The following is a 140237-nucleotide window of genomic DNA, read 5'->3' on the forward strand; positions in this document are numbered from 1 at the left end:
CAACGGGTGTTAAAAGGGCGGTTTATTTCAATTCCGGGGGGCGGGACTGGGGTTGGGCTCTGAAGGAGAGCCGACAGACACCGACGCATTGGCAACGCCCACCATGCAGGAGCAGCGGCCCGCGAGCGCCGCGTCCTCTTGCACCTTCCAGCGACTCCAGAGGCGCTGCACTCCAGGCTGCTAGGACAGGCGGGAGGCCCCAGGATGGGGCAGGGGCAAGTCACTGGGACACAAGAGGCCAAGAGGCGCAGCCCTCTCGTCTCCTGTGACGCAGAAGACCAAGGGGATTCCTCCCCTCCTCCCCGAAAGCCGACCAGCTGTTAGGTCATCATCTGTGCATTTTTGTTCTGCATCTGAACGATCTTGCCAAAGCCACCTCTCCCCGCGTCGTAGTCTGTCCGGTACTCATCTCGCACCTGGAAGAAGGGAAACAGACAAGACAAAGCTCCTGCCTCCACTTCGTGCCAGATCCCTTTCGGGGACCCGGAAACAGCCAGGCCACCCTTACCTGGCCACCCGTCTTTCCGCGGCCAAACTGCCGCCCCTCCGTGAACCCTACGTCCCAGTCCGTCCGAATGACGCGGTCGTCCAGCCGGGTCCCGCTGATGAACCGCATGGCGTGCTCGGCTTCTGCTCTCGTGTAGTATCTGCAGTGGCGCTGTAAGGAAGACTCCCGGGATCATCTGGAGGAGCCCCAGCCGAGGCTGAGGAGCCGGCGATGGACCACCCCAGCCCCACGATCGGCCAGCGACGCGCGTCTCGGCACCACGCACAGCATCGTGTGCGCCAAGGCAGTCGCACCGAGCGGCTCGTCCAGTCCCCACTTGAGGGGCTGCAGCCGGCGGCAGAGCGAAGGCGCTGCACGCGAGACCCACCTCCAGCATCGGGGCGGGGGAGCACTTCTGCCTGAGGCTTGCAGGCAGAAGCTGCTGCCAGCAGGCGGAGCGAGAGCCACTGCCCGAACAGAGCGCCGGGCCGCGCTGGAGAAAGCGCTCCCCGTGCTCCTAGCACCACTCTGTCTCCTCCAAAGCAGCATACGAGCCCGGTGGTCAGCACACGGGCAAGCACGGCTGAAGCAGCAACATGCGCTGCCAGGGCAGAGGCTCCTTCTGTCACCTGCTCGCTGCAGGCACACGGGACCGGGGGAGCCAGGTGCGCCCACATTCCGTCCCGTTTGGCATCACCCAGAACCGCTGCGCTACAGTCCAAAAGGCCGCTGCCCGGGCCATCACTTGCCACCACAAACACCGGCCAAGGATACTCCACAAAGCAAAAGCCACAGGGGGTTTTCTTCACATTGTCCAGCCCCATGACAATGCGTTTGATATCCCCACACTTGGAGAAGAGCTCGTGGATTTGCTCCTCTGTGGTGTAGAAGGACAAGTTGCCCACATAGAGTGTGCAGGAGTTCTTCAAGGCTTTCTCCTGGAGGTGTCGCCCCCCCTGGGAAAAGGAGAGAAAAAAGAGAGCATCCAAATAGAATCACAGGATAGGAGAGCTGGAAGGAGCCAGAAGACCACCAGGCCCAAGCCCCGGCTCAGTGCAGGGCTCCCAGTTAAACCATTCATGCTTCCACTACTGGGCACCAAGAGCTGTTCAGCACTGCTCAGACCAGAAAGGCCAACGTCGGCCATAGTCAAATGGGCAAAAATAAAGCTGGAGAAACAAGTTACCTTGGGACCAAGTTCATGCACTGCCCACCAGCCTCCAGGCCAGTTTGCAAAGCAAAAGGTGAAATGGGCTCCTAAGTGCCGACTTGCTGGGAAGGAGCTGAGGGGCTTTGGAAAGGGAGCCTGCACAGGCCTCCGCGGACCAGCCAGGGTGCACAGGGTCATAACCCACCAGATCGAGACAACTCCGGGGCCATTCTCAGGTTACTGATGCGGCCCTACCTGCCTCGGTTGAAGTAAGTGACGAGAAAGGAGGCAGAGCAGATGCTTCAGGCAGGGGTTGGAAGGGACGCGGGAGTCCATGGAGGGGTCAGCCGGTTCTGGTGCCCAAACCTGATGGGAGCACCTGCTTCTGTATCAATTTCTGGAAGGTCAACTCTGTGTCCAAGTTTGACACCTACCATGTGCCCCAGGCAGTTGCTTGTTTAAAGTTGTTATACACTGTCCAATGCCAGAGAGTCTCTGGATGGCTTACAAGAAAAACAGACGGACCAGCTGGTGGATCCTTTGGGACAGGCGCATTTTCTTTCCGCTTTCAACATCACCGAGGGTTATTGGTCAATCCCATTAACCAAGGAGAGCAAAGGAAAGACCGCTTCTGCCACCCGCGTGGGTCTGGAGGGCATGGGGTGGCTGCCACATTTCAGCAGCTTACAGACAGGGTGCTGGGGCACTTGTCCCACTGGGCAGCTTCCTACGCAGACGATACTGTAGTGTTCACTCGCACTTGGGAGGAGCACCTAGATCACCTCCAGCAAGTATCAGCCGCTTTGAGGCAAGCTGACCCCAGAGAAAGCAAAGCAGCTCGGCAAGAGGTACAACACTTGGGCTTTACCGTAGGGCAACGTCAGATACGGCCGAAAGTGAAGCCAACGGCCACAGCCTCGGACCAAAAAGGAGGTGCGACAATTTCTGGGACTCACTAGCTAGTATGGATGATTCATTCTCTATTTTTCCTCCAAAGCTACACCCTTGACAGATGTGACCAGGAAAAAACAGAGCTATAACCTATAATGGTCCAAAGCAATGAAGCAGCTTCTCGGGATCGAAGAACCCGTCTCCTCCGTTGGTCTCTCTTACAGTAGCCGGGTATTTCCCAACCTTCCATCCTCCAAACAGATGCTTCGACTCTAGCTGTCCGAGTGCAAGGGGAAGGGGCAACTGAGCCCCCTGTGCCCTACCCGAGCGGAAAGCTACAATGTGGAGAGAGCAGCTCTGGCCATCAAATGGGCGGTCCCAGCACTGAGGCGCTATCTGGGGGGCGGCACTCACGGTGGCCACTGACTGTGCCCCCCTGCAGCGGCTTAACAGAAGGGAGGACGACAAGCCCCAGTCTCTGGCATTTGGCGTTACAGCCATAAGCCTTTATGGCCCAACACGGACACAGTACTCAGCTTGCTAACGCTGATTTCTTTTCCTGCCAGGGACCTGGTGAACCCCTCTTGGGGGGATATGTGAAGGAGTAGAGGGGCTCACCTGCTTTCCCTTGGCATCCAGAGGAGGTGAAGCCGCAGGGACGATGCCAGGCCCAGCATTTCCCCAAGCAGGAAGAGGCACGGGCTCCAAATGCCGGAACAAAGATGCATGCGTCCGAGTGGAATTGCCAGCCGGGGCAGGAACAGCTGAGGTGGGAGGGGTAGCAGTGGTGAAGGGAGGATGAGGAGGGGAGAACTGCTTGGAACGGGGGATGCAGAAGAGAAAGGAAAGGACAGAGGTGCCAAGAGGGAAGAGAGGAAGAGGAGTGACGGGAAAGAGGCTCCGAGGGAGGATGCCAGAAGATGCAAGCCGGCTTTTCCTGCTCAAGAGACCCGTGGCCCAAACAGCCTGAGAGAAGCTGCGAGGGGAAGCCTGGGAAGAAAAGCTCTTTGTCATGCCAGCCACAATGCAACTCCCTGCCTTAGGACTGGAAGGGGGAGAACTGGAGCCGGTGCAGGAACTGGGCACTTCAGGAAGCTGGCAGCGGCAAGTGACTGCAATCAGCAACAAAACCCGGTGAGCAACCCTCCTTCCTTTGTGGGTCCTGCATGGAAGTCAGGGAACAGGAAGCCTTCGACGTGCCCCTCCCTCCTGATCCCGTAACACATGCTAAAAGAGAAATACAGTACAAGAAAATAAATGAAAAGGCCAAGGAGAATGAAAACATCTTCGCCTACTGTCAAACGATGACACTGCTGGCCCCAGATGGGCCTGAGGAAGGAATTCTACGTCCTTGGGACCATCACCAGGAAGGCACTCTCTTCCTGATCACCACACCCCTCATCTCTTGTGACCTCTGATGCCTCCGCCGAGACCAACTGCATCCCTAGATGGTGCATTCCCTCCCGCTCTTTGTAGGGCATGCAACTCTATCTGGATGCCATGGGCAGTGCAGTGCTAGCAGAGGAAAAGCAGAACAAATTTTCTATCCTTGGAGGCGAGGTGGTCCAACAAGCAGCTCCAGAGGCCCTGGCCTGCAGCCCTCTTGCTGCTCAGAGCCCCCTCCCCCCCACCGAATTCCAGCAGTGGCAGGTGCGTGATGGCAGCAAACCCTCTGGGGCCAGCTGAGCTGAGCAGGGCAGGGCAGCAGAGTCTTCTCGCTGTTCCCATGCACGCCCAAGGCTCTCTCCATCTTGGATTGGTGGAGGAAGCCATGCTCCAAGGAACAGCCAAGCGGTTCCACGGATTTGGGGGGACCAAAATCCATCCATGTGCTGTTTCACTCAGGGCAGGGGACTGACCAGGTGGGTCTGTTTGGAAGATGAGCCAGTCTGGCTCATCGGCAAAGTCCAGCGATATGGCAGACTTCGGCCCACCAGCCAGCTCTCCGCAGGGTCGCATGCCCCAAAGCAGGCTCCCCTCTTGTGCTACAGGAGCACTGTTGTCACAGATGCACTACAAGGACCTATAATCTGGAGTGCTGAATCAGACCAAAAGCCGGTGTTGTCCAATGGCAACCCAGATGCTCCTGAGAGCACCAGCTGCGCACGAAGGACCTGCTGCCGAGCCTGGCATCTGTTGCCAAAAAGCAGAAGGCCCCTAACCATGAAGCAAGTAGTCGTAACTCTCTGGATCAAAACAGGATGAGAGTTTTGGTCGCAAACATCTGGAGGGCACCACACTGAGGCAAGGTGGAATTAGTGCTGCAGGGAGCGTTAGACTTAGCGGGATTCGACTACTTCTGTTGCAGGTTATGCAGTTCTCATTCACTGGAATTATGTCATCTCCATTAGTTGAAGACCAAAATTAATATTTTAGTTTGGGGAAAGCAGCTCCACTGACAATGACGGTCGGGGATGGGGAGGAGGTTAGACACAAGATTGCTAAACTGTTGCACTTAATTGATCATTCACACAAACTTATGAACAAGTACCTTAAGGAACACTAGTAACGGGTGAGGACAGTTTTGTAGCAAAGCTTATAAACCTGATCTTTCCTGCCATGCCTGCTGCATGGTGCTGGGTATAGTTAGGAGCAAAGGAGAGGGCCTCTTCCCCAGGCCCTGCCGGGGCAGCAAGCAGCACCCCACAGGCAGGGGCATAAGTACAATTATTTAGGCTGTCGGTGAAATGCTGCTTACTTAGTTGCAGGAGACTTAGGGAGCAACCCTGTGCATGTTTAGATAGAAAAATGGCCTACAACTCCAAGCATTCCCCAGCTAGCACAACTGGCTATACCTCTAGCTGATTCACAAATTAATTTCATATGTTCATAGTAGAGTTGGAAGGGCTGGGAAAGTCATGGGGTCCAGCCCCCTGCTGTTGCAGGTCACCACGTCACACCCTCCCACTCAGAGGGCTGCCCAGCTTCTTTTTGAATGTCCCCAGTGTGGGAGAGCCCCCACCTCTCTGGGCAGCTGGTCCCACTATCCTATAGCTCGGACAGTGAGGAAGCTTTTCCTGATGTCCAGCCTGAATCTGGGTTGTTGCAACTTGAATTGATTATTCCGTGTCCTGCGCTCTGGCATCAGCCAGAAGGACCTTGATCTTCCTCTTTGGGACAGCCTTCGAGGGACTTATGGAGGGATACCATGTCCCCCCTCGGCCTTCTCTTCTCCAGGCTAAATATGCCTAGTTCACTCTTGAAAACAATTGCTTTCAAAGAGAAAATAGGCGTTCCTAGTTGCAATAGTTTATCTTAACACATGGAGCCTCGATGCAGGATATATACTGCATATACTGCAAACACCATGTAGAAGAACTTCGCCTGCTATAGAGAGGGCCTAACACAGCCGACGTGCATGAAGGGTAGCCCAGTCCGATCTGGGCACGGCTAGCCGCACGAGCGGACTGCGGGAGAGAGGGGCCCCGGCCCGGCCCGGCCCCGCATGGCCCCCCCCCCCAGGCCTCGGGCGCTCCCCGCCCGCCAGAGCCCCCCTTCGGCCCACGCGGAGGCGCCCCCTCGAGCCGCGCCGCGCCGCGCCCGGCCAGGCCGGCCGCCTGCTTGCGGGCGCTCTGCGGGCCGAAGAGCAGAGCGCCTCTGGTCGTGGGCAGAGCGCGTCCCTCCCGAGCGCCCCAGGGAGCGAGGGGGCCTCTCCGCATGCGCAGAAAGCCCCCCACCTGGAATTTCTGGTCGCGATAGTCGCTAAAGTCGCAGTACGAGTCCCTGTCGAGGCGCCTCAGCACCGTACTCAGGATCCCCGACATCTTCGGCGCGCGGCGATGACGTCAACGCCCTCGCCTTTTACAGCCACTCGAAGCAGCCTGGCAGAGCCTATTGGCTTTCGTACTTGCCACTCAGAGCCCAGGCCCCGCCCCCGAGCACCCCGAGGTTTTCATTGGGTGCTCTGATATACGTCTCCATGACACGACCAATCGCTGGCCCGTCTCCGGAGAGGGGTGGGACGTCTTGCTGCTGGGGTGCCGGGAGTTGTAGTGCTGTGTGGACACCCCGCCGGCTGTTATTTAGGAGGCTTATAGATAATTCGTCTTCCTGGAATTTCACAGCATCGCGGAATGGCAGAGCTGGGAGGGCCCACCCGCGTCGCCCACCCGCGTCGCCCACCCCACGCAGCGGCCCCTTTGCGCGCCATGCCTCGCCGGGAGGAGCGCTCTTCCCACGGCAGCCACATGCGGGGCGGCGCGTTCCCTGGGCTGCCCACCCGCACCCGGCCAGTTCCTTCCGGGCCGGCACAGGTCTGAGACGTGTGAAGGCGGAACCGTGTGCTCGGGCGGGCGGCACTTCGCACGTGCTCACGCCGTGCCGCATTTGCCAGTTTGCAGCCCCTTCTCCCGGCTGGGGGAGCTCCTTTTGGAGCTCCTCACAACCCCCCACCCCGGCACTACTAATGTGCGGATGATCTTGGCCTTGGTCTCCGATGAGACACCCTTTACACTGACGAAAGCCTCGGGAATTTAAGGTCCGTTGCCCCCTTTCCTACACTAAATGTTGCATTAGCCTTTCTCTTCAGCCACGCACATGTTCATGGTTTTTCACAGCTGTTTGCAGGCGTAATAAATATGCTTCCTACAGGGAACAGTCTGATAGGCAAACCTTCAGGTTAGAGCGAACCTGTCAGCAGGCGAGATGACAAAGGGGCTGCTGGTGATTTCAGGCTGTGGGTTTCTTGAGTGTTGGGGATGCATCTGGCAATGCAGGGAGCTTCCATTTCTGCGCTTGGAGAGGGGTGCGGCCCTGGACTGGGGCATTGGATCAGAATGGTTGCTCCCACTTGCCTGATTGCCGTTATTACTGTCCTCATACCAGGGCTAATCGTGGTTATCAGAGAGTGCGCAACACAGGTGCCTTTCCGTAACACCACTGCTATTTGGTCCTCCACTTGGAACCAGAGCAGGGTGTTTTTAGGTTCCACTTAAGCCACATGGTCACACATTAAAACCTTCGAGTTTGTTTGTGTGATCAAACACGGGAGTTTCTGATTTTGAGCGAAAGGTTAGCTTCTTGGGTTTTGGAAAAATGCAGGACCCTGAAGCACACCTGAGCAAGGCCGGTGGGGAGCGTGGCCCACTCAGAGCCAAAATCTCTGCCCTCGCAGGAGGGGTGGGGTTGGCCAGTCAGACTGCTCTCCACTGAGGACACCTCTCGTCTCTGGAAAATCGGCCGGAGGGTTAAGGAGTTGCGTCTGGTATTCGGGCAGGGGCGCTGGCCTGAATGTTTTCTTTCCCGGCTGCCTTTTAGCTTCTGACGCACTCATTGCGATGGAGGAATCCGCCGCACAGTCGAGTCAGTGCGAAGACAGGCGGCTGACGGACAGAGCCGTGGCCACCAGCCTCATGGGCTTAGCCGCACAGTTTGCCCTGGAGGTACACATCGTGTGTGTGTGCGTGCGTGCGTGCGTGCGCGTGAGGATACAAATGTGTGTCGCTTTCTCCCTGTCCCTTCCGTTGGAGATGGGCTCGCAGGTGCAGTGGCGCCATCGGTACTGCAGGGCAGAAGCGTCCTCACCCGGACAGGAGTGGGTGACTCTGTGCTCCTGCTCTGCTCAGACTGGAGGTGCAAACTCCTCCGTCCTCATCAGCCACTTTGCCAAGGATCATCGGACTGGATAATTTGGTCTGTTGCAGCAACAAGTGCACAGAGCCTCTCTCTCTCTCTCTCACACACACACACACACGCGCGCACACACACGCACACTGCAGGGATCCTAAACAGTTGAGGTCAGAGAGAGAGAAGAAATGGAGAGCATGCAGGTAGCAATTCGCATTCTCTCGTAAGCGTGCTTGAACTGGCAGGCATTCTGTCCTGCCAAAATCTTTACCTTGCGTAGCGTCCCACTTGTGTGGGGAAGAGTGATTGTTGCGAGAGATTCCCTGTTGTGAAAGATGGAAAAACAAACATGTCGGAAAGACCCTTGAAATCATCAGGTGTGCTGTCTCCCTGGAGCAAAGACCATTGATGCAACTAACAGACTTCCACTGATGCACAACCTCCTGACACACATCCCTGCCTTCTCATTCATGTGGGAACTAACAACACTGCCAAGAGGAGCTTTGAGGAAATTACATCAGACTTTAAAACCGTAGGGAAGAAAATTAAGAACATGGAGGCCCAGATAGTTTTCTCCACAATCCTTCCCATTTGCAGGCGAGGAAAAGACGGGAGGACAAAATACTCTGCTTGAATTCCTGGCTACGATAGTGGGGCAGCCATGAGAGACCACGGGCTGCGCTTCCTGGAGGACGGACTGATGGCCAGTGGGGACTGCAGCTCACAAAGAAAGGAAAGGGTGCACTTGGCCACAGCATGGAGTTTATTGTATATTCCATACATCGTTTTATATATGATTGGTACTAACGTAGTAAGTAGTGATAAGCTGTTGAAGCCACTGTTTTTGATGGGAAACCCAGGCAGGATAGATTGGTGCTCTTCTGGAGTGTGGTCCTTGGTGAGCAACAATGATGGGGATTGTCCTTTGGAAAGAGCTCGGAATGGAAGGGAACAGAAGACAGCCATGGAGAGGCCAGACGAGTGGGATGTCCAGGTGCAGGAGAGGTGGCATTAGCATTGATTTTGTGCCTGCAAATTCTGCAGTTCAACTGCAATTAGTCTCTAATGATTGTAGAAACACCCAAGCAATGGGCTTGTGGTGGAATTAGATTTCCAGCAGACCACACTTGGGGAGAAGAAAAATGCCAAAGAATTGATCACTGCATGCAGGGAGAGGAGAGGAGAGGAGAGGAGAGGAGAGGAGAGGAGAGGAGAGAGGAGAGGAGCGCCTTTGGAAAGGTTCAGAGATCCAGTTACCAGCTGCAAGCTGGCTTCAGCGGTGCTGGTGGCTGAGGAAGCAGTCTGGCACTCCCCTTGGCTGATCCCCCCCCCCCCCGCAGCCCCTCCTGTAGCAAGCATCAAAGTATCGTGGACGAGGACCTCGAACACTCATCCTCCGAGGACTCTGACCCCTTGTCCTGAGAGGAGGAGGCTCCGGGGGGTCATCAGCAGCCCACATCCTAGTTCTCCAGAACCCCCAGTGGTTTTCTCCTCTGCATCCAGAGAGGCCCTCCTACTGTCTTCAGGCCACGAGGAAAGGCACATGTCCTATGTTGTCACAGCCTGAGGCTGCTAAAATAGGCCAGATATCTTTAAGAAGAAAAGCTCCATCAGCAAGGCGGCTTAGGGGACCAACCGGTCCGAATGTAGCCAAAGTCCCCATTCGAGTATGGCTCCTTGTTGGAACAACAGACACACAACCCTGTTTGGCCAGCAGACCCAGCACCACTTGGAGCTGCCCAAGCTGCCGATCTCTTTCCTCCGAAACCTGTTCCTTGATGCATTGCAAAACCCAGGCTACCGTGCAGGTTACTGGCAAAACCCATGGCCTGAGCTGATGCACCAGCAGCAGCAGGATAGCCGAGGAACTGGGCCAAGAATGCATCAGAGTAAACTACATTTCCTGCTTCCTTGGCTGCTTCCTCTAAGCTGCATGTGGAATCTCTGCCAGGCTAGCATTTGACAACTTTAGCACAAGACTCCGACGGCTTTTCCCCAGCCTGGTTTCTTTATCAGCCCCGTGCTGGCCTTCTCACATAGGAAAGCTGCCTGTTTTTCTCAGTAGGAACTATTTGTTCATCTTGCCTAAATGAACATTAAAATATGGGTACAATGGAGAGCATTGACATAACTAGGCTTCCAAACCGGGTGCTAAGTAAGTGAGCTGTGCTTTTAAATAATGACAGCAGTAAAGGATTGGTTATTTATTGCTCTGTGATAAAGGGTGCTGCAAGTCTGTGGTTTCCCACAACAAGCCTCTGTTGTGAAGGCCACTCCATTCGCATAGCGAGATGGGTCTCCAGCACATGGCAAATGCCAATCAGAAGGGAAATCTACCAGGATGCAATAAATGTCAGATCTTGCTCGGTGGGATGCCCATCAGAAGAAAAATTGACTCGGAAATCAGAGCACTTTACAGGCCTAGCATTTCCAATATAAACATGAAAGTATCTCATGGGCTCATAAGGACTTACAAATTTATTACAGCAGGCACTTTTGGAATTTCAACATTTGCAGATCCCATGCAAATATCACACAGAAAACAGGCTAGGTTTTATACAAGGAAAGCTGGTCCTACTTTTCAGCAGAATGAGGCAAGTGCTTGGTGTAGCTGCTGAGGTGACTGTGAGAAAGCAAAATGTTTCTCTGGCTTGGACTTAAGAGAAAGCCAGCCAGCATGTCCCAGAGGCTGAGGCCGTCCTCATACCTTAGTCCTGCCCCCTGGCTGGCTGGCTGGCTGGCTTCCCACACAAGACCTCCATTTCCTTCTGGCCTCGGTCACTGTTGGACACTTTCCTCTGCCCTGTGGGTTCGCGTGCTTTCGTCCCGGGTGGAATACGGAGCCCAGTCAACGCTTTGCTCATGCACAGCCTCACCCAAACGAACATCTCGCATGTGGACCTCAAAACGGTGATAGCCCATGCCCTTTGGGCCCGAACCATCCTGATGTTCTGAAGAATCCTGCACTTCTGGAGCGTGGTCTGGTCCCATTATGTCGGGTAGGGTTCGGCGGCTGAGGCTGAGAATGTGGACAAGGCCTTGGCCAAGTTCAACCGACCACCTGCATGTTTGACCCTTTCCCCCCATGGCTTCTCACTCAAAGGAAGGAAGGGGCGTGTTCCTGGGGGCTGTACATGTCTCCTCAAGAGATGGAGCATTTATTAAAACCTGGCCTTGTTAAAAGAGGCTATGAATAAGCCACTCCTGAAAAAAATCCCACCTTAAGGAGATCAAGAGGGCAGCAACTTGGGGAAGGGCCTTTTCAGCCGTGGCACCCCAATTGTGGAAGCAGCTCCTCACAGAGGTGCACAGACTCCTCCTCTCTATTCTTTTTGGTGCCAGGCAAAAACCTTTCTATTGACCCAGCTTTTCCATGGCTAAATGATTTTAATTCTCTTACAACCAATTTTAACTCTATGCTGTATTTATGGTTCTGCTGCTTTACCTTTGGACTCTCTTGATTACAGTTGTTGCTTTTGTTTTTATATTATGTATATTCGATTTTAATGTCACTGATACTGTCATTTGGCGTTTTATTTTATGCTCCTGGTTATTTTGACTCTGAACTGCCCAGAGAGCCATTTTGGGCTTCTGGGCAGTGCCAGAGGATATCAGAACAAGAGCAGTGTCAGCTGCTTTCCAGTTTGCAGCTCTTTACCGGATGAGTCGCAGCACAGACACGTGTTCCAAGTTCGTTCACAGAGCAGTGGAGACAACCTAATTGTGGAGCGAGGTGCTAAATAACGTGTGGTGCTGGTTTTCATTTAGCTCTCCCAAAGTTGTGCCAAGAGCCCAAGGGGGGAAAACGTGAATTTTCCATAATTAACTGGTGAGAAGCTGCGGGGGAAGCTTGCAGCGATGCTGGGCTTATGAGCAACGGCGCGGTGCTGTGGCCGGTTCTCCGGATGCAGCCGGCATCTTGGCGCGCTTGCTGGGCTGAGCCCCGCCGGGCTCGTCTTCTCTCCGACCTTGGCGACTGCGCTGTGGGAATAGGGTGGCCTCGCCAGCTTCCGGGGGGATTTCAGCTGGCGCCCCCCTCCCCACGCCGGGTCGGGAAGGCTGGACGGAGCCGGCACAAAGGGCCGAGTGTGCGCTGGGCAGCCTCGGAAGGGGCCCTTGTCGTCATGTGGGGCGGCGCCAGCAGATCCTGACAAAGCCGCAATTGAAAGGTCGCCCTTTTCACGGGTCGGCTGTGCGTCAGGCCCTCTCGCCTTCCCCCCACCCCTCGCCCTCTCTCCTTCTCGTTCCCTCTCCGACAAACGCCGCTGGGGCATCTTACATGGCAGCCCTGCTGGGGAATCGTGCCAAGACTCGCCACCCTGTTCACCCGCGACCCCGAAGGACCGGACGTGGTTTGAACTGCAAGGCGAGGAAAGGCAGGCGAGAAACAAAGCACCACAAGCTCTCCTTTCAGAGCCTGTGTGCCCTTCTTGGCCAGCCTCGGTGGCTCTCGCGTTGCGCTGTTAAGGTCTGATGGCCACAACGATGACCCTGAGGGGTAGGCTGGGCTGAAAGTCGGTGCCTGGCTCCAAGGCTCCCAGTTGGCTTCACGGCTGAGTCCACCCTGAGTCTCAGCCCCACGTACTTAACCACTGCACCACACTGCCTGAGCAGATTGCAATGGGCAGCTGCTGGGTCCCCTGTCTTTAATCTGCATATTCAGAAATACCCTGAGTGCCAGGCTTCTGGGCATCAAAGCCAGCAAAGGGAACAGAGGTGGGATTCTTGCCTCACAGAGGATCGCTGGTTTCCGAAAAGCCTCCTGGGTCAGGGGCAGTTGTGCTGGCTGAGATCCAGGCATCTCCTTCGGCCAGTCAGTGCTAGGAAATGGCGCGGGGTTTGGGTGGGGGCACGAGGCTCCATCAAGTGCATTAAAGGACTGCATTGTCTTGGCAGAACGTGTGTCGCCCACTGTCCCTGGGTGTCGTCATACATGAGCATAAATCACCAGACAAGCGGCTGCACAGCTTGGTTTGGCACCGTCGGGGAGAAGCCACTTTAGCAGAGCGTGTTGCCTTCTAACCCTCCAAGCCATAAATAAAGGATCTGGGCAATAAAGATCATTACTTAAATGGCTCTTCCACATTGATTTTTCCTTGGTAGTCTGAGCTCACACTTTGGCATCTGCCCACAAAAGGAGGAGCTGGTGAGAACGGTCCTCCTGTCTGTCTGAATGAGCCACGAGCGAGATCCGAATTGGGCCGAAGTCCGGGCCTGGTGCTGAGGAAGCCCCTCCAAGTGCCCTCCAGTGGGGGGTGGGGGAGGATGGCTGGCTTAATAAGCTAGGAGATGAGATGCCGGTTGATTGGGAACTGGGGAAGGTGGCATCGTGGGACCGGCTGGCCTGAGCAGGAGGCCTTGGCCCGGCGTCCGTCCAGGGGGAAGGGGATGCCCGGTGGCCAGAGAGCAGGAACGTGGCAGAGAGAAGCAGCACTGCAAGCTTCCTGCGAGGGTAGAAAGCAACGCAACCCAAGGAAGGGCCGGAGTGGTGGGTGTGATCTCCAGCTAACTTCAGGAAAGACCCCCGCCTGGAGCCCCAGCAGCCCCTGCTCAGAGCGCAGACGAAGCGGAGCTGGGTGCTTCCCACCTTGCTGGGAAAATTCTGCTCAAAGGCCGACAGCTCAGTCGGCCGTGTGCAGCCCATCTCACCTCTCCGCAACACCCAGCACACGAAGCTCACCTGGGAGCCACGCCGAACCTTTTCAAGCCCCGCTACCTGGGATGAAAGGCCGCAGCTGTACCCTCCCCAGAGCTTGTCCTCCTGGTGTCTTACTCTGCAAATCCCATCATCCCCAGACAGCACAGACTCTCCTCAGTTGGGACGGCATGAAATAATACCAGATGGAACACTTGAAACTGAGCAGTCCCTGGAGAGCCGAGTCACGTTGTTTTGGGGGCCATCCATGCTGTTGCTGGAATTCGGGGCTTTGCAGGATTAAGCGAATCCTCCTCTCAGCGTTAAAACTATGCCCCGCTCAGCAAGGCAGCCGGACTGAGACCTTTGCAGGCCGCGGCAAAGGGCAAGACGGCAGCCTTCCTGTTCTGCGTCCGGGCACCAGCTGGCCTGGCCATTTAATCTTTCTTCAGCTCCATTGTACCAGAAGGACCATTGGCACCCTCCGTGTTTCCCCTGGCATTTTTGATCGCTCAAGTTCCTTGAAAGAGTGGAGAGAGGAAGGTGTATAATGTTCCTCATGCTGTAATTAGACAAGGGCTTTCGGAACATCAAAGAAGGCACGTATTTTCTTATTATCCTGGGTTTGAGACACCGCTATGAAAACTTCAAAGAAGAGAGTGCGTGCTTAAGAGCTGGCCTTGTTTTACACATAATTAGTTAAGGAAATCATTTCCCCAACTGCAGACCCGGAGCGGCCCCTTCCCCAGTGTTCCCAGGATTTGTTCTGGAGCAAAATAAGACAGTGATGACTCTAAAGTGGGATGGGGAGAGCGTTTGCCGCGGAAGACCGCTGGCTGGGTGCAAGTGGAGCACCGGCCCGTTTCTCCAGATGCCAGACAGTCACAGAAGCTGTGCTCACTGAGCTGGAAGAGAAGAGGGGAAATGGCGGCACCCGTAGGCCTCAAACTGAAAAAGGCACTTACTGAACTTCAGGCCAAGGTGACTGATACCCAGAGGTGAAACCGGCAGGTTTGCAGATAGATCGATGGAAGAGGACCAAAAAACGGATGTGGAGATCATGGCTTTGGCGGACGAAACGCAAATGTATGAAGGTGTAGGAAGAATGTTGCTCCTTCAGTCCAAAGGAGTAATTCACAACCAGCGCTTAGAAAAACAAAAGATAGCAGAAGAGACAATTAAGGAGCCGGAGCAGAGAAAGTCATACCTGGAGCGGAGTGTAAAAGAAGCTGTGGGCGACATCCGGGAAACACTGATGGCTGGAAGGGCCCGATTAGGACTCCTCGCAAGGGACCGATTCGTCGCAAGCACCGCGTCCGGGAGGCCTTGAGCTGCAGGTTGCTGCATGTCGAAGGCGTGGGGATCCTCTATCAGGTAGCCCTGTCGTGTCAAACCTGTATGCTGATGCATCAATAAAGGCTACATGGTTATAGGGAAAAAAATCAAGGGGATGGAAGGGGCTTCCACGGGAGGTGGCTGAGGCCCCATCGGTGCGGGTGTTCAAGGACAGGCTGGACATGCACGTGGTGGGCGTGTCATGAGTGCAGCCAGCTGGAGCTGGGCTCAGACTAGATGGCCCGGGAGACCCCCTCTGACTCGCTCTCTTTCTATGTTCCTATGTTCAAGTTTACAAAAGGACCACAAGTGCAGTTTTGAATTTTCCAATGTGGATTTCCGCATGCCCATTCAGAAGGTGACCAAAACAAATGGCTTCAGCTAGGGAGGGGGCTTCTGGAGCTATAGCCCCAAGCTCCTGGAGGGCACCCAGGTGGGGAAGGCAATGCTAGCCTTTGGGGGATACCTGGTTGAGTCCCGTTGCTGGACACGTAAAGGCCCTCTATGGTTCCGATCTGCCCCTTGCCTTAAGTAACGAGCCAGCTTCTGGGCTATCAACTCTGCAGGCCCTTCAGAGAGGCCGTGTGATGCATGAAAGGTGCCTCAACGCTTCATGGAGGTGGGTACCTGCCCAGCTGTGGGGCAGCTCTGCTCTGAGGCCTAGCAAGCCCCAGTGGTCCACCTGGCCAGGCGTGGGAAAGAGTCTTCCCAGCAGTCACACCTGGATCATGGAACTTCCTGCCTGGAGCAGTGGCTCCCAAACGTTTTGGTCGTGGGACCTTTCCGAAGACATTCTCTTTCCATGGAACCCTAACTCTGTCCCTGGTTTTTCTTAAGCATTGTGAACCCACAATGTTCTTCCTTCTTTCATCTGCTCCTGTTGCCTGAGTGCTTTGCATAACGTGGTGGGTTTGGGAATAAAGAGAAAACATTTAAATATAATGAATGCATACAGTGATTATATGATAATATCCCAGATGAATTCTTTCAATTATTCCCAACACCTTGCAATAAAGTCCTGGGAACCAAATGACAAGATGCATTTCCTGGTTTGCTGCATGGACACCAGTAGTTGGCCTCCCGTGGTTTCATTTTAAATCCATTTTAAATTTGATTTTTTGAGATTTTTTGCAGAACCCCTACGGGGCTTTTGCAGAACCCAGGGGTTCTGTGGCACACAGCTGGGGAACCACTGGCCTAGAGACTTGAACTTCCCTTGATCCTTTTCCCCCACCCAATGGGGACTGTTTCATTTGATGACCTGAGCAGCCCCTTCCCTTCCCTGCCCTCCCCATTGTTCCTGCTTCCCACAGGCCCCACTGGCCGTGCCCTTTGATGGCCTGCTTTCTGGAGCGCACACGAGCTGCCTGACGCCGTCTCTGCCGCACCTCAAAGTTCAGGGGAGCACCGCAGCCAGGGAGCGACACCATCGCAGACGTGGCGGGAGGCCTGCGAAAGGAAGTGAGGAGCAAGCAACGCCATCGCCGCCGGCGTCTCCGGGGCTCACCTGCACCTCCCAGCAGCCGGTGCTGCTGCGTGGCGATTCCCACTGGGCCCCAGTCCTCGTTCCCCTGCTTAGTCCTGGCCAACATTCCTTGCAGCCGCCCCGGGGGAACAATGCTCTTGGGCCATCCCAAGTCCCACTGGCAACCCCCGCCTCCTGGGGGTGCGCTTCTGGAGACGTGTCCGTGAAGTCCAGAAGGACATTCGAGGTCACGCCTGGTTTCCCATGCAAAGCCTTCCATGCCTTCTTTAGACGCAAAGAAATGGTTGAGCCTGACTTTGGATTAAGGCAAGCCTTATCGGATGCCGATTTTTATATCTTTGCTACTGAAAAGACCATCACGTTGAAACATACTCAGCAATCAGTAGCATTAATTGTATAATTTTTCCCAGGGGCAGGACCAATTGAGCACAGCAGGGCTTACGGGCGAGCAGGCATGCCTAGGACCCCGCAGCTTCCTCTTATTCTTTGTCTATACCAAATTGTAGTCAAGGGTGCTGTTTTTTCTTGTTACATACTCCAGAAATTACTATATTAAACATCTTCTGCACTTTCAAACACTTTAGTATTGCTGTTTTAAACCAGTATATATGATAGCAAAGGACTTCACATATTTCCCCTCTCCTTTATATCGCCTCTGCAGCTTAAGACATCATTTAAAAATGCATACATGCCCTTTGCATCTTTAGTGAACCTGCAAGTGTTTCTGAATGGTCCATCTCTGCAAGCTCTTGGGTTTTCTCTCTTCCAGCTGAACGGAAATTGTTCATGCTTTTTAATTGGCTCTTCTGCTTCCAACCCTGTAGAATCATTGCGGCCAAGAAGCTTGGAGCATTGTTGCCTCGCTCCAGATCTTTGGGCAGGAAGGGTGGAATCCACGCATCCAGGAGGTGACCTTTGGGAGCCGGGAAAGCAGATTGCCTGCCTTTCTGTGAGCGCGCACCTCCAAGAGCCCACGCCTTTTACGCAGAAGTCTCAGCTGGTCTAGGGCTCCAAAGAGGCTCCACCATCAACTGCGATTTACGGCCTGGGACTTTCTTGGAAGTGTCGTCATTTTCCGCTGGAGTGAAACCCTGCTCTACAGGGACCAGGCAGGACCATCGCCTTGTGAGCTGCGGCCTCAGAAGCCAGCCAAGAGGAGGCCGTTGTCGGCTGATGAACACCCCGCACTGGGTTACCGTCTTCTGCCAAGGCGGACTCTTTCGCATGGCCAGCCCAACTGCGCCAGCAGCCCAGCATGTCATTGCAGCAGAAGCCGCTGTGGGGGCGATAGCGTGGCAGCCAGGGGCATCTGGGGAGGGCACCGCTGCAGCCCGGCCCACCGGGCCCCTTGGGGTAGCTTACCCCACCACCCTGTCTCCTCGGGGTGCCCGCGACAGGGCGTGTCTCCTCCGAGCTCAGCAAGACTGCAGCCTCGGTCCTGTGTGGGCTGCGCAGACCGACTCTCAGGGGAAAGCGCAGGAGCTTGCAGTGCCACCAAGCTGATCCCGGCGCCAAGAGAAGGATGTTCCGCAAGGCAGCGTGCCGAACGCCTGCCTCCAGAGCCGCTGGCAGAAGCCTGGGCCAGGAATAGAGAAGGTACCTGCATATTTTACCTGGAAATGTTTATGGCCGGCCGTGAAGCCTTCAGAAGGGCGCCTCAAGCATTTAGAAAGGGGCAACAGCATGACAGTGGGAAGCTGCTCAACCATCAGCCGACTGGGGGGAAGTGGGGTGGGGGGGACAAGAGCCGCAGCAGTACCTGAAGGCCCGGAGTGGGACCCCAGGTGGGCAGGTTTGGGCCCCGGACCGGAGGTTCCCCATCCCTGCTGTAAGAGAATGAGCCACACTTGAGAGAAAGGAGTGAAGTCTATTGAGAACTGTCAGCGGTATGGAACTGGGTGCCTGCGACCGGGAGGGCACTGCGCCGGGCGGAGAGGGCTGCCGCAGCCTCCAGCATGGCCTGGGCCAGGAGGACGCCCAGAGCTCACCCAGGTGGCCGCTTGCGTGCTCATTCACTGAGGCTGCAGGAAAAGTCCTCCAGAGAAGCAAGCTGCCCAAAATCCACGGTCACCTCGTCCAAGGCCAATGCTTCTGACTTCCAGGCTTGGCTTATTGTGAAGGGAGACGCCTTGCATACAGTTTCCAGTTTTAGGAGTTGGGGGCTGTGGTGCAAATGTCCCAAGCAACTCCATCCCTAGAAACCTGGGGCACTGTTAGGGGGCGGTGCAGCAGCCCTGGAGCCCCAAACCTTTCCTGCGAGGTCCCACCCCCCGGCCATCACATGGCGGCAGCTGAAATAGGAGCATCTCATTTCCCGGGATGGGCGGCGCTTCATTCCCGTCAGCTCCTGCTCGTGCTGCCACCCGCCCCAACGTCCTCCCGCCGGCCGGTGTGTTTTGGATCCATCGCCCTCCTCTCTCCTGCCCAAAAATCCCACTTTGCAAATAGGAGACGGGCCCTTTAAGGCCGCCGCAGAGAAAGCCTTCACGTGCCTGCATGAAGTCTGCGCCCGCTCTGCTCCTCCGGCCCCTGGATGAGCCCACCTCGCACAGGTCCTGCTTGAAACGGATCCCTGTGGGCAGAACTTGTTTTTAGTGATTAATGCCAGAGCAGGAGGGAAAGGCAACAAGCAGGCGCCTGCTAGGAAAATGTCCACCATAATTACCCACTGATTGCCTCGACCAACGACATTAGCGTCCACGCTAACACTGGTGCCTCGCTCCACCGATCCAGCCCTGGCACTCTGCTCTGATCTAGCTGGCCGTAAGCCGCGTGCCCAGAGACAGGAGAAAAGCCGCCAGAAGGGGCCCGGCTCCCCAACCGGGGGCCGCCGGGGCCCACCTCCCCGCGTGGTGGCTAGCATGAGTACAGCGCTGGCTGCAGAAGGCAATCTCCGGCTGGAGCACTCCAGGTGGCAAGGGACCCAGGGGACAGGGAAAGAGGACGTCTTGCCGAAAGCGATGACGGAGGAGCCAACTTCTTGCGTGACAATCGTCCAGGCGACCCGCACGTAGGTGTGGATGCAAACTCAGAAGCATTCGGACTCAAACCGGAAGGCGGCGTGGCTGACCTTCACGGAGGAGGAGACGGCGGGCGGGGCAGCTGTGCGTTCCGACCGGCTCGAACGCCCCCCACACGCCAGGGCCCCCGACTCCCACTGCTCGGGGCAGCAGCACCCGGTCCGCGTGGCTGGAGCCTTTCCGGGCAAGCTCGTTGCCCCGCATCCCCTATTCACCGCTGCCTGTGGGCCCCTGCAGCTGCCTGTGGGATGAGGGAGATTGCAGTGCTGCTCACCTGGCAGCCTTTTGTCAGTTCTTCCCGATCAGCAGAACAGCAGCGCTGGCAGCCTCTTGGGGCAGCCATCCGGTCCCACTCCCTCAGTAACGGCAAATGCCGAAGAGTAACCTGGCTTGGAATGCTTTTGGGGTGCTTCCTGAGAAAAAGGGGCTCAGGCGTTTTCTAACACAGAGGCACATATGCAGCCCTTTTCTGCCAGGATTTAGCCGCATTTTCCCAACAAAGAAAAGTTTTCTGCTGACCTCCCCTGCAACCGGGGAATGGGAAAGGAAGCCACCGCAAACCTGGGCGGTACTGCGAAGCTGGAGCCCCGAGGCTGGGGAGCAAAAGCTGGGCTGCATCCTCCCCATCTGCTCTGTGCCCCACCCTTGGAGCGACCCCTCATGCGCCCAGCGGAGCATGCCTCTCCCGCGGCAAAGGGGAGGCCCTCTTGGCTTGCCGGGCCAGGCAGCGTCCAGCAAAGGGCTGGAAAGGCTCCGCTGCGGAAGGCCCAGTCCATGCTGGGGGAGATGGCTGAGCTGGGCCTGGCTCAGTGCAGGGCAGCTTCCATATTCTCCCCCAAATGATAAATCAAATAATTTGTCCCGGGTTGCCACTGTCAGAATCCTGGAATCTCAATTTGAGAAGAGGGAATAAAACTCGGGTTCGTGGGAAAGACCAAGCGTCCAGACCATCTGAGGCTTTATTGTTTTAACCCCAAGGTTCCCGCGGTACTCACGAGAACGCATGCTGCATTACCGGGCAGGCAGAGGTGAACTCCGCTGCAAAGCTGCAACACCATTACAGGGCATTTATAGGTACACAGGCACAGGGCAATCGATGACAGAATGCAGGGATTGCAATAAGGTTCTGAGGTCATCACATACAGAACAGATAAAGGAATGTCAGTCAATCACACTGTAACAATGAGATTACAGTATTTCTAATTGCCTGTATTGACACTTTAGTTCAGCAGCTTGAACCCATCTCCAGGCCTGCTTGGACATGTAAATTCAAGCTACTGAAACTATGCATGAACTCAAGACTCTTATCTGCTCTACACATTCTGAATTGACCGGGGCACATGGAGCCTCTGGGCTATCAAAAGATAGTTCCTTGTAAACTGAATTCCAACAATGACTATTTACAATGTATATTTGGACTGAATGGCCTGTCTACTGTAGCCCACAGCTAAAGGTGAGAGAAAGGAGCAGGGGATGAAGGCCATTTTAAACAGTGACAGCTTGGTTTTGAGAAAGAAGGCAGGATTTGATCCCACAAGGCAAAGGCACACAGAAGTAATGCTTTTCAGACAGGATTTATCCAAATTTCCCAACAGCACCCAGCCAGTGGAATGGGGCTTTCATGAGGCCTTTGCTCCGAAGATTAGCAGGCCTGCTGGCCTTTCCCTTTTCACGGCTCAGGAATCTACCTGTCCCGGCTCTGCTACGGAGCAGCAAGAACAAGCAATGGCGTGGATGCTGGCGATCGCATCTCCATTGTCAACCTTGCGCATGCATCACAGGAAAACATGTGTCCTTGTTTGAAAGCCCAGTACAGCCGTGTTCAGGGCTGGCTGCGGTTCAAGACCACATCGCCAAACCGGCCTGACAGCTTAATCGTAGAGAGCCATGACTACGCACAGCCGTCCCCCTGTCCCACCCCGCCCCTAGCACCAAAAGTGTCTTCTTCCTGGTAGAGATCTCGTATTTAAATTCAAAAAGCAAAAATCCCATGGCGCGATGAGCATCGTGTTCAAATCAGGCCTCGGGTCGTGGCGGGAGACAGCCTGCAAACAGTGGGGTTGGTCCACGTGAACTTAATGGTGCTCTCACATGCCGACAGACAGATGCATCATGCATCTCGGGTGCTGCACATCACGGGAGAAGACACGCAATGGTGTGCCAGCCGCGCGTCTGGGCCGTTTGCCCGCAGAATCTTGGAGCATCTGCTCACAGCGGAGCATGGGCCTTTCCTGGCCCATTGCTGGAGCAAAGCTGGGAGAAGGATCGTCCGGTCCCAAACCAGAGGGCATGTACTGTATTTGCCCCAGGAAAGAAGCCAGCCGTTCTTCATCCGAGCCAGCTCTCTGCTCCCCCAAAGCAGGAAATGACAGTGACATTTGAAAGAAATGGATGCTTGTTCCAGATTTCCTCTCATGTCCCATATTCAGTAACCAGATGCCTGGGGAGGTGGGGGGCTCCCCCACACTGGAGACTTCCGGAAAGAATCTGGGCAGCCCTCTGGGTGGGGTGTCCTGCAACAGCAGGGGGTTGGTCCCAGCGGCCTTCCTGGCCGCTTCCGACTCGATTCTTCTAGGATTCTGTGACATGAGGATGTCGTATCGAGTTCGCTAAATGAGTGAGCTGCAGAGCTGCTTTCGGAGGCACCGAATTGAGCCCCGTAAGGTACGGCTGTTGCGCCAGGCTTGCCAGCTGCAAGCAAAGAAGTTCTTCTCTGTGCTGACTTTGGTTAGGAGAAGGTTGTAGTGGAAGGAAAATGTTCAAAGAGGACAATCAGGGCTATTTAGACCCAGAAGTTGGGCTGGTGCTTTTTAATGTCTTAATTCAGATGATTAACTCATGAGAATGAAACCATGTCTGATATTTTCATGGTACCGGAGAGCCGCTTGAATGGGATGGCATAGCTTCCCCCAAACTGGTGTTGGGACTACAATTCCCACAATCCCAGTCACTGGCCATGCTGGAAGGGGCTGATGGGAGTTGTGCTTCAGACACAACCGAGGGGCAGAAGGTTGAGGAAGGCTGATTTGGCATGAATGACACACTTATGCTAAGAGGCACCTTACCATACAAATCGCACTACCGTTTACCAGGATGGCCCTTCAGCATATCCTCACCCGGACCTGAGAGGTAATTCTTTTGTTCAAAGAAAGCCACTCTGATAAAACTGGAGTTGCTGCAGCAAAGAGGAGGAGGAGGAGGCAACATTCAGCCTCAAAACCCGAGACATCAGCCTCATCCACCGTTTCTTTCCCAAAGAAGTGGCCAGCTCTTAATTAGCTTTCTGTCCTTGTTGGCTGCTGCACCAAAACTGACACGCCAGCGCCAGCCCCCGGAAAGCGTGGGGGGAATTCGCTGGGAGCGGAGGGACAGCATCCGTCTTAGTAGGGCTGCGCTTGCTGGTGCAGCTCCCCTTATTAATGATGATAACAGGACAAGGATTTCTACCAGCTTCATTTAATCCAGTGTCCCAAGCGAGGTGAGCCTGCACTTTTCCGAAATGATGATGCGGCCTTTTGCAGATGCGTGTGGAAGATAAGATGCTCTTTGGGACGACAGTGTGAGATTAAGCTTTCTTGGTGAGGATAGCTTTTTCCTGTGAAATGGGCAGGACGGCGAGCCAGGCCGGGCCTCAAGTGCACAAGGACTGTGTGTTTGAGGATCCCCCGTCAAAAGCACGCTTCAAAACCAGCCAAATTTTGCAAGGGCTAGAAAGGAGACAGCAGGATGTGTGTTCATTTCCTTTCTTCTTATTACTACCTGTGCAGTGCCTATGTATTTATTTAAAGTATCTCTATATTGCTTTTCTGACCACCAGGGCCCTCAGCGTAAAGTGCCATAAATCCCATAAAAACAACATTTTTAAAAATCAAGAACTTTTAAAAAAGACACAAACAAAATCAGACCAAACACAATTGTAAACCCAAGGACCAGCCCAAGACAATGTCACTGCCTATGTAAAAGTTGGCAGGGATGGCACCAACCCAACCTCCGCAGCAGAGGGAGTTCCACGATTGAGGTGCTAACACCGAAAAGGCCCCATCTCATGTACCCAGCAACCTGGCTCCTGCCGGTGGTGGAACATGCAAAGGACTCCTGGCAAAGATATTACATCTTAGGTGCAGCTCATCCGTCGACCACATTCCAGATGAGCGCTGAAGAGTGGGGCAGTCAGATCATTTTACACCCTGGACTTGATGGCCACGTGGTGAGAACCTCTGAACCAGCATTTTCTCCCCGCCGCAGTCCAGCTGCCGTTCCATGCACAGAACCAGCTTCCACGTCCCTAACGCTCCAGTAACGACTGCTTGCCAGCCCTGGTTTAAAAAAAAACCCAACCAAACCACGCAGCTCTGGAGTTCGCATGCACCCAGACCTTTGTGGCATCGTGGCAGACCGCGATCGCGTGGCGCTCGCCTCTGCACTTGCCGTTCTCGGTGCGCTCGGTTGGGACTTTGGGTTTATTCTGATGTGCAGCTGGACATTTTGTGCCATGTTGTGCAATTGCCCCCCCCCACCGCTCCTGCTCCCCACAAAATGTGCAGTGGAAACTAAGCTTTTATGCGGTTGGGAGTATGACTTTTCATCTTGGTCTTGTTTCCTATAGAAAAATTCAGGGAGACAGGTTGGCCGTTTCAGATTCATGCGCAGTTGGAAACGCTACTTAGAATAGCCCCTTTGTGGGCCCTGGTGTGCCGTCCCAGCTGCACTGCTGAACTTCGTCAAGGTTCTCCAGGCACCCGCCAGGAGCGGCCCCCTCTGCCTTTCACTCCCGTTTTGACTTGGGCTCCAAGCCCACTTCCATCCCGCAGCACCTCCCTGGATCCTGGGCGTGATTTCTCCTTCCAAGGGAGGTTCTGGGCCTTTTCACATCTGCGAGCCACACCAGTGCTATAACAGGGAACCCTTTCGCACAGCGACCTGTCGAGTGTGTAGTTGCCGAAAGGCTGACAGCAAGCATCCATGTGGCGAGATGGCTTTTCTTGCCGGAGACCCTCTTGGCAGCGTCACTGAATTTGGAGTCCCAGATCTCCAGGGGACCATCTGCCCTTCTGAACAGAGATCCAGCAGCCCTGATTTCTGCTGCATCAGATCCCCCGGCTTAGCTGTCTTTTCGCTCGCGATGCGGCACCTCCAGCTGTGCCAGCCCCGGCTCGGATTTCTCCGCCTGAGGAGTTTTTCTGAAATCAAATGCCTACATCTCTTTCTTACAAGAAGGGGCAGCCACAGGAGAAAGTGTCCTTTAACAAGAGGGAAGGAGACAGGTAGAACATCTGTAAAATAGCATATGCCAATAGATGCTTCTTTGACCTCTGGGCCTGAGTTCCAGATCTGTTCAGCACCTAGCACTGCTCCTGCCTCTGAGCATGCACGAAGTGCTTTCCCCATCCTCCCTGAAAACACAGGGAACAGGGCCAGGATTGGAGGTATAACTCTGAAGTTCCAGGCCATCAATGAGATAAAGCCACTGCCTGTAATTTGCTGTAGTTTTTCCACACAAACATAAGATGGGAAGGGGAAAGGCCCAGAATTAGCGGCAAGTACTAATTAGGAAAGAAGCAGCAGTGGGGTTTGGGTTTCAGAGGCCAAGCAGCTGCAGATGCTTTCTGAGCAGATGCTGCTTCTGACGCGTTATTTTTATAATTGCAGAATCTCTGCTCCAGCATCTTTTTAAAGGTGTTGCAGCTGGCCGTGGGCCTGAGCCAGGCGAGCCGTTGCCAGACTCACTCCAGTCCCCATGCACGCGCGCACACACACACGAAGGAAAAGCGTCGCCCCATCTCGGGGAGGGGGGGGGGGGGGGTCTAGACAGCATTTCCATTTTCCCTGATCGTTGCTCATCCAAAGATACACCAAAGCACTTCACAGGGTTGCAGACTGTAACCCCGGTAGCTTTCTCCGCTGTGATACCCCAAGGCCCAGCGTCCATTCACTGGGAAGCTGGCAAGTCAGGGCAGCTTTCGGGGGGGGGGGGCACCCAAACGGTGGAACCCCCTGCATACTCCCAGGTGCTTCTTTGCAATCTTCTTGGGCAGCACAAGTGGTCAGTCTTGGGACCCCAAAGATGTGACAACTTTTAATACTATCAGACCCCATTTAATGGGCTGTTCTGGGGTTTTTTTATGGCTGCCTCTTTCTCTATTTTTCCATTATTTTTATGGAAGGGTGCACACACTTTATTGGATGCGGAGGGAACTCCTGAGATGCCTCGAGGGCACAAAATACCTTAAATAAAGACATTTAATGCTTCGCCAGCACCAGAACTTGCAAGTGGGGATAAAACTTGCTTCATAACAAAGTCTCTCCTTGGGGCAAGACTAGGAACAACCTCCCACCCCCCATGCACAACCCAGAATGTAGTGGCAGGCAAGGAAACAGCAGCAAATTAACCACACAGCCTCTCTCTATGGTTTTCTCTGCCCCTAAAAAGGGAGGCAGGCATGGGGGCCCTTCCTGCTGCCCCTTCTCGCTGGGAGCAGAGGCGACGAGCCAGCTCTCCATCGCAGCACAGCAGCTGTTGCTGAACCAACCCTTCCTCCCTTGTTCCCTCAACGCTTTTGTAGACCGTCCCCCATTACTGGTGTCTCGGGATGGTTTAAAACAACATTTGGGGTCACTTGGCCTGAAGATGAGGAGGGAGACAGCCATGCAGGACATCAGCATCACCAAGGGCTCCTTGCCTCCCGCTTTGCGGAGGACAGTCCCCAGTTCAAAGACGCTCCTCCACCCACACACAGTCCAGGGCCCCACAAGCGGGGGAGGCACCACGAGTCACCCCTGCCTCGCAGTTAGGTGCCGACAGAGCCACTGCGCCAATCATCCGGTACCAGGCTTCCCTCCCCGGAGAGATGCGCTGCGTTCCTGTTTCAGTCCCAACAGCGGTGCTGATGTTTCCCCCCACCGGCTTCCATGATGCACAGAAGGCAGCGGGCTGCCGACGTGCATCTTGCTCTGCCCCTCTCTTTTGCAGCAGTTTGTGTGGCCTCCCTAGCCAAATGTCCTGGATTTCCTCATTCTGCACGGGGGGCGGGGTGAGGCTACCAGAAAGCCTGACGCTAAGGATCCTGCTCCACAGGCAGCCCCCATCACCCCCCAGTCCAGGCACCATGAGATGCTGCAGCGCTGAAGGGCTGGCGGCAGGCCGGCCGCATCCCATGCCGCCCAGAGGAGCTCCTGCCAGAAATCCACCCTGCCAAACGGACAGAAGCATGAACGGCGCCTGCCAAGCACGGCTGCTGTGCTGCTCTCAGCAGGGTCTGGATCAAGTTACCCAGTTCATCTGCGACAAGCTGGACTCCATCCCTTGCGGTCCAGCCCTCATTATCCAGAGAGCTCTGGCAGGAGGTATTCACACCCCTTGGGGGCTCACGGCCAAGTCGCCTACGCAGCAGCCGCAGGACATGCAAGCAGGTCATTCTGTTGTGTGCAGGTTCCGCACACAACAGAATGAAATGCAGTAGGAGCAAATGCCCAACTTAGGAAGATGAAACCAAATGCATCATTGCAGGATGGGGAACACTTGAGTCAACAATACCACAGGCGAGAAGGATCTTGGACTTGTTGTCGATCACAAGCTGAATATGAGTCAACCATGTGATATGGCTACAGGAGGGCACATGCTATTTTAGGCTGCATTAACAGAAGCATCACTTCCAGATCACGTGAAGTTACTAGTTCCCCTTTCCTCGGCACTGGTGAGGTCTCACCTGGAGTCCTGTGTCCAGTTCTGGCACCACAGTTTAGCGTTCAGGGAAGGACAGAAAGAACGATCCAGGGACTAGAAACCAGATCCTATGAGGAGGGGTTGAAAGAACTGGGCATGTTCAGCCTGCAGAAGAGAAGACAGAGTGGAGGTACAATAGCACTCAAGCACTTGAAAGGCTGTCACCAAGAGGAAGGCCAGGATCTCTTCTCGATCATCCCGGAGTGCAGGACACGGAATAATGAGTTCAAGTTGCAGAAAGCCAGATTCCAGCTAGACATCAGGAAACATTTCCCAACCATTACAGTGGTGCGACAATGGGACCAATGATCCAGGGAGGTTGAGAGCTGTCCCACCTTGGAGGCATTCCAGATGCACCTGGAGAGCCCTTTGAGGGGGATGCTTTAACAGTTTAACTGGAGCCCTGCACTGAGCAGGGGTTGGACACGATGGCCCTGCGGGCCCTTCCGACTCTACTGTTCCAAGATTCTGTGTGCAGCCGGAGCACCTGCTATCCCAGGCGATGGCATCCAGCCCATCAGGACCAGCTGCCCTGGATAGCCTTCTCCTCCAGGGATCTGTCCAGTCCCCCTTTAAAGTGGTCTAACCCCCTAACCCTTTGGGTGCTGACGAGCCTGGAAGGATGCCAGCAAAAGGGTGCAATAGAAATGAGTCCGAGGGAGACAGTCTCCACTTCTGACAGAAGCACCATCCAGCAACTCAGCCCATTAAAAATCACGTGTCTTTTCGACCACTTCTTCAGGATTCTAAAATAGTTTCTACCGAAGTAGTTTAGAGAGCACTGGGGTCTGCCAGCACCCTCTGCACAGCATGGCAGGCTGGAGGAAGTCCCAGAAAAACAGAAAGTTCAGCTGCTTTCCCACCCACAGAGGCTTCCAATCTATTTCAGAGAAGATTCTCATCAGGCATGTGGATTGACGGAGATTGGAGTTGTTATGGCGACAGACACTGTGCCCAGCCGGAAGACTCTGCCAAGCCATTTTGAAGCGATGCTGTAAGTCGGTTCCATTTACTGAAGATCCCTTCCAAGAAGAACAATAAACATGGGAAAACAGTTGGGAGAGAACTATCCTATAGTGACTCTTGAAGAAGTGTGGCACCTGTTGATATGCATGAATTTAGAGGATGATATGTCTCTTCCTCTTGAGGTACCCCCTTCAGTAGTTCAAGAAAAGAGGAGCTAAACTGTTCCTGTACATTCTGGTACGTAGTTCCACAGGGATCACCAGGCTGTTTATATGAAAAAGGAGTTAAAAGCAGGACAGAATTCCTTTCAAGTTTAAAAATGAACCTGCATCCCCCAAGGGAAACCAACTTTTGGTCCAAGGATCAGATCAATTTCATTTCCATGCAGTTATTACTTCTGTATAATTTATTTTCAGACAGAGAAAAACTGTGCTGAAAATGATGAAACACATTATCGGGCTATGCTGTCGTGGGAGAGTGGGGAAAAGGCGGCGCCTTTCACTCTCCATTGCCTCCTCTTTGTGAGATCCAGTGGTGCTCTTCTGAGTGAACCGTGGCCTTTTACAATCGGGACCAGGGACTGATGTTGTTGAACCCTCGGCATCCGACTGTGGTGAGTGTGCTCAGTGCTTTGAGGATAAAATTGCCCAGATTTGCCATGGATTGGACTCCACAGTTAATGCAGGTCCTTTAACAGCAGTATCAGGCAGGCAGAATGCTCAATTTCTAGCCTTGCAGTGGTTCCGCTCCAACCCACCAGGCCGACTGCGGCAGGTGGCGCTGGGGGATTATTGCTCTGAGCCACGGCAGCTACGCCCTGGGGTACGGCAGGGTTCATGCTATGTAACATCTCCATGAACCTGCAGGGGCAGGTTATCCAGAGGAATGGGTTGAGAGGCCACCTATATACTCGGATGGTGCTGAGCTTTCCCTCTCCATGCTGTTGGTGGTGGAGGGGTCACTTGGCAAGTGGAGGGACATTCAACTTGCCCTGGATGGGTTGCGCTCCCCTAAAGGTCAGCATCGTTTGCAGTCTGGGGTGTTCCTGGACCCCGAGCTATTGCTGGAGCCTCGGGGCGACTCAGTGGCGCAGAGCACCTTCTGTCAGTTCGAGCCGATTTACCACCTGGACAGGCAGAGCTCCGCAACAGCGATCCGCCGTCTGGTAACCTCTGGCTCGGACCATTGCAATGCCCTCTACGTGGGGGTGCCTCTGAAGACGCTCCGGAAACTTCAGTTGGTTCAAATAGGGCAGCGAGGCTGCTGACGGGGACGGGCCACCCTCTGCCAGCTGCATTGGCCTCCACTTGACGCGCTAGCACTCATATTTGAATCCTAAATGGCTTGGGGCCAGGGAATCTACAGGAACGCCTCTTCCCATTGTGCCTTCCTGGACGCTCAGGCCATCATCCTGAGGCCCTTCTCAGAGAGCCCCCTCTTAGGGAGATCCAGAGGGCAGCGGCTCAGGGAAGGGCCTTTTCAGCCGTGGCACCTGATTCTGGAATCCGCTCCCCAAAGAGGTGCGCTTGGCACCTACTCCCTCTTCTTTTCAGTGCCAGGCAAAAGCCAAAATTTTAACAGTTAGATTTTTATCCTCATTTTTACCGTATTTTACTGTACCTCTGAATGATTTAGCTTCAGTGGTGCTGGTTGAATTTTGTACTATGCTTTCTTGTATTATGGTAGTTATTAAAGGGATTGTTTTTATTATAGATGCTTTGCATCAATTATGGTGTTTCCAACTTCGTAAACTGCCCAAGGGAGCCTATGCTGAAGGAATGCAGTGAAGAAATAATACAGATTTCGCTCTTGATGCTGAAGGAAGGAAAATACTAAACAACAGATATGCACACAGACCTGCACTGAGGAGGCACACGTGTGCCGGGGAAGAGTGCAGCCAGGGGTGCAGGTGGCATCTGCAGGGCATCCGGCACACTCCCTCTCAGGACAGAGTGACGGTCTCAAAGGGAAATCCAATCAATGGAACGGCACCCAAGGGAGCAACTGAGAGAGAGCTTTAGAAGGGGACCAGAGGGACCCATGGAGGAGGCGACGGTGGTGAAGCAGCTGCATCCCAAGGCGACTGACCATGCAGGTGAACCTGGCCTATAGCACAAGTAGCACAGCTATCTCTGTCTGCATGCCCTTTGTTGGCTTCAAGCACCTGGCTGGGCACAGGTCGCTGGGGAAGACAGGACGGTGGACTCTGTCCACCAGCATCCAGAGTCCAAAGATTAGTTGCTGTCTCTTTCTGCCGCCGATGCCCACTGGCAGAGAGGTGACTAACACATTTACAGCCACCTTGCCCATAGGTAGGGCTAAGACCTCCCATATGCTATGGCTCAGTGGGGACAGCCAGGTTGAGTCCCTGGCAGCATCTCTGAGCAGGGCCAGAGACAACCCTGCCTGAAATTCTGGGGAGCTTTTGCTGCCGGTCAGTGTTGGAACCAGGGTCTGATTGAGGGTAAGATACTCAGTGCAAGATAGTCACAACTGACTACATGTGGAATGGGGGGGGGGGGAGTGTGTAGGCTGAAAACAGTAGCCAGGTTCTGCACAGCAGGATTAGAAAACAAGATCTGCAATGCATTGCTTTTACATTTTGCATTTAAACTGCTTTTTCTTGTTGTGCATTGCAAGCCAAGCAGAGAACTCTGCTATGGGGCAGATGACCAACCAGGTAAGGAAAACAACAAGATCTAAAACAGAAAAACAACACACTGACTGACACAGAGAGAAAAAGCACACACTTTTTCATCCTGCAGCAGCCGCTCCAGAAGGATCAGGTGTCGGCAACATGCAAGCAACTTCCTTTGGCTAGACTCAGCAACACCCACGGAACAGCTGCGAATTTAAAACGTTACAGGTACAGGGCTGGAGAAGTCCTCCTCCTCAGTCGCAGATGCTTCCAGAACAGCTGGGTATGCAAGAAAGCCACCGGGGCAGATGAGGGAGCAGCACTGCATTCTGGCGAGGTTCTGAGGAGCAGAGAGCAGGTTGCAAAGGGCTGGCCTTCCGAGTACAGAGAGAGAGGGCAGGTCATGCCTAATTATGGAACAATCTGCCGATTTTGCTTTTTGTACCTTATTAAATTTACATCTGCATCTCCATCCCCTGCAAGGAGCCCAAGGAAGTATACATGGACCTCTACTTCCTCCTTCATTTATCCTCTCCACCACTCCAGGAGCACAGAATTTTTTAAAGGTTGCATGACTGTTGTACTCAGTTGTACGCCTGTATCTCCTAACACAAACATTTTTGCACGCCCTTTTGCCTAATATATGCAGTCCTGCAGACGGTGCATTTCTAATCTTTTCACCGATAGATGCATTTTTGCACGCACCTCCCCAACTACCCATGTTCTTGTACGCTTTTTTTTTTTTACTGGAGAACATGACAAAATTCAACAAAGAGCAAATTACAAAGGACAACTGAGCATGTTTGCATAGATTCAGAAGTACAAAATTAGCTGTTTGTTCTGAAACACAGTCAACCATTTTATCCTCCATCTCTCATCCAACCGAACAGGAGACTTCCGATGAGAAAACAGCTGAAAGCAGGGCAGGGTAACACATAGGTTGTGCTCCTCTGGAAGACCACGGCAATGTCCAGAAGGCCTCTATGTATTTATATTCATTATTTTTATATCCTGCCTTTTGTCCTTCCAAGGAAGGCAAGGCGGCCTACAAAATTCTTCTCTTCCTCTAAATCATATTCCCACAACAACCCTGTGAGGTAGGTTGGGCTGAGAGTCTGTGGCTGGCCCAAAGTCACCCAGGGGGCTCCATGGCTGAGTGGGGACCAGAATCCCGATCGCCAGAGTCCCGGTCCCACACTCTTGATCATCACACCACACCGGTACAAATCAATCAACACCTAGAATCCTTTAATATTGGCAGATCAGCGAAATCTTGACTAATTGAACTCTTCTGCAATATCAACTGTGGACATTTTCCTTTCAGGGTAGAACTCATGCACCCCAGCATGAAGGATAAACATTATGGAATCAATAGTGCTGCACTGATGCGCTGCGAGGTCCCATGCTGAAATGGAATGTATTCTAATCACTCAGCAAAACCCTGATTAAAACTGCTCTTCTTACCTGAAGTGTATATTGTCACCACTTCATCAGTAGATTTTTCTGTTTCCCCAGACATTTTCAATCCCAACACTCTTTTTAACTGGCTTTTCAGATTTGGCTGTTTTTTATACTCCTGAGTTTCTGGCTACTGGATTTCATCGCTTGTCTTCTGTAATAATTTTGTATTCTCTTTTTATGCAAACCCACAGCCTTGGGAACTTTTACTGAATCGCAGTATAAAAATATCTATAATGAATCAAGTTGGCAGACTCAGCCCCCAATATGCAGGCAATATTGACCTACTTCATAGGATTCTCTTAAGGATCACAGAGATGAATGGAAGGGTTTTGAATGTGTCGCACTACACAGACATATTTGGCCTAATACTTACAAGTCTTAAGCATAAACAAATATACCATCTTTCCAGCCGTTCGCATGCTCAGAACACAAGTCTCTACGGTGTTTTCCAGACTTTTGCTAGTTGTTAGAAAAACAGTATTAGAAGAGCACATAAAAATTTCAACCTAAGTTAGCAGCCCCTGGAGCTGCTCACATCAACGTGCTTTTGCATCTGTTACCCTTCTGGGTTGCCTCCCTACTGAAAAACTCAGAGCAACGATGCAGAGAAAGACTTGGGAGGCTCCTCTGAGAGTGGCCTCTGCAACTCACAGGAGTTTCTTTTCGCAAGGCCTCCTGCAGCACCTCGTGGGCCTTGGGAGCTATTGCTCCAACAAGCCCATTTCTGCCCCGTCCTTCAGAATGGGGCTGCATTGCTCATGTCAGCAGAGCGGACACAGAGAAGAGCAATTGCGTTGTGTGTCCTCGGGCTGCAGGAGAGAGACTCCTGGGGATAAAGGGAGAGGACTCCTTGCTATTTGATTTTTCAGCCTTCACTAGCCCGCTTGGTAAGCTTTCCAAATGGAGCCAAGGGGCCTGTGGTCAGCTATCCTGACAAGAGGGTGGGGAAGGTCTTCCTGTGTCAAAAGTCTCACTAGGGATGGGGAGCAGAAGCTGGTCTCCAATATCCCAGGGGCTGAATCCAAAAAGCAGAGAGGACTGCAGCCTCTCTTCCAAGCAGTGCAGTTTCCAGGATGACGCTGTGCACACGAGAAGTACCAGCACAATGCCAACGCTGTGATGGGCTTCCCTGCAGAACAACTTCCAGTCTGCCTACTAACATTCTGCAGACTTGGTGCTGAATCCTATTATGGTCCAGCATCTGGAAAGCTACCCTTCGGCCTGGAGAGCCCGCATCTCCTAACTCAGCCAAAATCCTGAGCTGCATTCCTGCTGCAGAATCAAGCGGCCTACCAAACTGATGCCACGGTTTTAGGCTGGGCGAAGAGAGAGTGGCCAGCCTGGCTGAAGTGTGGTTTGAGCTTGGGCCTCTCCCACCCAAGTCCATCTCCCTCCCTCCAGCGCAGCCCCACCCACGGGGGGCAAAGCCTTCTTCAGCTCATGCAGATGGTGCCTATCCCCTGCAGGCACGGCATCTGACAGTGGGTTCAGCCCAGAGGGAGCTTTTGAGAAAGGGGCCAAGTTCCCCATTCTGGAAGCTCTTGCAGGAGGCTGTGCTTCCCACACCAGAGATTGACACAGACGTTACCTGGCAACAGGGAGGTGGAAGAAGGAACCTTAATGAGGCCTCTTAAAAACAAAACACAAACAAAACACAAACACCAAACTAATTGCAGTTAAAGATTTTATTGAACAAAAGAAACACGGTAGTCTGAATTCTCTGAGCAAAAGCAGCTTTCTGTCAAAGCTGCATTTTGTGCTAAATAACCGTAGTAACTGAGATTTTATACAGAGGTGTAAGAGACGAGTTCTCCCACCCACAAAAGGATATTTGGAGACAAGGGCTCGGGTAGGGGAAAGGAAGATTAACTATAATCTGAAGGGGACCATTCGATCAAAGTTTTAGTGGTTTAACAAGTAAGAAGTTTCTAGCCCTTGTCTACTTAAAATCCAGTGCAGGCATCCACCAGGTCGCAGCCCAACTGAACTGAATTCTCCTGAACGAAGAGGCTCCCAGAATGACTCGAGCTGAAGGGGGCGGGCAGGAAGGGGGAAAAGAAAGCTGAATCATTAAAAACCTCAGATACTTTTCAATTTTTATGTGGTGGATCAGGGAGAAAAGGTCTTAATAGGTTATTTAAAAAGCACCCTGGTTACAGATTCAGGGTCTGCCTATTGTTTCAAAACTGCCGGGTTTCTTCTGCCTGCCACATCCTCCGGAAAAGACTCCAGAGTCGAGTCAGTAAACAGGTCCCGCTCCCTGGAGCTAGCTGGGGCCAGAGAGCTTCTGATGCGTGCGTGCGCCGGCCGGCCGGCCTCCCTGTCGCCCTCCCGCCCTCCCTCCCACGCGAGGCAAGTGAGGAAACCAAGCCCCGCAGGTCCGAGGCGTCACGCACGAGATGCCCCACGTGCGGTGCTTCTCCCCGCAGCCTGGCTCGCTGCTGCACGGCACCCTCGCACCCAATACACGACACCGATGTACCTAATGTGAAGATTCGTTTGTTAAGACACCTTGTTTTCACCGTTCGTTATACATTTGGCTTCACGAGACCTTTTGCTCAGAACGTCCTCTCGTCCGCTCCATAAACAACCCGGACGACCAAGCAGCACCGAAAGTGCGGCGCTTGCCTTTGCCGCCCGCCCCACTCCCTGCCCTGTTCTTGTGCTGGCTGCTTCAGGGTCAGCCTTAATAGATACTACTGAAGACAAATAAGAGGAGGACCCCCGACGCAGCGCGGCGGCGTTGGACAATGATACGGTGAGTCTAGCAGGACGCGTCTCAAGGTGCGGAGAGGGGCGACTCCCTCGAAGGCGACCCCGCGTTGTCCTCCGGAGGGAATACTGTCAGTGTGCAGGCACGGATGCCCCCGAGGGATTCTGGGAGGTCAAAAACTTTGTGCCACTCATCCTTCTCTGGGTCGTACTTCTGGACTATTTCCACCATACAGCGGTTATTCCACGAATATCCTCCGACAACATAAATTTTATTTTCAAACACAGCCACCCCGACATCGCTCTGCCCGCGAAGCATTGCGGCGATTGGTGTCCACTGGTCGAGGGTTGGCGAGTAATATTCACAGCTCAGAACATCATCGTAATCACTGGTTCCTCTAAAATGATTCCCACCAATGACGTAAAGCTTGTCACCAACGGTGCACATGCAGTGAAGGCCCCGTACAGTGGTCATGGCAGCTTTCTGAGTCCATTTGTCCGTGTCAGGGTCAAAGCACATGAGCTCCTTCTGGAAAGTGTCATGCGTGATGCCTCCTGGTGGGAGAGAAACCGAACACCCAGCATAAAACAAACGCCAGCGAGGCCAAGAAGGGCACGACGAGACGTCGGGGAGAGCCGCCACAGCTGAAGCAACAAGGCGCTGCACGACACACTGCCCTAAGAGGCCTCCAAGCACAAAACTCAGTTCAGGCCGTCCCGCTTCATCAGTGAAGGACACCCAGCAGACGACCATTAATCAGATGATGCAGGTGCGCCATATTTATTTACAGGAAGATACGCCAGCCTGCCTAAACCTCTTTTCCTGTGTCTAATTTATGTACTCTCGCTGAAACTGATGACAGAAGTCATGTCATAAATTTTGCACTGCTTCATGGCACTGGGACTGATGGGGGACCAACAAGTCCATACTCTTGTGGCATGTTTGCTTCCCGAAGGCCCCTCCTTCCCCATAATCACTCATATCCAGGTGTATTTACACTACAAAATTAAGTTCTTTTCTTTTTCAAGGGTTGTGAAAATGTACTTCGGCAGAGCAGTTCAGATGTCTTCTCGCAGCCACAGAACTGCAATTCTCAGGCTCCATGCAGAGAAGCTGTGTGGCAACAGCACTTCTGAAGATGAAACAACTTAGGTGGCTGCATTTACTGCTCATACGCAAATGAAGCTAGCGTGTGAGGAGGGACGCCTCTTTCCCAAATGTTAGTGTCAAGAGGAGCTTGTGGGGGGAGAAAAATTAATGTCCTTCAAGTTTAGGGGAGGGCCCAAGGGAGAATTAATATGGGGAAGGGCTGAAATACATTTCCCATGCTCTGTTTTATGCGTGATCATTTTGCATCTCAGAGCACAGGACTGTGCCCAACCAAGCTGGTAAGCAATGCAGTTTCTCTCACTTCATTAACTTTTGGCAATGCATTGTGACCTGGCACTTGCCAAACACATTTTTTATTCCTAGGTGCATTTATCGTATTTAATTTTAGACCTCCAATTGTTCTGCATTTGGTTGCTGTGTTTGGTTTGCTGACTGTCTGCTTTTATTCTGATGAGTTTTGTTCTATTGTTTTATTGTATATTCTTAAAATTGCAATTAGCTTTGATTTTTGAAAAGGAGGCAATACAGGCATACCTCAGAGATATTGCAGGCTTGGTTCCAGGCTACCCCAATAAAGAGAATTTCGCAACAGAGCAAGTCACAGATTTTTGGTTACTCAATGCATATAAAAGTTATGTTTATACTATACTGTAGTCTATTAAGTGTGCAGTAGCATTATGTATGTCTCAAACAACCAATGCACATACCTTAATTTGAAAATACCTTATTGCTAAAAAATAATAACCACCATCTGAGCCTTCGATGAGTCATAATCTTTCTGCGGGAGGAGGGCCCTGTCTCGGTGTGGATGGCTGCTGACTGGGGTGGCGGATGGGACGGCTGGGGGAGGGGGTAGCCATTTCTCAAAACAACAGTGAAGTTTGCCGCATTGATTGACTCATCCTACCATGAAAGGTGTCTCTGCAGCAAGCAATGCTGCCTGACTTCCTTCAGGATCGAAATAAATCCCCCAAGACCCTGCTGCTGCTTTACCGACCAAGTTGATGGTGCCAACAGACTTGCTCAGCACAAGCCCTCAGGACTGAGGGCAGTGGCTATCCAATGCGCCTCCAGCAGAGGAGGCTGCCCTCCTGTGAGAGTCTGGGCCTGTGGCGCCTTTTGTGCTTCCGCGACATGAAGTTTGCCCCAGGGGAGGTGCTGCGGAATCGGCGGAGGACCTGGATTCCGCCCGAGCTGAATTCGCGGACACAGCCGACTGCTGGAGCCAGCAGCAACAGCCTGTGAACCGACTGTGCTGCCTTGTCCCGGGCCACGCGCGAGGCCGGACTGAGTCACGGCAGCTTTCGGGCCTCTCCCCACACCTGCCATGCAGCAGCTCTCACAGAGAGGCGCCGGGGCCCAGCCAAGGCCTTCCACTCCCAGCGCTTCTGCTCCCCTCCTGCACTAGGTCTTGCCCACCCATCGGACGGCGAGAGGCCGCACGCACGCACGCACGCACGCCTTCCCACAGGAGTCTGGCGCTGCGCTTGCAGAGCTAAGTTCCCACCCAGGGTGGCGCTTTCAGAACAAGGAGGCAGAAAAGCTCGTCTTGCATGCTCCGTCCATCTGCTGCCGCCCTCCCCGGAGAGGACAAGCGCTCGAGGACTTGTTTGCTTACTCTTTCAGGGTACCTATTGCTCTCGGCTACAGGACTGAAACTAGAGCGTTTTGATGAGAATCAGATAGAATGGAAACAAGCTGGCTCTGTAGCCCCGTCTCTCTTTCTGTCTCTTTCACATCCTACCCCTTTGATGGTGCACTATGATTTACATACTCTACTAAGACTTCAAAGTTCTCTGATTCTAGCCTAAGGATGCAGTATTTATCAGAGCATTCATTGAATTTTCTAGGCCTCCCTGAGGTATAACTCATCCCAGACAAAAGGAGCCCATTTTACAATAGGGACATCTATAGGATTGGAGGCAGCAAGGAAGTTACCTTTTTGATTCCCTACAAAATGCATCTCTGGAGGTTTTAAAAATAAAGCTGCCACAAAACAGCTCCTAATAGAGGGCATTTCAAAAGAAGCAGGTAACCAACAAGCTGGGATAAATGAATCTAAAAGGAATGTTGACGATTTCACAGCACATTCTGTTTGAACCTTTCTGGGGGAAATGATGGGAATCCCTGCTTGCAAAATGCGACAGGAGTCCACTTGGGAAGGTAGCAGTTGTGGCTTCCATGCTGTGAAAGTTCAGGGGTGTTGTGGGGGGGGGGATTCTCTCAGAAGGTGGCTCACCTGAAATGTACATAAGCCCCCCATACACGGTCCCAGCGTGGCCATAGTGGGGTTCATTCATTTTTGCCACGTAGCTCCACTCGTTCATCCTTGGGTTGTAGCATTCCACAGTAGCTGTTTGAAAACAAAAGCTGAAAAGGTAAGTAAGCGAGGCTATCGAGAACTTCACCATTTCTCTCCTCTCCTCCAAGCAAGTCACACTTTCTATTCAAGGGCAGGGGAAGCGGTTGCGTTTGCCTAGCATTCTGAACATTTGCATCACTCCAAAAGCACGAGTAGGTTTTCCTCACCCTGCAGTGCAAGGGAAGCCATATTTTTTATCTCTGCACTGAAGATCTGGGAAAAGAACGTTCATAAATCCGAAATGTTCACAATGCCACTGAGCAGTGTAGAAGCCGTAATTCCCAACTGCAGTCCATACTCATCATGAGAAATGATTACAGCAACCATTTTACTAGAAATACAAACTCTGGGTGGCGGGGAGAAGGCCTAATAACAAGCTTTAAATGAGTATGTTAGTCTTCCAGCAATACATGGCCAACCAGATAGCCCGCTTTGCTCTCAGCAATAAAGCCCAGTTTATCAGCAGCGGCGGTGGCGGCGATCAATTTGACCTGATAAGGGAAAGACCTTCCAGCCACCTGCCGAATAAGGCAGGTGCAGTTACTTAAACTACTGAACACAAAACTATTTTGCAACTTCTGGCATTCCTCTCAAAAGCCTTTGCTGCCTTTCAGAACCGCCATTAGCTGTGACGGACCCCCTCAAGCCTGTTCATTTCAGCCCGCTGATGTGCCAGTGGACATGCAGAAACAACCCTTTTGCTTCTGCTCCTAGTTAACAAAAGCACACGCAGACACAGTGCCTGGGTTCCTCTCCCATCTTCCTTGCAATTGCATCTGTTTGACAGGGCCAAAAACTAAAGATGTGAAAACAAAATCACACATCACGACACTGCAGTTTTCATATCCCATTAGCTGGGCTGCAATGTCTGAATGCATGGCGTAAGATCCCACATCAGCTGGACTGCACTGTAGAAAATACATAAAACCTCACATCCGGAAGAAAGGTTCTAGCCTAGCCCTCTTCCTAGGCACGTGTGCACCGACCGCAGGGAGCTGCCCTTCACCTTAAAAGGAGAGGGGTGCTTTTCAAACAGTCCCCAACCTGCATTTTAACATGGTGCTGTCTCAACAGGGCTGTGCCATGCCATTATTCTGAATATGTAGGCAGTTTTATTTTAAGGCCCTGCAGATACACAGACAGGTTCCCAAATCACAATTTTACAGTTCACTTCCACACCAGAACACAGCAGGCTCCCTGTTCTGGTCTGCTAGTCTACCATATTGACGAATTATCTTCTATGCTCGTGTACCATGGCTCTGCCCCTTCCAAGCTTCACTGCAGAGGAAAAAAGCCAACATATACCCCTCCAAGCTTGCAATGGGGCTTCAGACCTGAAATCTAGCTGCCAGTTTCAAGTGAGCCTGGGTCAACTTAAGTTGGCTTCTGGCATCTGCAGGACAAAACTACAGGCGGCACGACGGGAACTGCAGAGACAAAGACACACACATTCTGGGCCCTTCCATCAGCTACCGGGAGGCTGCGCCTGTGCTGCACTGCCCTGTGCATTCTAGGAGGTATGAAAAGGTAAACTGATAATGAAAAAATGAAAATGTACATTGCAGGGGAGATAAACCTGGTCCTCGCCATCACAGCAGACAACCCTGCTGCAATGCTTGCTTTCCTTTTTCCTCCCTGTGCATGCCCATCAGAGAATGAGCAGGGCACGACTTATCTTTTCACATCTGAACAGACCCTTAAAAGGCTGGTGCTTTACAGGTGTCAAACGGCAACTGCTTGCTATCCCAGGGACAATCATCTCATGTGCGCCTAGTTACCACTTGCACATGCCCAGGGCTAGTTGCCATGGTTAAAGCCTCCATGTCGGCTCCCACCTCCTTCTCCATGTTCCCAGGAGGTGACGTGTCAAGCCATTTATGTGCCTCAGGGAAGCGGCCCACAGTCCCGACATGAGGCGGCTTACCTTGAAAGGAAAGGCCTTTGACGGCCTAAGCCAATAGAGGGAAGGACTCCCCAGGAATAAATCCTGGAGGTACTAATGAAAGCCACACAGCAACTCAGTCAGAACTGTGGAAGGCAAGGACACAGCCCAGGAGAACCGGGCTCAAAATGCAGCTGAACCCCTAAAATAAGCCTTCTCAGCTTCTTTTCCCCACAAAGTTTTTACTTCTCTAGTAATAAGGGAGGCTTAACACCCCCCAGAACCATAAATCATCCCCTGAAGTACTGAAGCGTCTTTTAAAATGCTTTAACTTGAATTACTAGGCTTGCAGCTTCAGCATACACAAAATTATACTATGTTCTTATGAGATTCGCCATCCTTAACCAAGAACTACGTGCACCAGAAGATAATCTGTTCTGTTTTATCTTCATCTTAACACAAACAAGCAAACAAAATCAAGATTCCTTTGCACACTCTAAGCTGGACAAAAGAGCCACATCACCTTGTTTTCGACTCTCCCCTGCCTCACATATTTAATAGCCTTAAACAAAAGATCGATTTCACCCTTGAAAATGACAGAGAGCCTTCAGCATGTGCAGAATTTGATTGCCAAGGTTTTAATTGATGTGGGCAAGTTCCCTCACATTGCACCAGTTTTAACAGGTCTGCATAGCTTGCCTATTCACTTCTGTGCCGATGCTTTGAAGTCCTAGAAGGTTTGGGTCCTCACACTTGAAGAGAAATCTCTATCCATACCAGACTGCCCACACCGTAAAGCATTCTGCTCACATCTGGTTCTGAGTACCTTCCTTATTAGACAGACACGCGCTATGTAGGAAAGGACTTTGCACTGGTGCTGCCCTGCATTGGGAACATCCCCTCTCAAAAGGTATTTCTGATAATCAGATGTGAGGTTAAGATATCCTTACTCATCTGGCCATTTTACATCTATGTAACAGCTTCTGCATTATTTGTGGAGTTTCACTTGCTGTGTTTGATTATGTTGCTGTGATAATGATGTTGCTGTTTAATTACACACTGCCCTGAAATCCAGATTTGATAAAGGGTGACTGAATTGATTTTATTCATTAAACATCTTTATGATGCACTACTTATGAAGGATGCCAGAGCTAAAAAAAGGTCTGCAAATTTGAAAGCCTTTCCCTCTAAGGAGTTACACATGGCTCATTTTTACTTCAGTGGATCGACCGAGTCTTTCTTCACTGAAGATGGTTTAGTTAGTAATTTCTCCTCAATCAGATATATACACACATTGACTGGTATGCTAACTCTCTGCAATACAGAGGATATCACCAAAAGTGATTTGGAGGCTGAGGTTTTGGATATGTTGAGTGACCATTTTTTGGAAAAAAAAAACACCAGGAAAGGAAGATAACAAGTTTCCCCCAGCAATCTCATTCTCTTCTGGTATCACATTGAATCCATATGCAGAGGTAAAACTGCTGCTAAAGTCACTCTGGAATGTACATCTGAGGCTGTGTTTAACAGTCCTCCGGCAGCACAAAGATGTGCATCCCACCCTCATTAGCCCACACAAGTGAATGCTGGGTGCATCATACGGCATGATCTAGCTCTGCAGAAGCCCTTTCAATGCTACTTGCGTAAGAAGCCCATGGACCACCCACACCCTGCTACCACCCACAGGTGAGTAATCCACATCCCACTCTGAAAGGCAGAATTCTTTCAGGCAAACTTTGGCAGGGGTTAATCTTCCTAGCCTGAAACACCTGTTCTCCAACCAGCAGGCTGCCCAAAGGAAGCACCAACCCAAAGGCTAAGAAGGCTGCTGAACATCTGTTGTGGCAACAAGCTCCGATGGACCCAAAGCCACCTCACACGAGGCCAGACAGTTGCCCACCTAACCTGTACACTGCCTGATGGGCCAGTGCTCTCCAGGATCTCTGGTTGAGGTTTTCACAGAGCCAGCATCCTAACCCTTCTTTAAACGAGAAAGGCTGCCACACGCTGAACCTGGGACCTCCCAGGTGCAACACAGGTGCTTCGCCATAAAGCTGGCGTCCTTGCCAAAGGCCAGACGATCAAGAGTTTGGTCGCCTGCACCATCTCCAACATGGTATTTGTCACGAATGCCTTTTGTTGGTAACATCAGACAGTCGGGCCCAAGTTCACATTTGGAAAAAGTGAACGGACTTTGTAAAGTAAACTTCAGCTATTGGGCAATTGAGAAAAGCACTTGATCTGGAAACTGGTGTGGCTAGTGAATTACAGCGGCACCTTGGCTCATGAACACCTCAGTTCACAACCAAATCGGGTCGCAAACAAGTTTCACAAAAGCTTCGACTCAGGTCGCGAACTCCTCATCGGGCGGCAACCGCGATTACAGCCATCTCCCCACCCCCGAGTGGGGAGATGGCCGGCCACAATCGTGCTGGAGGCGGGTGGGTGGGGGGGAAGAGATGGCTGAGATCATGCCCATCTTTCCCGCATAAGCGCAACCGTAATCTTGGCCATCTCCAACCCCAGCACGATCATTCCTGTCTCTCCCCGCACTCCCCCAGCGCGCCCGTGTTCATACCCGTCTCTCCCCCACAGTGAGCTGGGATGACGGGCACGTGCAGGGATGGCGATCGTGGCTGTGTGTGTGGCGGGGGGGCGGGGAGATGGCCACACTCTGTGCGGGGGGGGGGGGGGATGGCCACGATCTTTGTTGTCCTTTGTCACTATGCTTCACATTTTTCTGATTTAAAAAATGGTTACAGAACGGATTAACCTTATTTACATTGAACCTTATGGGGAAATTTATCTTGGCTCATGACCAGAGTCCTGGAACAGATTAAATTTGTGAGCCAAGGTACCACTGTACCTGGGAACACCTGATGCTGCTGCCACCACATGACTTGACAAAGAAGCTGAGAGGGATCAGTTCTTTAATGCAGGGACCCCTGGAACCCTGTGTAGAAAGTTGGATTTTATTTTTTACAAAAGCAATGCTTTGTTTTAAAATGCAGCAACCATATAAACAAGTCAGGACATCAACATCCACCTTCCCACATGGTCTCCAGAGCAGTACCATGCACATTTAAAGGGCAGAGGGAAAGTTAAGCTGAGCTTGCCACCAAATGGCGCTCTCCGAGGGCTAAGGTTTGGTAGCCTGTTGGGTGAATATGAACATGATACAGGGGGCTTGCAGCACCTTCAAAATGCAAAGAAAAAAATGGTGGATTAAGGACCTGTTAATCTTTTCATGCACCCCAACATTACTGCTTTTACTGGGCAGCCCTTATCTCTTAATCGGAGTAAAATCGTGTGCCCTTAATTCACAGGGGCCACTAATTGCCACGCATGGAGGAGCTGAAGCACCCCTGCAATGCTGGGGTTAACAACGTCAAGTGAAAGGGAGGCACCTCTTCCCAGACAGACAAACTCTGGCATGTGCCATAGAGCACCAATGCTCGGTGCTCCTTTGCACATCTAGCATAATAAGCATGTGCAGACAGAAGTCGATTCTGTGCCGAGGAGCTCGGACCTGGGTGCCCGGCTCACGTCCGTTCTGAGGCAGCATCCCTTTCCGTGCACAGGAGAAGCTGGTGCTGCCCACCCACCCATGTCTCCCCTCCCTCAACACATGAAAAAGACCCCACACAGAGGGATGTGAGGGCATCTGCCTGCTTCACACCATCATCACTCTGCGGCCTCCTCCCTTTCTCTCTTTTTGAGGGGAAAGAATGGAAAGGGTTGGGCTGCTATGCCACAAAGCACCTGCCTCATGTGTGATGGTGCCTGAACCAGACCTTCTGTGTGGCACCCCTTCACGTTGTGTGGCCTTCTTGGGATTCCTCCAGAAAAGCGCTCCAGACATGCATGTCTGCTCCTCCCCAAACACCACTGCTGTTACTTAGTGGAGACATTCAGGCATAAAAAAGCCCTGACTGCAGCCACTTCCAATCCAATCCAAGGAAGGCAGGGCCAGGAGAGGTACTTCTCAGGGAATAATATTGCTTAGAATTCCTACCTATACTAGAGTTAAGTCACAGCAGAACTCAGGGGAATATTTTTTAGACACTTTTTTAAACCCCAGAAAGAGCAAAACCCCAAGGACACCCTATATTTTCCTAATGCAAGATTACAAAGTGTGCTTCTTCAGAAAGTTCTTGCTGTTGCAAGCCAAGGAGAGTCACAAAGGTCATCTGCTTGCTGTGCTTTCGCATCGAGAAAGCAGAACCAAACCCACTCCTCTCTCTGCTCCTAGCTATTTCTTTTATGGCAGAAAGAGAAGATTATGTTAATTCTTCGCCCCTTTTGCTGCAAATATCTATGAAGGTCACAATTAAAGTGAAAAATGACTTGCAATGCAATTAATGAAAAGGCAGAGGGTACTTCAGCCCCCAAATCATAAGCACAGCCAGTCAGCTACTGATTTTCATAAAAATGGATCAAATTGATTATGGAAATCTATGCAACTATTCAACAGCCCACAGAACGCTCAAGGTAACTGCTTAAAATGGGAACTGGAAAGAGCCAGAGCATATCAAGGAAAAAGAAATTAAGGAAGGTTCATCATCAGTAGAATGCCGCTGGTGAACATCACCTACAGAGTTCCAGTAACAGAACCACAGTTATGAGGCAGCAGATGCTCAAGGACCAGAGGCAGAATTTGGGTTCTGCATGATGCACAACGTACAGAAAACCCACAATTAGCAGGCAGACTATTTCACATCAACACAGCAGTCACCATCTTATTCATACAACAGGGAGGTGAACTTAAGTTAACACCAATATGCTAAGGTTAGGTAATTTGAAAACAAGCTCCAAGGATACTTATTCCAGCATTAAATGTTTTAAAGAAAACAGTATTAGCTGCATCTGCATATAATAGAATGGAATTTGTCCACCGGTCAGGGTCAGGGGACTATTTTGGTCCTTTGTTCGGTCCCAAGTAAGCACTTACCTAACTCACCAGCTGCATTTCGACCACCGACTGCATACAAATGTCCTTTGAGGGCACTTAGATGGAAGAAGGTTCGCTTCTCATTTAAAGATGCCACTTGCATCCACTTATTGTACCGAGGATCAAACCTGAAGACAGTGTCAACTGCCGTCTTTCCCTTCGTGTCGTAATTGCTCTGCCCACCAACGACGTAGAGGAAGTTCCCGATCACAGCTATGCCATGTTGGTAGCGGGGTGCATCCATGGGGGCCAGGGACCTCCACTCGTGGGCCTTTTCATCGTACATCCGCAGCTCCTTGCTCACAACCAGCTGCTGCCGGAGTACGCCGCCCAGAGTGACCAGGTGGGTATTATCTGAACGGATGGCTGTCCTTTCCGACTGCATCACAGGCTGCATGTAGGGCATCATCTGGTAGTTGCTGGCTTCCAAGAGCAAGTTGACACAGGTGTTGTCAGTCCTCATGAAATCCACTGTTTGGACATAGTTGATAAGATCCTGGGGGGTCATCAGAGGAAACCGGATGTTCTTCATGAGCTTGGCTGCACATTCCATCCGCAGTTCCTCGTACCGTAGCCAGCGACAGGCGGCCTTGAAGAGTTCTAGCTCCGTGCAGTGCTTAAGGCTATTACTTGAAAGGACAAAGGCAAGGCGCTCAAAGGGGAGTTTCACAAACTCACCAGTACTTAGTAATGCTGGGAAGTTCTTGAGGATGAAATTGTTCACGTATTTATCCACTTCGGTGAGGTTGTACGTATTGGCAATCCGCCCCACTTCAACACAGTTCTCTAACGAAACCTTATTTAAAAAAAAAGAGAAACAACAAATCACTTTAAGTTCTGGCTTGATGCTCATTGAGGCACATTACAGTAACACAAGACTAATGAGGGAAGAAACCAGCAAAATGAACACATCCTTAGGCTGAGATGTGTAAGAGCAAACTCACACAGGCATTCAAATCTCTCACATGAACAGTATACGAAAAGAGGCCTCCTATTGTGTCAAAGCATTAATCCCTTTAGCTCAGCACCCTTAACGCTGACTGGCAAAGTCTCCCCGGGGTTTCAGGCAGGGACTTTCACAGCCAAATTAACACAGCAGCAAGCCCCATGCAAAGAATGGATTGGGGTCACAGAGTTATAGCCCTTTGCTATAAAGAAGGTGTAATGGAATGAACACTGCAAGATTACTCTCCAAGGACATAGCCTAGATGCATGGCCTGGTACTTCAAATAGCTACCCTACGATCGGACTAAAGGTTTCTCTAAGACAGCATCTTGCTTCCAATGAGGGTCACTTAGGTACCCATGGGGAGTTTATGAGGCAGGGTAGAAGACAGTGGCCTTTTTATTTGCTGAATTCAGGGATCTGTGAATTCGGCTTAGCGGTGCATGCTTGCGCACAGGACTTTTCATGCACTGCTGTCAGTTTCACCTCCTGAAACATCAGCTTTGCCTAATCAGTGCAAGCTGAAGCGGGGGGGGGGGGGGAGGCTCGAGGAGTTAGCTGCAGCATTGCATAGGGGCCAGTATCCTTAATAGATAGTTCAATTGGGGTACCCTTGCCCTCAAACATGGGTGGGGCAGGCATGCAAGCTTCACTTATTGTCTAGAATAAGGATAGGTACTGTTTGGATGGCAAAGGAAAGCAGAGACTGCTCCAATTCAGTCCCCGTTAGCCTTCCTGTGATCAGGTCCACAGTCACCAGGAGGGCAAGGAACTCTTTGACTTAAAAGAAGAACAATAAAAAGTAAGATATTGCACCAATTGCACTGAACTCAGGCGACACGAGGAATTTTCTTCAGCAATTTCCACATTACACCACACGAATAGCTTTCTCACCCCCAGCTGACAGATTCATGCTAAATTACATTATTACGGCTCAGGCATGCAAAACAGAAGGTTGACAAGCACTTCCTTATCTTTTCAGCACTATTTGAATTATTTTATTAACTTGGCCAGCAGTGAGGCTTTGTGTTCTGACCAACTGCACATTCTTTCAAGGAAGTTGCTGAGCTTAACCCCCAGTCTTAGAACACGTTTACTTAGAAGTTTACAGTTTCTGGAAGATGGCCTTCCAAGCAACTGCTTAACTATGAGGCTCCATCATGTGCTCATTCTAGTCCCGGAGCAGGATTTCGCCATAAGCGTTAGGCGATCAGCGGCTCACGCTACATTCTATAACGTGCCTTTTGGCGTAACAGTTCTACAGGGCTGCGGTCCTACGCACGCTCGCCTCGCCAAAGGGGTCCCTTCCACACAGACACGCCTCGGAGGGTGTTGTTAGTACGGCCCTGGAACATGGGGCAAGAATCACAGCCGATACACAGACTCTCACACATTCCAGACCATTCAATGGGAAGCGCTGTAGGGCTGCAGGAGGCACAACAACTGTCATGCAGCCACAGTGGTGAACCCTGGGGGAAATTACACAGTGGAGCGGTGAACTTTCACCTTAAGGTTGCTTTGAGGCCATTTTTGAAGAATGGTAGAAGTGCTTCCACTTTTAACAGAGAAGTGATAGCTGGACGGGCAAGCAATTATTCCGAGAGGGACAGAGGGAGAGCTCCCGCCAAAATGAGTGGCCCTTATGGGAGGGGGAGCATGCTGTTCCAACCCAGGCTGCAGGGGTTGTTGGACAGTTAGGTACCCCTAAATAGCCCTCCAGCAGAGACTGTGGAGCGTTTAAGACAGCTCCTGTGCTCAGGCTTGGGCCACGGGCAAGCTGCAGCACCTGCTATGGGCCACTGAAGTATTCGGACTGGTGCCACCACACCCTGCCTCCCACCATCAGTTAAGCAGGCCACAAGGGCTGCAACGGTCATGTGAAACCAGTCACGTGGCATATTCACCCATTATGCCCACATTTGCCAGGGGCAGATTCTGTTTGTAAGGTAAAAAGCATGGAGGAAGAGAAAAGGGGGACAGAAGATGTGCTTGAAGTGACAGTGAGGCAGAATCTCCCAGCTGCCAAAGCTACCCTCTCAGTTTAATTACCGAATTGAGGGTCAAGTTTCCTTCATCTTTTCAGCACTTCCCTGAGCCTCCAAGCAACTCCAGAAAGGGGGGCTAGTAACTCCCCATAAACTTTCTTTTGGGGGCACCATTTTGGAGCTCAGATGACTACTATTCCTCTGATTCAATGGCAGTTCTTAAAAAACCTCACAGAGGTATTCACAAATGTCAAAACCAGAACATAAATGAAAAGTTCTGCATACGTTTAAGAGCCAGGAAACAAATGAGGGGGAGATTTCTGCAGCTGCAGTAATGGAAAAAATTAATGTAGGTGTGCAAATTGCTCTTCCATTTACTTCTCAGCCCTCAAAATGTATGCAAAATTCACCTCCATTTACTTCCCAGCCACTAAATCTGCATAGTCTTCCCAGACCCCTAAAATGCACTGAAAAGCAGGAAGACACTGAGAACTGTCAGTTCAAAGCTTCAAACTAGGAGTCACACTGGCATAAGGGAGAGCGTCCCCCCCGCCACTGACTGCCCCCTCCTCTTCTGCCACTTTTCCGCCTTTACCCCTGCTTTTCATTCAACTGACAGGGGACTGGCTGAGGGCAACTGCGCACAGATTTGCCTACATGCAGCCTTAGCAGCCACTTTCCATGTATGCCGCCTCCTTCATCTTCCTGCTTCCTCTGACCAAGCACAAGGGAACTGCTCAGGCAAGGCCTTGCAAATCACATCGCTGTAAATGCAGACGCGCAAAGGAGCCCCGGCCCACCTTAAACAAACAGCTGCACTTCTTTGGTCCTAAACCCTGGTAAGCCAGTAGCAGGTGCTCCAAAATGCCTCTCGGGTGTTGGTGAAGAGGACGGTCACCACAGAGGGATGGGCGAGAGCAGCAGGGGCTCAACCAGATGCCACGCCAACTTACTGTGGATCGAATATCCCCTAGAACAAGCCATGGGTTGTCAGGGCGGCTTACTGCTCCAAAATAAGCCGCCCTGTGAGAAGCAGCCCGGAACTGGATGACACAGCAGCCCACTGAGGGTCGTGTGAACAAAGTGAGGTTTTAACCTTTTTGCTAGTGAAGCCCCTGCTCTTCTCTGTGCCCCTTTCCCTCAGCATTCTGTGTGCAACACCGCACCTTCAGCTTGCCTAGTCTTTCTGCATCTCTCTCCGGCATGTGGTCGATTCGTTGCAACCGGCCTCCAGCCACGGGAATCTGCACTCTGTCCACTGCCTCATGCCATACTGGACATGAGCATGGACTGCTGCGTCCACAGATCTGCTCTGCCCCCCCCACCGCTCTCATTCATTGCCCACGTCTCCGGACCCCCTTCTCCGTTGCCTGCTTTATCTTCCTGCTCCCTTTTGTTTTCCTCTGTTTTCCTTCCGCCCCAACCCTTCATAGTGTTCTTCCTGTTAGCAGAGTCCAGGGACAACAGCATAGAAGGCTTTCATGGTTTCTGCACCAAGTCACACTGAGCATATTTGGCTGGCTGGTTAATGCACACTACGAAATTTAGTGCAAACTCCATCCCACAGAGAGGAGCAAAATGGGAGCGGTGGTGGCAAGGAGCGTCAGATAAAGCTACTGCGACTAAACTGAACAGGCAGTGAGAAACAGCAGCCACTGATGGTGGCAGCCCCAGATGGCATAGCTGAAGCCTGAAAATGGTGAGAAATAAATTGAGGCGGCGGTAACAGATGAAAAAGGAGTGGGTTTAGGAAATGCCAATGGTGAATAGGTTTGTAAGAGTAACTGACACAGAGATAATCCCATCACCTCATTGCTAAACGGAAGGATAAAATGTGTGGACCTTCCTTTGCCTTGCGACTGTCCCTTGGACCCTGGCATCCAGACATTCAGAATTCAGACATGACTTTCTTCAGAGGAGATGCCAAACTAACTTCGGAATCGAAATTCTACTTGTTCCATATAGTATTGGCTGAACGGGAAATTCAGAAACTTAAAACATAGGCTCAAGGATTACCTATCTCAAGCAGACAACTGTACAACTGCCTTTCTCTGTTCGGTGCCTTCCAGATGTGTTGGCCTGCAAATCCCGATTCTCAGCTGACAGCCTAACGCTAAGAATAATAGGAGCTGTGGCCAAACGTTTCTGGAGGGTGCCAAGTAGGGGAAGGCTGCTCTATGGCATGCAGCATGTAAATGCTCCACGGTTTTTTTTCCATACACGGCTCTTTGAATCTGTATTTTCTCCCTTGTTAATCTTAGAACGTGTCTTAAAAATCCATGACTGTCAGTCCTGAATACTTGCATGTTAAATCAATGTCGTGTCAGTTTTTCTGAGGGCATGATTTTTTGCAAGCCAGATGAAAAATGGCACAGACTTCCCTGGCTTTTTAAGCATGGCTCTGAGCCCTTCTGCCCCAAGCAAAACACACACATAGATCAGAGAAAATGGACCTTATGCAAGCACAAGATGCTCTCCCGCAAACGACAGAACAAGCAAAACCTGCCTCCTGCCTCCTGCTGCAGAGCCCGGCTGTTATATACTGACATTACCATTCTTAGTACATGAAGACAATTTACAAACTGGACCTTCTGTTTTCTCTCATTCAAGAACCTCCTCAAAAGTTGAAAACTCAGCCATTTGTTCGGAACATGAAGCTTGCTATGGAATACAGATCAGGAAGACCAAATGGCTGAACTCTTGGATGAAAAAGGGGAGAGGCAAGAGCACATTCACACGAAACGGGCATTAGGATGCTTCACACGTGTAGACACAGCCGTCTGTGCTGCAACAAATGACAGCAACATGTCAACGAAGCGTGACATCTGTAGGTCACACTTCTAGAATAGTCCCATTCACGCTATACAAATTTAAGATTATACCCCAGATGGTCATGTGTGAAGCGGTCCCCCACCCAAACCCTGTGCAGAGGAAACAGGTATTATGGGGTGGGGTGGGGGGGTCTTGTTCATGCAGTTCCTTTATATAGCACAGAAAGAAAGAGAGGAAGAGAGGCAGAATGTCCATACGAAGATTCCCTCAGCTTAAACATGCCTGGAAAATTATTTGGGGACCAGGATATGCACTGGAAATTCACTAATGCGCTTCTCAGATTGGACATTTGACCAGTCAAACTGACAGTCAAACACTTGACACAGCAGTGTGAAATACTGGTCCCATCATTTTCAATTAACCGTATATGAACAGGGAAGATGCTGGCTTTCCCTGATATGCTACAGTTTAAAATTTCACTCAAGGTATCACCTTGCTCTTTTTCCTTTTTAAGTTAAAACAGTAACTTTAAGTTTGTTTAACAGCTACTGTTTTCCCAGACCTGGATCCTGCCCTTCACAAGTGCCTCACGATGCAGGCAACCGTATTACATTCATGGGGTTCCTGCCACAAGCAAGGTGGAGCCACGCATGCTTGGAGTGTGTGCTTGCTTGGCGATGCCTCAGGGCCACTAGGAGAGGCTTTGCCTTCCTGCCGAGTTTGTCCCTGGCTGCAGCAGGCCTTGTGGACACAAGCAATCCTTCCTGTGCTCTTGCAAACTGAAGACCCAGCAGTGAGCTGAGGACCTGCCGTTCACATGGCAGCATTCCTGGAGTATCTGACGATAGCCAAATGGCCAGCAGTCGACTGACCACTGCATCCATCCTAAGCACACTCACCAAAAAGATCACACAACACATCAGCAGTCTGAGCTGGTCTCATCCAACTCTATTATCTAGGAAATAATTAGCTTGCAGAACTCCCTTCATGGCAATTCCAATAGTCACACCTGCTTCAGCTTTAAGAGGCGTTTAACAGGCTTGTACAAGGAATCATTCAGGCTGTCAACTCCCTGTGATTTAAGACAACGACAACAACAAAAAGACACAAACTGGACAAAAACCTAAGATGTCTTACCCCAGATATCAGAAACACCTTACAGAAGTCCAGCACAGGCAATATCTGTAAAAAGCTGGCAGCTTCTAGAGTATCCTGAAGGTTGTCCATGTTGAGAGAAAGTTTTGCAGTATAAATAAAATCAATGATCTTCTTCAAACCTATCTTGTTCACGCCATGGAGCTTAATGCACATTAAGTCTTGTTCTTTCATCCCACCTGAGAACAGAATTTAGATAAAATATGGTTAAAGCTGGAAAGAACTTGCCCTACACAATGCCTTGGCCCAGAGGAAGAAAGGATTCATACGCGAGCATGAGCGGAACCAGGCAAATAAGAGTGTCTGTGCATGCGCATGCATCCACGCTCACCTCGAAAGAGCTTTTCATGCTGAACGCGCATGGGGCGGGACGGTGTGCTTCATCCCCGTTAACCGTACCTGTGAACATGGCCTTGAAGTAATCACTAGCCGACGCCATCATCGCCCTATGAACAGGAAACACTTCATCACCATCGCCTGGCACTAGTGTCACATCACAAAGCAAACCTTCTATTCGGAGCTGGTCAAAACCCTACAAGAGAAAAGACTGCATGAACAGCTCCCCTCAGCTGCCAGAGCATGATCTATTTTGCTGCAAAATACTCAATGATCAATCAAGCAGCCACACACCATTTGCTAATTACAGGAATCTGAAGGAAAGGCCTTGGGTTCCTGATCTCCCAGAATCACCTCTTGCTAATTTTAACAATACCCATAATTGCTCAGAAGCTGTTCATTTACAGGAGCAGGTCTGTAAGTTGAACTGAAGGGGCTGGAAGATTCCACTTCCTCCTCTAACCACAGGCAAAGGATTGGAGCTACTATGCAACACAGAAATACTTATCAGAGCGAAAGCTCCACTTCTCCATACAATTAGGAAGATCTGCTTTGCTCTTTCAACTAGCTGGAAGTTATCTTAGGTAAGAAGAGGCTGGGTTTCGCTTTTGCTGCAGGTCCACAACCTACCCCAAATAGTGATAGCTTTCCTACCATTTAAAAATGACCCTGGAAAGATGGGGAAAAAACAATTCTTCCCTATATTCTACTAACAATTAAGAATCTCCCATACAGGAGATTAAGGATATGAAACACTAAGAAACACCGAAAACCTGGGACAAGATTTCCTCAACTGTAGGGAACCTCCCTAAATTCACCATCATCTTCTATACCATTGGTGGCTACCTTGCAGCCTTCCAAATATTTTGCCTACAATTCCCATTATCCCTCACCACCAGCTATGCTGACAAAGGTGATGGAAGCTGTAGACTAAGCCATCTGGAGGACCACAAGACTTTTGTTCTATACAAACCCCAAACCGGAATATATCATTATATGGCCACCCAAGTCATGCAATCTGGATTCACAATTTGAAGTTATTCAGTGCTGCCAACCAATAATCAAAACTCGAGGGTCTGGTTATAATCCATTACTGCACATTGAAACATTCATGATAAAAACTGGAATATGAAAAGTCGATTATTATACTTTTAGGTACATTCTGTTGATGTACATGTGACCCATTTACAGTAGCCCCTTTTAAAATCAAGAGTGACCTAAATAGCAATGAAGACCATAAAAACTCAGGTGGTGAAACAGATGAGCCGGGAAACAGATACAGAATGGAAAAGCAATGGAATCAACTGAATAAGACACGGCCACAAGTTTTCAAAACTGGGCGGGCCTCACAAGTATCAGCTAAATTCATCTACTACCTGTGTTAATCTGAGGATGGACAAGAGACAGTTCCAAGTGTTAAAGAGTCAAGCTACGAAAAGGAAATCCTCAGTTTAAATCTTATCTCTGCCACAAATATACTAGATGGATTTAGGCAAGCCAGTCTCCCTTCGCCTCAGCATGCCCTTCCTCAGCACTGAGCAAGTATAATACTAATGCTCCCAGCAGGCTGCTTTAAATATTACTGGGGCAACTGACTGGCTTCACACAACATGGGAACCCATCCTGGGTGGCGGGCCACGGTGGGCTGCTGCATCAGGCAAACCAGAACCACCTTCCGCAGGATGGCCTGCCTGGAGGCACCAAGTCACCCTGGCAAGCCTGGCTTGTGGGGTGGCTGACGCCACAATGTGTTGCCACGTTGTCCAAACCTTGGACACGGACCCCACTGCAGGCCACAGGCAGCGATGCACGAGCAGCCCAGCAAGAGCAGTGGAGATGCTTTGCCATCCTTGCCTGTGCCACCTCCAGCAGCCTCCCTGCTTCCAAGCGGCACTCCGTAGCAACTGTCACTGGCAACGCTTTTCACGGGAGGGGGCACGGAGAGAAATGAGATACTTGTCCTTGTTTTTAACAAAAACTGATCTTTAGGGGGTGCACACTTACGGCTGCCTGAAAAGTGCTGGTAAGCATCCGCTCTCAAATGTGGCAGGAGAAGAATTCTCTTTACTGTGCACATTTGTGCCGACCAAAAAAATCATCATCATCTCTACTGCCCATAGCCGAAGCTCTCTGGGTGCTTCAGGACATTTTAAGTCACCCATCCAGATTTCAACCAGGCCCAGGGCTGCTTAGCTTCCAAGGTTAGGCAGCATCAGGCACTTCAGGCTATATGGAAGCTAAATTTAGAGGAGGAACGAGCCAATGACAATCACTGCAAAGAGGCACTGGTGGAGTGGCTGTCTCAGGTGGCAGCATCGGGCTCTGCAGGGCGACAAGGAAGGCAAATAAAGACATAGTTGTCGTCAGAGAAGAGAGGGGGAGACACAAGGAGCGCTGGCAAGCAGGACTCTGGAATACTGGCTGGAGGACATGGGGGAAGGAGAGGGAGAACCTGTGGAGAGCTGGACGGTTGGTCGTGTGTGTGAACACCCACGTTGCGTATGAAACTCAGAAGCAGCATGTACCCTAACCCTATTTTCCCTTTCCCATCACAAGCTTTCCTCTGCCACCTCCTTTCATGCTCCAGCCCTCATCAGCAATTCCTCCTCATAGGCCTTGCTGTGAGAAAGTAAAAGAGCCAAGAAAATGGGAATGTCATTCAGCTCTAAGCTAGTGCACACACACACTCAGGCACTAAGGGATTCTCTCCTCTTTCAGGCCGTCTGGGAGTCCACAAAAGCTTCTGACCTTCCACGCAATATTGCAGTTCTAATACAAGAAACCAGTGGAGCACAAACTGCAAGCTGAATAGGAGTGAGTTCCCGGAATACAGAGATCACGGAAATTACAGCATCAACTCTACTCCTTCACACCAGCAGTGGGGAACAAGGCAACATATACAGGGTGTTGGACTCGGCCTCATTTCACAGCAACTTCAAATGCAAGTCACAGACCAGCGCACTACCCAGTAGTGGCAGCAGATGGTTACTATAAGCACGCCCACAGGATGTCTCTGGACTCCAGCACTGTGCACTAGCAGATAATGAAATTGAATTGCCTGCTGAAACACGCTCTAAGCTAAGAGAACAAAGAGGCAGGAAAAGCAAAATATTAACACCGAAAGACAGTTTTGCCTGGCAAATTTCCTTGAAGGCATTCAAATGCGATCCTTTGGCAAATGGCTCTCTGCTTGCACAATGTCCAACTTGTAATGCAGTCCTCTTCAATTACTCAGAAAGGCTGGGTTTCTTGAGACCATTGCCAATATGATCAGAATGTTTAATTGGCAAAAAGAAGGGAGGGGAGATGGGGGAAGGAACTGCAGAAGTTAGCAAATGTTCCTACTTGTTCTCCTCCTTTCAAGTAACTCAGATTCCTGAAATGGAACGGCATTGCTAAAACAATCCATTTGACACGGAGACAATTGCACCGAGAAATGCCCCCTGAAAAGAGTGGGAGTCCCAAAAAGAAGATGCAGCCAGCTCAGTTCAAGGTGTTACCATACCTGTAGTACCACAGAACTGTGAGTGTTGCTGGTGAAGAACCTTGTAGTCCCTGCCTTTGACGACTGCAGATGGGCCGACACACCCATATCGCTGCTCCCAAGGGACACTTTCATGTGAGGGTCCTCCTCTTCAACTAGGGATCTGAAAGGCAGAGCAGAAGAAAGCAACTTTACACCGAATGCTGCCTTCCCCCTGCAGGTGAGCAACAAGCACTGCTGAAGGTTCAATTCTGGGCTCCAACACAGACTAGTGAGTAGATCTACTGTGAGAGGCTAAGCAGGTTTCTTCAAGCTTAAAATGTGACAAGGCAATTTTTAGTTTTCATTTCAGACTTTGTTGCAAAAAGCTAACAACAACAGTTGTACTCACTCTTGCTGTAATTAGCCTAATCTGTAAAAATATCTCACTATTATTATTTTTTATTATTATTATCTGGCTGTTGGGACAAAAACCCACGGAGGTTTTGACAATAAGTACCAGCACCATTTCTGTGGAAGGGTTTTGTGCACGGCAGTCTAAATGTGTATCATTCCATTCATGCTCAGGTACCTGTACCAGTGTTGCTCAGAATAATTTTAGGCCAGTCACTGACTCACAACCTAACATACCTCTAGGGATTGTTTGTGAGGATAAAACTGAGACAGGGAAGATTACACAAGTTACCTTGGATTATGCGTGGAAAAAGGCGGGACATGAATGCAACAAATACATACTCTTCATAACATGTCAGAAACTTAACTACTAGTCTCACTGAGAAATATCGAGGTTGTTAACATGCAGGGGAAACATTGGCCTCAAAATCAGTTTCAGAAATTACTTCAACAGCATTACTGTCCTCCAAAATGAATTTGACTTAAAAACCCCAAATAGTTTTTGTACCTGCTTTGAGAAACCCTAATTTTTCAAGAGTTTTTGTGCACATGGGTTTGAAGTGGACATTTCCGTGCTTTGAATCAGGTTCTCCACATCTATTAAAAGCAATTTCTGAAACCTTAGAATTTTTTGGAAATTATTAAAAACATGGACAGTTTAGAGAGGGATCAACCATAAGAAATTCTGAACAAGTAACTCAGACCACACAGTGAACACAGGTTTGAAGCATGGGGTGAAATACAAGGCACACAAAGCACAGAAATGTCTAATGCGCTTAGCAAGTCTCCATTGAAAATGTGACCACCCAATTTTGTGTACGTGGAAACACGCACAAAGTGGTGCTATCTGAGCACAGTGTGCACCCATGCATCGCAATTCGTCCGTCAGAAGTAACCTGAAAAACATGCACTGAACCCTAATCCTTGGATCTGCTTCCCTCACTTTAATCACGTTAGGAAATAACTGTTAGAAAAGGTTTATCTTTAAGAAGACCGAGAAAGCACGAGTTTTGCATTAGAAAGATCTGTATGAGAAGTTTTTCTCCAAGTCTGAAGCACCAAAGGTGCATAAGGTGTTCATCAAGCTTGGAGGCCACCCCACAGTGGACTTCCATATTGGCAAGCAATACAGGTACTCCAACAGAAGATGCCTGTGGGAAAAGAGGGCAAAATAGCCACATCACTCGGCAAAACACGTTTAAGCAAGGGCAACAGGCAAGCAGCAGTCTCCCATTCAAAACATAATTTCTTGCCACAGGGTTTCCTGTTCCACTGGAGGAACTTGAAGGAGCCTGTGGAAACTCAGGTCTTTTAGGCAATGCTCTAGAGAAATCTCAGCTAGTGAGAAGAATTTTGCAATGTTAGCAGCTGCACTAAAAGATCATACACCTGACTGAAATGAAACTTCAACAACTCTTTCCTGTCTGGTTGCAATAGTTTCCACTACACAATTGCCGACAGCAGAAAAATAGGGGCAGCGATAGCATGGAAAAGAATAGCTAGGAAGACACACGATGCTCCGGACAGAAACTCACTTGCCAAGTGTGGCAGCCTTTAGATGTTCCTCCAAGCATGGAAGTTCCATACATGTGGAAGCTTAGATCAATGAAGGTAAATGACTTCACTCAGCTAAGCCAGGCTTGAAGTACCAGAATCTCCTCCAAATGCGCAAGCTGTGACCGAAGCGCAATATGTGTGAGGCACAGAACAGGACCCGAGTGTGATGGGGAGCCCCCTTCTTCTCTCCTTTTATTATATTATTTAGAAACGACAACTCTCAAACAAAATCTTGCCTTTCAGGATGTACATTAACCATAAGCTTGCAGCCAAGTTATCACCAAAATGTTCTGCCAAGTGCAAGATGTACTTGGAGGTTTTAAAGAAATATTTAAAAAATTACATTGCACAATGCATTTAATACCAGCACCGGGACTCAGACGGTCATCAAGTACTTCAAATCACATCTGAACAACTGCAGATCCCAAACATTTTATTTCAGCCGTCCGCAACAGCTCTCAGATTAGGCCAAGTTTACATCCAAAAAGAATTCTAATGAATCCACAGAAAGGATGGGCAATTTAGACAGTCACCAAAGGGATTTTATTTGTACTCATTCATGCTGGCATGCCAAGCAGTACAATTAATTAGATAATAATGAATGTAAATATATTGATTAGTGTTTCCTAGTGAGCAGGTTATATCACTACCAGGAATTCTAGAGAAGAGCAGTTAATTCACTTTCTAATTAATTCCATTGCTCTGATCAATAAATGTCATTACATTATTTTTAAAGGCAGCCAGTCAGATTTTTAATCAGCATAAAAGTATGTATAAGGTAAGGTTTCTACAATAATAAATAAGACCCTAGTTGTTTATAACAGTTCAAAACAGGTAAAGTTTTTAGCAAAACAATTTAGTAAACTGAGCAAAATACACTGAGCAATTTAGTAAACTGAGCAAAATACACTGAGCAAAATACACTGAACCTAAAATTTGGCTAGGGTAAGTGGTGGAGGGGAAAGGACGGACCACACACATGAAGAAACCCGGTTTTTTAAACTACAGAAAAAGCACAGTTTTAAAAAATAGGTTTAACCTTCCCCACCCTGCACAAACTACTTTTGGAAATCCACTTATTTCAGAACCCATTTATCGCATATGTGAAAGACAAATAACAAGAGAATTAAGTCCAAACCCCCTTTGGCCATATGGAAGTTTGGACTTGATTTTCTTTCTAAGTCATTGGGCAATCACATCATTTCAGCAACTTGGGTTCTAATTCACCCTGTCAGATTTTTTTTCAAGTAAAGCTTTGGCTGTTGACCCTTCTCTGTTCTATCCTTATACAACCCTGAAGAGCTGGAATCATTGTTAGGTACTCCTTGAACATTGACAATAACCAAGGCAGACTCAAGCCCTGTTTACAGCATCATGGAGAAACAAAAAAGAAGAGTCCTTTTTATTCAAACTATATATTATTTCAAAATCTGCTTTCTTGACTTGGGGATATGACAACAAGTCCTGAAAGCTGTGCAAGCCTGCATTTTTTTGGTGATCTGTGCCTTAGAGGCAAATTAGGCAAGCTGTCTTGCAGGACACCAAAATTAAACAGTCACATAAACATTTTGGGGAAAGAAAAGGAAACTTTGGAGCAGGCAGTGGAGTCAACTGATCAGCTGGGCTGTTACGAAAAATCAATGAAGCCATTAGGTCTGTAGTTGTTCAGCTGAACCAAGCTGGTCAGTTTAGTAGTTCATTACACCAACCGTGCTATTATTCTGCCAGGAAAACTTCACCAGTATTTAAGGAAACAAATTTCTTAGGTCCCCAAGAAGTCCAAACTCTGCAACTTAGACAAATTAAACACAAGGACATACTATTTGCTTAATTGTACGTAAGTTGTATATAACGTATTATGTTTCAGGTGCTTTCACAGTTTACAAGTTTTACACCTGGGTAGGGTTCTTCAACAGCCTACCCAGGAAGCAAGGAAAGGGGGCATAAGCACGCTACATATTTCTATAGCTTAGAAAATAAACCAGGAAACAGCCTGTTAATTCGTGCCCACGTATTACTAAAACAACTTCTTCAAAATCATCTGACTGTAAGCCACTGTAATAAGCAAAGTCATCAGTCAGCATTAATTGCTGGAACACCCCACTTGACATCATGAAAATTAATGGAAGCGGTGCTGCTTGGATTCAGTAGTTTTAATCTCATTACGTTACAGGTGCTCACACTCGGTAAGCAGCACTTTATGTGCAGAAGTGAAACTTTTGCTCTTTAACACCCACTAAACATGTGCAGCAAATATCCTTTCCACTATACTATGTGGAGACTGGAAAACTTCAAGTGCTGATTTTCTAATGAACCACAACACTTATTCTAGTAAAAGCACACAAAGGGGAGCCTAGCTTCAAAAAATTTTTCAATTTTTGAATCAAAATCAACCTGAAAGCCAAAGATCACACGCAGTAGTTCCTACAGGAGTTGAGTTTGCCTTCCCTAGTGCAGCTAATACAGAACGTGGCAGCCAGATTAACAGGACCAGTCTGGATGCCAATATGCTTGCAAGACCAATTCAAGGTGGGGGTTTGAACCTATAAAGTCCCACACAGCTTGGGACCACACTACCCAATGGACTGCCTCTCCTGGCAGCTATCTACCCAGGCAAAACCATCAGGATCTGGGGTCCGCCTGCAACTGCCACCTCCAAGGGAGGCCTGATCCGTGGCAATAAGGAAAAGGGTCTTTTCCGTGATGATGGCCCACTCAGGGAGCTCCCTGCTGAGGCCGGCCTCAAGCCAACCTTGCTACCTTTTCAGTGCAAAGGTAAGACTAATACCACAGGGCATTTAATAAGCTTACTGGGGCTTTGTTACTTGCTTAAAACAGGACAAGTTTTACCTTTTCACACTACCGTAAATTTTATGTGTGTTTTAAATCTAGTTTAAATGTTTGTATGTTAATCTTTTGATGCTGTTTAATGTGCTTTGTGTTTTTATGTGTTGCTGTAAACCACTCACAAAGCTTTAACATTTGGATGGCATAGAAATTAAACAAGCGATGCTAATAAGAAGTGCAGGCTGACTTATTCGTTCAACATGTCTGATGCTCACTGGTCAGTCACCATGTTAAACGTCCCTCTGTTGGCAGGCTGTAGCCTGGACAGGGTTGATTTTTTGTGTGGGGGTCAGAACGTATTACAGACATTAGGTATATCCCTCAGCACTGAGTTCAAGGTTGCCAGATACAGTTCTTCCTTCTTGCAAACTGCCTGACTGGTTGCCTACAGCCTGGAAGAATAACCTCTAGGTGACCAAATCTTTACAACAGTTGGATCCTTCCATTTCCACCAGAAGTGAGTAGACGTATGAGTAGCCTGGAAAATGATTTTGCTGGGTTCTTTTGCAAGGCTGCTTCTCTAACCCATCAACTCTGCCTACAGATAAAGCTGGCATGCCAACTTCCTGAAGCACACAAGAACATCTTCCTGCAACTCAAGTACAGCATCAAAATTTGCAACACACTGGCTGGTACACTGTAAATATTTGTTTGACCCTCCAACTTGCGGCATCAGCAAACTGAAAGTTGCTTAATTAAGACTAAAAGGCTGATTTTATTTCTAGCTTCACTCTGCCAAGGCAGGCTGAGGCACTCCAGGGGAAAGACACACGTACATGTGTGCATAATTATCCCTTCCAAAAGAAAGTAAGTTTTTAACAAGAAAAAACTCTGAACAGGAGAGAAATTGTGATATGACTGTACTGGTGATTATAAGAAATAATACAGCGGCATCGTTTAAATGACTGACAAAAGTCAAGGCTTCTTGTGAGTGCTTTGATAAGACACGCAGGAGACTGAAAAGATTACATGGGAGAAAAATTCGTATCGGCATTTCCTAAACTACTTTCTTAATTGGGCATTTGCTGTGCTTCTCTCCCTGCAAAATGAGGATGACTCACAGTCAGTCCCTGCTAGGAAATACAGCTCCTGCTAAACCTAAGAGCAAACTCTGTTCCTTTAACCTTGCCACAGGTTAAGGACAGCTGTTTGGCTAGCCAACATACCCTCTTCTCATTCCTTCCTGGGGTCACAACCCCTCCACCACCAGAAGGCCCATGTTCCGTGAATCAAAACTGGAAAGCTTCAACTATCCCAGCAGCAATGCTCCTATGGCCAAGGGAAAACAATCCAACCCAAAGAGAGGGAAGAAAACACTCGAGGGTATCACAAAGCTGCAAATCCAGTTAGCAGGCATGAAGACAGAAGTACTTCGGCACAGCAATCATATGGTGCTGTACACTAGAACACCCTTTCCCAATGTGATATTCTCCAGATGTAATGACCATGGCAGCTGAGCTGATGGGTGCTGTAATCCAACACATCTGGAGGAAAGGCTCCGGGTTGGGAAAGGCTGCACCAATTATGTCGTATGGTCAATCACCTTATGCACAAGCAGACATACCTTATTAGTTCCCAGAGTCTTGAAGAGAGCAGCTAGAGAACTGATTTGATTAAGGCATGTAAATGGTAGTCTTTGTCCTCAAACAAAGTCGGACTCACACGACGCAATATAGATCAAGTGGCTAGCTGTGCACTAGACCACCAGGAAGCAGGCAGAAAATGTGTGCATGAGCACTCCAGATGCAAGAATATGGAGGACAAAAAGAGGAGCAGAACTGACGAGAATGACCTTTAATGTGGCCTCTCTGCTATGGTACAGTCCTCTTCTGCGATTACAGCCCAGCACCCACAGTCATGTGCCAGAGTGGACTCTTAGATGGTGATATTTTAAGGAATTTTATTATATCCAGCAGTATATACAAGTATCACAAAGACAGAATCCAATCAACCCTTTTGCACGTTTCACGCAACTCCAGGACATGCCCATCTGCTATTACATCTCAGTCATAAACACACAATAACAGATGTGCGAACAACACCCTTGCGTGCCTTCCCATGCCTCTGATGCCTGCATCTCGCTCTAGAAAGCTGTTTCGTGAAGCAAATCCACTTGTTGTGTGTACATCCGCCATCACTGCTTCTGTGAAACCCCCAAAGGAACTATGGCTTGCTTTCAGTGAAGAGCTACCAGCATATTTATGCATTCAACCTTTCCACACGAAGAATGATCAAACATCTTTTAAAAGGCAGCAAGAATTAATCTAAAAACAATCTCAAAGATAGAGATGAAACTCGGTTCACAGATAGAAAAAGATGGAGTCAAGAGATGCATGAAGAGCATTTCAGCTGAGCAGAAAACCTTGCTAAAAAAGGGAATGCCTTCACAAGATCGGGCAGGCCACCAGAAAGGAGACAAGTCAAATCTTCCTAAGAAGCCCCATAGATTAAGGTGCAGTCAATGAAACGGCGTCCCACCTTGCATTCCTACCAAACATATCTCAACCATGGATGTGGAATAAAGAGCACAGTCCATTCCATTCATTTTGTTATTTTACCCTACTTTTCAGTTTATAAACAAAGCCGCTTAGGCCAGAACCCTGCAGACTCAGAAGGTCACAATGATCTGATGCAGCGGAGCCACTTTTGCTAGACTGCCATTTTTGTCTCCTCCCCTCCCACTTCTGAGCAAGGCTGGTTTCTCCGTTGTGGAGCGATAGTGCTATTCTCCCCATGCTGGCTGCAAAGGGACAGAGGAAGGGATCACAGCTCTGAGCCTTATGTTCAAGTTGAAGTGCAGCTTCTGACCTCAAACCCAGGAATCCAAAAATTCTAAGGCCCCTAAGACAGTGTCTTGGGGTCACAAGATCACTCACTCACAAGAGAGAAAAACAACACAACAAAACATAAGCAATCATCACAAAGACCATAGACAAACCTAAGGACAGGAGTGGATGAAGGCCAAATATTCTCCATTTAACCTGCCCTACAGAACTTACCAATTGAATAAGATCATGACAGAGAAAATGGTTCAAAATAAAGACCCCTAAACCGAACTGCAAGAAAAATGCTGGGCCAGGGGGAGGGTGCCTCCTATTTGCATCTTACACAAAACTGTGTTGTGGTCATAGACATGCTGACTAGCAAGCATCAAAGAACAGAAATGAAAATTAAGAATACACTGCGCAACTCCACGCCAAAATTTGCATTTACTGGAAAGAAAATGCTACTCTTAGCTTGAAGAAATCATTATCTTGCCTATGTGACAACTGTCTCTGACATAGCGCAGCACGGCAGAAGGTTGCAGGAAAGCACTGCTAAAGCAAAAGCAGCATTTGCCTGCAGGAGCCTGTCCAAAATGCAAGGCAGAGCGATGTTCTGAGAGGAAAGGCCCCTTGACAGTCTCTTTGGCTGAGCCCACGAGCAGCAGGAATGTCTTAAAATGCTCTCAGCTCCACCTTCTGGCCAACTGCCTCAGTGGTACTGGGAGCACAGCACCTGGATCTGGATGCTGGGATCTTCAGGCACGTGACTTTCAGACCTCTGTCATCGCCCCGAGGTAATAAAGCTACAGTGGCAGAGAACAGTCCATTGTTAATGGTTTGAGGCCCATATACCTGCTTAGAGCCTCCAACATGCAGAAAAAGAAACCGAGAAAGCTCCAAGACCATACCTGGGAGAGGCTGCCTGCTCCTGAAAGGAGTGTTGTCCTTTTCCAGAAGCCCAAACAGGACATGTTAACATTTCTTCGTACCTTCACAGATATTTGGCACTTGCTTGAATTCTAGAAAAACTGGCACATATCCTAACTCCTTGGCTGACTCCTGGACAACCCCCCCACCCCCTGGTCTGTTTGATACAGAACCTTGCTCCGTATTCGGTGCTTGCCATCGTAAGACGGCTACATCACCTGTCCACCCAATTGCTTCTTCCATTTCCCTGGCTGCCAATCTAACCGCTTTCATCTGTGGCAGGAACTAGAGGTCTGTGAGAGAAGTCCAAGGGAGTTCTGGTAACTGTCTCTGAAAGGACGTTTTTACCAGCCCTCCACTCTGGTTGTCGTAGAGGAGGGCAAAGGATTTTCACCTGCTAGTGCTCCTGCAGTACCCCTGCTAGTGTTCCTTCAATGGATTTGCAGGAAAGCCATCTCTTCTGCTTGAGGGAGAGATCAGGCTTGTTCCAGAGGGTCCTTTTTAAATGCTTCTACAAGACCTGTGTCCCTGCACTTCAAATGAATCCACCACGGAAGCAGCTACAACAAGAGAGAAGCTTGCTTAGCAATCATAGGAATTCCTACTGATCTTTGTAAGCTACCCTGGGAGCTTTTTAGCTAACTAGTGAAAGCAAGCAAGCATTCTTTCAATAATTCAAATTTATTTCTCCTTGAGAATCTAGTTTTGGCTCACTGAGCTTGAACAACAAAAACAGGCTGTAGTATATTAACACTACAGCAGACACCTTGACGCCCTGGTGCAGAAGGGGTCAAGGAGCTGCATCACTCCCACGGGGACAGTCCGGTTCCAGCCACTGCAGCACAGTGTACTCCCGGAGGAGAGAGAAGTGCTGCATGGACAAGGATGGGCAGAGCAACGGCAGCACCTGCCCTGGAAGGACATCTAGCTGGCCGATTCCGCTTTGCCCATGCCATTTAAACTTCAGGAGACAAAGCACGCGGCCCGGGCTTGCCACCCCTTCATCTGTCTGCCCCAAATCTGAACTGAGTTCTTCTCAAGAAAACACTTACTTGAGGTCCCACAAGTCCCACTGTAACCATTATTTGTGGCAGTCAGACCACCCGCACAGGTGCACTCGGAGTGCCTGGAAAAGATGCATGGCCTTCCTTCACTTGCAGAGAGCATGCATATAATACAACCCGAGGCGCTTCCCAAAAAGGGCTCCAGAGAACGGGGAGACTGGGCACTCGCCCAGGCCACTGAACATTCCTATCGCCAGGGGAAACAAAGGGAAGAAACGGCTTGCCGCTTCCTCCGGCACATGAGCCCATCTCAACAGGGCTTCTGAGTAGGAAAGAAGAGCCAGCCTAGATACATGCGAATTCACACAGGATGATCTCTGCTGAAGCCGTCTTCTCTCTGGACATATCCTTCAATTCACCTGATCAGCACAAGTTCTGAACAGCAACAAACTCTTTCTCTTCCCATGAGAGTTAGAACTCGGGTAGCAGGGGGACTGAAGCCTCTTGACCGCTGCAGCACACCAACACATTTCATGTGAACAAATGTGTCCTTCTGGGATACTAATCACATGCAGATGGTTAGGGAGAATTCTCAGTCTTGGTAATTTCAGCATAGCTGAAATTAAGTCTTTCCACAAAGGAATTGACTAGGATGCAAACCTAGAGATGTCTTCTTGGCCTTAATGATCAACAGCAGTCCTTTGCCCCTTCACCACAAGGCACACTGGGAAGGTAAACTAGGGGCACACTTATCTTGATTAGGCAAATTGCATGTCTTACCCAGAATACTGTTGTTAGGAAAGCTGCATCAAAACAGGGGCTCTCACTCCTTGTTTTCTTACTTCTAAAATAACATTAAAAACCAGCAGGTATGTAACAAGGAATAGAATTAATCAGAGCACAGGTGCTTTAAGTACACATCTGAAAGCATCTGCACTGAATCACACAGCATAGCTATTTCATACCCATAATGGGGAAAGTGCTTCTACATACTCCTAACACACCACGCCAGATCACAGTCTTTACTCTGGGATACCAAAAGAGTAATAAATGTGAGGTGTTCAGAACATATTCAACAACAGCAGCAAATAAATGACTGGGTTTCAGCCCTGCTATTGCATCAATCCTTGGGGAAAAAAAACAATTTTTACCATTCTTGAATGGTTCTTTCAATTCATTACTCAACCCTGAATTATACCCCACTATAATCCAAGGGCTCAGTGTGGGTAGCACCTGTTTCACATAACAGGGAATGCCAATATAAAAATGATGTATGTAAAAAGGGAAGACAAAGCCATTTATATCTGATATCTAAGCACACGCGTACAGAACAAGTGACACGTGTATCTAATTCTCATGCAGTTTTCAAACTTTGCTCAAGTGGCCTGCTTTTACAATCTAAGCTCAATGCACCAATGTACACAAGCCAATTCTGGCAGGAGAATGTATGGTTCCTCCACCTACTCCAGAGCTCCAGCTGCTCCATGGAACTCGTCATGCGCTGCTGTACATGAGCATGATAATGCACCAGCCACACGGCACTCTGTGGTTAACATGTACGTTTTTTAACATGCTGGTGGCCAACAGAAAGCAACAGCAGCGCTTACTCATTTTGAAGCAGCAAGTACACCAGATTAGCCCAGGGAAGAGTTTCACCTCATCCAGAGAGTTTAAAAATCTGATCTGTAGATAACAGTATTTTGGCTTTCTCTGACATATACAATGCCTGAGATGCTTCAGTACAGAGCTTTTTTTTTCTTTCTTTCCATGCTTCATCAGACTAGACTGCAATTTCCTTTTAAGCTTCAGATTTATGAAAGATATTGTAGTTCTTGCACTGAAAGTTTATGGAAAGCATCACTGAGGCATTTTTTTTTAGCAGATCAACATGTGTGGTTTTTTTTAATACAAAATATACATGTGAAACTTCTGCCAATTGCTGGTGTCAGAAGGATTTCTCTATTTAATGAAGACCATAAACATACAAGCCAAATGCAACATACCACAGTTCATTAACACCTAAAGAAAGCTTCATGACTAAAGACTTGAGGGGATATTTCATCTTCTACTGAAATAAGAGACATGGATGTGGCTTATATCAGAGCTCATTGACTAATGAGCTTTACTAGAGCCAAGTTAACTTCTTTTTTCTGCATTCATGTTCGGCATGCCATGTGCTGTGCTCAATGTCAGCCAGAAACATAGCTACAGTGCCCTTTCGAAACTGGAATTACTAAAGCAAATTAAGGTAGCTCTGGTGATGGCAGTGTTTTATTTTTGATTTTTGCTTTAAGATTTCTCCAGAACAACTGAGGGACAATTATAGTTGAGTGAAAAACTGAAACTGAAGAAAGACCAAATCCCATTACATTACAATGGGAAAAGCACACAATATGGAAAGAACATCATGGTAGGCATCACATATGTATCTGTTTGTGAAACATAAGCTGTAAAAAGGAAAGGCTGTATACCAGTAACTCTTACTTGTTCATCTAAGATTTGCATTAAAGACCAACGATCGCACAAAACTTGAACATTGAGCTTTGAAAAAGAATGGTGAATGCGGCCAAACCTGACCATTTCTCTGCTTTTTCTAACAAAGGAACGACTTAACACAACATCCATCATGGGGTGGGGGGGGGGTAGAGAAGAAATGGGAAACTGACAACAAAAGGAGGGTTTAAATTTGGATGCTCTATAAAGGAGAAAAATGCAAGGTTAAAAATAAAAATCCTGAGACCAATGTCACATCAGAAAATATATCACCATTAAGGGGGGGTTAAATTTCACAAAACAAAAGCCCACAGAGGGGTTGCAATCTTGCAAAAGAAAGCCCACCTTAAGATATCCTCAGTTCTCTCACTTACATGTATGCTGGAGAAAGTGGCGACGACCTGGATGTTTTAAGCACAGGAACAGGGAATTTCCAGATCGCAGGAGAACTCGTTTTCCATTTCAATGGCATGTTGGTCACCACGATACTACAATAACAGCAAACAGCGTTTCCATAACAGACTACCAACTTGGACTTCCATTCCAGACACTCGCTACTGGCACAACGGAGGGTGCTGCTGCTGCTGCTGCTGCTGGGAACAAGCCAAGCAAGCTTGCCAATGACCTTAAACGAGGCTTCCAATCCAGAAAAGGAGGCTGCGAGGCATCTCTTTCCAGCCCTGCCATCCCCTAAAGCAATAAGGCGATTCTATTGCTCCAACTCGCAAATCGTGCCACCTCATTAGAGAAGTGTTGACTGCAGTATATGTTCAAAAAAGCAAAGGAGAGGGAAGGGGGAGGGAGAGACTGCACTGTACAAGCCACCACAATGCAGCTTTATTCTATAAAAAGATCGCCTCCTCCCCCCCCCACCCCAGGAACAAGCTTGTACTGCTATTGTTCTGCCTTCACAGTCACACTGCAGCACTGTTCTATATTCTGTACCTATTAACCTGATTTCCGACCAATACTAGCAGGAAAAGGGGAAAAAGAGGAAGTGGGGGGGGGAGATGGGTTCCATAATGAAAATGAAGTCACATACCGACTCAGAATACACTTGTCATCCTCTGAACAGTCTTCGTTTGAGCTGCAACAATACAAGTGGGAGAGAAATTTCAGCATAGCCTTGGGCCACACCACTAAGAGATCAGTGACCAAACACAGCAGCTTGTTTTCCTTCCGTGCATGCCAAACAATGCAAGAATGCCATTCTGCAAAAAGTCTACTGCAAAAAAACAATTTTTTTTTTAAAGGGGGGGAAGAGAGAAAAGGACAGTCTTGTCTAATCCGCAGTCAGAGAAACCAAATGAAAGCGCAAGGATACATTTCTGCAGATTCCTGCCTGTCCTTCCAGACAGCTTTGCCTTCAAGGTGCTCTCATTTTTCCTACCCTCGACTTCCAGACGAGATAAGGAAAAACTTCATGCATTTTACAATACGCTCTGGGAGCACGGATATTGCTCTCCGTCTTCTGTCTGCAGCAGGGAAATGGAGAGCAACGTGCAGCTAATAACCGTCCTTGCAGGGACGCGATCAACAGTCAAACAGAGCACCCCCCCCCCTCCACCAAGAGCGCACAAATTGCCTTAAGTCCTGACGACGCAGCCAGACACGCAGGTGCCCATCACAGTCAGCCCCCCTTCTGTGGTCCATTTGCTGGCGACTTCCAGGGGCAGAGAGCTACCAGGGCTATGTGTGTGTGCACAAAAGGAAACACACACGGGAAGGAATACACAATTTATCCTCTTTGTGAAGGCGAGGGTTTTGCAGGCAGCAGGGTATGGTGGACACAGGAGGAGAGGAACAGTTTTGCTCCCGATCAAGAGACAGCGCAACCAATGTGAAGATGCATCTAGAACAGCTCCTGTTATCAATGTTAACCTCCTGGAAAGGTACGTTTGCGACTGGACTTCACATTGAATTTTATGGACGTGAGAGTAAGCGTTTCTCATGGCAGAATGTCACCACGGCAGACTTCTGCTCAGCAGCATGGCTGAATGTCTCCTCAGAGAGTAATTCATATATAAGGAAAAGGCAACAGTGGCTAGAGTACTTTTTGTTTAATTATTGCTATTTCTGTTCAGTTTCATTTACAGTTTGGGGGAGCGGAGGCATGCTAGCAGAAGTGGTACCTCCTAAGTGTTTGGTTTTCAAGTCATCAGCTGCACCGTAAAATACAGCTGTAGGCCTATTTCCAAAGTATATGGACTCATATGGAGCTGAAGGATGCTTGGCTGCTCATCCAGTGATCCTACTTCAAGGACAGGTACTTAATACCTATCTTTTAAGCAACAGAGAAGCCTCTTCTCATGGCAAGGGGAGGTGGGGAGAGCTGATTTATTAATACTGCAAGCAAAGTGCTTAAAATTAATGATATATGCCAAGACTATTGTCCCCAAGGCAAAGGAAGAGTGGGGAGGAAAGAAAAATCAGATACGCACATGCTGTATGTGACACAAGTTCATTCTTCTCTGGTCTTTTATTTTCAGTTTTAAAATAAGCTTGAAATCTTGCAAAACTTGAGTGATCTGGTTCTGCTGATAATTTTGGTTCAGATTTATTGCCTATAAAAGCAGATTTACTGAAGCATGTAGCCAACACCAAAGGCTGTTTCCACAAAATTGGATTGCAGTCACGCATTTACATGCTGAGCGATGCCTACTTTTAAAGCGTGTTCTACCAGGAGTGCATGAACTACTCTAATCTGCAAGATGGCTCAACGGGCTGGACCTCGCTGCCTTCTGTGAACCTTTTGCATATGCACTCGAGAGACAGAGGCTAAACTTACGGTGCATATGTTGTGTAATTTTTAGTGCTTCTCTGCCATCTCAGTGTGCTTTGTGCATAAAAAAATACAGATTAATGAACAATCTTAAGATAACAGAAGGATGCTTCCTATTCCTGCCCCCATCCCAACACACCAAAGATGCTGAAGGGCAACGAGGTCATCCACAGTGCAAGCCAAAGCACCACCAATTGTCACAAGCATGACACAAGATGCTCTGCTCATGAAATAAAAGTGGCTAGTTTTACTAAGTGTTGGTACAGAGTTCAATACAACTGCTGGTGCTAGGGAGGTAAAACAGAAATTTTTAAGCTTTCATCAGTAATACTGGCGTTAGCAGGGTTTTGTTATATTGTTGCAGATGACCAGGAACATTCTCTTCATTAGACTAAGCCTGTGGGGTTTGTTTTAATTAATAAGTATCTTGGGAACTGGGAGGTTGAAGGGTATTGCCCAAATGAGATGTGACTCTCTTCACTCTGGCATGAGATTTGGCTCACTTGCCCGAAAGAACCAAGCTGTTTTACTAGACCGTTAGTGGCACATCACAACCTCGGCAGGACTGTAGATAGTTTGTTTAGCAAATCAAAATATATTCTGCATAATTCCACTAACATATCTAAATGGATCATATTGTGGGAAGTTAATGCACAAAGCGAGACCGCCGACAGCACGGCACCCGGGTTCAGCTCCTGACTCAGCTATGAAGCTCACTGGATGAAGGCACACTTCCTTTGCCAACCTTCTGTTGTTGTGGAGGTGTGAAAAATGTCAGAGCACTCTACAGGGTTTCACACACGAATAATGACCAGCTTCCTGGGACTCTAAGTACTGTCAGCTCTGGCAGGCAGCAGCTCTCCAGGGTTCCAGCCAGAAGACATTCCCAGCCCAGCCTAGGACTGAAGCAGGGACTTTCTGCATGCAAACCACATGCTCTATCATGGAGCTGCAGCCTTCACAGAGTAGTCAAGGGTTATTTCACTGTATGGCCCTGCCGGTAGCACAAGCCCAGCTTGCACGATCTTCCATCTCCCTTTCAACTCCACGCTCCGAAAGAGAGGCAAAAGCCTCCGGTACATCAACTTGAACAGCTGCTGGGCTCATCTTTCTCCTGGAAGGCAGCCTGAACAGGTGGTGGGCTGCCTTTTCTACACGATGACTCATCTAACATACATGCACGTACTGAACTGGGGGCACAGAGAGGAGGCCTGTACTTTGAGCAACCGGTTTGCAACAGATCTGCAAGTGGCACTACTCTTTGATGCCAAACTGATCCGGCACTGATACATTTGTGCTGGATCTGGCAGAAAAGCCTTGAGATGCAGATCCATAAGCTACCCAGGAAGAAGGAAATTCAAAAGACTCATGATGGAAGAGGGGATCCAACGCAAGAGGATGAGGTCTAACATGGAATACAGTCACATCGGAGGCTGGCCAAGCACAGAATTCCTCATGCTTCCTCCTGAACATGCTGAACAGCGCAGGTGGAGAGGGGGTGATGGATCCGTTCGGAATCCCTAGCCATTCTATGCCTTCTTTGCAGAGCTAATCAGCGAAAACTGTTGGCGTGCGAGGTCACCAAGGAAGCGTCACGGGATGCTCCCAGGCCAATCCATGCATCTCTGTTGTTGCTGCTCTCACTGTTGCCACATTCATATCCCGCCTTGTTTCCTCTTATGAGGAACCCAAGGCAGCTTCTTTTTATCCTCAGGATAGCAGCCAGTCTGTACCTAAAAACAAGGTATTGCCGCTTTAAAACACATGCTTGGGGATTAAAATTCATAGCCTCACAGTAAGAAGTTTGGTAATGTAGTATCAGGATCTTTGCATATTGAAATGACATGAGGCAATTATATTTGCACCCTGCCTATATAATAACAACCAGACTTTAACTTTTTCATTCTACCCAGTGATTCATCCGAATGTATATTCCCCACCTGAGCCTGCTCAAAGCACTAAGTCTGTAAAACATAAATATAACCCTAAAACTGGCTGCAAAGTTCAGAAGCCATTTTAATTGTGAGGCTCATTTTTTTGGTCTCTTGTCTCCTGTATTATTCCCCAAACTTCTCATGTGACAATGCAGGGGGGCTTGTGCCATTTGAAGCTAAACTCGCTATGCTAAGGACCATCATCATCATCATCATCATCATCGCTCTCTCTCAATTCATTGTCAAAAACTGCCACTACAGACGCCCCCCCCAGCTCGCTCTTCCAGACAGCCTTCTTCAGACACAATCAGACAGACATGTCATATCTGAGAAACCCCCAATCATCATTTAAGTCTAACACAAGCAACAACGTAATACAGAATCCGCTCGATAAGGCACTCATTAATTAGCAAAGGTATTCTGCTCATATGTCCACATATACCGGAGATTATGCTTGTCTTCTTTTCCAATTATGACACTACTATTCAGGGACATCAGAACAAGGAATATATATTACGTTAGTGTCGCATTTCTAAGTCATTCATGAACAAAAAAGCAGCACTCTTTCAGTCCTGCAGGGCACGCTTGCCTTCTCTAATGCCATTAAATAACTGGGTGACGGTGTACAGTTCTTATGAAACTACTTTAGGTATTCCCCTGTTAAAAGTAGGGATGTACAGACATGTTAAATCCTTTCTATCTATATTTTAGGGATTATCAGGCATCTTTCGTTCCATCATCTGCTTAATGAATGTATCAGATTTTGAACACACACATTCATACACAGCTGTGCACTCTTCAAAACATGAGGTTTCACCCAAATACAGAAATCTCCGCAAGAGCCTATCAAGAAAAATACATATATTGGTTTATTTGTTGATTTATTTAGAGTATTTGTATGCCATCCCATCGCAAAGCCTCGGGACGGCTTACATAAAATAAAATAAAACATAATACAAATAAAATCCAGATCCACACTGGCTGCAGATTAAAACCTATAAGCTGATGTTAAAAGTTATTAAATATTGTTGAAATAAAAAGGTCTTAGCCTGGCACCGAAAAACAAATAACGACGGCACCAGGCAGACCTCTCTGGGGAGCGCATTCCATAGGTGGGGCGTCACCGCAGAGAAGGCCATCCTCCGGGTACTTTGCCTCCTGATGTCTTTCATGGAGGGTTCCCGGAGGAGGGCCTCTGCCGCCCATCTCAGGGGGCAGTAGGGCAAATACGGAAGAAGGTGTTCCTTTAGGTATCCAGGTCCCAAGCCATTAAGGGCTTCATAGGTAATGACCAGCATTGAGCCCAGACTTCGATGGGAAGCCAGTGAAGCTGCTAGAGGACTGGGTTTATACGAGAGTAACACCCAGTCCCCGCCAGCAACCTGGCTGCTCTATTTTGCACCATTTGAAGTATTCGGACTGTCTTCAAGGGCAGCCCCACGTAGAGTGCGTCACAGAAACCCAACTGGGAAGTAACCAATGCATGTGTCACTGTCGCTAGGCAATCATCCTCCAGGACGCAGCTGATGGATTAACTGAAGGAAAGCGCTCCTTGCCACCATAGTCACCTGAGCTTCCAGGGACAGCTCTGGGTCAAGGAGCACTCCCAAGCTGCGAACCCTGTCCTTTAGAGGGAGTGCAACCCCGTCCAGGGCAAGGTTCAAGTCACCTACCCAAGAGCTCGAACCACCCACCAGCAGGACCTCCGTCTTGTCTGGATTGAGCTTCAGTTTATTGGCCCTCATCCAGCCCATTACCTCGGCCAGGCACTGGTTCAGTACAGCCACTGCCTCACCTGGATCAGTTGAAAAAGAGAGGTAGAGCTGGGTGTCATCAGCATACTGATGATTCCGCAGCCCAAACCTCCTGATGACCTCTCCCAGCGGTTTCATGTAGATGTTGAATAGCAAGGGGGACAAAATGGACCCCTGCGGTACTCCATGGCATAGCTGCCATGGCGCAGAGCCATAGTCCCCCAGCACCACCTTCTGGAATCGGCCGTTGAGATAGGAGCGGAACCACTGCAAAGCAGTGCCTCCAACCCCCAGTCCCGCTAGCCTATCCAGAAGGATACCATGGTCGATGGTATCGAAAGCCGCTGAGAGGTCCAGGAGGACCAACAGGGACGCACTCCCCCTGTCTCTCTCCCTGCACAGGTCATCATACAGGGCAACCAAGGCAGATTCAGTACTGTACCCGGGTCTGAAGCCGGATTGAAATGGGTCCAGATAGTCAGTCTCATCCAAGAGTGCTTGAAGTTGTCCCGCCACCACCCGTTCCAACACCTTGCCCAAAAATGGGATGTTGGCCACCAGTCTATAATTTGTGGCCATCTCTGGATCCAGGGACGCCTTCTTTTGGACCGGCCTGACTACTGCCTCCTTTAGAGGAGCAGGCACCCAGCTGTCCCTCAGAGAGGTGTTAATGACCTCCAGGATCCTGGCACTAATCCCGTGCTTGGCTTTGGTCAACAGCCAGGAAGGGCAAGGGACAAGCAAGCAGGTGGTGGGATGTACTTGTCCAAGCACCTTGTCCACATCATCAGGCTGCAATAACTGAAATTCATCCCTTAATATCTGACCAGACAGAGTCATTGGCATCTCCCCTAAAGGATCTGAATCACTTGTGGAGTCCAGCTCGTGACGAATCTGAGCGATTTTCTCCTTAAAGAGCTGGACAAAGTCGTCACAGCAGGCCATCGAAGGTGGTACGGGATCTTTCTTAGGGCCAGGGTGTATCAGCCCATGTACCACTCGAAAGAGCTCCGCTGGACGGCACTGTGAGGAGGCAATGGAAGTGGAGAAGAATTTCTTCTTCGCCGCCCTCACCGTCACAGCATAGGCTCGATAGTGAGCTCGTAGGCATGTCCGGTCAGATTCATCCCGTGATTTCCTCCACCTACGCTCTAGTCGTCTCCCAACCCACTTCATTGCCCGTAATTCAGGTGTGTACCATGGGGATAGACAGGGTCTGTCTGGCAGGAGAGGACGCTTGGGAGCAATCGTGTCAATTGCTCTGGCCATTTCCCCATTCCACAGTTCAACCAGAGCATCGACAGGAGTGCCAGCTTTATCAACAGGAAACTCCCTCAGAGCTTTCAGGAATCCATCCGGATTCATCCAGCTCCGAGGGCAGACCAACACAATAGGGTCCACACCCTTACAGAGGGAAAGGCTGGCATTGAGCTTAAACCTCACGAGGAAGTGATCTGACCATGACAAGGGAGTCAGACATAAATTGTCTTTTAATTTTCATACTTTATGACTAAATTTACATAAAATAATGTGATTTTTAAAAGGCTTCTCAAGTCCACAGTCTGGTTCACTGCAGAATCTACAGTCTGGATTCTTAGACATTTAAACCCATTTGAGTCCGCTGCAGATTTCTGACATTCGAATTTTAAAATTGTATACTACTGATAGCCCTGGCGGGGGGAGGCTGCATGATTCTATTGCATTTTATTAGTTATACCCTTCTTTGGTACTACTTTGTACTAAAACATGTCAATTCCTAAAAACGTCCTACAAATAAACTGAACATAAGGAATCCTTAGCTTTAGTTCTTCCTCAGTAGAACTTACTCTCATGTAAACACATTTGTGATCAAGGCTGCAAGGAGATGCAATATTCCAAAGAAAGAAGTATTGTAGTCCAGTCCTTTCTTAACCCAGTGATGAAAAGTTCACATTTTGAAAAACATTAACTTTTGTCTTGTCATCTTATTCCAGTAATCGGGACAATTTCGATCAAGAACAACTCAATACAACAGCTCCCTCTACACTGCATTATTTCTGCAGCGGAAATTGCTGCCACATACTGTAGTACCCATGGGCAACATTTATTACCCACAGAAGTCTCCAAACTCCCAGTAAGTGAGGCAATGTTCACTCTGGCCAGCAGCATGTGTTTTAGGTGCTGTTTACGATTCTGTTTTTAATAGGCAATCTACAATATGTAGTGGCTGATCGCACTGCAAGCTGATCTCGATAAAACTGACCACGAGCAAAAAGGGAACGGCAGAAGTGGCGTCTGAATTAGTCTCCGCCAGACATTTGACCAGGTATGCCTGAGTACATGCAATGCTTTCCTGTGTTCAGTTAAGTGAGCAAATGCCCAGATGAAGAGCGAACTGTTCTGCCAACCCCAAGTAATGCAACCGGTAGTGGTTTCAAAACTGTACAAAGGTAACTTTATTTTTAAAATAATCATTATTTCGAACAAAAATAAACCACCAAAAATAAACCAATGCAATAGCACAGGAGTCAGCTAGGCTGTCTCAACTAGTACCAAATCCGTCACCACCAGTAAGCTCATACATATTTAGACACATCAGCTTCAAAAGGCCCAGCACAGAACAGAGACCAACCAGCTGCACACACCTTATACCACAAAGGCTTCCTCAACAGTAAGGTTTCTTGCCATGCAGCAAAGCTCCTTTAAAGAAAAGCGGCACGTACTTCCTGCAGAGACAGTCCCTCGCCTCGCCTCGCCCCACCCACCCCACAAAAAGGCCCTCTCTCTGGTCCAACTGGTGGATGTTGGCAGGACAAGGGCCTCTGCCATAGAGGGACAGGCAGTCTGTTGGGCATGCTGGTCCCAAACCATATTGGGTTTTATCATCACCAACACTTTGAAGTGGACACAGAAACACACACGGGTAACTAGTTTCAATGAATCTTTAGGCAAGAAACAATTTCAGCAACCAAACATTTCCTAGCAGTGGTTACAGAAGCCTTTGAAGCAAGAATGGGCAAGTTGCAGACCCCGGTGTGATTTCAAAAACTCTTCTGGATGGCATCCACTGAGACTCTTGGTGAAAGCAATTTGTCCCTTTCCTCACATCCTGGTACTCAGGAGGAGGAAGAAAGCGTGTTGGGGGGGGGGGGGAGGAATCCTACCCCTTTAGCCCTAGCTCTGCCAGCCACAGAACTGTGCCTCCCCACAGGTAAACTTCAAAGGAATTCAGGGGTGGGGGGAGCTCTCCATTCTTGCTTTTATGGCAAACGTAGCATGGCTCTGGCAAGGTACTGGGGCCCATCCCATTCATACTGCTCCAAGTCCAGTAAGACAACTGAAAAAAATGTCCTTCTACTCTGGATTATGTTTTTTCTGGATTCTGAAACAGGTTTTCTCACACAACGGCATATCCCACTCTTCCTGCCACAAGCCTAACCACTCCAGACAAATTTAACTGAAGAGGGAAAAATATACCCTCCAGAGATATGTAACTTTGACAAGCTGAAAGCCAAAATTAAAGATATTAAAAGCTAGGATGACATCTGACAACCAATCAGTTTTCTGGGCCCTTTTCCCCAGAAACAATTCATTTTGCTGCTAATGAAGAGCTATTCCCCCAGAAAATGCTTAAGGTTATATGATGTTATTCAACTATCAGGAAAGTCAGATCCCCTGAGATCTAAACAACAAACTGACAAGTAAATTAAGGAGTAGGTGGCTAATTAAAAAAATCTATAACTATTCAAGCCTTTGCAGAATATTAAGTTAGGTTTGCCAAAGTGGAGTTTTGGGGCCTATTTTTGATGTATTTTATTTCCTTAAGCCACATGACTGAAGTGGCGGGAAAGCATGCCAAACAGATCTAGAAATGGAAGACTCTGATTCACAAATTACTTCAAAGTAAGTCAGCACAAACTGTCTTCACTGGAACAGATAGCAGCAAGGAACTCTCCTAGAATTATACCTTCTGGGTGTGTCTTCCAGATGTGCACCATTCTGCGTCACGAATTCATACTTTTATCTGGGAGAAGTGCATATATTCATCTTTCATCCTTAAGTCACATCTCTCAAGATCTTTTAGAAGGACCTTCAGGTGGGCAGTAACTTGACTTACAAGTAATTACTCCCTCACTGAAAAGCCAGGCAGATGAACCAAATGGCAGTCTAGGAAGAAGCATGCCAGCATCTAATAAACCCTGGCATTCTTCCAGAATTAGAACTAAGCTGAACCACCCATTCTTTTGAGAGAGAATGGTATAGGCTAGATGAGAGAGATTCTCTCACGACCAGACCAATCAGCACTAGGCAGAGAGGAAAGCCTCAACAGCTTTGAATGTAGTGCAGGAACAAAGAACAATACTTCTGAAGCCTAGTTTTTAATTTTTATTTTTTCTTGAGAAGTGGTTGGGAGGAAACAGGACAGTGCATTTTCCCCTATGGTGTCCAGGAGGCCCATATGGCTAATTTGTTGTTCACCTTTTAGCAAGCAGCTCAAAGTTGACATAAGACAACTGTTCACTTGAATTGGTTTTACGGCTGCCTCTCAGATTTTATTTTGGCCATGATTAGAATGTCCTTGGAGACATCCTATTTTAAAAACTGTTTTAAAAGTTGTGCTGTGGTCTGCCATGTTGGTATCAATAAAAAGATGAGATGGAAACACTTTATTAAATAAGGCAAGAGAAGACTTCCTCATAACATATATCGTCAAAAACTATGTTAATGTAGCAAAGAGGTCTCAAGGGTAGTGAGCTTAAGTTATTATTTTATCAACTGTGGTGTTAACAGAGTGGAAATCAAAAATGTGGCTGGTGAAACATCCAGAACACATCTATTTTGTACTTGATGCTTTTCCGGGAATTCAGATCTGAACCTGATATTTGCATTCCTACCCACGCAGGGGGATCAACTCCCCCTTACTGCCAACTCACAATATTTGGCCTGTTCCTGGTCCTGCATTTAAAGTACTGCCTTATACAATCTCAAATTTGAAAAAGCTCTTTGCCTTCAGGCCTGCAAGAGGAAGCTTTAAATATTATTCCCATGCACCAAGGGGCTCAGAAACAAGCTACTTTTAAAATGCTGAATATTAACTTCAAATGTTTTAGAAACCCACTCAATTCTGAACTCTTAGGTTCAGCTCAACGTGCTGCCTAACCAGGTTAAGTAAGTTCAACCAAGAGTGCCATGCTATCAACCATGTCTTCATTGCTCATCATAAGTCCCCAAACACAGAAGCCGGGGAGCATCTGGTGCGGAGGAGCAGCAGCACTGGAAGCAACCTCTGCCTCGCATCTCCCACTCTACATTTTTGCTACAGGAATTGCAGAGGGCAGGCGCAGGAGGCTGAAGTTCAGTCCGGATACCTTGCATCCTAGCAGCCCCCACCTTTTTCCTCTCCCCTCAAATTGCCCCCACCTCCCTTGATTAACCCAGAAACCATGCCTTCATCCTTCAAATTATGTGGGAGGCGCAGTGCTGAGGAACCTTGACTCCCACAGCCAGTGTTCAGAAAGGCTGTGAGTTGTAGTCAAAACATCTGGAGGACACAAGGGCAGGAAAGGCTGATCTGTACAGTAATCAAGAGTCAGCTAGTTTCCTGGTTCAGAAATGAGAGGGGAGGAAATGTGTGGACCTAGCACTCCTATTAAGTGAAAATCAGTGTGTCTGAATTAGCCTGATAGTTTGGCAGGATGGCTGAACAATCACAATCACAGCAGTTGGTCTGCCTCCAGGGGGAATTGCAGAATACCAAGTAGATGGAGAACAGAAGCAGGCAGATCTGAGACAACCCTAGCACAAACCACGCTTTGATACAGCATACAAACTGAGGCTCAACATAAGCCAAAGAAGAGGGTAGGGAGGCATCACTGCATTATGACCCCTTCATTGCTGAGCACCCTAATTAGCTGACATTAAAGGTGCAATCCTATGCTTCTTTAGACAGAAAGAAGTCCTACAGCCGCAAGTGTATGGCATGCAGGGGGTTGTGAGGCTTTTGCCTGCCTGAACATGCCCAGGTTGCACCCCAAATTGACCAATTATGCATTAGCAATACTGAATTTTCAGAAGACGAAATACTTTGAAATGGTGGTCTGTAGATACTGTCATTAAGGTATTTGAATAAAAATTAAAAGCTTCTCATGCAGCAATTTATTTTAGAGTCAGAGTCACGTCTGTTGGACATGAACAGCATGTATTTCAGTATGAAAGTGCCTGAGAAAAAGGGGGGGGGGCATGCACCTTTCTCTGACAGGCTTCTATTCTGTAGGAGACCCTTGCAATCAGGATCACCTGCGTTTTGCACGGTTTAGATACAGCCCCAGCCTTGGGTAGCTGCATCCCAGTTTGCTACCCAGCCTTCCACCGTCCTTCCAAGTTTCTCACTGTCACACATACACAAATCTGGATCAAAATCTGCAGTAAAACACAAGGTGGAATTTGAAGGATGTTTATCTGCATTACAACTAGGAAAAATGTTCTATGCACCCTTTTATCAAGTGGCTTTTTCATGTCACATGCCACACGGATGGAATCAACCATTTTACAGCACTAATCAAGGCTGTCAAACCTACAAGGCAACACACACATTTGCAATTAATTTCATGACATGAGCCTGAAAGGAGTTCTTATTTAAGGTATAGACAATGCTGACAAAAGAGTGAAGGAATCTTTCTTGGATAACATTCTATGAAATAAACATCTCAGTATGTTGGACTCAAAAGAATATTTGAAGATGTCTCTATCCAGCCTATTAAAAATACTCAAGACTGGCTTAATAACCACCCTCACAAAAAACTAAATCTAACTGAAGGTCCCTGTGAAAAACGTTATGGACAAACTAAACTAACCCTATGCGTGTGACCATGAAACTGCGATTTTGGATCTACCATGCCTATGAAAATTACACTTTTCCAAATCAAAAACCTATTTGATTGGGCATTTCTCAGCTAGTTAGCCCAGATTTTAGCTCAGGATCAGTTTTCCCCCAATTAAGGAAAAAATAGTGGCTGTACACATCTAGAGCCTTTGAACTGTGAATGCACTTTAAAAAAATTCTTGCAGAGATAGATGCTGCTTCATGGGAATTGGTTGAGAAACTGAGAGTTGATGCCATAAGAATGAATGGTCACAAAGCAGAAGTGTAAGAAGAGAGGGGAACTGATGCATGCTTGCAATGGATATGATTAACCTAAGTGAGGTTTTAGTGGAGGGCTTTAACCATTTTATATTTCAGTGAAATACTAACTTGAAATAATTAGCAAATAAGAGCCACGTCTTCAACAAAGGCAGACAAAATGCAATTGAGGGGAAAGGTTGAATCTTTTCCAAGGATGTTCCCCAAAATACTGGTATTAAATAGTATAACACATCTTGGATGGGAACAGAAAATGCTAAATATGACAGAAGCATAACCTTCCATCCTTCCTGACCTATAAAATCCAAGCATGTGTCTGTTCTTCCACAAACCCATGACTCTCTCATCAGCATATCAAGTTCCACATCCCGTTTTAAGGTCAAAAGTGCATTAACAAACATTGTACATAGTATAATTGATTTGGCAGAAGTATCACAATAAATGACATGCTAAAAATGCTAACAGTCAAGGCACATGTCTCTACAACACAGATCCAGATTAAGCTGGTAAGCTGCTCTCCTACCTATCTCCATCCACCAGAAGTCAGCAACCAAACAGTAGACAATCCAAAACTGCACATGTAAGGGAAATAAATTTCTTTATCCCAAACTAACGATCCATTTTTCATTTACAGCAGCTTCATCAATACTTCTTCACAAACATGAGATCCCAAACTGCATCAGTGAAGACAAATACACTGACAAATGGTTGACACGATCTCAAGCCAGTGCCTGGGCACTTAAGGTCATAGTTCTTAAGACTTCTTTTCCTCCAGAAAGAAAACTCCATAGATTTGTCCTGGACGAAGGATCATTTAGCACATTAAGTTGTTAAACCCACTCATTTTGTAGCAAACACATACCTGTCATGAAGCACGGATGACACCTCCCTTCTGAGCACAGAATGATCCATACCGTCAATGTTAGTAACTCCCCTGTTAACCAAAGGAGATAAGACTTTAATGTTCTGTTTTTTAGACAGAAAGCATGGTACCCTAATGTACCAAGACAACTTAAAAAATCATGTGAGCACAGCTCACTGGGGTGGGGGGGTGTAATTACTGATGAAGTCAGTCACACTGCCAAGACAACTGATTGCTTCATAATGAAAAGAGGCTTTTGTCACTTAACAAGGAAATACTGGACAAAAGATCTGCTATTCTAGAAGTCCAGAGATGAATCCCCAGACCGTTTCTTTTCTTCTTCAGTTTTTAAGAACACACGGGTGCATTAGCCCTCTTTCAAGGGGTCTGGAAGCGAAGAAGTGCTGAAACAGGAAGTGTTCAAAGGGCCTAGCACATTAAGATTATTCCAAGAACAAAAATCCCCTTGGAAAAAAGGCATTTAGCAGAATAACTATGTCAGGCAAAGAGTCAACACCCGCGATCTAAGAATGTCATCCTTCAAGAAAGAAAGCTCCTGGGCTGTGCTGAATATCCACACGATGAAGCAGCTGAAGGAGCTTTGATCAGCTTTCCTTTCTACTGTCAAAGCAGACCTGTGGCGACCCTCATGATTTAGCACCAACTTTGTTATTACAGCAGCTTTGTGTACAGGTCTTTTCTGGGCTCATTGTATGCATGATATTTGTTTCTTACAATCCCTTCCTTCCCATAAGCAGTACATCCTTTCCCTGGCAAATGGAGTTTTACACACAGCATAGAAGGGCCAAAGACAAATTATGTTCCATGAGTTTGTGATTATTTCAGACCTATGTTCATGTCTGCCACTAATGCATTCCATAAGCAAACATATATCTTCTGATGGAATCCGAAGTTCGAAGCAAAGATAAAATGAGTCACTGTTGTCTCTTCCTTCTCCCCTCTCTGCTTATAAGGAAGAGAAGTACTTACAAAAAGGACCCTGTCATAGAAAGCTAGTGGCAGTCTATGAATTGCAGAAAATACTGTAGGAAATTCATCTTCTAGTTAGCAGAGATCAGATTTCAGCAAGAGAAGTATCAAAGAACACAGATCTTAGCAAGCGAAAGGCTTTTGTTGCTCCATCCTCAGTAGCTTGGAACTCATCCTGGATTTAATGCACTCACTGGAGACAAAACCTTTACAGTGATCTAGACAAGGATAAAAGCCTGCCTCAGCAATCGTATGCCTCTCACTGGCACAGCACACAAGATCAATCGGTCGATTCCTTACATGAACGTAAGAAGACTGCAATCTCCACATACAGAATAATCAAGCAAATTGATGCAGAGAAGATTTGGTTCTATGATGCATAAGAATGTGAACTGGGAAGCTGAGTGGGGGACACAGGGAATCGAGAGAATGCTGCCGGACATGGCAAAGACACCTGCTCACCAATACACCTAAAATCATATCTAATACTAAAGGAAGATGCTCCATCAGAGTTCTGCCTGCTAGAGAAGTAGGTTAGATGTCTGCTTTTATACACATATACACTTCTCCCCCCACCCCCGCTTTCTCCAAATTGCTTATGTCTATGTACCTAGGATTCCCCGTTTTTATCCTCATAAACAGGTAAGTTAGGTTGAGAGGGTGTAACTGACCCAATGAGTTTCAGAACTGAAAAAGGGTTGCAACCTGGGCATTTCTAGCCCTAATGCAATAACCTGTCCACTATATCATCTTTACAGCATCTTTCTGTTCTTCGGTCACATAAACTCTCAAGAGATTTCCCTGGTAGAATATCACTAGTTGGGCACTGAAAACCAAGCTTCAATATAAAGTCAATTCACAGCACTCCTACCACTGCAATCATTCTAAAAGCAGCTGCCCACCACATTTATTTATTTATAGCAGATAAAGGAAATCTGTGATCCTCTAAATGATGCTGGACTCCAACTCCCATCAATGCCGTATCAATGATCAGGGATGATGGGACTTTTTCTCCAGCATCTAGAGTGCAAGAGACCCCCCAAGTCTGTAAAAATGCTCTCTGGGCAGCTGACAAGTAAAAATACTAAATAAATGAACAAGCCAGTTGAAACACTCACATGCATAGACAAAAAGTATGCTAAAATGCAGCATTAAAACAGTTAAGATTTCCACATCTACAGCAAACACATTGCAAACTTACGCAATCCATTTTACCATGCAACATATGATTCAGACATCTCTCCCAAAATAAAGATGTCTTTGACAAATAGCTGCACTTTAAAAAAAATCTTTAGAATAGGAAGCTTTGCCACTGCTGTGCAGAAATTTTATTAATGTGTTTATTTTACTGTAGATGCTTTCTGAAACAAAAATTCCACCCCAGTTTGGATGTACAGTGAATACACGTATATGCCCAACCGCCCTTTGAGATCTGCGGGAGAGTCCCTTCTCCGGGAACCCTCCATGAAAGAAATTAGGAGAGTAAGTACTCGGAGGAGGGCTTTCTCTGCGGTGGCGCCCAACCTATGGAATTCACTCCCCAAAGAGGTCCGCCTGGCACCGTCGTTACTGGTTTTCGGCGCCAGGTAAAGACCTTTTTATTTAAACATCATTTTAATTGTTAAAATATATGATCTGGCCAGGGCAACTTCTTCTTCCTTCTCTTTTCTCCTCCTATATTATTTATTTACTTATTTTATACTGATAATTTTAATTTTATATTATTATGTTTGTAACTCAATGTATTTTTTGTATTTTTTGTATTTAATGGTAATTTATTATGTTCTATTGTATTTCAATGTATTTTATTGTGTTGTAAGCCGCCCCGAGGCTTCGGCAAGGGGCAGCATAGAAATGTCATAAAAATAATAATAATAATTATTATTATTATTATTATTATTATTTATTGTAAGCCATCCTGAGACATTTTATAGGGGACAGGATAGAAAAGCTTCTAAGAAACAAACAAACAATAAATAAATACCCCTGCCCTTACATTCTGTTTTACAACACTGTATTATTGTGCTGTTTTTAATATGTGCAGACTGAGTCACAGGTGCAGGACATACGCTGTACACAAGTCAATATTTTTGTAATGAGCCTAAGTTTAAAGAAAATGGACCCAATGCATGAATTATTCGATAAAAATCAAGATGTTTAATTTATTAAATTTATATCCCACCATTCCCCCCTCCATGGAACTCAGGGCAGCCTGCAAAGTCCTCCTCTCAATGTTATCCTTGCAACAACCCTATAAAGTGGGTAGGCTGCTCAATCCTATGCATATGTCAGTTGTGGGGTGTCTAATTTATTGTTATTTGGGATATGTATACTGTATTTATAGATTTTATTGTAAGCTATCCAGAGACAAAAGTGATGGATGGCCTAGAAATATCCTAAATAAATAATCTTTTTAAAAAAATGTGATATGCAAAGTAAGACCCATCAATTTCAGTGAGTCTTTTGCACAGGTAAATAAGTACAGGATTGCAGTCTTACCATCATAGCCAGGACAGAAATATTTTATCAGTAATTTATCAGATAAATATTTAAAATTTAAAATAAAATATAAAATATAAAATATTTTATCAGAGCTCTTCTGCCTTCAACTTACAATGTAACCAAATTTTGTTGCAGACCCTTAACTATAAAACATCGAATACTTTATTTCACATTTCATGGTAACTCCAGCAGCCCTAAGCAAGGTATGCTTCAAGCAGCAGGGTTCCGACTCTTCCCTCCCCCCCCCCCCCACCCCACACACACACAAGAAGGTATTTTCCCCCTGCACTTAGGACAGCCTAAGCTCAAAATTGCTCTTGACAAACCCAGCTGCCGTACAGCAATTTGCATTTGCTCTGGCACAACGCTCTCCTTCAGTACAGAGCTAAAATTGGATTATTTCATTGTCCAAGGACACAAGCATTTGCACCCTAAAGGATCTGGACTTTTAAGAACGTCTTGCTCACAGATCTTCTGACATTAACTTCTGTGACAGAAAACCTAAGCTATGCTTTTGACTTGCTTCTATAAGAAGACTCTAAAATGGCATTTTGAGAGGAGAGAAACTTCCCACTTGATACTGAGAAGCAAAGTGCTTAGAGACATTACAGACGACTGCACCATGAACCTGGGCAGCAGAGACTCCCCTGAATTGCAAAAGAGTATTTTCCAAACACACATGATGAGCTCTGTGCCTACCGTGTGGGTCACAAGCTGAGATACAGCTACAGAAATGTGCCTTGGCAAGAATACAGTCCTTGTACTGTTTTATGTTGCTGCTGCTGTCACCTTTTTACTTCTTTAGGATCATTGTTTTATTTAAATCTGCAGGTTTAATCATTGTGTACTGTTTTATTTTGATGGTAAACTGCCTTAAGAATGTTTCAGAAAGATGGGGAGATCAATGCTGGGGACAAGGAACAAAAATACAGCCAAACATTGCTCCTTCATGACAATTCCTTCATCGTGAGCAAGACACACAAAAATCATTCATGAGTCGCACGTTTATTTTTAAAGCTTCTCTCTTTGCAAGCCAAGAGGCCATCTTAGCACTTAATGAATGTGATGCCAAGTAAATGGCTTGGAGCTTCTGTGGACTTCCTACACCAGAGCTCATGCCAGTACTCATACACTGAGTGGCTTTCATAGGGAAGTCTGATGCACTGCAGTCTTAAAGCTGAACTAATCTGCAACTGAAATAATTTGTTCGACTGAGTTGTGGGGTTGGTGTCTGCATATTATGAAATAACTGAAGTAGCTTGCTGCACCGCAGCATATGTAACTGATGTAATCTTAAAATGTTACCCAAGTGCATCAAACCAGTCTGTGATGTGCCCCATCAGCCACACCTACAATGCACTATTTTCCGTAGCTCAGACAAGGCTTGCTGTTCATTTTCTCTCATATGATTCATCAAGGAAGTAGGAAAAAGGGCAAGATTTTGAGATTCACTGCTGTTCCGACTAGGTTACTGTTTTATATACCATATTTTTCGCTCTATAAGATGCGCTTTTTCCCCCCTCAAAAGTAAGGGGAAAAGTCTATGCGTCTTATAGAGCGAATGTGTGTGTGCCCGGTGCCCGGGACGCTGCCGGCCCGCCTGCACCACGTGGCACCACCTGGCCGGCCCGCGCTCAGTGCACCCTGCTCCTCCCCCTCCCCTCCGGTGCAGGTGAGAGCTGTGCCGCTCAGGGGGAGGCATGTGGAGGAGGAGGAGCCGCAGGCTTTAACCCGCCCACCGCACGGAGAGACGGACTGCTCACCCCCACTGCCCGGGAAGACCCGGCGCCGCCGCCACCCGGAAGACCACCGCCGGCACCCCTGCCGGCCCGGCTGCACCACACCTGGCCGGCACGCACTTGGCGTGCCCTGCTCCGCCTCCCTCCCCCCGGCGCAGGTGAGAGCTGTTAACCACAGGTCGGTGTGTGTTTTCAAATGGCAACCCGTCTTTTAATGAAGCCCATGGGGAAGTGATGGGAAATATGCCTATGATTATCAGGAAGCTTTCCATGGATCCCTCCTCTAAAAACTAGGTGCATCTTATGGTCAGGTGCGTCTTATAGAGTGAAAAATACGGTAACACACAAATCTTTAGTTACTCACAATGTGTCTCTCCACATCATCTCTGACACACTGATATGCCTCCTGGGCTGTTTGCACACCTGCAAGTGGAACAAAAACAAAAACAGGGCACTCTCAGAAGGCGGAAGAAGGCACCTCATGTGGGGGTTCAAAGAACACAGGGCATTCTGTACTGATCATCTCATACTGAACCCACCTTTATTTCCTCAGTGGTTGTTCACCCCCCTTTCTAGATGGTAATTTCTTGAATTGGAGGGTGGGGGGAGATTGCAGCAGTACCCACAGTATTTTACACAAAACCTTATTATGCTTCAAACAGTTTTCTATGTTTCCATTCAGTCTTTGCATAAAATTAGCTCATCAGCAACCAGCCTACTGATTCCCAAAATCTCTCTCTCTCACACCTATTTGCAGCCTGCCTTTCTACCAAAAGAAAGAAGAACAGTAAAGGCACTTCACAAATCTATGTAAATTAAAACTATATATTGAAATGCAACATAGCATAGCAATTACAAAAATTATATATTCCTAACAAGAGGCTCCAGGTCAACTCTTCCTACAAGCAGAAAGAAGGTAGGCCGATTAGAGACTTCATCCTGAAGAACGGCTAGACTTTTGCAGCTTAGAAGAGGTGAATGACTTGACATCAAGGCTTGGTGAGCAGCTGAAAAACACGCACACTCAGGCAACATTTAGCAGTGAAGGGGAACATGGTAAGGGGCAAACACCACTGGGGCATTCTTCTGTAGTTATTAGCCGATATGGACCCCTACTCTAATTCTTAACTGAGCCAGACATTTCTGCTCACACTTCCTGAGGGACATACATGACCACAACTGAAGGACTGACTTGAGCTCGGAGAGTTTGTTGTTCTGCCCTTCCCAAATCTCTTGCCACTGTTTTTGACTTGAAAACCATGGTGCAGAAGTCACTGGAGTCATTACCCGAGAGGGGAGGACAACAGCCAGGGAGTTCCCATTTGCAGAAATTCCTCCGCTGTTCCCCAGCTAGACCAGCAACTCCGACTTTCCTTTCAGGGCACCAAAGCAGCATTAACAATGGCAGCCTTCCCCAACATGGTGCCCTCCAGATGTGCCATGAGTTGTAGTCCAACACGTTTGCAGGGTACCAGGGTTTGGGAAGGCTGAACTGTGGGCTGGTACCTTCCTCAGAGTTTCTTGCCACCCAGTTTGCAGATATAAGCAGCTGCAGGAGTAACCTTTCTGGACTTCCTTGCAAGGATGCGTTAAATGGCACAACACAGTCTTGCTTGCAAGGGTGCCAGTCACGCCCATCTCAAACTTAATGAGGCTGAAGCAAACAGTTCCACTTCCAACAAGTTGCTACAGCAAAGCACAGGGGCAAGAGAAAACGGGTTTGGACAGTTTTATTTTGCTAACTCAGACTTCAGCCAACCATTTTAATGATTACACAAATGCTTGTTCCAGGAACAAGGCAACTGCAGGCACCTTGATAACTGGAGCAAACGCACGAGCAAGAGCTGTGCTGGGCTTGCCAAGGTACCTCACTGCTGGACAAAGGAAGGCTGCAAGCAGCTTTCATCTACCCAAAATGACTTCCTGGCCTTTGCGCATATTTAGCCATCATACCCAGTTAGGAAAAATTATACAACAGGGACTCCAGGACCGCACCAATGAACTTCGTCTCACCGAGTCTGGCTGTGCTTCTGCATCAGAGCCACCTGGTTCTGGACACTTACACTTCAAAATGCTATTTCATTTATAGCACATAAAACACTGCCTTGAAATTTGGATCAATTATCCAGTCGATATTTTTCAGCTTTTCTGGCTTCTAGGAAAGCTTTCCAGAGACTCATTTACTGGGGATGCGCTGCACATCTGCCACTGTTCACCAGGCCACTACACTAGGCTCTTCAGCCATGTTCTGAGATGCACTCACTCTACGTGGGATCCACCTCAGCCAAACGTGTTGTCTCTAGGATATGCCCAACACCCACCTGAAGCTGTGCATTACAGGTGGGCTAAATATATCACAGGGAAGCCAGCTACACCTTGACAAAGCAGGTTTCTCTAGTTCCTCCAGCAACTGAAAACTACTGTCCTTTAAAAGTATAACCAAGCAGCAATTTCACTGCATTCCCACCTCTGGTCAGTCTTTAAGCTTCACACACCCCATGAAGCCCACTCTAGTGAGTGGGTTCTCTATGCCCCTATTGTGACTACCCAGTTTTTACATACACACAGATGTGTGATACATCATTCACGAAACAGGTTTCAGACTGGTCTCTATCACATTCATAACATCCAACATTACACTATAAAAGAAAATAGGAACATTACTAATTCACAAGGAAAGAAGCAAGTAATTCACATTTGCATGTAACATTTTAAGAGCATTTATACCCACAGCCAGTCAGCAATCTTCATGCCAATACAGGGGATTATTACAGGCTAGCTGTACCAGACAATACTTTATCATTCCCAGAAGCCCAGCTTAATGCCAATACACTGAACAAAACTCAGAGAATACACCCACCCACACATCACCAAAGAGTCCTGTAAGCTGCTATTTAAAGGACTCCGGGGGACAACATTTCCAGTGGAGTTGATTATCGACTCTTGGCATTTTAAGGCTGGATCTCCAGTTGGGGGAGAGGGCAGGAGACGGGGGAGGGGGAGAGAGGAAAGATTTGAAGCAAAAGTCTTGCTGCAGTGTCACTCTAGCATCCATAGTACATTTAGTCATTATTGCACCCCCTCTAACTATTTTACCTAACCCCCCCCCCCGCCACCAACAAAGCAGGTTGACTGAATTGTGTGGCACAGCAGCAGACTTCCCCAACCTGAGATGCTCCAGATGTTCCAGACAGCATGGAGCTGCAGTCCAAAACATCTGGAGGGCCTCAGGTTGGGGAGACTGTACTTAACAGCTGCACAGAACTGCCTTTATGGCCTAGTCGCTACTGAAGTGATGACGCCTGTCTGGGCAAATCCTACTTAATATGGTAGAGGGCCTCACAAAACTGAATATTGCACAAAAGGGTTCCACTCTAGCCGTTTCCCCTGCGTGCTGGATGTCTCAGCTTCTCTATACAGAGAAGCATTCATACATGTGAGCTCTCCTTCCCCATTTTAAGTAGTATGGTGCACACCCAGGTTTATCAGCATGGTAAGAACCAAGGCCATGCCTCCATTCGGTTGACACTAGAACTACCAGCAACCTGGTCCGAGAAGATCACAGAGTCAAAAGCCAGAACATTCTGTATACCGTAAAGAAAGCAGAGTTTACCCAGGGCAAGAAAAGCTGAAACTACATGACAAGGTTTGCATAAAGCATTGTCAAGCAATTAAAAATGTGCACAGCTGAGCAGCAGTGAAGGGGAACGCCACAAGGCACGTGCTCTCACTCATCGTGCTGGGGTGAATATGGAGCCAGCGCTGGCCGAATAGAACAGCGTACATCTTATGGGGTAACACATTTGCCCATGACCAAAGTATTGCTCAGTGGTCAAGGACTTCATGGTTTTCAGGCTTTGCCGCAGCACTAAGGATAGGTGAAACCCCCCACCCCACCCCACTTGACCCCATATATCCAGGAAGCAACATTAACTTAAGCCATTCTTTCTTTTCAGCAAACAAGCAGTGTACCTGGACTTTTCAGTTAAACTGAAAATCTGTTCTGCTCCTCACCTGTGTATAAAAGCTGGCCAATACTGAGAAGTGTGCAGGCCTGGTTGCTTATTTAAATCAAAGACTGTGAACTGCCCAGAGAGCTTTGACTGTTCGAGTGCATACAAATGAAATAAATAAATAAGATGGCATATTCTTTAGACATACCACATATTTTGCTTGTGAGGCCCTGCCTACAATGCACAGCCAAGCCTTTCCCTTATCCTTGTCATCCGGTTACTATGTCTCCGGAAGGAAGGGGGGGGGGGTAGGCTGGGGATTGGAACAGCTGATGTCTCGCTTGGGCGCCAGCCCTCCTGGGCTTGCCTTAGCAAGCAGGCAAGTGCAAACTCCCTCGCATTTGAATCCATCCTGCCTGCAGTCCCTAACAAGCAGAGCCGCAGGCGTGCCAGTGACACTGCGGAGTACGCCATGACACAATGAGCGAGTGGGAAAAGAGGGAAGTCCAAGTGGCAGTGCTGCAAATGCCACAGCCAAAGGAGCGCCAGGGCGTTTGGCATTTGCCAGCTGGCTTGGGACAAAACGCCTGCGTGCGGGTATCATGTTTCGACAGCCAGGGACAGATGCAGGAGCCCATCGGCAACAGCACCTTGGCATGCTCTAGACGGAGATTAAGACCTCGAGTGTGACACATGCTTAAGGCAAGTCGTGTCTCTTTCCAAAGGTGCCACTCTGCATTAGAGACGCAGGCATTAGAGACAGCCCGTTGCAGATGGGTCTGTTATCAGAAGAATGCCTCAAGGCAGGGAACAAAGGCAAGCATCCTGCAGCAATGCCAACAGGGCACAACTTTGCCAAGCCACTTCCCCTGGCAAGGGACAGCCCAGAAGAACAGAGCAGGAGGGGGGACCCCCCGTCACTCCACTCCGGATTGCAGGTGGAAGATTTAATGACATTGCTTCCCTCTGCCAGGCTGACTTCACGGTTAAGCCTTCACAAAGGCAGTCTCCATGCAGAACAGCTAAAGCAATGCTTGGCCTTGTCACACATTGTGCAAACGAATGAAATGTCATACAGAGACGTAGAATCTCTTCGTAATATCCTTTTTCTCCATCCCAGCATTATCTGCCTTCTTTATCCTTCAGACATAGCTGTCCTCCACTTCTGCCAAGCTACACAGAATCACAGAACTAGAACAGGCCACAATGTCATCGGGTCCAACCAAGTTAAACCCTCCCTCTCAGACGGCGGTCCAGGTGCATCTCCAGTATGGGAGAGCACATAACTTCCCTAGACTGCCAGTTCCATTTCTGTTCCAACAGTCAGGATTTTTTCCTGATATCCACCTGGAATCAGGCTTCCTACAACATGAGCCTATTATTCCATGTTCTGCACTCTGGGATGATCGGGAAGAGACCCTGGCCTTCCTCTTGGTGACAGCCTTTCAAGTGCTTGAAGAGTGCTATTGTACCTCCACTCTGTCTTCTCTTCTGCAGGCTGAACATGCCCAGTTCTTTCAAACCCTCCTCATAGGATCTGGTTTCTAGTTTCTGGATCATCCTTACTGTCCTTTCCTGAACTCTTTCCAGTTTGCCTGCATCTTTCTTAAACAGTGGTGGCCAGAATTAGGCACAATACTCCAGATGAGACCTAACCAGTGCTGAGTAAAGGGGAACTAGTACTTTGTAAGATTTGGAAGTGATACTTCTGTTAATGCAGTCTAAAACAGCATTTGCCCTTTTGGTAGCCATGTCACATTGTTGACTCATATTCAGCTTGTGATCTACGACAATTCCTTCTCAATTGCAGTATTGTTGACGCAAGTATTCCCCATCTTGCAATGATGCATTTGGTTTCTTCTTCCTAGGTGCAGAACTTGGCATTTGTCTCTTCTGAATTTCATTTTGTTGTTTGTGCCCCAGAACGCCAACCTATCAAGATTGCCTTGAATCTTCTAGGGTATTAGCTATCCCATCCAGTTTTGTGTCATCTGCAAATCTGATAAGCATTCCCTGCACTTCCTCATCCAAGTCATTAGTGAAAATGTTGAAGAGCCCCGAGCCCAGAACAGAACCCTGCAACACCCCCCTTTTTGCCTCTCCTGTTTGAGAAGGTGCCACTGATGAGCACTCGACGAGTCCAATTCTGCAGCCAGCTCTGAATCCAACAGACAGTCGTTCCATCTAGCTCACTCTCTGCTCGTTTGCTAAGGAGGATATCATGGGGCACTCGGTTAAAAGCTTTTCTATGTCCACAGCATTCCCACAGTCCATCAGGGAGGTTACCCGATCGCAAAATGAAGACATATTAGTCCAGCAGGATTTGTCCCTGAGAGATCCATGCTGGCTTCCAGTCGTCCCTGCACTGTTTCCCGGTGTTTGCAGACTGACTGCTTCACAGTCCGCTCCAGAATTTTCCCAGGGATCGACGTCAGACTGACTGGGCTGCAGTGCCCAGGTGGTTCTTCTCCTTTTCCTTTCTTGAGGATAAGGACGACATTTGCCCTTCCCCTGTCCTCGGGCACTTCCCCGTCCTCAGAGGTAATGGGCAGCGGTTCTTCTGCCGGCTCCTTGGAAGACTCCAGGGTGGCATTCAAGTGGTCACCTGACATCACTGCACATGCTGCACTTTGTTGATGGAAATGGGTAGCCAACAGAAAAGCTGCAAACTCAAAGCCTTTTGCAGGCAAGTCCTGTGCACTGTGTGATGGGTTCAGCACTGGGCCAGGTGGCCACAGGTGCCATTTCTGTATGGCACCTGGCTTGCTGTGCCATGGAGATGCAGGCAGCAGGGATAGTTTGAAGGTCAGACAACCCTCAAATAACCCATGCCACCTGGGTTAACCTCAAGGCACCATATGAAAATGGCACACACAGGCACCAAACACAATGCACCAACCATATGTCTCCTTCCATAGACACCTGCCCATCCCCTAAGATCCTTGCCTGAGGTCCTTCTTCGGGAGCCCCCTTTGAAGGAGATAAGAAGAGTGGATACTGGGTCTTTCCTGTGGTAGCACCCGGACCCTGAAACCTGCTCCTCAGACAGGTGCACCTGACACCTATGCTTTACTCATTTTGGTGCCAGGCCAAACCCTTTTTATTTTCCTTGTATTTTAAGGATTAATTATGAGTTTTAATGTTGGTTTTATTAGATATTTATATTATGTTTTTGTGTGCTGCTATCGTACTGTATTGTATCACCATCCTGAGACTTTTGTATAAGATGGGATAGAAATGCCCCAAATAAATAAATAAAATAAACTACCAGGTTGCTGTGCCGGAAAACCTGAGATGAAACCTGTAATTTTTTTCAGCTGGCACAAAGATCATTGCTACCACTTGTGCCCACTGAATGGCTACTCATTAGCTTATCAGAAAAGGCTGATACTTCACTACAGCAGCAGTGAAAGAATACTGTCCATACTTATCTGGACTCCATTACCTGAAGGAGCGCTTACATCCATATATGCCCGACCGCCCCTTGAGATCTGCGGGAGAGGCCCTTCTCCAGGAACCCTCCGTGAAAGAAATTAGGAGGGTAGGTACTTGGAGGAGGGCTTTCTCTGCGGTGGCGCCCAATCTATGGAATGTGCTCTCCAGAGAGGTCCGCCTGGCGCCGTCGTTATTTGTTTTTCGGCGCCAGGCAAAGACCTTTTTATTTAAACGTCATTTTAATTGTTAACAATATTTACTTATTTATCTGGCCAGGGCGACTTCTTTTCTTTTCTATCTTTTCTTTTATAACTTCTTTTATATCGTTTATATATATATATATATATATATATATATATATTATTAATTTTAATTTTATATTGTTATTTTTGTATTGTATTGTGTTGTAAGCCGCCCCGAGGCTTTGGCAAGGGGCGGCATAGAAATGTTCTAATTATTATTATTATTTCCCAAACTCCTGCACCCTTACAAAGGTTGCCAATCAGAATCTGATGAGAATATGGAAACTTTGTCTTTATGAACACTATTACAAGGAAGAACAGCCACCTCCCCTTACTGCTGCACATACATACTTTGTGTTTAACTGTGTTTACATATTTTGTGTTTAATTTCATATGGCAAGCTGCTATGGGAGAGGATTCCCCCTGAAGGCAACAAAGAAATACTACTAATAAAGTAAAAGGAGAACAGAAAATACCTAGTTATCCTTCATTACCAGTGAGGAACCCTTTTCCCTATGTTATATTGATCTACTGGTGAACAATTTAAGTTTAAACTGCAAACTCTCTTTCGCCTGTATTAACTCTGTAAAGAACCATGTCAGTTAATGGCACGATATTATGATCAGTCTCCTCGGAAGTCCGTTAGCCTTACAGCAACTCTGCAAATGCATCTCGCCGGAGCACATGCACTTGCAGTGCTCCCCTGCCGGGCATCACCAAACTTGGCAACGCCTCCCCCCACCCTGGCAATCCGGCCGAGGAGGAGGAGGAGGAGCCGGATTGCAAGCAGGCAGACCCTCCCCGCCCCATTAACGCAGCCCTAACAAAGCTGGGACGGGTCCAAGGCGACAGGCAGCAAGCCCCCCCCCCGCATCATTCCGCGCCTCTAAGCCAAGGGCGCCCCCCCCCAACATTCCAGACCTGCGGGCGGGGACTGGTCGCGCTCCCCCCTCCATAAGGCCAGCCGCTAAGCAGGGACACGAGGGGTCGCACGCAAAACGAGCCAACTTCTCCCCCGCCCCCCCGCAACTCGGCCAGGGGGCGGGGCCAGAGTCCCTCCTCCTCCCCCCTCAACCGAAGAGACGACAGGGCCAGCCAATCCAGTGTCTCGCTCCCCTCCCCGGAGTGCGCGCGGCCAACCGGTGCGCGCGGACCGGCGGGCCCCGCCCCAAGCGCCTTCCCGCACCGGGCCAATCGCGGAACGGGACACAAACCCTCCTCCCTTTCCCCTTTTCCCCTCACGACGGGCGCCCTCGCTGCCCCCGCCCTCTCCTCTGCCGCCTCACCCGCGGCTGCTCCGCCGCTCAGGAGTCCGCCCGCGCGCTCTCGCGGAGCCGGCCCGAGGCTTCGGGGTGCGGCAGCCGCCGAGCCAGGCCACCCCACTGCTCTCCCCCTCAGCGGCGGCTGCGGGAGCTTTTCAAAAGTCCTCCCGAGTCCGGAACCGGAGCCCCGCCCCTTCCCGCGCCCCGCCCCTCGCGTCACCAAGATGGCGGCGCGGCGGGGTGCTACTACGCCTGCGCGGCAAAGGAGGCGGGCGGAGCCGAAGAGGAGTTTCGCGGCAGGACCGCGAGGGTGGCGAGTTCGAGTCCCGCCGGTGTCGATAGCCGGTCGTTTGTCAATCTGCTTCTCCCTAGACTGCCTGGTAGCAGAAGCTCTCTGGCTGGTTCACCGCATTCCAAACTCTCAAATGCAACCTGATGAGGTGAAATGTAAACGTGTCAAACTGCCATATAAAATGTGAATTGAAGCATGGGAGCAATGCAAAGATTTAACATGCGGTAACGGTGCAATCTCGTGTATGTTCAATCGGGGGAGGGGAAAACCTCGTGCAGCCAGATTTGCAACAACAGAAGCTGAAAGACTAAAATGCTTGGGAGAACAAGGTTTTCCTATGGCCCTGAAAGAAACAAGGTCAGTGTTGCGTAAGCCCTTTTCTCTCTTTAAAAAGGAGATGATAACCATGAAAATGCTTTGGATAACTGGAATTGTTGCTGCAGGAGTAGAAATTTCAGACTTGGGAGTAGTTGCCGCCAACTTCTGAAATTAACTGAAAGTTGCAGGCAATTATCCATTTGCAAAAATAAAATCCGAGATACCTGAAAGCTTCGTATCTTCATCCCCATGCTGCAGATGATTTGCACTAGAATCCCATCATCCCTAGAAAAATCGATTAGTGGTCAGGGATTATGGGAGTTCTTATCTAACACATCCGAGGCTATTAGATGGGGAAAGAGTGATTTATTCATTCTTGCAAACCAAAAGCAGTATTATTTCCCTGTATGATGTCTGTGAACCATCCTAACCATAAAGCAAACTGCTGCCCTCTGGGAAAAGGTCGAATACTGCCATGCACAAAGCTCTGCTTATTTTCCACCTTTGGACAGAAGGATAAGTCTGGGAAATGCTTTCTTACCATTTATAAACTAGAAGACTTCAGTTCCAGATTTTGAAAGCCACATTGCAACTATTTGATTAGGGCATTTCACTGTCACTGAAAAGTACGGACTTGCAAGCTGAGTTTTAAAAACTCAGTGCTATACATATCTACCAGGACAGAAGGAAATCCCAGCGATTTCAGCAGGACTTACAGAAATCCCAGTGATTTCAGCAGGAGTCCTGTGTCCAGTTCTGGGCACCACAGTTTAAGAACGATGAAGACAAACGGACGGGTTCAGAGGAGAGCAACAAGGGTGATCCTGGACTGGAAACAAAACCCTGTGAGGACGGAATGAAAGAGCTGGGCATGTTTAGCCTGCAGAAGAGAAGACTGAGGGGAGATAGGAGAGCACTCTATGAGTACCTGAAAGGCTGTCAGAAGAGGAAGGCCGGGATTTCCCATTCATCCCAAGTGCAGGACACAGAATAATGGGCTCAAGTTACAGGAAGCCAGATTCTGGCTGGAGATCATGAAACATTTCCAGACTGTTAGAGCAGCATGACAATGGAACCAACCACCTTGGGAGGCTGTGGGCTTTCCCACCCTGGAGGCATTCATGATGCAGCTGGACAGCCTCACAGAGCAACACACTTGTTCACTTGGTTCGTTTTACTTCGTTCTGTTTGTTTTAGTTTGCTTTGTTCCACATTCTCTTTTATGTATTTGTTTATGTTAAGAAAATAAAGATATATGAGTGATACACTGAGCAGGGGGTCGGAACTTCCAGCCCCTTCCAGCTCTGCTACTGTATGATTACCCCAGAAGTAGGTGGAGGTTTGCAGCCATTTTGTAGTACTACAAAGACTGGGTGTGTGTTGTTAATTATAACTCATCGGTCGAACTAGAGGCATCCTGCTATTATGCATGTTCAGTGGGATTCCTAAGCGATAGTGCTTTTGGAAGCAAAATTCTTCTTCTTGAGTTTTTACAGGTAGGAATGAAAATGACTAACTGGGAACTGCTTGCCGTGTGGTCTTGTCAATTTCAGTGGCTGATGGCTGTTGCTAACATAACTAAAAATGCACCAGACACTGCTCAGCAAATACAACCTCTGTTGTGGGATCACACTGCAAAGGGTCACAAAGGATGAAGGGCAGAAGCCAGCTGAGAGCCAACAGGACCAGGCAGGAGAGCAGGAAAGCCCTGCTCTCATGCCGCATTGACCGGAAGAAGTCCTGACCGGGTCAGGCAAGTTGTGGAGGGGAGACAATTTGCTTGCTCCCTGTCTTGCAAAACCAGGACCCCAAAGGTCATCCAGTGGCGCTGACTTGTGCAGGATCTGGGTCATTGGAAAGGGAGGACTTTTTACTCCAGCTTAAACAACAGAATTCACTACCACAAAAGCCAGTGATGACCACCGCTCCGGACGGCATTAAAAGAGGTTTAGAAGTATTCATGGAAGACATGGCTATCCATGTTGACCATTCCTGACGCTTCTGTACGGCCTCCAGCGTAAGTAGCAGAACGCCTAGGTGCGCATTGGTGGACTCGAGGGCATTCACACTCAGGCCCTGCCTGCGGGTTTCCTTCGGTTTGGCCCAGAATGCCGCTTCACCCAGACCCAAATGTGCCTTTTCCCAGGCCGCCGCCGTGCCTCTGCCCCCACAAGTGCCTGCAGGGTCGCTTTGCAGAAGCAGCTCGTCCTGAGCCGTTCCCCGAGCAGCAGCAGCACAGCGCTTTCCCTGCGGGCCATTTGCAGTGACGCGTCTCTCCCGGGCCTTGCGTGGCAGCACCGCACCATCCTTCCGTGCCCCTGCTGAGTCTGCGTGAGGAACGCCCCCGAGGCGTTTGCAACAGCTGCCTGTGTGTTGACAGGAACGCTTGCGCCCCTGTGTGCTGCAGTGGCGTCGTTGGCCAGGGGTCTGCAGCGCTTAGACCTCCAGGCGCTGTTGGAAGGCAGCTTCCAACATCCTTCACTACGTGTGCGTCCACCTGCCCTCCACACCACCACCACCACCGCGGCAGCCAGCTCCGTGTTTCGCTGGAGCAAGCTATGCCTCGTTGGCCTTCCAAGATGCAATGACCTCGGACAACTGGCCCCGTCGAAGCCGAGCAGGAAGATCAGCCAGGGTGGGCCAGAAAAGCCAGCAAGGGCAGATCAGCTCGGCCCAACCGTAGATAAATACTCGTTTTCAACCTACCATGCTTCCGTTCTGATCTCCCTCCTTTCCCTTTTCCCATACTGTTGTACAGTCTTGTCTATGGATTGGTGATGGATAAGGGTCCAGCAGAGGGCAACAAAAATGATCCAGGGTTTGGAAACACTGAGGAGAGTCTCCTCTCCCACGAGGAGAGACAGAGAACTCGGCATGTTCAGCCTTGAGAAGAGAAGGCCAAGGGGGGACATGGTATCCCTCCATAAGCATCTCAAAGGCTGTCACCAAGAGGAAGGCCAAGACCTCTTCTTGCTGATGCCAGAGAGCAGGACACAGAAGAATCAACTCAAGTTGCAACAACTCAGATTCAGGCTGGACATCAGGAAAAGCTTCCTCGCTGTCAGAGCAATACGGTAAAACCTTGGATTGTGAGCATAATTCATTCCGGAAACACGCTTGTACTCCAAAGCACTTGTATATCAAAGCGAATTTCCCCATAAGGTTCAATGTAAATAAGGTTAATCCATTCTGTAACTTTTTTTCTTTAATCACAAAAATTTGAAGTGGGTGCACTCGAGGGAGATGGGTGCTCTCGGGGGGGAGCCGGGTGCGATCGTGGGCGCGCTTTATGGGGGAGGATGCTGTACTCACACCCACAGCAAGAGAAGAACCGATGCTCAGTTGTGACATGAAGCTCAGCAGACAAAGCGCACATAATACTCGTACTGCAAGATATCGCTCGTTTATCAAGTTAAAATTTAGAAAAACTTTGCTCGTCTTGCAAAGCACTTGCAGACCAAGTTACTCACAATCCAAGGCTTTACTGTTCAACGATGGAACCAGCTGCCTGGAGAGGTGGGGGCTCTCCCACACCGGAAACGTTCAAAAAGAAACCGGGCAGCCCTCTGCGTGGGAGGGTGTGACTTGGCGTCCTGCAACAGCAGGGGGTGGACCTGCTGGCCCCCTTGGCCCCTTCCAACTCTGTTCTATGATTCTATGAAGACTGATGGGACTTGTAGTCCAATACTTCTACCATGTCACCAGGTTGGGGAAGGCAGTTTATAGTGTGTGGAGGCATGGTCCTAATTTTTATTTGTACTTTTATTTCCTTTAAAAGTACATATTGGAAAGACGATTTGAAAAGCGAGTTAAAAATAACAATGTCAAAACTTGCCCTGGGATAAGGAAGCTGTGGGGGGATACACTACTCGGAAGTGATTTAGGTCCTGGATCCCTGCCTCCACTCAATGAGCACCCAAGGAACTCCTCCTCCTCCTCCTCCTCCTCCTCCTCCTCCTCCTCCTCGTGGGTTCTCAGGGACCGTCTGGCTCGTTCCTGCTGGAGGCAGAAAATGGCCAGATGGCTCTCTGGATGATCCTGCAAGGCAAGGCCTTGTCTCGACTCGCCCTGCATGGAGCAAGGCGTGGCTTGGGAGCAGATCTCCATGCAGGCAAGAAACGTCCTGTTGCCTTTCCCCGTCTCTCACTTATCCTGGGAACTTCATCTGCAAAACATGCCTTCCATGGGCAATCGATAGTTCCCGTGCTTGAGCAGCTGCTGCCTGGGCTGTGTTGGCAATTAAGAATTGCACAGAAAATAAAATAATTATTGATCGCTGCCAGCAAATACATTAGCCAAACCTGGGTCCAAAGAAGGACAGATCAATGGTGCTGATCACACCGGGCTGAGGAAGTGTCATGGTGTCGAGAGATTCCATTAATCAGCTCTGTCGTTCCAACGGGGAGAAGGTTTAATATGCACGTGCTTCCATCATCCATGTCTCGAGGTGAAGAGGATGCTAAGAAGTGGCTCTGCAGGAGCAGGGGCTGGGGCACTGACAAAGAAAGCGCTCCAAGCTTGGGGGAGGTGGGGGCAGGCTCCTTCTGTCCCGGTAGGGCTGAAGTGGTGTATCACCTGCAGCTGAAGGAAGGAGGCCCTGGACACTGAGTCTCCCTGAGGCTCGAGATATTGTCCTGGGTCCAGGAGCACCCCAAGCTGGGGACCCATCCAGGGCAGGTCGGGGCCTCCTAACCGGCCGGCCGATCTGCCTGCCGACAGCACCTCCGCCTTTGCTGGAGTCCAACCCACAGCAGATCCAAGTGACTTTATCTGCAAAATGGTGAGCAAATTCAGCACAGCGAGTCCCTGAGGGTTCTGTGGAGCCCTTCACTGGTCCAGATCCTGAACCTCTAGCGAAAGCTCGGCTGGATGACACTGAGAAAATCTATTTTATTTATTAAAAGCTTTTCTATCCCATCCCCTACAAATGTCTCAGGACAGCTAAAGTGTGGTGAGGGGGCCAAATGCCAATGTCTCGCCAGCTTCACTGCCACGGAAGAGGCTCGGTAAGGAGCTCCGAGCCGTGTTCAGTCCGGCTCCTGGCGGGATCGCTTCCACGGGCGCCCCGGCCATCTCCCCTCTTGCTTCATTGCACGCACGTGGTTCAAAACCCAAAAAGCACCGACCCCAACACAGCGCCTGATTCTTTATTGGTTTATTACATTTTTATCCTGCCTTTTTTCTTTTCAAAAGACTCAACACGGCTCCCATCACTCTCCTCCTGCCCTCAGCCTGGTCTTCTCCCCACAACAACCCTGTGAGGTAGGCTGGGCCGAGGCTGTGACAGGCCCAAAGCCACCCAGCTGGTTCCAAGGCCGAGTGGGGACCAGGACCCAGATGCCTGAGCCCAGGCCTGTGCTCTTAACCGCCACACTAAAGACGATGATCTCATCTTCAGGGGAAGCTTTGGTCTGAATGGCAACTCACATGAAGACATTGCGCTAGGATAGCTTCTCCTCTGGGAAGTCAGTTCTGAAAATGTTAGCATGTTTTTCTTTTGTCCACACCTGACAAACTGGACTACTGTTTATTTGGGGCCTGTTCTCAAAGCAGAACTGCTGTATGCAAAAAACCCCACGTCTTCTTTTAGGTGCACCTTGAAGGCAGCAAACTGTTCTGTGTGACGTGCAGGACATAAATGAGCGTACCAAAGGGCCCTGAGGGCCGTTGGAGCTTTTGCAGCTGTGCCCAAAGCCAGTTCCGCTCACCCACCTCTGAGCCGAGACCACATCCAATCGCAGCGAGGAAACCAGTAAGCGATTCATCAAATGTCCACTCAGCCGCAACAAATACAGCTCAATGGCCATTCTTGCTGTGTGGTTGGGCACCTCCTGTCTTCTGGGTGGCCGCAGTTGCTGATGTTGCTGGTGCAGGGGCAGTGTCTCCCCCCATGTACTAAAAGCACTCTTCTTTTCTAGAACCAGTTGCACAATCCAGTTCGAAGTGCCAATTTCACCTCCTGAAATACCACCCTTCCCTCGTAAACAGCCCAGGATTACATTCGCAAGGGCGTCTTCCAACACTGCTGTCCCCACACGCCACTGATTACGGACAGCCTGTCAAGGATGGAACATGCAGGGAGGTAAAGTTTCCTGGGAAAGGGGAAGGTATTCAGCCACCTGTGGGTGGGATTCTTCTTTCCTTTTTTTGCTACAGTCAAAGGGATAAAACCCCAAATTCTTTCTATGCCATTTCAAAGGAATCTGCAAGTTCGGGTGAATTCTCGTCAAAAACTCTGAAAATCTCAGTCACCTGCATCACCCACAAGGAATAAGTACTGCTCTCCTCAGTGTCTGCCTGAGGAGAGCAGTACTTCTCCTAAAGGTGAGGATCTGGCCCTGAATCCCTGTGAACATGCAAATGCAGACACAGGGATCAAATCGGAGACTTTCGGGAGCTGAAGCACTCAAAGCCTGGCTAGACACGTTTGCCACTTCTGCTTTATCCAGAACTGTGTGGGCAGGTTAAATCACCTGTTCTTTCTCTCCTGTTTATGAAGAAAAGTGTGAGTTTTTGTTTTCTTACTAAAAACAAAACGATCCATTTTCCCCCTCTTCCTCCGGAAAAGGCTTCAGTGCAATCCGATGGAGGTGGAGCGCCACACAAGGAGCCTAGAGGTGGGCAGGCTGCAGCGTCCCCAAGCTCTCTGGCCCAGTGGGCACTCTTGCAATTTTGCAAGGATGTCCCGGGCATTTTGACACCCAAACTGCATTTCCCAAAGGGAAGCCGGTGAGGCTAGAGAAAAATCACTCGCCGACGCACCAAGTGAAACACAAAGGTGTGCTTTTCGAACCCAAATATAGAAGGCACTGGAGAGCCAAACGTTGCTTTCAACACAGCAACCTCTTGTGTATTTAAAAATCTTATTAAATAAAATAAAAACCAGGATGGGAAGGGATGGCCGGTATGGGGAGAGGCGTCTGTAGGCATACTGCAGCTCAGAGAACCATGTTGGCCCCAAATCGTACAGGGCCTGAAATTTCTCTCCAGACTCCAGTAACACAGCTTAAAGCCCAGAACTGGGAATCTGAGCATGTGATTCCTGCTGAGGTTGCTGAGTGCGGAAGATAAATTACTGTCTGCAGCCGTGCGTGGTGGACCATAAGCAATGAGGGCTACTGGAAGTCTTTCAGAAACAAAACGGGGGCTGTTTGTCACAACTGGGCTGGCTTCAGAGCATCTGTTGGTGTGCCGCTGCCAGGCAGCAGCTGTGCACGTCTGCCGGCCCTCAGAGAGTGGAGCCTCCAACAACAGGGACACCAAGAAGCCATTCCTGGTCCCCCGAGGGCCCCCAACGAACAGGCTGGCCCCGCGAAGCCACCTGCAACGGACTCGGGAAAAGCCGGGTGCAGCTTGGAGGGGCTGAGCTTCCAGGACTGCCCTGCAGAGCCACGCCCGTTGTCCCCAGTCAGAGCCACACGCACAAGATGGCTGCCTGTGGGCCTGGAACTGGGCCAGGCCGCCTCGTCCCCGTATCTTCTCCAGGCGGGGCGGGGCATAATCCCCGTGAGCCCTGGCCCGGGCACAGGAGCCCGGCTGGGCCAGTGGCGGCTGCCTGGGCAGCTCTGTGGGCGCCCCAGGGCCGCCAGCAGCCAAACCGGGGACGCCTCCGCCAGCGCAGCCCGTGGCGCCCTCTGCCGCCGCCGCCACGCCTGAGTCCAGCGTCCGGCCCACATGCTTTCCCGAGATGCGCTTGTTGCGATGCAAGCGTTTTGGGAGGCCTGGTGCTGAGCGAGCCGCTAAGATGATCCATGGACTGCTCCACAGACCTGCTTCTGGGGGGATGGGAACGGCCGCGGCGGGTGTCCTGAGCCACGTCGGCACAGCCACCTCCCTCCTTCGGGCTCTGCACTCCTGGGGAGCTCGGCCACTGGGGCCAGCCCTCCCCGTTTTACCCCTGCCCCTGCAATGAACCAGCTGGGAAGGTGCCTGCGGGGCGGGGGGCAGGCTCCAGAGAAGGGCACAGGCACCCCACCGAGCCTTCCTTATGTCGGGAAGCACACCGACGACTGCCTTCCCCTGCCTGCTCCTTGGGCAGCTTTAGCAAGAAACGTTCACTGCAGAGGAAGACTGGATCCCGGGCCCAAAGGAACAACCTGCCAGACCCCTTTCTTGGCACCCATTTCATGGCGCTGTCATGGCGCTGTCACCAGGCACCGATGCAGCCCAGCTCAGGGGTATTTTACCCCAGGGTTTGTTTGATGTCCTAAGGACACAAGAAACGCCACGCTGGATCAGACCCAAGGTCTGGTTGGTCCAGCTCTCTGCACACACGGTGGCAAACCGGCTGCCCACGGGACCCCTCCGGCAGGATGGGGGCAAGGCCTCCTCCTGCCCAGCTCCTCGGCGGCCGTCGCGTGCAGGCATGCCCCTCTGGCAACGGAGGTAGCCCCTAGCCAGCAAGGCTACTAGCCACTGATAGTACCACCCCCACCCCAAAACTGGCCAGTCCCCTTTGAAAGCCATCCAGATCAGCAGCCATCGCTGCTTCCTGGCCAGACTACGTCCCCAGGGTCACTCACAGGTCAAGCAGCTTGCAAGAGGAGGATGTGAGAGTCCCGCACGTGGTGAATTAGCAGTCCAAACAAGAAGGGGATGAGTTGGCAGTAGGGATTACATTTCGGAAGTCTGAGAGTACCAGCTGCATCCCCCAGAACCTGTCACCACTCACACTTCCTTCCAAACACCTGCTGAAATAGCGAGCTGGGAGGGCAGCCAGCTTCAGCTCATGGGATGAAGGAACGAGTTCCCCTGTACTCAGCACTAGTCCGACCTCACCTGCAGTCCCTGGTCCAGTTCTGGGCACCTGAGTTTTAAAAAGATGCAGAAAAGCTGGAAGGGTGCAGAGGAAGATGCAGGCACTGGAGGCCAAGCCCTGTGGGGAAAGACTGGGAGAACCGGGCATGTTCATCTCAGGAAGAGAAGACCTGAGGCTGAACCTGAAGAGATGGGACAGCCCTCTGCAGGTAGCTCAAGGGCTGCCACAGAGGGGAAGGAGCAGATCTCTTCCCGACTATTCCAGAGTGCAGGACACGGAACAATGGACTTAGAAGAAACCAGATTTAGACTAGACACTGGCAGTACGACACTGGAACCTATTTCTGGGGAAGCTGTGGGCTCTGCCATACTAGAAACATCTGGACAGTCATCTGAGTGAGATGGTGTAACCTGGGTCACCCCCCTGCTGTTGCAGGTCACCAACGGCCGTCTGGCCCCTGCCGACTCTATAATTCTCTGAACTCTGCCCTCCAGGAAGTTTCTTGCCTCACAGACCTGCCTTGTGATCTGTCACAGCGGAATAAGTCCCTCTGGATTTTGACTGGCGGTGTGGAGGATGCTAAACCACGGAGGAATCTTCTGTTATGCTGCTGCAATTGCAAGGGACTACGAGTAGTGCTACCCCCGGCTCAGCCCGGCAGGCGAGTCTCCTACAGGCCATCTCGAAAGACTCTTCCTTTCCTTCACCCGAAGCTGAGAGGCTGTTTCTGTTTTAGCAGAGACATGCCAAATACACCAGGCTCCATCGCCAGTGGCCTTGTTCAAATGCAACCAGAACTCCCCAGACTTTCCTTCCAACCATTTCTGCATAAAACGGTTATGCAAAGGGAGGGCGCCCCCTCGAGGAGCCGTGAGCAAACGGCAGGATGAGGCGAGCGGCCCTTTTGCGCTCGCCTCCATCCCGAGGAATTGTTCTGAACCGCCCGGAGAGCTTTGACAAGAGGGTCACACAGAAGCAAAATTAACCATCACCCCTGATCTCCAAAGAACGTACATTAGCTGGGGCACCTTTGGAGATCCTGGTGAAGGAATGAGGATTCCAGTAGCAAAGAAAAATGTGCCACAAAAAATAATTTAGACCATGATATAGATAGATACCCAGGGTATCAGTTGCAATGCAATCAGCTCAGCTATGGCTCATCAGATTTAAATAAATACAATTTTGTGAGAAGCGCCAACACTTTTTCCTTTTTTAAAAACTTGTGTTTACAACCTACTGATTTTAAAAGCCTCTGGCTTGAAGCATCAAGTGAGGAAGTCCAAGGAGGAAGCTGTCCCCCCCCTTCCCCTGCAGCCCTTCCCACCTTCATGAGGAAGGACGGATGGCTGGACACGTGCCCACTGGGTGCCTCTGAGCACTGGAGGTATTTTGCATAGGCCAGGAAGTCATTTCATTTGCAGAGAAACCTGCAGCACTAGCAACTTTAAATGTGCAAAGCATTATTCTGGTTTCACAGGTCTCCATCCGTGTAAGGGGGAATGGTGAACAGTGGGCTCAGAAGGGAAACATGTGACACAAAAGCAAGACAACTGGAGAACTCACAGATGTGGGAAATGCTCACAGGGTCTTCTGCCTCTCCCATGTTATCTCTGCTGCAACACTGGGCATTTTTACTTGGGAGTAAATCTCAGTCACTGGAGTGGGGTTTATTTCAGAGGAAACACTTGTAGGATTGGAGTCAGCCAGCTACAAGGCTCTGCCAATCGCCCAGCCAGTGCAAGAGTCTGCAGGGACTCCAGGCACCCTACATATGCTCAGAGGAAATGCACCAACCTCAACAACGTGCTTGAAAACAGAATGTTTATCCTTATGGCAGTGACCTTATCTCTGCCAGTACTGGGGTGAAAGTCTTGTTTAACTGAGTCTACCTGGGAGGTTTTTCACCAGATTTGCCTGCTAATAATGCATACTTCTGTTCGCTACCATTCTTTTCAACACGCCTGACCTTTTATAGCATGCAACTCTCTTCTCCGTTAAAAAACTCTGGCTGCCTTGCTTTGAACACACTGTGAGAAGGCAGGGCTCTCGCGAGGGGACAATCGTGCCAGTGAAATTGAAGACAGGCGAAGAAAAGGGAGACCAAGCAAGAGATGAGCTGACTCCATGCAGCAAGCCCCGCGCTCAGATCTAGAACAGCTAAAACGAGATGGCGAGGACGGGGCTCTCGGGGGCTTTCACTCGTCCGGTTGCCAGAGGCCAGAGACTTGACGGCACATAACATTTGTTGCCACTTTCATTGCTCTTATGTGCATCCTTGCAGGGTTTTTCCGCTTTGCATCGTTGGGCACTGCCTTGACAACTCGATGCCAGGGTAGATCAAGGCGGGCAGCGAAGAACTCAATGTGTGCTGTGAACATTTGTGCACAGAAGTTTGCAATCTCATCCTGTCCTCAGAAGTTACTCCCACCTGGGGTTTATTCGTGTGTGCAGGGGAAGTAACACTGTTGTGTATTTGGAATATGGAGTTGCATCTTTTTACTGTTTCCCATTGGAAATATTGTGGGAGGGGACCGGGCTGGGCGGGGGCTGCACCAGATTCCTGTTCATAGGAAAACAGCAGGGAGAATAAGACCAAGCGGATGGCTCCTGCTTTGCGGCACAAATCACAAGCAAGGTCAGGCAGGTGCTCTTGTGCAGGGAGGCGTGCATGAATGGCTCAAGCCCGGCTGGGGACTCGCCCGCTTCTCACGCTCCACCTGCAAGATCAGGTCTGAATCCCGATCCAACTTGCGTGTCACCCGGAGAAAGTTCTTCACAGCGATCCTGAGTGCTGCTTTGCTTGCTCCGCGCGCCAACTTCAGCGGGATTTCATGCCCGCTCGCAGTCTCGCAACGCTTGCAGGATCGCAGCCCAACGCATCCGGAGGATATGCGGCCTCCTGGCTTTTTCCGACCCTCCCCCAAATTCAAAAAACCTGAAAACTGTGTACAAGTTTGCTTCTACAAGGCCTGCAAACGGGATGCGCCCCGCCCTGCTCTTCCGGCGCCCCCCAGAACTCTCAGGCTGGCCACGGCCCGGCCCGTCCCGCCCGACGGCAACGCTGCCGCAGAGCGCCATAAGAGTGCCTGGCATGCCTGGCCCGAGCGAGTTCACACCTGCAGCCAGGCATCAGGCACGTGTACTCGGAAGCAAGGCCCGCGGCCTTCGGCGAGCCCCGCTTCGCGCCGAGTATGCACAGAAGCGCAGCTCGTGTTTTCCCGACTGCTGGGGGCTCGTGCGTACCAAGCCATCCCTGGCGCCAAGGCCGTTGCAGGCACGGAGCGCTCTGCCGCCTCTGCACCGTGCCTGGACCCAGCTCCGGAGGAGAGCACCGGCCATCCTGATCCCCACTTCGCACGGCGCCCACGGTCTGCAACGAAGAAGCCAGTACCTTAGTTTTCTTTTTTCCTCTTCCCTCCCCATCGCCTTTCCTTTTGTATCGTCGCCTTTTGCTTTTATTTGCAAGCTTGCGGGCGAGGACTGCTTTAAGGAGTATCCGTGTAAACCACCCGTGGGGCCCTTTCGGCGGGAGGACGGGATTTAAAAAAGCCCAGTATAAGTCATGACCATAAATGATGCAATACTCACAGGCGAGATTCCAAATATTTAATATTTACGAGAGCGTGCAAGCAAAGAGCGCAGAACGGATCACGGTGCGCACGCGCGGCGGGCGAGCGGTGCATGCCGCTCTTTCCCCGCCTGCCTCCGCTCTATGGCTCCACTCTCCGCCACGCCCCCCCACTCTCGCGAGACTTGCTGCGCGGCCCTGCCCGGCCTGCTTCGCCCCTTCGCGGAGGCGCTCGCCGGGATGGCGTCCGACTCAGACGCCGAGGACCTCTTCTACGACGCTGCTGAGGATGTCGCCCAGCACGGAGGGACCCCATCGCCGTGAGTCTGTGGGGAAGGAAAGTGGCGGGCGCGGGCGCGGGGGGAGGAGCAGCAGCAGCGCGCACGCAATCCGCATTGACTCTGGATTAAGCCTCACCCCGGATTGCCTACACTAAGAGGTTTGGCAGCCAGCTCTCGCTGCCCAACCCCACTCCAAACTGAAAGTAGCGTTGGGAGAGGAAGAGGAGTAGTGGAGAAACAGCAGCGTGGCTACTAGGGCTAACCTAATCTGTATTGAAGCCGTAATTCGGATTATACCCGGCCGTCTCCGACTTCTCTAGCAGTCTTTCCCCCTTTCCCCCTATGCCTCTTGCCTTCCTCGTTCCTTTCCCCATCCTCTGCTGCCTCCTTTCTCACTCGGATGGTTCCTCTCCTGCCTTTCCTCCGGGTTCGTCCGTCTTCCGCAGCCCCGGACCCTCCTGCGATCTGGGCAAGGGCGGTTCAAGCCCAGCCAGAGCCGGCTGGAGCAACGGCGTCGCGCCCAAAGTCCAGCAGCTGACCTTGCAGAAAGACCACCCTAAAGAGGGACATCTGGGACACCTTCCCGAGCATGCCCAGCCAGCTTCCCCTTCCTCCTGGATTTCCTTCCTGAAAATCCGCCAGATCCCCTTCCCCACATTTAGGCCTTCTTTCTAAGCATGTACCTTGAAAAAGGAAACTCTGCATATGTTTCAAAGTCTCTCGTTTCAGTGCCATGCCTTTGCCCCTTCTTTCTTTTTCTTTTTGTCCAGCTTCCCACCCCACCCTTCAAACTCTGCAGGCTTCCCTGCCCACCTGCTTTCTACTTTCCCAAATATACAGTCGCTATGTCATTGCTGGGCACAGGCCTGTTCCCCTCTCTTGATCTGGGCCTCTCCCCAAAAGATCTGGGATGAGTTGCAGGATTTCTGCTCGTGCACAAGCTGTCATCCCTAAAGTCTGGTCCACAAGCCTTTCTCCCTACATGGGGCAAGTGGAAGTCCCTGCTGTATCCCCATCTCTTTACACATATATAGGCTTTCTTTTATTGCATTGCTTCACCCTTTTCACCAGACTCTGGGGTCAGTATTGCTCTCTGTCTCCCCCCAGTTGCTTCCAGATCCCTGTACCATTCCTTCTGCTGTTGCTGTTGAACCTCTCTGCTCCTGCTCTTCATGTATGATTTTTGCCTCTTATCCAGGCTTGTTTATTCTAATGCTGCCATTTCCCTTCTTGTTCTCAACCTTGCCCCAGTTTGGTGGCTGTCGTTTTGTATATTGTTTTGCTGCCCTCCAACTGGCTGGATCTCAGATACACCAAATTCCAGTTTTCTGTTCACCTGCTCGGGCAAACACCCCCGTTCTTCTGCTTGCCTGCCCTTGTTGAATGCTGTCTCCCAGTGCTAAGCGAGTGCCTTAGGAAAAGCGGGCCAATTCTCTCTCGCCTCCCTCCCCTCTGTTTTGTACCAGTCTACTTCCAAGGAAAGGGGTTAGGCCTGATAACCTCCGTTTGTGTTGGCTTGTGGTCAGAAGGGTGTGTGACGCTCCAGTGAGAAACACATGACAGCAGGTGGCACCATGGAGGGAGAACTTCTGTGCACGAGAGGAGCTGTCGCTTGCCTGAGCTGCTTTGCCTGCAGCTGGTGTGCTCAGTGGAGTGGAGGAATACTTTGTCCACAGCTGGAGAGCTGGCAAAGTTGTGAGCCTTCCAGACAGTATAAACACTCCTCTTTAGAGGCTTCAAGACTCTCCCCTCAGAAATTCCACGGCACCTGATGGAGTGATTCATGTTCGCTGCATTGTGGGGGAAACCCTGCCCTCAGCATGTTTCTTTGCCAGCTAAGGAGTTCTTCTTAAAAAGATTTTCAGAAAACCAACAGCTGGTGGCATTTATAAACACAAAACACACCCTTTGCGGTAACCTTTCCCAGCCTGTTATCACTGCCTTGCGTTACCCACAGTCTGCACGTTCTTTCTGGAGGGATTTTCCCTTCCTCAGGCTTGGAACCAAGCAGTGGTGCCCAGCCTCGTGGCTTGCACGGTACCCTGCTGCAGGTGGTCCATGGCCTGCAGAGCTCCAGCCGCATGGCTCATTTCCGGCCATTTCACAGTTCGTAAGAAAGTGAGCAGAGCGAGGGAGGCAGTCCTAGCAGATCCTTTGCTGCACTTGACCATTGAGAGTGAAAGCGTGGGCACAGAAAGAAGCCAAGGTGCTTAGCATTTCTGTTGATCTGTAAAACTGGTTGAGGACTAAGACTTGGTAGCATTTGTGACTGTCAACCAAGCGGTAACCAAGTTCCCCCCACGTACACATCTGAATTCTAACACCGACCTGTGTTCCTGCCCCTAGGGCTAAAAGGAATGCAACACTAAGCCTAACAAGCCACCCACAAGGGGCTTTGCTTACTTCCCATAGAGCTGTTGGCTTTCGCAGTGGGGATCCCAGTTTTGGGATGAGGCATTCCGTACAGCCATAGGACATTTTTCCTCATCCAAACAGGCATGGGATTGCACCCTAATTCATTTGTAATTGCTGTTTTATATTGCATTTTACTCTGTATTTTATTCTGTTCTGTGTTTTATTTTGTTGTTGTATCCCACCCAGGGAGCCATACAGCTAATGGGTTAGGTTAGAAATCCAATAAACAAATAATTATACTCTGTTTTTAGCCAAGACGGGTTCCCAAAGGAACTTGCAATTGAAATCCATGCAAAGGTGCGGTGTATTAGGATGCGGTGCTCTTGATGGCAGCCCCTTCCAGTCCTGGGCGTGCAGTGACACAGAGGCTCTTCGTTGTCCTGTTGGGGGACCTGTGCTGGCTGAAGCCACCCACCCACAGGAGTGATTCTTCCATCTGTCTTCACAGCCCTCTGTGCCCCAGTACAGGAACACCTGAAACTGTTTGCGAGGCTTGGTGTTGTCTACATCCTCACCGGCAGTTGCTCTCCAGACTCTCAGGCAGCACGCCTTCCTGGAGGTGCAGGGAACTGAGTCTGGGGGCCCCCTGTGTGCCAAGCAGGGGCTGTTTGCAGAGAGCTCTGCTTGTTCTCTGCAGAGGCAAAAGGAGCTGTAGACGCACTTCAGCAGCTGCCTGGTGGGCAGCATAGGTGCCGGCCGCCAGAAGCGGCGTCTGTAAAAGCTTCCGTTCCCTGGCAGCGGGGAGGTAGCCCAGGTTCCAGGGTCTTCACTCCAGTGGGAGTGGGCAGAAGGAACTGCACACAGACGTGAGTCCTGGTACAGTAGGAATTCCATCCCACAGAAGCAGCTTCCTCTCCGCACTTTCTGCAGAATCGCTCAGGACTTGACCAGCCATCGGCCTGGTGGTTTATGACGAGGGATGGCTGTACTCGGATGACTGGGCAAAGGGGCTCGGGATTTCTTTGGTGCATATTTTTTAAAACACTAGAGAAGAGTCATGTTCACAGGGACAGATGGACCAGTTCAATATTATTCTGGGCTCAAAAGAAAACTGTGGCCTTGTTTATTGTGCTAATGTACTGTGTGTTGAAGTAGCCCCTCTAGTGATGATGGCAGAAGTGACCTTAAGAATAGCAACTTTAATTATCCTCACTCATCGATTAACACTTCTGAAGTGCCTCTTGCGCTGCGGGTGCCTTGAGAGATTGTTGAAGGGCTGTTCCTGCTCTTAAACTTCACAGTTTGTATGTTTAACAAAACGTGGCTTGTTTGTACGGTTGATTAAAATCTGCTGCGGTGCAGCTTCTTCTGAAGGCTCACGGAAAAAGCCTCAAAGCTCAGGCAGAGCTGCTAAGGAGGTCTGAGAAACAGAATGGGGCTTCTCCAGATGCCCTCACCTCCTTTTTCACCCTGCTGGCAAAGAATCCCCCCCCCGCCCTGTCAGTGCATCAAACAGATGTGGTGTCAGTGCATCAAACAGATGTGGCGGCATGGTCATTACACTGCAGCAGAACAGGTTATAAGCAGGGGTTGCGGGGTTTTTGGACTACTAGCCCCATAATCCCCGACCTTGCTTATTTGTGCTGATGGAAGTTGTCGCCCATAGCACCTGGAGGGTCACCTGATTGGGCAAGGTTGAGACAGACATTTCTGCACTACAACTCCATCGCCCCTTACCATTGGCCATTCAGGCCAGGGCTGATGGGTTTTGTGGTCCAAAGCATTTGGAGAGCACCAAGGTGGGGAAGGCTGAGCTAGAAATTCACAGCTCTCTGTGAGTGTGGTTGGGATTCTGCTTGGGTCGTGGTCCTGTGGGTTGCTCTTTCCTTAAAATACATATCAGTCACCTCTTTATTAAAAGCAATATCCAAAACAGCTTACAAACACAGAGTAGCAAAAATAGCCATCTATTAAAAGAGCAGCTACATGGAAAATAAACACAGTGTTTAAACTTAACTTTAAAAGCAGAGATCAATAATACTTCTTTAAAATCAAAACAGGGAAACTGTTAAAGCAAAGGTAAAAGTTATAACAACCCCCAGAAAGCTACAAGCTCTCTTCTTGTCTTATTATAAAAAATCCATTCCTGCCTCCTTTCCATGGAAAGAAGGTTCCCCCCACCCCCCACAAAAGCCCTCAGCAGTTAAACATGCAGGATGGCGATTCAGCCCACCCGGGTTCTAGTCCACACTCAGCCATGGCGCCAACTGGGTGGTTTTGGGCCAGTCACAGACCCAGCCCAGTCTACCTCACAGGGTTGTTGTTGGGATAAGATTGAGAGCAAACTGCTTTGAGTTCTATGCTATAAATTTAATACGCATCACCTGGTTCTAAAAACTGGGGCACATTTGGATGGGAGAAGCGTGGAACCAGACTGTTTTTGCTTAAGGGCAGCAGCATTGTCTGTGGACTAGGCAGAAGCACCGAGGTTCTCCATCCCCACTGGTGTTTTCATCAGCCACCCTGCCCCTTTTAAGGAGGGGCCATAACTTACCAGTGCCTCCCCAGCTTCACATGCAGAAGGTTCTGGTCCTGGAACCCTGGGCAGCTTCCCAGGGGAGGCCTGGCCTTCTACCTGGAATCCTGGAGCAGCCCCATGGTTACCTTGGGAACCATCAATGCGTTTGATACCCATACGCACCATCCCCCCCCCCCCGGGGTATCCCAGGGCTGGGAACATGTCATTTCCCCACCCCACTATCACAAGTAATTCGGGGTTGGCTTTACCCCTCTTTTATTATTTATTTATTTGTTTATTTACAACATTTCTATGCCGCCCCATTCGCAAAGAGCCTCGGGACGGCTTACAAGACAAATATCATTTACACAATTAACCTTAAAAATTAACCTTAAAATTTTTGGAGACAATTCGGCACAGTATAAAAGCCAATATAAAACCCCATAAATAATCAATTAACAATTAAAATAACTTTTAAATAAAAAGGTCTTTGCCTGGTGCTGAAAAACAAATGACGGCGCCAGGCGGACCTCTCTGGGGAGCGCATTCCATAGATTGGGCACCACCGCAGAGAAGGCCCTCCTCCGGGTACTTTGCCTCCTGATGTCTTTCACGGAGGGTTCCCGGAGGAGGGCCTCTGCCGCCGATCTCAGGGGGCGGGAGGGCAAATACGGAAGAAGGCGTTCCTTTAGGTATCCAGGTCCCAAGCCATTAAGGGCTTCATAGGTAATGACCAGCACCTTGAATTGGGCCTGGACTTCAATGGGAAGCCAGTGAAGCTGACGGAGGACTGGGGTTATATGAGAACAACGTCCAGTCCCCGTCTTTTGGATTGCAGAAGGCAAGTTGGGTTTTCATGTTGTGCGAAGCCAGATAATGGCTCTTGGAACTCAGCGATGACGTGCCCCTTTCTGGCAATGCCCCCACCCCCAGGACTTTCCAAGGATTAAATCTTTTCTCCTGTCTTCTTTTTACCTCTTCAAAACTGTTGCTCAAGAAGTATGTTTCTCCCGAACTGGCTTTCTGTGAGCTACAAAGATCAGATGCGGTTTTAATTGGGCAATTATTCTTGGTTTTCAGACTTTCACAGAGGCTCTTGATGAAAAGTTCACTGCCTAGATTTAGGCCTGGAGAGTGCCTGTGCTGTATGCATATGCACCCTGTAGTTATGGAAAGGTATGCTACCGCCATCAAGGTTCTGCAGGTGCCAGGTGGGGTTGCGGGGGCCTTTCTGATAGGAAATAGATGGCTATTCTGCATTAACCTGACAGTACTCTAAATAATGCACCTGTGGCGTGGATGCCATGCCATAAAACGGCCGCCAACCTTTAACTGCCCACTTACCTGGAAGTAAGGCTGGGGGCAGATTTGGAGACTCTGCTGCGATCATTTGTGTGCCATTCCTTTCCATACACTTTTTAGAAATGTACTCAATTTAAACTGTCTCAAATGGTGCTCCGGATGAAGTGAGGTTTAATTCTGAAAGTGAAAATGTTCAGCAAGCCAAGGAGCTGGGCCTGACAACCCTTTCCGATTCACATGTGTAACTCAAAAGAGTGCAGTTCTTTGGATGAGCCAGATATTTCCATATGAACATTTTGCAGCGTTGCGTAATCTTTCTGGCAGCTGAGAACCGCTGCTGGAATATGCGAAGAACGTGTTTTAGCTCTGGGGCAGTTGTTTGCGCAAGCTACTCAGGGCGAGATAGAAGGCAGAGGGCAAAATTTGCTGCCCCACGAGTGGAGTGCCCACCCACCTCCTCTGCCACTGCTAGAGATCTCTCTGTGGCCAACCGTCCGGGACCAGCTGCCGCTTGGCTGGTCTGGGGAGGGTCTCTGCCCCCAGACCACACCCCTCAGCACATCATGCTTCCTGCAAGAAGAGGAAGTCGGCACATAATTTGAATCTCTCTGGGCAGTTCACAAAGAGGAAACCTTAAGTATACGTTGTAACCATATGCGCACAAACATATAGGCATATGACCCAGAGGGACATATTTAAAAACCATTTGAAACAATCAACAGAAAAATCAAGACCTGATTAAAACCTCTTTCTGTGTTGATAAATGTCCAAAAAAAAGGTCTTAACTTAGTGCTGAAAGGATAGCAGTACTGGCAGCAGGTGGGCCTCTTTGGAGAGATCATGCTATAACTGGGGAGCTACCACTAAGAAGCTCCTCCCGCTTGTGGCCACCTTCCAAGCCTCCCTTGGAGAAGGCGCCCAGAAAATGAGTGTGCGTCTAGCTCCTGGCCAGCTCCATCAAGCACCGCAGCCCTGAGCCCCAGAAGACTCTATTGGTCAAAGCCAGCACCCTGAACCGGGCTCATAAAGATACAGAAGGCCAGGGCAAATGGGCTGGAAATGGCGGTCAGACCTTCTGTCCCTGTTAGCAGTATGGCCACTACATTTTGTATAGGCTGAGGCCGTCAAAGGCCGCTCCATGTGGAAGGCATAGCAGTAGACATCTTGCAGAGCACAGACAACCGAAGCCAAGTTATCCTTAAGGGCATGGCTGGACCACCAGCTGGAGTTGGTGGCAGGCACCCGGTGTCGCCAAGGCCACCCAAGCCTCGAGCGACAAAATGGCTGCAGTACTTGCTGCAAGCTTGCTTTACCGGGCGCGCCAGCATCCAGTCACAGGGACAGGCCACTAACTGCAGCTCGGTCTTGTCTGGCCTGGGTTTGCTAGGCCTTGCCTGGCCAGGCGTTGGTCTCGCACATCCAGCCATTTCACGTTGATGCTACATAGCACGGGGAACAATGCCAGCCCCTGCAGAACTGCTGGCCTTCTGCATCGCTGCCGCAAGTCCTTCCTCCCAGTCACCTTTATTTATGTATTTTATGGATTTAACATTTTGATATGCCGCCCCAATACCAAAAGTCTCTGGACAGCTTACAAAAAACCGAAAAACAAAAAACAGAGCAACCATATACAACAAACAAGAGCCTTGTTCTCCTTGTCTTCCTGCGTTGCCACCGGGACTTTCTTTTCTGTGCCTTCTGGATTGCGGGGATAAGCTCCCGCTTGCCTGTCAGCCAGATCAGGGCGTGCTTTCGGGACTCCCGGCACGCTTTCCTCTCGATCCACACTCGTAGCAAAGCACAGCATGGCCGAACGTTGCTTCTCGAAGCTGCTGCCACAGTTTGAACTCAGAACAACTGCGGGGCTTAGTAACATCGCCGGAGTGCATGTGCCATGCGTGAGCGGCACCTTTCAAGGTGGAGGGCAGAGCATCTGTAGGTGAGACGGGCTGAATGCAGGGCTCTGCCCTGGAGGATGCAGGTGAAGGTTGCTGTTTTTGGATATTGCCTGTCCCGCAAGGGAATATGGGGTAAATAAAGCCACGAGAGTGGTTTTGGCTCGGCCGTTGCCCGCTCTGCTGGTTTTCCACTTGCAGAAGTGGGGTTTTGTTTGGTTTTTAATTTAGCTACTGGGGAGCCTTAAAAGCTAATTCTGCTCACCTGCCCCCCTTAGAGCCCTGCTTGTTTCTGTGTGTTGAAAGGCAGCCAGCGTGGCTCTCCTTGAGGGACCCTTCTCCTCCTGAGCTCTCATCTGCAGCCACTAAACCTGTTTCTGCAGTGCTTGTTTTTAATGCCACCATTTTCCATGCCACCTTGTGACCCAGAACGAGGAGCCCTGCTGAATTTAGCTATAGTCTTAGAGCATGGTGAATGACATTGCCACCTTGCACCCTGCCTTTCTCTGTCCCTTCCTCATCCGGCCTCCCCGTGGCTGGCTTTCATGGAGGGTGGGCGTCTTCTCCGGCCAAAGGGCGTATCCGCTGGCCAGAAAGTCACCACAGCTGTGATGCTGAGTAGTCGTTTTCCCACTGCAGGTCCTGTCGCGGGTGTGGCAAATGGCTTTTCTTCCTTACAGCATTAATTTCTGGAGATTGTGCACAGCACACGCATCAGGAGAAGGCGCCTTCTGCAAGAGGCCGTGCTTCGCCCTGCCCCACGTCGTGTCCTGATTGTCTTGAAACCGTTTGTTCCCCTCCAAACATGTGGTGCCCCGCCCTGGACATGCATGTCCTGTACAATTGGGTTTTTCATAACCCGGCCCCACACCTTCTGTAGAACTATCCTTCGAACTTGAAATACGCTCCAGCTTCAGCTCTTTTGCAGATGAGCTCTCAGCTGCTGCACCTCTGTGTCCTTTGAAATGGATCCCTTCAGACACGTGGCTGGAAGCACTGAAGCCGAGGGCTGGCACTCCGCTTGCCGTGTGTGTCAAGCCGATACTTTCCCTTTCAAGCGCGGCACTTTGGCCACCCGCGTGGTTGGTACAGCCCTTTTCCCTGCCTTCGCAGGGGCAAGTGGCCTCTTCTGACTGGGCAGCTTCATGCCCCGCAGTTGTTTCTGGCTGCAGTGCCCAGCATCCCCAGCTAGCATAGCACATGTTGCGGATTATGGGGTTTGTAATTTGAAGCACCTGGAGGACCCTACCCTTGGCTACTTAAAGTGGGAGGCAGCTTTAAGGAACTTTCCCATCGGTGGCAAGAAAACCAAGCCTCCCCGTGACCCATTCCGAGGAACACTTGATCTGCAGCGCCCAGACCGTCTCCAACTGTTTCTGCTCACAAAAATAGCAGTGCGACACATCTGGAGGGTACCAGTTTGAGCAAGACCGTGCTAGAAGAACCCCTGTCCACTGGGATCTTCCCCCGTTCATGTGTTTCTGTTGAAAAGGATGAGGCTTTGGTTGAATATTTACTTATTTATTATTTCCATTTATATGTTGCTGCATTCGTCCATGCTTGGTCTCTCTGAACAGCTTACAAAGAATTAAAATAACAGAACATTTTAAAATCTATAATAATGGAGCATTAACAATAACATTCAAAAATATAAAGGAACAGAATCCCACAAATTAAAATCATTGCATAAAAACTTTTTAAATAAACACCCGTCTTCTGTTCTGCAGTGCGGCTCAGCCACCACCTGCTCAGACACCTTGCCTAGAAAGGGGAAGTTTGCCATGGTCTATAATTGATCTGCAATAACTGAAATTTGTCCAGCAAAACAGGACCAAAGAACAGCACACTGAAGACATGCCTCAAAGGCTCGAACTCAACTGCAGAGTCCAATTCATAAAAGATCTGAGCAATTTTATCTTTGAAGTGCTGGGAAAATTTGTCACAAATTGCTCCCGAGGGCCGGGAACGGTTTTACCTGCCTGCAAACCACCCTGTAGAGCTCAGACAGTGGCGTTCTTCTGGCCTGTTCGCTTCCGGCATTTCCCAGGCAGTTCTAGGGGCTGCCTTGGGTAGCTGGGACCCCTCATCCTTGCCCTGCTGCAGAGAGACTGGTGCACCGACTTGCCTTCCTGCTTCCCTGGCAGTCCCTGGAGAAGAGAGAGGCATGGTTGCTGCAAAGGATGTGCAGGACCCCATTGCTGTCTGGCATGGACAGTGGTCCAGCGGTCCGTCGCATCTCCTGCATGTCACGGCTGGAGCCGGGGGGCCGACTAGATGGCCCAGGAGGCCCCTTCTGACTTGCTCTGTTTCTGCGTTTAACTGTGCCCTTGCCTGAGTGATCCAGGGAGGACCGCAGCCCTGCGGTGGAGTTCTGGCTTGGCTCTCAGTTGGTCTCCTGGCTGGATCACCGGCAGCCAAAATAGAACAAATGGTGGAGTGGAACCCCAGAGCAGATGGTGTGAAAAATGCTCTGCTTGAGGCCCTGGGGATGCCCTTGCAGGGAAGAACAGCCCTGGGCCAGAGCCCACTCCTCGCTTCCCACGGGCCGGCTCTGAGCAGGTATTCTGGAAAGTGACCTGCCTGTGGCCACGTGGAATATGGTGCCTCGTGTGGGACTTGGACAGTTGAGCAGGTGGCTGAAAAGCACAGTTTCAGCTCACCAAAATAGAATTCTGTCTTCGTGCAGCCACCAAAGAGAGCCTAAACTAGCCATGGCGATGTAGTGAATGCAGTCAAGCCGGCTGGCAGCGGACAGGCATCACTGCTGCCTACTCCCAGCGGGGTGAAGGGTTTCCTCTCTCTGCCTCTCCTTTTTTCTTCCCCGTCCTCAGCTGCGGTAGGGCCTGATACCCCAAGTACTCCAGGCGTGAAGATTGGCTGGGCATTTGGGGGGCTCCTCTGTAAGAAGATCTGTGATGGTGGACCAGGCTACCCTGCAAGGGGGCACAGCATGTCCCAGGGCAAGGGTGGGCGAACCTCAGGCTTGTGGGATCAGTCTTATTCACGAGAACTACCAGATCCATCCAGCCAAGCCTGTGCAAAAGTCATAACCTCAAACTTAGAGAATTCTGCTCCCAAGAATTTGCTTTTCAGTTCTGGAACTTAATGGCATTAGCACAACAATGTGCTCTGGGTTTACCTCCCCAGCTGTCTTCATTTGGGAATAAAATGAGAGGAGGGAGCCGCTGCAGTTAATAAACAATCAGGAACCTTTGCTGATCTCCAAATCACCCAGAGACTGAACTGTAGATCCTGAACTGCCTGCTGCCCGCGCCACCCCATGTCCTGAGGCCCAGGCTGGATGACATGAGAGGGTGCTGAGGACTAGGAGGCTGCTGTCTCCCCCAACGCTGCACCCAGGATATGCCTTTAGGTTGTTGCAATGCCCAGGAAGGGCCTGGGTGGAGCGGGGAGGAGAGCACGAGCCAATCCGTGCGTATTCCTAAGGGGAGACATTTGATCTGGGTGGCTTCAGAGGGCAGTGGGAGGAAATCCTTGCCGGTGCATTTTTAAACCACTAAGAGAGGCGAAGCTTCTTGTGGGCTTTTTGCTTCTCATTTCCTCTAAGCTCTGCATGTCTCTGTGTTTTTTTTCTTTTCTCCAACAGGTCACCCACCAAAGTTGGGCTGCCAATACCGAAGGTGCGTCTCTTTGTATAAATGTTTGTCCGATGCAAGCAGCGTGCCTCACCTTAACAGAGAGCAGCCAGGTCACCTCATTCTAAAGACGTCAGACCTGCAACACCTAGGTAGCCGGTGGCAAATGGAGAGGGGTTTTGGTTTTTCCTCTCCCCTCCAGTTGTTTCTCTCTTACATGGTTGAGCTCTTACAGTTTTGCTTGGGATGCGCCATTCGATCAGAACAAAAGGCTGCCGTCAGGGACCCCAGGAAGGTGTGGCGACACCTGCCGCCCAGCCCCTGTCCAGAGCATGTGGCCTCGGGACATTTCTCCGTCTCCCTGTTCAACTCAGTGGAATTGGGGCAGGTGGGCTGACATTTGTGCTGGAGAACAGCAGCTTGTTCCAAATGCTTCCCCAGTCAGGGCCATGTCCAGAAGTCGAGCTCAGTAACTGGCTGGTACTTTCCACCACGCACAGCGTGTAACCTCCATTTCCGGAGACGGTTGCCATCAGTGCTCCGGTTGCCGGGCTGTGGGAACGGAGGGCAGGCGGGGGAATGTACACCCAGCCTCACCTAGACTGGGGATGTTCAGGCTTTCAGGCATGCACGCACACAGCCTCCCTCCCGAGGGTGCACCCCCATGAGACTGCCTCCCACCAGATCTCAGGAGCTTCCAGGAATCCTGTGCCCTCTCTTGGTGGGGTGAGATGAGCAAAGGAGGTGACGTTTGCCCAGGAATCCAAGGCAGCTTCCAAAGGACTTGCCCTCTGTCTTTATCCTCACAACAACCCCATGAGGTGGGTTAGGCTGAAAGACTGTGACTGGCTAGTGAGCTTCATGGCAGAGCAATGCCTAGAACCCAGAGCTCCTGAGCTCTGGTCCAACACTAACCACAATGCCGCCATTTTTTCAATCCAGGCCACCTGAAGTCACGTTGCAAAGGTGCAGTGGCTAGTTTCTGTTAAGCGTGGCTCAAGCGAGACATGTCCTGTGCGTGATTCTGGAGCCATCTGGAATTCCGCAACTCCACCAGGCCACAGGGGTCTTGGTAGTCAGCTTCGTCTTTCTCTTCTGCCTTTCTGCTCCCCGAGGGTCTCCATGTTGTGACAGAAGGGAGCTGAGTGCTTCCATTTGGAAAGCTTGAGATTACGTGAGAGCGGCGCTCTAAACTTAGCTCGTGAAGGCTGCCACGCCGTCGCTTCCCACACAGATAATTAGCGTGCTGCCACCACAAACAGCGATGGCCCAGCTGAGTCTCTGGCATGTATTAAGCAGGCCAGGAGGTGGTGCGCATTTGGGGAGGGAGCGCTCCATGTCTCTCCTTCACAGGGGCCGAGATGAGGCCACGCAGTTTCCCAGGGGATAGAGAAGCTGTTGGCCGTGAATGCGGAGGTGACGCAGTGCTGTGCCGGCAACCGGAAATGCTCCGCGATGCTGAGTGGAACATGGGCTCCCTGGCCCTGGGAATGCCCAGGGCAGCTTAAAGAGCACCAAGTTCCCCGAAAATAACTCGGAAGAGCTCAATTATTGCGGTGTGTCTTCCTGGACGTGGAACCAGAGAATCAAGCCAGAAGCACCGATTGCATGAATCTGCTGAGAGCAAAGCCAGGCACAACCAAAGATGCTGGGTGTGCAGAGGGAAGGATGGTCCTTTCTCCCCGAAAACAGCCCCAGGCACCTTAGAAATGTGAGATCAGGTCCAGGGCTGCGGAAGGACTGCAGGGCTCCATCCGTGTGGCCGTAGCGCTGGGCAGTTCGCTCTCACCTGCTGGACAGGTACAGTCTTGGCCAGGAGCTGGGTCACTTCATGGGCCCACATTTCAGCCATGGGCCCAGGGAGGACTTGCCTGAACCCTGGTTGTGTCCCCGCCAAGCGCTTGGTCCCACTGGAGCACCCCCTGGAGAAATGGCCCTGCCCGCCCCCTCGCTTGTTCTCACAGCGCTGTGCTTGCAGAGTGGCAGTTCCCGGTGTGCGGTTCCAATTTTCCTGCAGCCCTCGGGAGCCAGGCTCGCTTGGATTCTCTCAGGCATTGTGGGAAAGTTAAGATGGCGCCCAGCAGCCACGGGCCTGGGGGCGTTGGTGGGCCATGCAGCAACGGTTCCCCTGTGCACCAAGCAGTTAATGATTTAGCGGGGGCCCTTCAGCTCCGCTGTCACCGCTGGTATCCACGCCGTGAGAAAAAGGGCTTGAGCTGGTCCCTGCCAGATGTGCTGGGCTGCGACTCCCGTGATTCCAGGCTTGCTTGGAAGTATGGGAGTTGTAGTCCAGCACATCCAGAGGACACTAGGCTGGGGGAGACTGGACTTGCTCATGGCGCGCGAGGTCCTTGGCAGCTGCTGGCCCTGCCTGCTAAAGAGCACCTCCAATTTTGGGAGCAGTCCACGCCTGAAGGCCGGATGCTGGAAACGAACAGGAGGAGACCTGCCGCTGGCAGCTTTGCCTGAGAATTGCCTGGCACAGGGCCTGGTGTGGCCACTCTTGGACGCAGAGCACAAGGTTGGGTGGCCAGCTGCCCTGCTCCAGCAGTTCTGCTCCCCAGTTCCTGAGAAGCTTTGCCTCCCGCTCCCCGGAAAGTCTGCCAAGCTGCCGCGGTGCATCCGTTTCCCAGTGTGCGGAGGCGCACACCGCGTATCAGCAGCACCTGTGTCGCGCTTTGCTCTCCCGCGACCGGTCGGGCACGCGAGTGCTCGCCAAGGGGCTTCCTGACGCTCGGTTCCTTTTCAGGAACTGGCCACCGGGCCGCGGGCCGCGGAACACGAGGCACAAGCGCCGGACGTGAAGCAGGACGACTCGAAAGAGGTTTGTGGCGGGCTTCCCGTGGGCGCCCTCAGGTGGGTCGCGCGGGCCACCGGGTCAGCGATGCGCTGCACAGGGGTTTCCCTTTCGGAGCCTGTGCATCGTGCGCGCTGCAGAGATCTTGGCAGCATTGCCGAAAAGTTCCCAGATGTGGACGTCGCAGGAGAAGCGGCAGCTGAATGCCAGCGCTGTTCCGGGATTTACGAAAACCAGACAAGCAGCCATTCAGCCCTGGGGCTTTTTAGCTCACCTTTAAAGGAAAATCCCAGGTGCTTTGCACACCGCTGCCCTCAGCGCTGGTGGGGGGGGGGTGCAGCCCACTGGCTCTCCCAGGCCCCTGTGACAATGGCCTGTTCCTCGCACAGGCAGGTCGGGATGGTGGGGCATGGACTGAACCGGGGAATAGTCCCGCTGGCCCACTTCTGGGGTGATGCTCACTATTTATTTGGTGCAGCCATACCCCTCCTCTGTCCTCACGACGACCCTGTGAGGTGGGTTGGGCTGAGAGTCACTCTGAGCCTCATGGCCAGGTGAGGACAAGGAGCTGGCTCTCCTGAGTCCCAGTCCAGCTCTAACCACCACACCCTGTGCTGCTCGGGGGGCTGCCAGCAGGAGAGCGATGGGGCCTGGCGTCTGCCCCCTCTGGGCACGAAGGCCCTCCGATCTGGTGGCCCAGGCGTCCCCCGGTCCCTCCTGGCAGGCAGGGCCTCCCTTCCCTCAGCCAGCCACCTCGCCTGGGGTTTGGCTGCCCGCCTGCCGTGACAAGTCGCGTGTCTGTTTGCTGTTTAGATAATTGACAACATCATAGAAGAGAGCCAGAAGGCGCACCCGCTCGAAGACGACCCTTTGGGCGCCCCCTCTTCACGCGCAGACGCTTGGCATTCTGGCGCAGACAGTCTGCCCGCGCTGCTGGTCGTGGAAGCGGCATCCCAAGGGCAGGATGAGGCCCCCTCGGCCCAAGCCCTGGTCGTGGCCAACGGGACGGAGTCTGGGCAGGCTGCGCCGCCTCACGCCAGTACCCGTGCTGCAGCCCAGGAGGGCCGGGCGGGGGAGGCCGCCGTGTCGGCAGCCCCGGCTGCACGAGAGACCCAAGAGCCGAGCGCGGCTGACGGCCAGCGGGCGGAGGACAGGCTGCAGAGCGGGGAGGCCGCGAGGAGGCCTGCGGACACCTCTGGCCAGACCGCCTGCACGGGCATCCTGCCCTCTGAAGATTTCTCTGCCACCAGCGAGCCGCCTCCGGCCAAACCCCCACGGCAGCTCACAGTGGAGCCGGACATTGTTGCCAGCACGAAGAAGTCCGGCCCGACCCGTCCCCCGCCCCCCGCAAGCGGTCCCCCTCCCAGGCCCCCACCCCCTGCCCGGCCGGCCCCCCCGCCAAGGAAGAAAAAGAGCGACTTGGAAATCGAGACCCCGAAAATATCTGGCTTGGAAGGTAAGTTCTGGTTCTGCACATCCTAGTGGCCCGTGTACAGCATGTTTCGGTTTTATCTGCTCAGCTCTCCCCGGCCCCCGTAACTTCTCCGATCTTGCTTTAGTTCCCTTCTCAGCGGGTGGCCTGCTGTCTCCAAACGCCTCGGTGGAATCCATGGGCAAAGACTCTCAGCCTTCCTTGGATCTGGCCAGCGCGACGAGTGGAGACAAAATCGTCACTGCGCAGGTGAGCGGGTGGCCACGGGAATCGCTGCTCACGCTTGGAGGAAAGGGAGGGGTTCTGGGAGAAATGGCTCTCCATGGGGGGAGTGGGGAGCACACTGGAGAATTGGCCTAGGCTTTGTAACCACTTCCCTAGGCCAGGGTTGGGGCTTATACAGTCAAAATTTGTTTCGTGCCAAAGAGCACACCGCATCTGGAAAACAGGCATGTGGAGGAAGAAGCATTCTGGCCTAGGCTCCCCTGGATGGCAGCTTTCTAAGTGTGTGTGTGTGGCGGGGGGCGGGGCAGGTTCTGTTTCAGACGAAGGACAATCCAGTTGGGTGCTGCCCTCCCCCCGCCCTGGGTTTGCCCCGTCTGGCCCTGCGGTGCTAACGCCGTTGTTTGGTGGAGTCTCCTCTGCCACAGGTTACGGTGTTGCCCTCCGGAAATCCCACCGGTTCTGTGCGAGATGCCTTGATCCACTCTCCAGTGCTGGAGTGCGAGCAAAATCATGTGTTTTCTCCCATTGTTTGCGTTTGAGCCAAGGTGCACCTGTAATTGCAGGAGAACGGGAAGCCGGCTGACGGGCAGACGTTCACGAGCGAAGTGATTGGGCCTCAGAGGCCCAGGTCCAACTCCGGCAGAGAGCTCACGGATGAGGTATCCTTCGGGCCAGAGGGAGTGGAGCTGCGCGTGACTCCCCACTGCGTGCCGTGTTGTGTGGGAGTGCCGAGGCCGGGAGGATCCGTGCTTCTGGCTACACATTCAGACTTGCCTCTCCGCCCATCAGGCATATCTTTATGAATGTCTGTGATGCCCTTTTATTTTTTTTAAATTGTGAACCAAAAAGACTTCCAGATTGTCTGAACGGCTGAAGGGTTGTCTGAACAAAAGGAAGCGGCCCCATGGATTGTTGTAGGGTTGTGAAGTCTGGGTTGTTTAAACCATGAGTTGCTGGTATGTGTGGACAGAACTGTGGGTTGTTTGTGGGTTGTTTCACCGAGGTGCAAGAGTGGTACCCCCCCCCCCGCGGCTCTACATGCTGCCACTGCCGCATGAAAGAGGAGGAAAACCGGAAGCGAAGGGCTGTTTGGGCAGTCATCTGCCCAACTAACCCTGAGTAGGACAGTCGTCCATGGAGTTAAGCAGATTCCGTCCCGGCGTCCTGTGCAGTCCGGGCGCGCAGGTGGCTCCCCTTTGGATGCGTTGCTCCCCTGGGATTTGGGTGCCGAGTCTTTGGATTTGGAGTGCTGCCTGAGGACCTAAGAGCCAGCCAGCTGCATGCCAGGGCAGGGGGCTTTAGCTCCTTCCCTCAAATTCATGCAGCTCACACGCCAACAGGATGGGTGTGGGGGCCACGCCTCCCAACCCTCCAGCGGCCAGGCGTCTGTCTCACGGCATTTGCCTCCCCGGCCCGTGACCCCGGCCCTCCTGCCTTCCTCTACAGGAAATCCTGGCCAGTGTCATGATCAAGAACCTCGACACCGGAGAGGAGATCCCTCTGAGCTTGGCTGAGGAGAAGCTGCCCACCGGCATCAACCCCCTGACGCTGCACATCATGAGGCGGACGAAGGAATACGTCAGGTGGGGAGCCGTGGCCGGCCCCGGGGAGCAGTCACCGCGGTGCCGGCATTTCCCGGCGGGTGGTGTTCTGGGCTGGGACGTTCTTGCGCGTTTTCCTGGGACATGTGATGCAGAGCTGCCTTTGCAGAGACTGAGCACTGGCCGGAATCACCTGGCACACCGAGAGAGAAGCATTCCTGGCTGGTTCTTAAGGAGCTTGGCTAACCCCAACCAGCTGCCCAGAGAGGTGGGGGGCTCTCCCACACTGGAGGCATTCAAGAAGAAGCTGCACAGCCCTCTGAGTGGGAGGGTGTGACCTGGTGTCCTGCAACGGCAGGGGGGTGGACTAGATGGCCTTCAAGGCCCCTTCCGACTCTTCTAGGATTTCAAGGCAGGATGTAAAAGTTTGAGGACCCTTCAAGGTCATCTAGTTTCTTCCCGAACTCTTCATGAACTCCACTCCACTGCTTTGGTGGAAGAGAAAACCCACTGGGTCTGTGGTCCGTCAGGCTCCACTAACAGCACCCAGCAAAGGAGGGCCTCTCCCCTCCTTTGGGGCCTCCCTTCTGGAACAGGGGTGGCTGTCATGAGCAGCAGTGAGCCCTACCTCCCCACACACTGTTTTTTCAGGTTTAACAATTTGGTGTACATCGTTGCAGAAAAATGTGGGGTTTAACGAGCTTGTTTCCGTTTGGCTCAGACCCTGCCCTTGTCTTGGACCCAGTCTTTGATCAGTCCTGCCTCCGACGGCAGCCATGCTGTGGTGGTGCTCGTGAGGGCTCCTCGAATGGCCTAATGCGCCCCTGCTCGGCACTGGCAGCAGGCAGGAGTGCTCCGCCGTCGGTGCAGCAGGCCCCGAGGGCGACCATCCCGTTCCCCCCAAATGGATCCTCCTCCTGGCGGAGCCTTTTCCAGCTCTTCCCGTCTTCCCATGCAAATACTGCCCCGAACATTTGAGCCCCCAGTGGGTCCAGGATGCGAGAAGGACCATGGGCCCTGCTGCCCTAGCCTGGGCCGAGACAAGCACTGCTCACAGCCCCGGCTGAGGGGCCAGCTGCTCGGTGCATCACGGTGACGGCAGGCCTTCCTTTTCCACAGTAACGACGGAGCACAGTCAGATGACGAGGACAAAACGCAGCCGCAGCAGAGCGACACAGACGGTGGACGCCTGAAGCAGAAAACGTAAGGCGGCCGCTGCTGTCTTTATCCCGTATTCTCTCCAGGGGGCTCAGGGTGGCGCACGCCCCCCCCCCACGTTTTCTCCCCCAACAGCTGCTCGGGTTCTGAGGCGGTTGGGTTCTGAGCCAGCGAGTGGCTGCTGTCTCCAGGTAACCTGGTGGGGTTCGAAGAAGAGGTTCAGGGGCCCTCCGCTTGGGGAGCAGACAACCTTGGTGTGGTGCTTTCTTCTGGCGCTCTCTTACCTGTCCACCTGCCTTGGCAGGTACCTCCCCCGGCCCTGGCGATGGATGCAATATTTATCTGCTGTTTTAGGTGGCGGAATGGAATGGTTGGCAAATGCAGTTCTGTGATTCTCACTTTCTCTGTCTTGTAAATCATCCTGGCCAAGTCCATTTTTGGAAGAGTGTGGTATGAATACTCTGAATCAAAGAACTGCAAAATGCATTTTTATTGTAAAAACCTCCATACATCCTTATGCCAGGAGATAGTGAATCTCGCCGTCTGACCCTGGCCGTGGGCAGGCAACGCATCAGCACGGCATCCCTCCTCTCGGAGCTAGAAAGCAGAGGGCCCGCTGGCCGTCCTGGTGGGGCTCTGCGTTTGGACCCAGCTGGGCGAGGTGTTCAGCACGGCCCCCCCGCGAATGACTGGGCCGGCTGGGAGGATGGGAATTTCGCCCCAGCGCGTCTGGAAGGCCGCTCTGGCACCAGAAGCTGCTTGGCTGGGCCAGAAGGCGGAGGCGTGTTACCCGGCCCCCTTCGCCACCATCCCATCATGGTGTGGCAGCGCAGAAGGGAAGAAGCAGAAGCTTTGCATGCCCTTTGCTGGAGGTCTCAGTCGTGCACTGCTTGTGTGCTCATATTTTAATTCCTCTCCCATTTCGTAGTTGGTTTGCTTTTGCTGTTTCCACCAGGTCCCTGTTGCATTTTCCCTTTTTATTGTTAAGCTGCTTTGGGTTCCTATAAATACAAACACACGCTGAGCAGGGGAGGAGAGAGACAGCAGCAAAATATCAACATCTGAACCCAGCTAGAAGCGGGAAGGGAGCTGGCGTGGTGTGTTCAGCTTGCAGCCGCTCCGTGCAGCTGGTTCCTCACGTTCCCCCCTCTCTCGGAGGAGCGTCGCTGTCGGATGACTTTGCTCATGGTTTTAGTTTCCACGTGAATGCTCTTCTGTTTTAAAGGACTCAGCTGAAAAAATTCTTGGGCAAGTCGGTCAAGAGGGCAAGGCACCTGGCCGAGGAGTATGGCGAGCGCGCCGTCAACAAAGTGAAGAGCGTTCGAGACGAAGGTGGGCATCTTTTGGTGGTGGGGAAGCCCTCCTTATTCACATTAAGGCCAAAGGACGTTTAATTGTTTCTCTTTGTGACTGCAGTGTGGGATTTGAGCCTTGTCTCGGCCTTAAGCCAGCATTTCCTCCTCCGTCTGAGCCCTGCCAGTCGCAAAGTGAAAACCATATGAACCGGCTTCCTTGCTCAGGAATTGAAGTATTTTTACACAGCTGTGCAGCTGAAAAGGCTCCTGGGGGAGCTCACAGCTGGTTAAATAAGGCAGCCTCTCCCCACGGGCTTGCAGTTTAGGAAGACACAGCATGCAAGGAAAGGGGACAGGGAGGGCAGAAGGGAAGAAATGCGTCTCGTAGCAGGTCGCTGCAGTGCCACTGGAAGGGCTACTGGTCGTGTGTGGCAGACCAGTTTGCCAGGTGGTTGTCGGAATCATCGCAGTGGGCTGCAACATGGGCCAGTGAAACAGCGCTTGGCATGCAAAGGACTCCAGGGTCACCCCCCGCCCCCCGTTCAGACAGGATCAAGCAGCCATCCCCTGTTGGAAGCCCGTGAGCGCAGCTGCCGGTCCGAGCAGAGCAGTGAGAGACAACTTGGGTCTCTCCATAATCGGGCCACAATTTCTGTAATGGCTGAGCCAGCCCAGCAAGGGTGGAAGCATGCTCAGTCCAAGTCACGGAAGGGCACTCAGCGGCTTCCCTGGGAGAAAGGAGGACCAGCTGTCTGGCTGGGTGTTGGATGGCTTCATGTGTCCACCCACAACCCCTTCACGAAGTGCCGGAAAGTGCCGCACGAGTGCCGAGCGGAATTTGCTCCCGCCTTCACTGCATGTTGCTCTCTGGGTTCGCTGGAGCACCACTCCCACCTGGGAGGCAGCCTGGCACATCCTGGGGACACCAGGCTGGCGGGGGGGGGGGGGGTCAGTGTCCTGTTCGAGCGCTTCTGTGCTTCCACAGTGCCGACACCATAGCGTGGCTTCTGCAGGCAGTGCATCATCGGTGCCTTGACCGTTAGTTAGTTCGTTAGTTAGTTAGTTCGTTAGTTAGTTAGTTAATAATTTTTTTATATGCCTTCCCAATACTAAAAGTCTCTGGAGGACTTACAAAAAAATAAGGCAGCCATATACAATAACAATACGCAACACACTGCATCTGATAAATTATGATAAAAACAAGGATAAAACCAATGAACTATTAAAATATTGGGAAAATAAAATGGTCTTTGCCTGATGCCAAAAAAAATAAAGCAACGGCGCAGGCAAACCTCTCTGGGGAGCGTGTTCCACAGTTGGGGTATCACCACAGAGAAGGCCCTTCTCCGGGTAGCTGCCCTCCCGATTCCCTCAAGGAGGGCTCCCGGAGAAGGGCCTCTGCCCCAGGTCTCAAGGGGCGGGCAGGCAGGCAGGCACATCCGGGAGGAGGCGCTCCTTTGGGTACCCAGGGCCCGAGCCGCTCAGGGCCTTGTAGGCCATCAGCAGCACCCCTGGACTTTTCTGGGCAGCTCAGGAGAGGTCCTGAACCTGGCCCTCCTCTGGTGTCCTCCTCAGTCTTCCATAACGACCAGGACGACCCGTCGTCGAGCGACGACGAAGGAATGCCCTACACCAGGCCGGTGAAGTTCAAAGCGGCGCACGGCTTCAAGGGGCCCTATGATTTTGAGCAAGTCAAGGTGGTCCAGGACCTCAGTGGAGAGCACATGGTAGGTGGCTGGCTGCCCCGAGGACGGTGAGGGGTGCAGGAGGCACCTCTCCCGTGCACAGGGCCTGGCGGGCGTTCCGGCCCCGGGGTGGCGCTCTGGCGGCAGGAGCACCCTTCGGGAAGCTCTGCAGCAGACCTCGGGCCGGACCGCGTTCCCCGTTCGCCCGCCTCCCTCTCCGAGGAAGGGCCCGTGCCGCCCTTTGCCTCGGCGTGGTTGGGGCAGTGTGGGCAGGGGCGGGGGGCTGGCGCAAAGCTCGGCGGTCGGCCCTGGCGCCCCTTCCAGCGGGGAACGGCAGCTCCTGCCTGGGCCTGCTCGCGAGTCGCAGCGTTGCAGGTGCTGCGTGCGGGGCCCCCGTGCCGGTCGCGGGCGGCCTGGGCACAAAGGCCGCGCAGGAGGGGATCGGCTCCGCGCGGGGGGCGGGGGTTCCCCCGGGGGGGGGGGGGGGGGGGCGCAGCACACCTGGGGGCCCGGCGGCACTGAGGCGGGGTCCCTGGAGCCCAAGGGGCCGGGACTCGTTTCCGGGCGGCAGGCCCGGGTGGCCGGGGGGCCCTGCCGGAGGGCGGCCCCCACCGATGGCTCTCTCCCCCCAGGGGGCGGTTTGGACGATGAAGTTCTCCCACTGCGGCAGGCTGCTGGCCTCCGCGGGGCAGGACAACATGGTGAGGATCTGGGTGCTGAAGAACGCCTTCGACTACTTCAACAACATGCGGCTGAAGTACAACACGGACGGTGGGGCTCCCTTGCCCTTCTGCAGCGGGGGGGAGGGAGGGGGGGGCACCGCCTGAGGGAGCCGGCCCGCTCGCCTCGCGGCTGGGCTTAAGGCCGCGTCTGTCCTTCTGTTCAGGCCGCGTGTCCCCCTCCCCGTCTCAGGAGAGCTTGAACTCTTCCAAGTCGGACAACGACGCGGGGGTAAGTCTGACCCCTTTGTGCTCCGGATGTGAGGCCAGGAGCAGGGAGTCCCGCAGCAAAGTCTCCAGGCTGCCACTGCGTGGCCCCGCGATGCCTCGCTTCTGCTTTGGATTGGGCAGGGCGGCCCTCCCCAAGCGTGCGCCCTCCGGGCCTTTGGGGCTCCCAGGATCCCTGAGCCAGCTGAAGGTCCTGGGTGGGCGCAGGCGACGTGCGGTGAGACCGACACATTTCCGGGTGGCCTTTGTTGGGCCGCCCGAATGAGGCTCAGACCAGGTCTTTGGAGCGTCTGCCCAGGAGGGGCAGGGTGACACACCAGAACCGCCGCGGGGACCCGTCAGACCCCTTCCGCCCTTCCCTGGCAGTTGGGTGATGGACACTGCTCTCTGGCCGTGACTGGAGTGGACGGCGCAAAAGGCCGCGCTCGCTGGCCGGGTTTCCCAGCCAAACCATTCCCTCCCACCACCTTATTTAACGATGAAGCCAGTACTGCAGACTTCTGGGGGAAAGGCTGCAAGGAAGAAAAGTAGGCACGTACCCCCAGATGCATTCCTGGCTGAGGGATGACGGGGGGGGGGGGTAGCCCAAGACATCTGGAGGGCCCCAGGTTGGGGAAGACGGGTGTGGAGGACGCCGTTCTGCCCACACAGAGGGTGCTGTTTCCTGCCTGCCCTGCTGGGGTTGTCTTTGCACCTGTGGCTTGTGGGACCTTCTCTGCTACCTCCCCCCATGGAAGGTTGGGTCCCTGGGAAGCACCTGAAAGCAGACTCAAATCTTAACCCGGGCTTCTTTTCTGTGAAGGAGGTCCTTAGCCCTTTTTACTTAGCCCAGCTTGGGGCGGTGGGGGTGGGGGTGAAATTAAAACCACAGCAGTGGTGCTTGTCCCAGTGCTGATGCAGAAAGGCCCCGTGCCCACCCGGCGCTCCGCCGGTCCGGATGGCTTTCCCTTGGCGCAAAGGCGCCCAGCGATACTGCCGGGATACCTGTCCGGACTCGGGCAGCTCGTTGCATCTTGGCGCTCCCTGCCTTCCTGCCGTACTTCACCGTGCTCACTGATCTGCTGCCCAGGTTTGCAGCGGGGCGGACGAGGACCCTGACGATAGGAGCACCCCGTTCCGCCAGCGGCCGTTCTGCAAGTACAAAGGGCACACGGCTGACCTCCTGGACTTGTCCTGGTCTAAGGTGAGAGATCCCCGTCTGCTCTTGCATGATTTTTTTACAGCAGCAGCTGCTCTGGGGGTTGCGATTTGGACATAGGCCACAAAATGCAGACCGGAACAACTGCATCTCCTCCAAACCAGCCAGTGACCGACTGTGCAAATCACGGGGAGCTTCTTGCACCCCAGTGGTTCTTCTGTCATTGCCACCCTGGGCCACAGCACCCAGGCACAGATCCCAGGGGAAGCTCAGGTAGGGCAGACACACGGCCTCTCTGCTGTTCCCAGACTCCTCGGGCTGTTCTGGGTGTGTCCGCCATTGCTGCAAAGACGCGCAAGTTCCCTGGGCAGCCGCGAAGGGCTCTTTCCATCCCTCGTTCCTGCTGTGGAGCTGCGAGCGCTGAGCACGGTCTCCTCCGCTCTGAGGAGATGAGGCTTAGTGGCAGACGGCATCTCTGGCGGAGGCGCTCTCAGTGTTGCACAGCTCAGGAAATAATTCGTGCTGTTTTGATCCCCCTAGAATTACTTTCTGCTTTCTTCATCCATGGATAAGACGGTCAGGCTGTGGCACATTTCCAGGCGAGAATGCCTTTGCTGCTTCCAGCACATCGATTTTGTCACCGCCATCGCCTTCCATCCAAGGGTGAGTGCCTCCTTCCGTCCGTCCTTCCCTCCCTCCCCCCCCTTTTTTTGGTGGGCTGACCTGGTTTTTAACCTAGTTTTGTGTTTTAAATATGCATGGAGTGAGAGAACGTGTGCAGCGAGGGAGTGAAGGGAACCTTTCAGGGTAGTAGTTGGACTTGTTTGAGCAACGTAAACTTGGTGCGGGCTGCACACGTCCAGAGCACGTCCGTCGGGCGAGAAGCCCCTGGGTTTGCAGCCTTGCTCGCCCCGAGCGTTATATGAATATGGGAAGCAGTGATAGTTCAGCGTTTGTGGAATCAGGCACGGAAGAGCGCTTCCTGTGCGTGGGGGTCCCGCGTGGTTTGTTGCGTTGCTGAGGGGGAGGCGAGGCTTGGGCCCAAAGCACGGCTGATTCCCTGGGGCACCTCCTCTCCTCTCTTAGGATGACAGGTATTTTTTAAGCGGCTCCCTGGATGGAAAACTGCGACTCTGGAACATTCCTGACAAAAAAGTGGCGCTGTGGAATGAAGTGGACGGACAGACCAAGTTGATCACTGCGGCAAACTTCTGCCAGAATGGCAAATACGCCGTGATCGGCACCTACGACGGCCGGTGCATCTTCTACGACACAGAGGTGAGCCCACACTTGCTGGCTCCCTGCACGGCAGAGAGCCACGCAGGACGCTCTTGGCCGTGGTGCCACTCCCGCACTCACAGGCGAGCTCCACTGCCCCCCGGGGCCGCCCGCCTCGCCTTGGCCAGCCGCTGGGTCCCAGCAGTGTTTTAGCCACGCTCCAGAGCAGGGCAGAGGGAGCGTCCCCCGTGCCGCTCAGCGTCCTCATGGGCCTCTTGATCTCGGATTTCTCTTCAGCACTTGAAATACCACACACAGATCCACGTGCGGTCGACGAGAGGGCGGAACCGCGTTGGAAGGAAGATCACTGGGATCGAGCCCTTGCCCGGGGAAAACAAGGTAGCCCCCGCCGCCTCGGCCCCTCCGCCCTTGGGGGTGTGGGTACAGCGCCCCAGGGGGGCTGCTCCCCCACGGCCAGAGGCACGGCTTCGTCCTGCGAGCTGCACAGCCCGATAAAGCCGAGGGTCCCCTCTCTTCATGGGAACCTGCTCCTTCCCTCTGCACCAGGTTGCTTGGTTGGCAGGGCTTAATCCAAGTTTCAGTTCCACCTTTGAACATGTGAAATAGTCTGTTCTCCCTTGTCTTTCCACCATGATTACCTCACCTTTAGAGGAGTAAATGCTGGAGAGCAGAATATGAGCCCTTTGCTGTAAATGGTTGAAGACAAGATTCCACAATCCAAATGGTTTCATTGTGTGGGAGAAGCACTTTCCTGGTTTTCTTTTTCCTGAGGCTATTTTCCTTCACCAGGTCTTTCCATATTGTTTGGAATGAGGTGGGTGGGGTGGGGTGGGGTGGGGGGCCAAGGGAGGGCCCTTTCAGACCTCCGGGAGAAGCTGGTTCCCTCCAAGTGCTCCCCTTGTGCAGTTGAAAGATGCAGGCAGGGACTCCAATTGACGGGCGGGCAGCATGCAGAAGCAGCCTTTCCCTTGCCACCTTTATAAGCCGTGCGTGAAATGGGACTGTGCACTGAAGAGGAACTCCCCATGCCAGCCTCCATCCTGTCTAGCAGACAGGACTTTCGCAGAGAGGTTCTGCAAGCACGTAGAGTGTCTCTCTCTCGGCGGCAGCAGATTCCGAATGATGAGCATGCTAGGGGAACATCTCCGTGGAACAGGGTGGCCTATTTTAGGCTTAAGCTTAAGTATTTAAGCCATCTGCATACCAAACTGTCTTCCATAGGCCTGTCCCAAGGCAGCTTGTGAGATTCCAGTAAAGCGGGATTAAAGGGGAAGGGGTACCCTCAAAGCAGAAATGCCCCCCAAGTTCAGCCTGTGCTCAAAGCCAGTGTGGACGACGGAATGGACAACGCGGTTAAGCAATGCGTGGGTCTGAATGCTGCTGGCATTCGCTCCAGAAACGCATGGTTGCGGCGGTGCGTCTCTCACCTGCCGCTTTTCTTCTCATGGGAAATCCTGCCAGATCCTCGTGACATCAAACGACTCCCGGATCCGGCTGTACGATCTGCGGGATTTGTCTTTGTCAATGAAGTACAAGGGCTACGTCAACAGCAGCAGTCAGATCAAAGCCAGTTTCAGGTAAAGAAATGGCTTGCGGCTTCTCCCACCTCCACCTGTCCGGGGAAGGGCAGATGCTGTGGACCCGGTCTGCAGATTCAGGTTGTCTGCACACGGACGGCATGTTTCCTACTTCTAAAGTTAAATATTTCAAGGGCTTCCAAGTTGCTTCTCTGTGTTTGTGTACTCTTGGGCGCTCCTCCGTGGCCCAGCGGTTTGCCATTGGGCCAGGCCCGGGGAGAGCCGAGTAGCCCCGACTCGGTGCCACTCGAGCCTCATCACACAACGGCTGCTGAGCTCAGAATCAGGTTGGGGTAGAGGAGAGGAACTTGGCTTTCTGCGGAGAAGGGGGAAATGTGATCAATAGCACAAATATGTGGATGCGCGAGTTCACACAGACCAGCCTTCCTTAACCGGCTGCCCTCCAGATGCTTTGGACTCCATGGCAGCCAGTTGTCGGGAATGCTGGGAGCTGCCGGCCCAAGCATCTGGAAGTGACTCAAGTGGCGAAAGCTTGGGATGGCAGACCCTGGGAAAAGCGGAGCTCTGCGCCAGAAGGTCTGCAGAGGAATCCCTGGGCACAGAGAAAGGTACCGTGCAAACGGCTGGCTCTTTTCCTCCCCTCCTCTCTCCCTGCAGCCATGACTTCACGTACATCGTGAGTGGTTCCGAAGATAAATACGTTTACATTTGGAGCACCTACCACGACCTGAGCAAATTCACTTCCGTGCGGAGGGACCGCAACGACTTCTGGGAGGGCGTCAAAGGTGAAGCCTTCCCACTCCACAACACGCGGCCTGGGGCTATTTTCAACTGTCGCCGAAGCAACAAAAGCCACCTGGGTCGAGTCCCTGAGGGTGGTGGGGGAGTCATGCACTGCAGGAAAGAGGCCCCCGCCTTTGGGGGATGCACCCCCCGCACCAGCCCTTTGCAGAAGGGATCTGACCTGGGCCTGGCAGCGTGCAGCCCCTCACGCCCTGCCAGTCCCACAGCCGCAAGCCACCCGTTGCTGGCAATTCGTCTGATGGGCTACAAGCAGGGCTGGGGCTTGCAGGGGGGGCGTTGCTCCCCAGCGGCGGAGAACCGCTCAGTGGCCCCGCCTGCTCTCCAGCTGAGCAGATCCTGAATGTTTCGCTCTCTCCCTAGCACACAACGCGGTCGTCACGTCGGCCATTTTCGCCCCAAATCCCAACTTGATGGTCTCTGAAATACTGGAAAAGCAAGAGCCCGACAGCAAGGGCGAAGATGCAGAGTCCTCAGATCCGATTCCTTCTGGTAGGTGCGCATAGGTCGTGGGGGGGGTTGGGTAGTGGGGGCAGCAGGGGACCCGGCCATCCTTCACTGTGAGTGGAGAAACCGGTGATGGCCCCCCATCTTTGCAACCAGATTTGCCACCTTGTAACATTGCTCTTTTACGTTGTTTTATATTATTTGCAAAGCGCCCAGAGAGCTTTGACTATGGGCTGTATAGAAGTTAGTACCAAGCTGTGCTTGTAAGTTGCCTATCAGTGCCAGGCCAGTGTTCCCCCCGAGCGGCAGGCAGCCCCTTCCCTAACTCACTTGCTGCAAGTGAACTCTGGGCTGGAGCAGGTTCCTGAAGCCGCTTCTTTGTCTGCCCTTCTTAAGGAGCTTTGAAGATGGCGCACACGGAAGTGCTTCTGTCTGCTGACTTTACAGGAGCCATCAAAGTCTTCATTAACAAGAAGAAAAATGTCTCTTAACTCATCGGTAACTGGGCAGCATCATGATAATTGGTACCTGGGTGTGAATCATGTGGTCAGTGAAGCAAAATTATAGCATTGGAGGTTGGCTTCTCCTTAAAACTTCTTTCATTTAAATGCTGCTCCGTTAGGCCTCCTGGGACAGGAGCATCCGGACTATTAATTCCCCTGGCTTTTAGAATAGAAAGGGAAGTGTGTGAATAGCATTGCCCAAGCGACTCGGCGTTGTGTTTTCTGAGTAATCCTTTTGCTAAACAACTGTTGCCATGCGCAGGATTCTGCATGAAAAGGGCAGTGCCTTGTCTGGGTTACACGCACCAAACTGAGCAAGAGTGAAAGCTTAATTTATTGAGTGGCGCCTGGGGTGGGGTAGGGAGGGAATTTAACTCTGGCAGAGTGGCTGTGCTGGCCTAGGACAGCCAGTGTGATCTCTTCCCAGAGTCTCATTTCCAGCAAAGTTGATCTGTTTCTGAACTGTGCTAACAGAGCTGAATTTGTGGCTGGATCCCTCATGTCTGTGAGATTCTTTGCTGTCCTTCCCACCCTGATTGGACTAGCAGCATCAATGTTTTATAATGTGGGTTTTTGTTGTCTTCTAACTGTTGTGCGCGCTAGATTCCTCTCTTAATATATATTTTTTTTTGCACACTGGGGCACAATATTTCTATGGAGGCCCTCATTCCTTACTCCTGGGCACTGGATTATGCTCACCTTAAAAGCAAAATTAAGCTGCATTAGGAACGATTCTTACATTTTACAACAATGTAAAATAAATTGTTTACATATTTTTTAAAGCATAGTAGTTTAAAATTATGTTTCGTTTTTGTTTAGAGCTAATGGAATTTAAAGGTCTTTGTAAATACTCATAAAATATACCAATGAAATAACATTTTGGGGCATTGAAACCAACAAAATGTTGTTGATGGTTCTTGTTTCAGAAGACAAAAGATGTATCATTAAAATGGATCACACTGAAAGAGAATCTGATGTTGTGTCCTTCTTACTGTGTAAAGATTTTTGCTTGACTCAGAAGTGGCAATACCTGTACAGCAAATCACGAACAGTGGCACATAATTCTTGAAAAGCCAAGAGCTCTCTAGTCTCCAAGTTGCTACTGGAAAGTCTTCTTCCCTGAAATTGTGCTTGTGAAATTACCCCCCCCCCCCAAAAAAACTTGCAGCATGAGGTCCACTGGATAGATTTTGTGTCTCCCAGTTTTAAAGCGCCCTTTTCCCACTAGGTGGCACCCTAATTTTATCATTGCAGGAGCAGGTCAGAGCTGCAGTAAAAGTTAACACCCGCCAAGCCGCACCCTTTCGGCTTACTCCATTTCGTAGCTTGCTCCTTGCCCACTTAGCCCCAGTTTCAGTTCTCCAGCAGAAGTGACGGTCTCTGGCCAGATGCTCGGCTCCTTTACGATTTAAGATTGAGCACCCTTGAACACCAGCACGCCTCAACACAAATGGCAGCGGCAGTACACGGGCAATGTGGGGCCACCACCGAGAAAGCCCCATGCCCGATGGCCAACAGCCAAATATCCCTTCAGGGAGGAGGAGACTGGCAGGTGCATCCCCCCAATTTGAAGTCAAATGAGGAAACCACGTGAAAAGTTAAACTGGCCAGAAGCCCCAGTCAAAAAAGGTGCTCCCCTTCTGAAGTCCAGAGCGTTTTGGAGCCCAAAAGGAAGGCCCCTGACCCAATCTTGGATGTTTGCATTTAAAGGGCCAGCCCCCACTGCAGGGTTTGGCGGCCCCGCCCGAGGGTTTGGAGGCCCCTTCCTCCCCCAGCCGCTCCCGCTCCTCCTCCTCTTCCTCCCGCGCTGGCCAGGCCAGGGCGCAGGGCACGCGTGGGCTCGCCACTGTCCCCTGGGCCGGGCGGGGAGCGACCCCCGCCGCCCCATCCCCATCGCGCCAGCCCCTGCCTGGCCGGAGCAGGTGCTCCGGGAGCGGGGAGCGGCCGGGGCAGGGGCAGCCGCCGCGCTCCGGGCGCCCCGCGCAGCCCCCAGGC

The 140237-nt window shown here is 50.5% G+C and overlaps 3 protein-coding genes and 1 pseudogene across 12 annotated transcripts; 2 read left to right on the top strand and 2 right to left on the bottom strand.

Annotated features, from left to right (window-relative positions):
* Window positions 1–7: 7 nt before the first annotated feature.
* LOC123034981 (nuclear cap-binding protein subunit 2-like) lies at window positions 8–6312 on the bottom strand. Of its 3 annotated transcripts, none has more exons than XM_044452800.1 (5): window positions 6206–6312; window positions 3147–3755; window positions 1262–1443; window positions 509–647; window positions 8–416 (listed from the first exon to the last, which is right to left on the bottom strand). In XM_044452800.1, exons 2-5 carry the CDS (start codon window positions 3540–3542, stop codon window positions 321–323), a joined length of 813 nt encoding a protein of 270 aa, XP_044308735.1. In that variant the 5' UTR covers window positions 3543–3755; window positions 6206–6312; the 3' UTR covers window positions 8–320. The 3 variants fall into 3 exon arrangements, with proteins under 3 accessions (XP_044308735.1, XP_044308734.1, XP_044308736.1); XM_044452799.1 differs by having other exon boundaries at window positions 3147–3518; window positions 6206–6297; XM_044452801.1 differs by lacking the exon at window positions 3147–3755 and having other exon boundaries at window positions 6206–6298.
* Window positions 6313–14652: 8340 nt separating this feature from the next.
* LOC123034934 lies at window positions 14653–15058 on the top strand (annotated as a pseudogene).
* Window positions 15059–34027: 18969 nt separating this feature from the next.
* Window positions 34028–96743, bottom strand: KLHL13 (kelch like family member 13). Of its 7 annotated transcripts, none has more exons than XM_044452690.1 (11): window positions 96638–96743; window positions 88086–88144; window positions 82491–82562; window positions 69081–69125; window positions 68413–68526; window positions 56074–56215; window positions 52632–52764; window positions 52215–52411; window positions 45376–46171; window positions 38420–38533; window positions 34028–35624 (listed from the first exon to the last, which is right to left on the bottom strand). In XM_044452690.1, the coding sequence occupies exons 2-11, from the start codon at window positions 88103–88105 to the stop codon at window positions 35137–35139; spliced, it is 2121 nt and encodes a 706-aa protein (XP_044308625.1). In that variant the 5' UTR covers window positions 88106–88144; window positions 96638–96743; the 3' UTR covers window positions 34028–35136. The 7 variants fall into 7 exon arrangements, with proteins under 7 accessions (XP_044308625.1, XP_044308626.1, XP_044308623.1 ...); XM_044452691.1 differs by lacking the exon at window positions 96638–96743 and adding an exon at window positions 96273–96350; XM_044452688.1 differs by lacking the exon at window positions 96638–96743 and having other exon boundaries at window positions 88086–88220.
* Window positions 96744–109753: 13010 nt separating this feature from the next.
* On the top strand, window positions 109754–139212 carry WDR44 (WD repeat domain 44). 2 transcript variants are annotated; one of them, XM_044452701.1, is made up of 20 exons: window positions 109757–109869; window positions 121508–121541; window positions 124246–124320; window positions 125107–125749; window positions 125853–125974; window positions 126514–126609; window positions 127397–127533; window positions 128611–128694; window positions 129875–129981; window positions 131520–131671; window positions 132262–132400; window positions 132516–132580; window positions 133646–133759; window positions 134255–134377; window positions 134801–134992; window positions 135230–135331; window positions 136415–136530; window positions 137149–137276; window positions 137656–137784; window positions 138136–139212. In XM_044452701.1, exons 1-20 carry the CDS (start codon window positions 109790–109792, stop codon window positions 138228–138230), a joined length of 2733 nt encoding a protein of 910 aa, XP_044308636.1. In that variant the 5' UTR covers window positions 109757–109789; the 3' UTR covers window positions 138231–139212. The 2 variants fall into 2 exon arrangements, with proteins under 2 accessions (XP_044308637.1, XP_044308636.1); XM_044452702.1 differs by lacking the exons at window positions 136415–136530; window positions 137149–137276; window positions 137656–137784; window positions 138136–139212 and adding an exon at window positions 136175–136351 and having other exon boundaries at window positions 109754–109869.
* The last annotated feature ends 1025 nt before the right edge of the window (window positions 139213–140237 follow it).

This window comes from Varanus komodoensis, unplaced genomic scaffold (assembly GCF_004798865.1).
Source record: "Varanus komodoensis strain SLA01 unplaced genomic scaffold, ASM479886v1 scaffold74, whole genome shotgun sequence".
NCBI lineage: Eukaryota > Metazoa > Chordata > Lepidosauria > Squamata > Varanidae > Varanus > Varanus komodoensis.

Bases quoted from the DNA above. Each gene is read 5' to 3' on its own strand.
- LOC123034981 (XM_044452799.1), bottom strand. From the start codon at position 6,292: ATGTCGGGGATCCTGAGTACGGTGCTGAGGCGCCTCGACAGGGACTCG. The intron at 1,444-3,146 runs GTGAGCCCCTCT...TCCTTTTCCCAG, and splicing joins TGGATGCCAAGGGAAAGCAG to GGGGGGCGACACCTCCAGGA. The intron at 648-1,261 runs GTATCCTTGGCC...GCGCCACTGCAG, and splicing joins TGTGGCTTTTGCTTTGTGGA to ATACTACACGAGAGCAGAAG.
- KLHL13 (XM_044452688.1), bottom strand. From the start codon at position 88,204: ATGAGGTGCCTTCTTCCGCCTTCTGAGAGTGCCCTGTTTTTGTTTTTG. The intron at 82,563-88,085 runs GTGAGTAACTAA...TTTGGTTAACAG, and splicing joins ATGATGTGGAGAGACACATT to GGGAGTTACTAACATTGACG. The intron at 56,216-68,412 runs GTAAGTGAGAGA...TCTGCCTTTCAG, and splicing joins CCACTTTCTCCAGCATACAT to ATCCCTAGTTGAAGAGGAGG.
- WDR44 (XM_044452701.1), top strand. From the start codon at position 109,790: ATGGCGTCCGACTCAGACGCCGAGGACCTCTTCTACGACGCTGCTGAG. The intron at 128,695-129,874 runs GTAAGGCGGCCG...TCTGTTTTAAAG, and splicing joins GGACGCCTGAAGCAGAAAAC to GACTCAGCTGAAAAAATTCT. The intron at 137,785-138,135 runs GTAGGTGCGCAT...GCCCTTCTTAAG, and splicing joins CTCAGATCCGATTCCTTCTG to GAGCTTTGAAGATGGCGCAC.